Source organism: Heterodontus francisci, chromosome 11, assembly GCF_036365525.1.
Source record: "Heterodontus francisci isolate sHetFra1 chromosome 11, sHetFra1.hap1, whole genome shotgun sequence".
In the NCBI taxonomy this organism is placed as follows: Eukaryota; Metazoa; Chordata; class Chondrichthyes; order Heterodontiformes; family Heterodontidae; genus Heterodontus; species Heterodontus francisci.
Window position 1 is genome coordinate 55,936,708 of NC_090381.1, and position 144,179 is coordinate 56,080,886.

The window sequence follows — 144,179 nt, forward strand, 5'->3', positions numbered from 1 at the left end:
TCGAGCTCACTGTAGAGTCCTTGATTGTAGATAGATCTTGCTTTTTGTTGGGGCCCAGTATTATTCTTAAACCTTGTTTGCTGTAGGAGACTTTTCTCTCTTGGGGTTCATGTGTCTTCAGTGGAATTGGAGTTCAGTGAGAAAGAGATGGGAGCAGACAGGAGCAAAGTCTCAGTCCAGGAGCAAAGTCTTACTGAGTTCAAACTCTGTGTCCAGTTCAAAAGAAAACCCTGGAACAGCCAGTTAGTCATGTGACCAATTGGTCTAACCGGTCCTGGCCCTTGCAGATTGTATCCTCCTTAGCAGGCCCTAGAATGCACTTCCTCACCTTCGATGTCTGTTAGTATGTAAAAATAATTTCCAGCCACGGCTGACCTGTTTAACAGGTCATTTTCTCACTCCAGCAACTGTTTAAAATCAATGATCATGACAAAATTAATGTGCCTTATTCTTAGCATGACAATGCAGGGATTCTTCAAAGAGAGAGTTTTTTTATTCATTCATGGGATGTGGGTGTCGCTGGCTAGGCCAGTATTTATTGCTCATCCCTAATTGCCCATGAAAAGGTGGTGGTGAGGTACGCCCACCGTTGGGCTATTAGGGAGTTCCAGGACTTTGACCCAGTGATAGTGAAAGAATGGCGATGTAGTTCCAGGTCAGGATGGTGTGTGACTTGGAGGGGAACTTGCAGGTGATGGTGTTCCCATGCATTTGTTGCCCTTGTCCTTCTAGTTGGTTGAGGTCGCGGGTTTGGAAGGTGCTGTGTAAGGAGCCTTGGTGCATTGCTGCAGTGCATCTTGTAGATGGTACACACTGCTGCCACTGTGTGTCGTTGGTGGAGGGCGTGAATGTTTGTGGATGGGGGTGCCAATCAAGCGGGCTGCTTTGTCCTGGATGGTGTCGAGCTTCTTGAGTGTTGTTGGAGCTGCACCCATCCAGGCAAGTGGAGAGTATTCCATCACACTCCTGACTTGTGCCTTGTAGATGGTGGACAGGCTTTGGGGAGTCAGGAGGTGAGTTACTCGCCGCAGGATTCCTAGCCTCTGACCTGCTCTTGTAGCTACGGTATTTATATGGTTAGTCCAGTTCAGTTTCTGGTCAATGGTAGCCCCTAGGCTGTTGATAGTGGTGGATTCAGTGATGGTAATGCCATTGCATGTCAAGGGGAGATGGTTAGATTCTCTCTTGTTGGAGATGGTTATTGCTTGGCACTTGTGTGGCATGAACGTTACTTGCCACTTATCAGCCCAAGCCTGGATATTGTCCAGGTCTTGCTGCATTTCTACACGGACTGCTTTAGTATTTGAGGAGTCGCGAATGGTGCTGAACATTGTGCAATCATCAGCGAACATCCCCACTGAAGCAACTGAAGATGGTTGGGCCTAGGACACTACCCTGAGGAACTCCTGCAGTGATGTCCTGGAGCTGAGATGATTGACCTCCAACAACCACAACCATCTTCCTTTGCGCTAGATATGACTCCAACCAGCGGAGAGTTTTCCCCCTGATTCCCATTGACTTCAGTTTTGCTCAGGCTCCTTGATGCCACACTCACTCAAATGCTGCCTTGATGTCAAGGGCAGTCACTCTCACCTCATATCGGCTGTCCTCTTCTGTTCTCCTGGAAGGTCAGGAAGCAAACTTCTTTCTGTCTTTTTTTCAGGACAAACACCAACTGGCTTTTTAACAGTACAAAATAAAACTAAAACTTTTCCAGAGGCAAGTTGTATGACAAACCATAAATCTTGGTTTGTCATTCCCTTGTAAACATTTTTTTAGAGTCACAAGCACAAACCCCTTGCTGGGTTATTTGCAAACAGATGCTTTCTGGTAAGATTTGTTTACTGGTCAACCTTCTTTTGACCTTCCTTTTATGAAAGACACCCAAAGTTCAACTTCTTCAAGATTCCAGAATCCATAGAATAATTTTCAGTTTTAAAAATATAGATTCTCAAGTTTTAACAAAAAATGGAAACCCTCTTAGCAGTGTCATCAGCAAATTTAGCAACCATACCTTTAGTCTCTTCATCCAAGTAATTTATATAAATTGTAAAAAGTTAAGGCCCCAACACTGATCCCTATGGCACACCAATCGTTACATCTTGCCAACCAGAAAATGACCCATTTATGCCTACTCTGTTTCCTGTTAGCTAGCCAATCTTCTATCCACACCAATATGTTAACCACTACACCATGACCTTCTATTTTGCACAATAACCTTTGATGTGGCACCTTATCAAATGCCTTCTGGAAATCTAAGTACAGTATATCCACCGGTTCCCCATTATCCACAGCACTTAACTTCTTCAAAGTACTCCAATAAATTGGTTAAACATGATTTGCCTTTCACCATACCATGTTGACTCTGCCTGATTACCTTGAGTTTTTCTACGTGCCCTGCTATAATGTCTTTAATAGCTGCTAACATATTCCCTATGACAAATGTTAAGCTAACTGACCTGTAGTTTTCTGCTTTCTGTCTCCCTCCCTTTTTGAATAAAGGAGTTACATTCGCCATGTTTTCCGCCAGTAGCAATGGCCCATCTTCATTTTACGGGATTTTTCTCTTTGGGTAGTTATTTGCACTTGTTGCTTGGAAACTCATTTCTGCATTACTTGTTTTGTATGCACCAGTCCTTAAATGTTTCACTGTGTACATTAATCAGCCAATTAAGATTCCTACTGTTGATTTTCAGAATTGCCAACTTATACTGATGTTTCCTTTTTTGCTGGAATTGCAGCTTACTTTGAAGCACAAATACCAGGGATTTAATCAAGGTAGTATTTGGGCAGTTGTACAATAGGTGGTGCCATATTGTTTTCTATCTCACATAACATTAACAGAGTCTCCTGTTAGTGATTCCTATGGATTTGTATTTATACAGCACCTATAATGTAATAAAACGTCCCGAGGTGCTTCACAAGAGCATTATAAAGGAAAATTCAACACCAAGCCACATAATGCAATATTAGGACAGGTGACAGTTTTTAAAGGGGCATCTGAAAGGAAGAAAGAGAGGTTGAGAGTCAGGTCCTGAGACCACTTTTTAAAATATACTTTAGATCTATGCATATCTGTTTTGTGTTTCATAAGGTAAGGCAGAGATTGTGGAGAAAATGAAGCCCTCAAAAACTTCCCTTTTAGCCCAACTCCGTGCTCTAATTTTCAGTAAACCTTTGCCATATTGATTTATATGTGGCAGTTAAAGGAAGTGAAAATTCAGAGGTTCCAGTCTTGGTCTCTAACCTGTGCTAGAAGTAGACAGAGAATTAGGTAAGTCAGTCACTGTCAAATTGCTAAATACTGCAAGGATATTAGAGTATCTGCTGTAACTATTGTCTTTGGTCATAGTTAAACTTCCGCATACAAGCACCCTTCTTATTTCTGATTGCTTTATGAATGTTGTATCTTATTTTTGTGTGTATTTCAAGCTTTTGGCCAACTCTTTTCTCTTAAACAACTGAACCAGAAAGGGGTATTGTATGTTGGGGAAAGATTAAATGCTTGCATGATGCTCCCATGGTGACACTAAACTGCTAAAAGGATGATGGATTATTATTGTCTTCATATTACAACCTGCCATTTGAGTTTATTAAAGTTGCAAGATGCTCTACATTTAAATATTAAGTTGGGTAAAAACCAAATGAGGCAATATTATGAAAAAAATACAAATGCCAATTCCATGCAAGCGATATGTAATTCACAAAAGCTGTCTTGTATACAAGTGGAATGTTTAACATTTGTCAGGTATTTATAAAATTCATAAAAAAGGTGAATCTGGAAATATATTGACTACAAACTATATCGTTTTACAACAATCATTGCAATATTTGTATCACAAAATATAAAAGTAAAATTCTGCAAAATGTACCTAACCTCTAGAATATTGTGTTACTACTTCTATCCCTGCATGATTAGTGTTATAGCATCCTTAATTATAACCCTACCTGTAATTTGGTGCTCCAGAATCAGGTGAGAATTGAGTTTTCTACAGATATCTGTCCTATCATGTGTCAGAAGGTTCTAAATTACTCCCCCAATCAATGATCTGCTTTTAAGTACCCTGTTCCAAAAACTGCTCCTTTATTACAAGAATACTTCATAACTATACAACTCAAATGCTGCATTCTCAGTGGTAGGTAAGATTCAGCAGTAATTTAGGGTTCCTTTTAGCACTCTGAGCCTGGTGGTAGGAACCATTATTACGGTTCTAGATACAAGACTCTTTTAAAGCTGTTGCAATAAAAATCTCATTGGAACATTTTTTGAAATCTTTGTACATTGACCCAGAAAGTAGACAATTTTCAGGAGGAACTAGTGACTTCAAGAGGAAAACCATCTTGCAAAATACTCTTGTCTGTCCCTTGCTTGTGTAAACTCTTCTTCCCTCATTGATTGGAGAACCAATTATCACAGGACCTGTACCCCAGGTACATGAGCAACACCATTTTTTCTCTGTTCTTCAGAAAACAAATACATGGCCAGAAACTGTAGAGGCTATCACATTGTACTTCCAACTGACAGTTTCACTGATACAATGCAAATTTGACAATTATGTCATAATCTCAGTACAGCAGTTACATAAATTAGATTAGATTAGAGATACAGCACTGAAACAGGCCCTTCGGCCCACCGAGTCTGTGCCGAACATCAACCACCCATTTATACTAATCCTACACTAATCCCATATTCCTACCAAACATCCCCACCTGTCCCTATATTTCCCTACCACCTACCTATACTAGTGACAATTTATAATGGCCAATTTACCTATCAAACTGCAAGTCTTTTGGATTGTGGGAGGAAACCGGAGCACCCGGAGAAAACCCACGCAGACACAGGGAGAACTTGCAAACTCCACACAGGCAGTACCCGGAATCGAACCCGGGTCCCTGGAGCTGTGAGGCTGCGGTGCTAACCACTGCGCCACTGTGCCGCCCTAAAATCTGGAATAAAAAGCTAGTCTCAGTAATGGGGACCATGAAACTACTGGATTGTTGTAAAAACTCAACTGGTTCACTAATGTCCTTTAAAGAAGGAAAATTGCAGTCCTTATCCAATCTGGATATATGTGACTCCAGACCCACAGCAATGTGGCTGACTCTTAGGGCCTAGATAGAGTGGACAGGAAGGACTTATTCACCTTAGCAGATAGGTCAGTAACCAGGGGGGCATAGATTTAAAGTGATCGGTAGAAGGATTAGAGGGGAGATGAGGAACATTTTTTTTCACTGAGAGGGTGGTGGGGATCTGATACAATGCAAATTTGACAATTATGTCATAATCTCAGTACAGCAGTTGGGGACTTTATATTTAGTAAATTACATAAATCTGGAACATACTGCCAGAGGCAGAATACCTCATCTCATTTAAAAGGTGCCTGGATGTGCACCTGAAGTACCATAACCTACAGGGCTATGGACCAAATGCTGGAAAGTGGGATTAAGCTGGGTGGCTTTTTTTTTGGCTGGTGCAGACACAATGGGCCAAGTGGCCCCTTTCTGCGCTGTAAACTTTCTATGATTCTTAACTGCCCTCTGTAATGGCCTAGCAAACCACTCAGTTGTCACCACCACCTCATGGGCAATAAATGTTGGCCTTACCAGCAACACCCACATCTGGTGAATGAAATATAAAAATAAAAGCTCATTATCCAATTGGCCTTTCTGCTCAACAACTCATTAATATCAGTGGAGGAAACAATGATCAGACTGGTTACAGCACAGAAGGAGGCAATTTGGCCATTGTGTCTGTGCTGGCTCACTGCAAGAGCAACTCATCTAGTCCCCTCATCCTGAGAATTATCTATAGGATTTGCTGCTGTTTCACCATTGCTGAAATATTTCCCTTCTGTTTCCTGCAGTATTTCCATAACACAGGTCAGGAGTGTATGGGCATCAAAAAAAAAACAACTTGGAAGGGGGAGTGCCACAGTTGTCTCATTGGGAATGCTCCATGAGCAGGCAAAGCAAGTACATAAGTACTTTCTCTTCCAGGTTGCTTGAAGCATTGCCCAGGAGATTCACCTTCCATTCCAGAAGACTCTCAGATAATCCAGGAACATTAGTGACTCGCAAGATACAGTAAAAATGGGGGAGGGAAGGAAGGGAACTTATTGGAATAGAAAAGTCATCACAAGTACTTACCTAAGATGGCTACTGCTGCAGCCAAAACACAAACAAACAGTTCATGGAAAGATGGCTTACCCTCATGCTTAGTGGCCTGCACAACCGCTCAAAGCTCCATCTTCTCTCTGTATTAGTGCTACCCATCAAAGCTACTTTCTTCTTTCTCCCGGATTACTCTCAGCGGTGCCAGGAGATTCCTAGCCAATCTGGAAGGATTGGCAACCCTATCTGCATCTGGCTGTGCACATCAGAGATGACTGAAACGTCAATGTTCCATTCTTCAACACTAACAATTCTCAACTTGAGTGCAATTTTTTAAAAAACATGTTGTATCAACCACCTCCATACTTAACTTTGAATCCAGTCTAAAATAATAGGATGAGAATCTCCCCTAGATGCTCTAACTTCTAATTAAAATGAGTTTGGGCTGCAAAAAACTGCCTATAATTTCTCATTTGCAATACTTTCAAGGGAGTACAAAAATAATAAATAAATGGTGAGTAGTAGTGTTTTAGTACTTTTTAGGGAACTTTTGAAATATGCTATAACCTCAGCTATAATAAATTGGAGGTGCTTCATGTTGAATACTGGGTGTTGAAAGTAGTGAACTTTACCCATTTCCATCTTCCCTCAGCTGAAACAACTGAGGATGACACCATCATGAAGAATTATTTGATTCCTTCATTTAGAAATATTTAAAAGAATAGCTTTGTCCTCTTGATAGGGTACAATGTACACAATTATGGCAAATTAACTCTAAACTACAGTCAATCAGTGATTAATACAGCTAAAGAGGAGTAATTCACCTAAGCTTGTTCATGTTTTTCTGATGAAAGTAGACTCTGTAGACTGTTTGAAGCATATTGAAAAACAGTACTTAATTGAAAACCAAATATTTGATGTGTGCAAGGAAAAGAAACTGTCAGTTGGCATAAAAAATCTACTAGCGATTGTACTGAATGTTCCAAAGTAGCCTTAAAAGAATGAAGTCCAGCACAAACTTCTAGCACTATATCACACAACAGTTTCACCTGTGGGAGATCGATACCTGTGGCATTTAACAAATCTGCGCAATAATCCTTGAGGAAAACACTCAAAGAAACGATGGTTAGCAAGAATAGCAGTGTTAAAAATACACCTGGCATAATAGACCTTTGAGAAAATCCCTTCATTTGATTGATATATATTGTGAGATCTTTATCCCAGTGATTTTCCAAACAATGTTTCACTTGCGGAATTGGTGCTTCTTCAATATGGCCAACTGTGACTTTTGACCATTTCTCCATCAGAAATTGTCCTGCTCGGGGATGTATATCCAGTGGGCGGATAAATGGAAGCTGTGTTTTCATCAATGTATTCACCCTCTGACGGTAGATGTGAATTTTCTCAAGGAAAGCCAAGGGATCCTTTTCATTTTCTACATATGTACTAAATGTTATAAGGTCATGTTGTTCTTCTTTCAGTTTTTGCATTTTTTGAATTAGTGGAACATATTCACTGGTAATTTTTAAGTTGACTTCATCAAAAGCAACCAGAAGAGCTTGCTTTTTGCTTTCAATTGTTTTTTGGAGATTCTCAAAATACTGGATGACTATTTCTTTATCTTGTTGAATGATTTGTTCAGCTTGTGATTTCTGATGCTCCAGTTGTTCAATGAAAATGGATATTTTGGCACAGTGTTTACCAGTCAGTTGTTCAACAAGTTTGCTAGCTGTCTCCTTTTCTTTAATATAAGCATTCTGGAGATCATCAATGGGGTGGCCTTGATGCTGGCCCACTGTTAAGCAATAACCACATACCAATTTACGATCCAACAAACAGAACATGTTTAACGGTTGCCTGAAGTGCTCCGGGCAGGTAGGAGTCTTTGGGTGTTCTTCTTTCTGGTATTTCTCAATAATTCCCATCAGTGAAAAGTTTATTGGTAATGAGCTAATGCCCACTGGAGGAAGATCCACAATACTTCTACAAGTAGGACATTTCAATGGGATTCGGAGAGGTCGCCAAATGGAGAAGTTTCCTGATTCTTGAATGATGTTCTCCAAACAGGTTCTGCAAAAAGTGTGAGAACAAGGCAACACACGAGGGTCTTCAAAGATGGAGTAACATACAGAACAAGTTAAGTCTTCCTCAAAATTATCCATATTTGCCTGCAATGAAAGAATTAAAACTCATCAGTTAATATAGCCAAATTAATCATGTGTCTCCATTAAAATACTTCAGAATTTAATGCAAAAACTTGCATTTATATAGTGATAACATAGAAAGACATAGACATTTTACAGAAGGAAATATAAAGGAACAGCCACAGCCATTGTGGATGGTTAGAAGTGAATGACAGCTTAAATATGGATTTTTAAGATGAAGGGATTTAAGGAGACTTGCAGAAGGCAAGGCCAAGGATCTGCCACCAATAGCTGGATGAAGGGGGACGTTTACCAGTAATATGTCAGGGCTGAAGGGTGTCAAAGGGGATATAAGGTTGAAAAAGGGCTCGAGATAATGGGATGAGGATTGCACTTTCAAGATGAGGGCAAAAGTTTTAAGTAAAATATGTTGGAGCGCAGGACTGATGGGTAAGCAGTATTTTTGCAAGAAAGGATGCATGAAATGGAGTTTTGGAAAAGTTGGACTTTATGGAAGATAATGGATGGGAGGTCATCAAAAAGTTGGAAAAATCAAGTCTAGAGGTGAAAAGCATTGGATAAGGGTTTCAGTAATGGTTGGACTGATGTAGGGTCAGAGGCAAATGATGTTGAAGTTGAAATAAGCAGCCTTGATGATAGGCAGGATGTTATATTAAAAGTACATTTGCACTGGAAATGCTTCCCCACAAATTGACAAAGTATAGGAAATATAAGTAAAGGAGAAAGTGGTAAAGCCATCCTAAGAGATTATATTGCCAGATGAGTCAAAGTCAGGGAATCCTGAAAGTAAGTAGCGCTGTTTCTCCAGGTATACTCCTGGTTATTTTATTACTCCTCGAGAGATGGACAATTTATATCTGTCAGTGTGCAACAAAGACATATATGCCTGGGCTTTCAACGCTCTCATTCACAGAATCTGCTTATCCGGTAAAGAACATCCTCCGAGATTCTTGTAATTAATTCATTAGGCCAATGAGAGACTTTAGGCATCAATTTTTCCCATTGTTATCTCAAGCAGATGATTCAGATGAGGTGGCTAAGAATCAGTGTTGGAGACCTGTCCCATTTTCTTTAACAATAATTTAACCAATTTAATGAAATATACAACCCACTGTGGAAATATGTGGAATCTGCGCATTCAATATTTATGTATTGACACCACCTTCCTGGTTTATTGTGCATGCTATTCCCAGATCATCTTGGCTTACTAGTACTGGAGGACTTTGATGGATAATAGATATAGAGCCTGTAATAAACCAATATGAAAATGGTTAATTAAAATAGCAGCATAAATCCTGTAGCTGACTTGATTGAGGGAATTTGCCAGTTTAGCATTGCTAGGTTTTGTTTTATATAATGTAAATTTTACTTTTTTTGTATATATATATGATCCTTAAGCCACAATGTCTTAAAGCAATTAATCGGTGCCTAATTACTGCTTTGCAGTTGTATGTAAGGAAATAGATCTATTTTGAGTGAATGAATAAATAAGGAAGTGGAATTTGTGGTTAGAAGGTGATAGGCATGCTGAAGTTGGAAAAACAAGTAGGGTATATTTTAATTAATATGTCTCCAGTCCACCAAGGAAGGAAGTGGTGTTGGATCTGATTCTGGGAAATGAAGTCAGGTAAATGGAATAGTGACTACAACATAACTGTTTCAAATAATTATCAAACAAGACCAGAAAACATAGAATCATACAATGGATACAGCACAGAAGGAGGCCATTTTGCCCATTGAGTCTGCGCCATTCTACCAGAGCAATCCGCTAGTCACACTCCCAGCCCTTTCCCTGTAACCCTGCAAATTTTACTATCTTCAGGTGCTTATTCAATTCCTTTTTGAAAACCACAGTTGAATCTTCCTCCACCCTCTCAGGAAGTGCATTCCAGATCCTAACCACTCGCTGCAGAAAAGAATTTCCTCAAGTTGCCTTAGATTCTTTTAGAAACAGAGAAAATAGCAGCAGGAGTAGGCCATTCGGCCCTTCGAGCCTGCTCCACCATTCATTATGATCATGGCTGATCATCCAACTCACTTTGCCAATCACCTTAAATATGTGTCCTCTGGTTCTCGACCCCCTCTGCCAAAGGAAACAGTTTCTCTCTACCTACTCTGTCTGGACTAATGATTTTGAACACCTCTATCAAATATCCTCTCAATCTTCGATATGGGGCTGTTCTGCTTAGAGAAGGTAAAAATCTCAAAGCACTGAAATTAGCTCTTCACCAGTTAAGGGCCTAGCACAGGCAAATTAGCAAAAGCAATTGCAGCGTAAAGCAGTAACTGAGGATATTCAGGCAAGCAAGAAGTCAAATGTAAACTAGGCATTTTTCTTTGAGTGTCCCCTCTACAGAGTATGTGGTGGACTAATCACCTTAAATTCAACCAATGAGGAGGCTATCACTTGGCTCCGAGGATTTGATTTCGTTAAGAAATAATAATTGATATAAATTGCATTAATAACAGAGTATTAACTCAGCAAAAGGAAATTATTTAAATGACATCCTTTCTTCATGATATAAAGTTTATGTAAAGTCTGAAACACAAAGGGAGATTACTACTGGAGCAGGATGCAAAGCGTCATGCAAAGTGATTAAAAAGTAGAGAGAAAAGATCTACACTTTGGCTGGGAGCAGTGATGAATACTCCACAGAAGGACAAATGGACTGGTCAGGTGGGCAGAAAAGTGGCAAATAGAATTCAATCCAGAGAAGTGTGAGGTAATGCACCTGGGGAGGACGAACAAGGAAGGGAATACACAATAAATGGTAGGATGCTGAAAAGTGTAGAGGAACAGCAGGATCTTGTATGTCTACAAATCCCTGAAGGTAGCAGGGCAGCTAAATAAGGTGGTCAAGAAAGCAATACAGGATGATAAGTACAGCAGCAGGGATGTCTTGCTGCAATTATACAGGGCCTTGGTGAGGCCACACCTGGAATATTGTGTGCAGTTTTGGTCTCCTTATCTGAGGAAGGATGTTCTTGCTATAGAGAGAGTGCAGCGAAAGTTTACCACACTGATTCCTGGGATGGTGGGACTGACGTATGAAGAGAGATTGAGTCGGTTAGGATTATATTCACTGGAGTTCAGAAGAGGGGGGAATCTCATAGAAAACTATAAAATTCTAACAGGACTTGGCAGGGTAGATGCAGGAAGGATGTTCCCGATGGTGGGAGAGTCCAGAACCAGGGGTCATAATCTAAGGATATGGGGTAAACCTTTCAGGACTGAGATGAGGAGAAATTTCTTCATCCAGAGAGTGGTGAGCCTGTGGAATTTGCTACCACAGAAAGCAGTTGAGGCCAAAACATTGTGTTTTCAAGAAGGAGTTAGATATAGCTCTTGGGTCTAAAGGGATCAAAGGGTATGGGGCGAAAGTGGGAACAGGCTACTGAGTTGGATGATCAGCCATGATCATAATGAATGGCGGAGCAGGCTCGAAGGGCTGAATGGCCTACTCCTGCTCCTATTTTCTTTGTTTCTATGTTTCCTTTACTGGCCATGGCCTAGAGTATAAGGGCAGGCAGGTTATGCTAAAACTGTATAAAACACTAGTTAGGCCACAGCTTGAGTACTAAATAGAGTTCTGGTCACCACAATGCAGGAAAGATGTGATCACATCAGAGAGGGAACAGAAGAGATTAACAAAGATGTCACCAGGAATGGAGAATTTTAGCTATGAGGAAAAATTGGATAGGCTGGGTTTATTTCCTTTGGAAAAGAAGCTGAGGGAGATTTAATTGAGGTGTATAAAATTATGAGGGGCCTGGATAGAATGGATAGGAAGGACACAATTCCCTTAGCAGAGAGGTCAATAACCAGAGAGCATAGATTTAAAGTCATTAATGAAGGATTAGAGGGGAGTTGAGGAGGAACTCTTTTCATCCAGAGGGTGATGAGAAACTGGAGCTCACAGCCTGAAAAGGGTGATAGAGGCAGAAACCCTCAGCGCATTTAAAAATTATGTGGATATATACTTGAGGTGCCTTAAGCTACAGGACTATTGACTAAGCTGGAAGGTGGGATTAGATTGGATAGTTCTTTTTCGGCCAGCACAGACACAATGGACCAAATAGCCTCCTTCTGTGCCGTAAATCTTTTTGTTTTTATGCAAGAAAGCAATCAGCTGGTCATGTTCCCAGCAAAAAAATAGAATTATCAAGTTAAATTGCTTCATAGTGGAATGTAGTGCGATATCCTTTTACTGCTATGGTCAATGTTGCATCCTTTGCTGCTAAAGTCTGTCATAAAGGTTAAATTGATTTTTTAAAATATGCATATGTAACCATGTATGATAGGATACAAGCAGCAGTTAGGACTGTCCAAACTCACACCAAGTACCATTGACCCATCACCCCTATGCTCATTGGCCTTCATTAAGCAATGTTTCAATTGTAAAATTCTCAACCTTTTTTTTTCCAAATCCTTCCATGATCTCGTCCCTCCCTATCTCTAACCTCCTCCAGCCCTACAACACTCCAAGATGTCTACGCTCCTCCCATTCTGGCCTCTTGTGCATCCCCAATTTTAATCACTTCACCATTGGTAGCCATGACTTCATCTGCTGAGGTTCTAAACTCTGGAATTCCCTCCCTATACCTCTGACTCTCTACCTCTTTCCTCCTTTAAGATGCTCCTTAAAGCCTACCTCTTTGACCAAGCTTTTGGCCATCTGCCCTAATATCTCCTTATGTAACTTAGTGTCATATATTGTTTGATAATGCTCTGGGCTCTGGCGAAGCACCTTGGGATGTTTTTACTACATTAAAGGTGCTATATAAATGCAAGTTGTTGCTGTATAGTCAGTCACTGTTCTACCGTATGAAAACTCAGCAGCCATTTTGTGGCACCTTCCCACAGTCATGAGATAATTGACCAGATAGTCTGTTCTGGTGATGTTGGTTAAGGGTTAGGTAATGGCCAGGACACCAGAGGAACTCCCCTGTTCTTCAAACAGTGGCATGGGATCGTTTAAATCTATCCCAGAGGGCAGGTGGGCCTCGGTTTAACACTTCATCAAGAGTAGATAGTATGCTATGTAAATGATGGGAACAGTGCATTGAGTTAGGATAATTTGACAATGGTTCCTAGAATTTGGCTGGATCAATGGACTTACAAAAGTGGTGATGGGCTTTGTAAGGTTCAGGCATTGTCCCTTGTGGAGCACTGGAAGGTGCTTGTTAGTTTGTGGCGTCACTCTGACTTTCTTGGGGAGGTGGATGGCATCCATGTGGAAACAGTCAGAGTTGTAAAGGCTTCCAGCAACGGGTCCCCGACTGCCAGTGTTTCCCAAGCTCCAGGCAGTCAATACTTCACCTCTCTAATTTGCATATGTCCCACAGATATTACATCCACATTTGCTTCCTATTGGGCAGGCTTAGCAGGCACTAGCTTGGATCTACAAGAATTGTGTGTTATTTAATACACAAACAGAAAATAATACTTTAATTATGTATATTCCTACCCACAGTATTCCAGGACAGGGCTGGGTGGTGGTGGGTGTTCACTTTTAGTTTAAAGTTATGTTTTCTTTTAACTAAACTGCACTACTAATTAGTTCTGTGTGGTTTCTTGCAACATAAAACTTTGTACATAGGTACTTTTGTCACATCTGGAAGAATTATAAAATTATAGATTGGAGTAGACAATCCTGAGATGAAAATCAGAACTAATATGTAGATGGTAATAAAATCTACTCCTTGATCACAAAGTTCCAACCTTCATCACTTTTGCATATGACAGGAGGCACTGTGCATCAGAGGAGATTATGCTGGTTTACCATTTATAGTCTACATTCGTCACCACAGTGTGATCACATGCCTCTCACCACATTCATTAAACAATAGTAGAAAAGTAACTATATTTATCCACTCCAGTTGAATGAAAGTGAAGGGGACAGAATCGGAGGTTTCTGACAATACCAGAATTATAATAAAAGAGCAAACTAGGAAAAGTGTCTTTCATCAGTTACCAGACAGCAACTGAGCATAGCAGTGAATTACAATCTGACTTCCATCATCAAACTTTGGGATACCAAATACGAAATGTAACTCTGACTCCAATTGCACAATATAAATGCATTCCTGTAACCAAACATAAATTTGATCAGACTATTACATCCACGATATTTCAAACACAAACAGGTTAATTTAACATCCTCAAACCAAAATTTTGATTATAGTACCCCAAATGTTATCAAATGAATGAAACCTTGTGCTAAATCAGACCACATTTAAGTGGAAAAAGTGATGACAGACATTTAAATCTTAGTTTAGTTTATCTTCAAAAATATTTCAGTTTGCTTTTATGAATATAAACTTGATACATGGCAAAATACATAATTGTGTAACAGCTTCATTACCATCTACATATTAATTCTGATTTTCATCTCAGGATTGTCTACTCCAATCTATACTTTTATAATTCTTCCAAATGTGACAAAAGTACCTATGTACAAAGTTTTATGTTGCAAGAAACCACATAAAACTAATTAGTAGTGCAGTTTAGTTAAAAGAAAACATAACTTTAAACTAAAAGTGAACACCCACCACCACCCAGCCCTGTCCTAGAATACTGTGAAACAACATTGTTAGAAATACCATCCAAGGACAGCATATATTTATTTGTGCCATTCCATCTGAGCTTTCAATCTATGTTCAGGGTCTAGGTCAACACTGAAGAAGCATTTTTCTGGTATTTTTCTAATGTAGCAGAAATCCTTCCAATTAATTCCTTTCAGTTCTGATTAGGGTGCAGCAATTTGAAAACAAACATGAATCATCACCTTTTCCAGCATAATCTCAATAGGGACCCCAAAGCAGAGTACAAAAGAATTTGGAAAATATTAACAATCCCTTACGAGTTCAACTCATCTGAAATACAGAATATTTTAATTTCAAATTTTGTAAAAGGTTTTCTCAAAAATAATCTTCCTTCAGAAAGTAGGAGATTGCAGTAATTTTGGATTTAGTTGTCTGAACAACTTTGAAATACTTTTAAATATGATGGAAATTGTGTGCAAGGTCAGAAAAGATTATTTGATAAAAATATTGAATGCATGATTAGCTTATCTTTTAACAGTGGTTGCCATGCTTGATCAAAAGCAAATGTGCATGATTTACATCTAATATAAATTTAACAAATTGGTAGAAATGACGTGCATTCTTAGAAAATGCTAAATCCACTTCAAGTATATCTACAGCTATAACACAACCCTCAAGGTAATGCTTTTTGTATGGTCCTCAAAAAAAATAATTTATATTGTCATGACAGTAAATAGTTGTGAGCTGTAGTGAAACAAAATGTACTAAAATATTCTTGGTAATTATTGAAAACCAACATGATTTTTGTCCCATCCTTTCCTGAAAGGATTGACTCATGCTGGGGTATGGCTGCATGCTGCTGGAAACCCTCATACCTTTACCAAGTACTCATTCTTCATGTATAAGGCCTTGACAATGCATTTTATGTCAGTCTTCATCATCATAGAAGATCATTAAAGCCAAACCAAGATCTGTATTCACTTTACGTTCACACCCACAGTAACTGCTCCAGTCTTTGTGGTGTCAGTGCTCTCTCATGACAATGTTTGGTAGGGAATTCCAGCATTATCAGCAATGAAGCAATAGTGAGTGCATTGCAAAAACAAACATTGTGTGTACCTATGCATTTGGAAAGTAAGTGCTACATATTCGCCCTCTGTGATGCTCCACCGAGCTTACAGTCAAGTATTGGTACAAACACTGTTAGTCAAAATTCTAAATTAGGCAGCATCAGTGCACCCACATTGGGATCCTCGCCAAGATCAGCAAATTTCTTCCTCACTTGTTCACAAACCCAGTGCACAGATGAGGCAGCGTTCACTCTTTCAGCAACCTCATTCAAGCTGTCTGGTCTTCACTTGGTGATGTTCCTCCTCTCTAAAAAAGAGCTTCCTTATCCACAAGACTTTTCTGAAGCAGTACATACAAAGCTGCAACCTGGAATAGTGTCATTTTACCCTTTAATCTTGCTCTAGTTATTTCTTCCTCTTAGTAACAGGATCACTTTCCCAAGGAGAACAGAATGGTACAGTATGCTAAACAACACTGGGATCCAGCTTCAAATCCAGCCTCATCTGTCGGCATGACATCAGCCGTCTTACTTTCTCCACTCTCCTCGCTCACTTTAACCTGTCTTCCTCTGAATTTGCTGCACTCGTTCTCTCATGTCTAACCCTGACATTGTGATCAAACCTGCTGAAAAGGGTGGTGCTGTTGTTATCTGGCATACCGACCTCTACCTTGCAGAGGCTCAGCGCCAACTCTCAGACACTTCTTACCTTCCCCAGACCATGACCCCACCACCAAACATCAAGCTACTGTCTCTAGGGCTGTCACTGACCTCATCTCCTTTGGAAAACTTCCCTCGACAGCGTCCAACCTCATAGTCCCATAATCACGAACAGCACGCTTCTAATTACTTCCCAAAATCCACAAACAGAACTGTCCCAGTAGACCCATGTTTTCAGCCTGTTCCTGCCCACTGAACTTATTTCTTCCTATCTGGACTCTATTTTTTCTCCCCTGGTCCAGTATCTGGTCCCACCTATATCAGTGACTCTTCTGGCGCCCTACGTCATTTTGACAGTTTCCAGTTTCCTGGCCCTAACCACCTCCTCTTCACTATGGACGTCCAATCTCTCTACACCTCCAACCCCAAGCAGGATGCTCTGCGGGCTCTCCGCTTCTTCCTTGAACAGAGGCCCAATCTGTTCCCATTCACCACCCTCTTCTGCCTGGCTGAACTTGTTCTTACATTCAACAACTTCTCCTTCCACTCTACTCACTTCCTCCAAATTAAAGGTGTTGCTATGGGTACCCGCAAGGGCCCTAGTTATGCCTTATTTTTGTGGGGTATGTCAAACATTCCTTGTTTCAGTCCTACTCAGGTCCCCTCCCCCAATTCTTTTTCCAGTACATTGATGACTATATCGGTGAGGCTTCCAGCTCTCACCCTGAACTGGAAAACTCCATCAACTTTGCTTCCAATTTCTACCCTTCTCTCAGCTTCACATGGTCCATCTCCGACACTTCCCTTCTCTTTCTCTATCTCTGGGGATAGGCTGTCCACTAATATTCATTATAAGCCCACCGACTCCCATAGTTATCTCAACTACACTTCCTCACGCCCTGCCTCCTGTAAGGACTCCATTTCATTCTCCCAGTTTCTCCATCTCCGATGCATCTGTTATTATGATACAACCTTCAACAACTGCACTTCTGATAAGTCTTCCTTTTTCCTCAATGGAGGATCCCCCCCCCCCCCACTGTGGTTGATAGGGCCCTCAACCATGTCCGACCCATTTCCCGCACTTCTGCCCTCACCCCCTCCCCTCCCTCCCAGAACCATAACGGGGTTCCCCTTGTCCTCACTTTCCACCCACCAGCCTCTCCATCCAAAGGATAATCCTCTGCCATTTCCATCACCTCCAACATGACGCCATCACCAAATACATCTTTCCCTCCCCTGTCAGCATTCCGAAGGGACCGTTCCTCCATCACCCCCAACATTGCATCCCCTTCCCATGCAATCGCAGGAGGTGTAACACCTGCCCTTTTACCTCCTCTCGCCTCACTATCCAAGGCCCCAAACACTCCTTCCAAGTGAAGCAGCAATTTACTTGTACTTCTTTCAATTTAGTATACTGTATTCGCTGCTCAAATTATGGTATTCTCTACAGTGGGGAAACCAAACGCAGATAGGGTGACTGCTTTACAGAACACCTCCACTCAGTCCATAAGCATGACCCCGGGCTTCTGGTCGCCTGCCATTTTAATTCACCACCGTGCTCTCAGGCTCCCATTTCTAACCTTGGCCTGCTACAGTGTTCCAATGAAGCTCAATGTAAGCTTGAGGAACAGCACCTCATCTTCCAGTTAGGCACTCGACAGCCTTCTGGACTCAACATTGAGTACAACAAATTCAAAACATGACTGCCATTTTGTTTTCATTTTTAAAATGAAAAGGTCGGTGGAGTTGTGGATAGTGCCGAAGGATGTTGTGGGGTTCAGAGGGACATAGATAGGCTGCAGAGCTGGGCTGAGAGATGGCAAATGGAGTTTAATGCAGAAAAGTGCGAGGTGATTCACTTTGGAAGGAGTAACAGGAATGCAGAGCACTGGGCTAATGGGAAGATTCTTGGTAGTGTGGATGAACAGAGAGATCTTGGTGTCCAGGTGCATAAATCCCTGAAGGTTGCTACCCAGGTTAATAGGGCTGTTAAGAAGGCATATGGTGTGTTAGCTTTTATTAGTAGGGGGATCGAGTTTCGGAGCCACGAGGTCATGCTGCAGCTGTACAAAACTCTGGTGAGACTGCACCTGGAGTATTGCGTGCAGTTCTGGTCACTGCATTATAGGAAGGATGTGGAAGCTATGGAAAGGGTGCAGAGGAGATTTACTAGGATGTTGCCTGGTATGGAGGGAAGGTCTTACGAGGAAAGGCTGAGGGACTTGAGGTTGTTTTCGTTGGAGAGAAGGAGGAGGAGAGGTGACTTAATAGAGACATATAAGATAATCAGAGGGTTAGATAGGGTGGATAGTGAGAGTCTTTTTCCTCGGATGGCGATGGCAAACACGAGGGGACATAGCTTTAAGTTGAGGGGTGATAGATATAGGACAGATGTCAGAGGTAGTTTCTTTACTCAGAGAGTAGTAGGGGTGTGGAACGCCCTGCCTGCAACAGTAGTAGACTCGCCAACTTTAAGGGCATTTAAGTGGTCATTGGATAGACATATGGATGAAAATGGAATAGTGTAGGTCAGATGGTTTCACAGGTCGGCGCAACATCGAGGGCCGAAGGGCCTGTACTGCGCTGTAATGTTCTAATTGTAAAAAATAAAAAATAGCCTGCATTTGTCTACATTGTCAGTGTCTTTCAGTATTAAAAATCAGGATCATGCCCCTCTCAGTCCTTCTCCAAAGTTTTATTCAGTGAGTCTCTATAAATTAAAGTCCTACATCCTAAAATCGTTCTTGTTGCTCTTCTGTGGACCATTTCTCATGCTTTGAAGATAGGAATCCCAAAACTGTACTTAATAATTCAAAGCTAGCAACCAAAAATGTATGAACAATATAGGAAGTAAATAAGTACACTTGTATCTCCATTATTCAAGCCTGGCTAGTTGCTTTTTATGGTTACAGCAGCACCCAAGTAATTATGGTTCATAAAATATTTGATCACCATTTGTTTTTTTTCTAAAACTAAATAAACCTCCCTCAGTTGTTCAATGAATTTATCAGATGAGTAACTGAGCCATGCAGTCTAGGAATTTGTTTGATGTCTGATCTGAACTGAGTTAGCTGAGCCATTGGAGAGGTGGAGATTATACAATTTGGTTTGACGCTCCTGGGTTAGGGAGGGGAAAATAAACCAGAGTTCCTACTCCTGATTGTTGCTGCCATTCCTTATCCAGTAATCCCTTGCTCAAAGTGCATGTGTGTGGCTGTTGGGGGAAGACCGTATTGGGCTCAACTCTGATAGCACATGGCAGCTGAATAATCTCCGTACTGTCACTATTGAGGCTCATGAAAAATGGCCTTGGATGAGATACAGAAGGATGCCCAATGTCAGTGGAACCATACTCAGAAGGAGGTCACTACTTTCAGGGGACAAAGGGAGAGGAAAAAATTGTCAATGGGAAAAAAGTTAGGTTCATCAAGGTGAGAAATGGTAAAATGAAAATTATTTACTTGCCCATTCCAGACATCCATTATCATTGGCATTATTAGAATTAGCACAATTAAATGCAGGAGAAAAGCTGACTCTACTCAACCCCAACGTCGTGTAGCCCCTACATGTTCCATTTCCCACATCAACTGCATTGTGGCTTTTCTGAGTATAATTGCCAAAACAGCAATAGTTTTATATGAAAGGTCCATGACCATTAGACTCTACTGAAACTAATCTATAATACTGTTGTACCCAATGAATGGAATGACTTTCAGTTATCAGTCTGGGTTAGGCTCAAACATGGATAAGAGCATTTAAGTGGTCATTGGATAGACATATGGATGAAAATGGAATAGTTTAGGTCAGATGGTTTCACAGGTCGGCGCAACATCGAGGGCCGAAGGGCCTGTACTGCGCTGTAATGTTCTATGTTCTATGGATGATGGGATAGTGGATTAACCCACCCATATCTCCTTATCTTTGTAGTTGCCCATCTTTATTTCAATAGCCTTAAATTCTTTTCATAACCAGGGAAGTTTCTTCTGAAATGACATTTTAAAGGTGTTATTTATAAATATGCTTAGAATTTGCTACGCCTGTGGAGGGAAGATCTTTTTTCTTTTACCCCCCGCCCCCCACACCTCCCCCCCACCGCCCCCACCTTGATATTTTTTTGTGAAGGAGCTATTTGATAAAGGATTAACTGGTTTTGCTGTGAGTGTATTTGGTATACTCCCTGTTCTGGGAAAAAAATGTTCTTATAATCTGTAATTTTACTTGAGGCTCTTTAATTTTATATTTATACCCTCTAATTTTGCATGTCCATTCTGACGAGCAAGGCGAGGACATGAGAAGTCATTGGCGGATAGGATCAGGAAAAACCCTAAGGCTTTCTATAGGTATATCAGGAATAAAAGAATGACTAGAGTTAGATTAGGGCCAATCAAGGATAGTAGTGGGAAGTTGTGTGTGGAATCAGAGGAGGTAGGGGAAGTGTTAAATGAATATTTTGCGTCAGTATTTACAGTAGAGAAAGAAAATGTTGTCGAAGAGAATACTGAGATTCAGGCTACTAGGCTAGATGGGATTGAGGTTCACAAGGAGGAGGTGTTATCAATTTTGGAAAGTGTGAAAATAGATATGTCCCCTGGGCCAGATGGGATTTATCCTAGGATTCTCTGGGAAGCTAGGGAGGAGATTGCAGAGCCTTTGTCCTTGATCTTTATGTCGTCATTGTCGACAGGAATAGTGCCGGAAGACTGGAGGATAGCAAATGTTGTCCCCTTGTTCAAGAAGGGGAGTAGAGACAGACCTGGTAATTATAGACCTGTGAGCCTTACTTCGGTTGTGGGTAAAATGTTGGAAAAGGTTATAAGAGACAGGATTTATAATCATCTTGAAAAGAATAAGTTCATTAGCGATAGTCAGCACGGTTTTGTGACGGGTAGGTCGTGCCTCACAAATCTTATTGAGTTTTTCGAGAAGGTGACCAAATAGGTGGATGAGGGTAAAGCAGTGGATGTGGTGTATATGGATTTCAGTAAGGCGTTTGATAAGGTTCCCCATGGTAGGCTATTGCAGAAAATACGGAAGTATGGGGTTGAAGGTGATTTAGAGCTTTGGATCAGAAATTGGCTAGCTGAAAGAAGACAGAGGGTGGTGGTTGATGGCAAATGTTCATCCTGGAGTTTAGTTACTAGTGGTGTACCGCAAGGATCTGTTTTGGGGCCACTGCTGTTTGTCATTTTTATAAATGACCTGGAAGAGGGTGTAGAAGGGTGGGTTAGTAAATTTCCGGATGACACTAAGGTCGGTGGAGTTGTGGATAGTGCCGAAGGATGTTGTAGGGTTCAGAGGGACATAGATAGGCTGCAGAGCTGGGCTGAGAGATGGCAAATGGAGTTTAATGCAGAAAAGTGCGAGGTGATTCACTTTGGAAGGAGTAACAGGAATGCAGAGTACTGGGCTAATGGGAAGATTCTTGGTAGTGTAGATGAACAGAGAGATCTTGGTGTCCAGGTGCATAAATCCCTGAAGGTTGCTACCCAGGTTAATAGGGCTGTTAAGAAGGCATATGGTGTGTTAGCTTTTATTAGTAGGGGGATCGAGTTTCGGAGCCACGAGGTCATGCTGCAGCTGTACAAAACTCTGGTGAGACTGCACCTGGAGTATTGCGTGCAGTTCTGGTCACCGCATTATAGGAAGGATGTGGAAGCTATGGAAAGGGTGCAGAGGAGATTTACTAGGATGTTGCCTGGTATGGAGGGAAGGTCTTACGAGGAAAGGCTGAGGGACTTGAGGTTGTTTTCGTTGGAGAGAAGGAGGAGGAGAGGTGACTTAATAGAGACATATAAGATAATCAGAGGGTTAGATAGGGTGGATAGTGAGTCTTTTTCCTCAGATGGCGATGGCAAACACGAGGGGACATAGCTTTAAGTTGAGGGGTGATAGATATAGGACATATGTCAGAGGTAGTTTCTTTACTCAGAGAGTAGTAGGGGCGTGGAACAGTAGTAGACTCGCCAACTTTAAGGGCATTTAAGTGGTCATTGGATAGACATATGGATGAAAATGGAATAGTGTAGGTCAGATGGTTTCACAGGTCGGCGCAACATCGAGGGCCGAAGGGCCTGTACTGCGCTGTAATGTTCTAAAAAAAAAATTTTTTTATTTTTTAACCATGTGCCTGTCTTAAACTTGTTTTTCATGTTTTCGTTTTCAGACAGAGCTGTTCATTATTCTGCCATTAACACTCTCTCTAGACTCATGCTTTGCCTTTTACTACAACTATTAGCACTGTTGCATGATTGCCTTTAAGAGTGATATACTTTTAAAATCTTAGTATTCTAATCAGCTAAGTACCAGGATGTAGTCATGTGACTCAGAGCCAGAGTCACTCTGTAACTGTAACACCTAGAGGAAGGTTCTGTAAATAGTTAGCTCTGCACTGTATATACTTGTCAGCTATTAATAAACCTGTTTGAGATCTTAAATCAACTGAACTCCATGCATCGCACTAATGTTGCATAAGGCAACATTAAAAGAATTCATTACATGGTGGCAGTGGTGCGATGACAAGATCCAAGATTGAAAACCACAGGGAAAACAGCTTTTAAAACTACCTTCCTACAGCTAGAAGAGAGAAAGTTCAAAAAAATACTGGCTCAAACAGTGAAGAAAACACTGACCTCAAGCTGTAGAAGACAGAGGGCAGAATGACAGGCTGTAGATCAATCACTGCGGTCGGGTGAGTCATTGTTCCAACGGTCCAGGCATTCCCGTTAAAAAGAATGCTTTGAGGTGCTTGCAAAGTTAATTTCTTTTTCAAAAGGCTCAGCAAAAGAAAAAAAAACCAGGGAAAACCCAATCCCTATTTCAGGCTGATTGATTTTTTTTAAAGGCTCCCCTTCCAGGCCTCTATAAGTCGGCGCCATTACAAGAGGCATCCGACAACAAAAAGCGCAGGAATCCTCCATTCACGCACTTCGCAGTTAAACCTATTTAAAAAAATCATCAAACCACTCGAGCGTGAAGACCTTCCATTCACTCAGCCAGAATTTAAAAAACTGAAAACTACTCAAGCATGAAGAATTGTCAATTGAACGGCTGTATAAACAAACTCTAGCAGAAAAAGGCGCTTGAAATGTTTATTGCACAACTGTGTAAACAGACAGACTAGAGTGCTGGAAGCTAGATTAAACAAACAAGCACTGCCAAACACCTGCTACTGTCAATCAAAGCAGACAAGAGTTTTTTAAAGGGAAAGCAGTACAGAGTCACAGGACCAAGTCTTAAAGCATGTTTTAAGCACAAGAACAGATGGAAGATGTAACCAAATTTCCCAGCATGAACTGGAAAGCCTTGGATATCCTATCAGAGTGACAACTGTTCAAACAGAGAATGCAGTTACGTTTTACAGACCAAGTGATTACAGAACCAGAAAAACAGGGTGTAAAAATATTAATAGCAGTTGGAAATGAAGGATTACACAGAATCAATACCTCAGGCATATCAGAAGAGTACCAGAAAGATCCTGCAAAGATATGGAAAGTTCTGGAAGATCAGCTCCGATTAAGAGTGAATGTTTGAATTCACTGCCTGGAACTGATGTCCTGCAGGCAACAGACACAGCAATCAATAGACCAGTTCATCAGCAGAGCAGATGCCATAGTAAGGGCAACTAATGCGATTTTTCAGAAGTTGAGCTATCAGACCCAATAATGGAGCTGGTGATTGTATCAACACCCATTGAAGCATTTCAGAAAGACCTCTTGGGGAAAAAGAAAGGTCACAGCATTGATGGACTGGTGGAAGATGGCAGGAAATACAAAGCCATTGTAGCTGGACAACAGCACCTGCAAGCACTAGGTGCAGCCAACAATATCAGCATCATAACCAGGTTGAAAAGAGCAAGCAAGCTGTATGGTAAGTGTGGTTGGTCCCAATTATGGCGAAGCTGTCCTGCATTTTGAGACCTGTGCAAGGCATGTGGTGCAAAAGGACACTGGGCCCACCTGTGCAAAAAATCTGGCTCCGACGACGCAGCCAGAAGTCACGGTAGGCACAGAAGTAGGGCAACAGCAGCAGGGAGATATCCGATGCCTGGCATAAACGCAAGCTGATACACAAAGTCCACAGCGAAACAGACCTGAGACAAGAGAAGTAGTTCGCAGTCAAAAGATGAACAGGCATTCCACATTGTGAACCTGACACATCATATTGAAGTCAAACAACTGGAAGCTTTCGCCACTATTAACATAACGTGTCCAAAGAAAGATGGTGAACATACACTCAGGGTCAAGATTGACACCAGCGCCAGTGCAAATATCCTACCAGTCTGAATCCTCAAAGATATGTACCAGAGTCGCTGAAAATCAATGATACAACCAACAACTGCCAGTTATCTGAATACAACGGGTCACCCATCCCTTGCTGTGGCACACTGACACTGCAGTGCAAATATGGCAAGTTGGCACGGAAACCACAAACGTTCTACCTAGTAGACACGAGCGGACCAGCTGTGGCATCACTGCCAGGTGTAAGGACCTCAACATTATAACTATCCACGAAAGCCTTGCCAAATGGAAATTTCCAAGGACCGGAACCTGCCTGCAGGCTCTGACCAGCATTAAACGGTGCAGTCTGGAAACCCAGCAACAGCACAACTATGCCATGCCTTCACTTCTGCTCTCTAGAGAACCACCAGCACCACAAAGAGCCAGAATGGACAGGTATGCCATGAGGTCAAGTACTCCTCCCCCAACAATTCCTCAACCTTGAGCCCAAGACATTCAGATGCAGAGAATGAGGAAAGGCGATGGACACACAATGCCCTGAGGAGGCAGAGGAGGAATGAGTTGCAACATTGTCTATCAGCTCTTCGAGATGAGGTGCTGGAACTGTCCAAGAATGACAAGGCCCCAAAAGTGATCATCTTGAGAAAAGCAGCAGAGTATGTTAGCAGGCTGAAGGCAGAGCAACAGAAACTGAACGCAAAGAGGGAAAAACTTCAGAAAAAACAGCAACAGATGAGAACGTAAATTCCTCGAGCAAGAATTGTCAAACCACCAAGACGATATATAGAGGCTCAAAAGTCTGTATTTGTAAAGTTCATAATCTCTATCCATGTGTAAATAATTTAAAAATGTATGTAGCCTAGGCAAACAAAATGCTGGAAAACCCTTGCTTGATGTCCATCAGTTGTTGACCAACCTATTGTACAATGAATAGCATTTTCTGTTTTAATTTCAGATTTTCAGTGTTTGTGTGTCTGTGAGAAGTTTTTTTTTATTGGTTCAGTTAAATCATTTTACAATTAATTTTAAATGTGTTAAAACATAAATCACACATTGTTAAAACCCAAGCCAATAGTATTTCTTACAGTGATCAATCAATTAAAATTTGTACTTTTAAATTAACATAAACTGACTAAACCATTATGAGCTTATATAACTTCCTATAAAAAAAGATTCTTCCTTATTCATGGAATAAGTGTATTCTAGCCTTTTCAGGTCAACCAACTTCTCTGTACTCAGAAATACAAACTAAAGGCTGTTAATTGTCTTTATAAAAATGTTGTGAGTAAACCATAATGTTGGATAAACTAATAAGACAGAATAAGGAAACTATTGCCCAACAGATATTTTGCAACATTTGCAGAATTGCAAAACAAATTATCCCATGGGTCCTGAAAGCACACCTGGTATTTGTCTGTGCCTCTATACAACAGAGACAAATTACACGCACCTTAACTTTCATACTTCACCATACGGCATGGCGATATTACTCCAAAATTAAGTAACCAGAAGGATAAGAATTTCCAGATAAAAACTTGCTTTTGGAATAATAAATGCAATTAACAAATAAGGTAATGTTATGTTATTTGGTGCATAGATGTGGGTGTGAAGTCCCACTGTGACCTTTAAGCTGCACTGGATAAAAGCACACATCATTTATACATTAATAGAATAGCTTGTTTATAGGGCTGCAATATAAATCAGCTTTTAGCAAAAAGAATCAATTTTGTAAAATTAGCTGATTTGACACAGAGTTTATAAACAGAGTTAACAGCTTGTGTATATGTGATTGTTGGAAAGGTTTGTGAGGTGCTGCTAAGCATCTTACATTGAAAAAGTATTTCTGTGACCTTACCAAGCTTGGTGTGAAACCTGTCAAAGGATAGTCAATGTTTATCTGCTGTGTAATTAGAACTCAGCAATTTCAAATCTGAATTTATTTACTCATCTCAACAAATTTTTCCTTTGAGCTCTTTAAAAGCATTAACTTTGTGCCCAGTAAGTCACCTAAGCATCCATTCTGGGGTCATTTGTGTGTCAGCAATAGCACTCTTACTTCTGAGTCAGAAGGATTTGGGTTCAAGTTCCACTCCAGGACTTGAGCACAAAAATCAAGCCTAACTCTCCAGCGCAGTACCGAGGAAGTGTTGCACTTTCAGAGGTGCCGTCTTTCCGATGAAAAGTTAAACTGAGGCTGCATCTGTCCTCTCAGGTCATAAGATCATAGGAAATAGCAGCAGGAGTAGGCCATTTGGTCCATCGTGCCTGCTCTGCCATTAAAACAGATCCATGGCTGATCATCTACCTCTACGCCATTTTTCCCCACTATTACCTTGATGTCATTTTTATCCTGAAACCTATTGATTTCTGTCTTGAACATGCTCAATGATTGAGCTTCCAACAGCCCTCTGGGGTAGAGAATGCCACATATTCAGCACCCTCTGAGTAAAGAAATTCCTCCTCATCTTAGTCTTAAACGGTGTTACGGTCAAGTGAGGAGGAGTCAAAGGGCTTCCTTCTTTTCCCTCTTCTTGTTTGACCACAACAGGTTTAACTCTTAAAGTGGATGTACTGGCCAATTCTGTAGGTGTTTGATTGCTTTTTGTTATGATCATAGCAAGTAAGTAATCGGACAGGTTAACTTTATTGTGCCTAAACCGAACTCATAAAATAATAAAACAACATGCCATCTTTCACTCTCACACACACTCTGGAGGAGTATTTCTCTGCTTTCCAAGAGAACAGGCAGTTCCTTTAAACCTCCTGAGTCTTGGTTCTTGCTGGGAAATGCAGACAATTCGTCTCTCTCCTCACAAGCATTGCAGTGTAGGATACAGTGTTGCAAATTAGGTGATCATCTTAAGCTGAAAGGATGACTTTGCTGGTAGCTTGTCTTTTAAAAATGTCTTTTAAAAAAATACAATTTCAGATCTCTAGCTAGTGGACTCAAAGAATTATCATTCAACAAAACACATTGGCGTAACACCTCCCAACCACCTGAAATGAAATGTGACAACAGGATCATTTCACAAATTAAAAATAAATTGTACACACACACTCATCAGTCTCACTGTCATACTCCAGTTTTTGTTTATTCGGGATGGTTCTGTGCTGAGCTAAACCCTAGCAAAAGCATCAGTTATCACATTGTTTTTCCCTGCAGTGTGGATAATCTTTACATGGTAAGGTTACAGAAGCAGGCTCCAATAAAAAAGCCTTGCATTATGGGTTTTGAATTTTTCTATAAAGGTCGAAAGATTGTGGTCGGTATAAGCTACAGTCTCTCTATATCCATTTTGGACATATACCTCAAAATTTATGAGAGCCGCAACAGTCCCAGGGCTTCCTTCTACACAGAAGAATGTCTCCTTTGATTTTTTTTTTTTTTTTTAGAGATACAGCACTGAAACAGGCCCTTCGGCCCACCGAGTCTGTGCCGACCATCAACCACCCATTTATACTAATCCTACACTAATTCCATATTCCTACCACATCCCCACCTGTCCCTATATTTCCCTACCACCTACCTATACTAGGGGCAATTTATAATGGCCAATTTACCTATCAACCTGCAAGTCTTTGGCATGTGGGAGGAAACCGGAGCACCCGGAGGAAACCCACGCAGACACAGGGAGAACTTGCAAACTCCACACAGGCAGTACCCAGAATTGAACCCGGGTCGCTGGAGCTGTGAGGCTGCGGTGCTAACCACTGCGCCACTGTGCCGCCCTGATGTTTGTTTAATTTTTTGGCAAAACACCCAACTGGTCTCTCAATGCCGAACTCATCATCTTGGAGCAGGACAGCACCTACCCTTACATCACTAGCATCCACTGCCACTTTAAATGGTTTGTTAAAGTTTGGATCTGCCAGCACCAGTTCATTGGTTAAGATGGCTTTCAGCCTCTCGAAAGCTGTTTGGCACCTCTCTGACCACACGACCTTTGCTTCTTTCTGTAATAAGTCTGTCAGCAGGGCAGATATAGTACTGAAGTTTGGGACAAGCTTGTGGTAAAACCCACCCATCCCCAAAAGTCTCATTATTTCCCATTTGGTCGTAGGGTCGTGAAAATCTATCAGTGCCTGTACCTTTGCTTCTTTGGGTAACGCTCTCCATTGACCCACAATATTCCCCAGGTAGGCTACTTGAGCTTTAGCGAACTCGCTCTTTGCAAGACTTATCACGAGGTCAGCCGACTGTAACCTTCGGAAGAGGGCTTCTAACTAGTCCAGGTGGTCCCCCCAGGTGTCACTGTACACTAACAGATAATCCAGGTACACTGAACAGTTGGGCAGGCCAGCCACTACCTTGTTCATCAGCCAATCTCATGTGCTCTAAAATAAAAGCAAAATACTGCAGATGCTGGAAATCTGAAATAAAAACAAGAAATGCTGGAAATACTCAACAGGTCTGGCAGCATCTGTGGCGAGAGAAGCAGAGTTAACGTTTCAGATCAGTGACCCTTCTTCAGAACTGGCAAATATTAGAAATGTAAAAGGTTATAAGCAAGTAAAGCGGGGGTAGGGCAAGAGATAACAAACGAGAAGGTGTAAATAGGACAAGGTCACAGAATAGTTGACCAGAAGGTCGTGCAGCAAAGGCAAACGATATGTTAATGGTGTGTTGAAAGACAAAGCATTAGTACAGATAGGGTGTTAACTGACTGAAAATTGAACAGCCGCAAGTACAAACATGAAAAAAGTGGGTAAGCAAACTGAACAAACTAAGATGAAATAAAATAAACACAAAAATTTTTTTTAAAAAGGAACAAGAAAAAATAACTAAAAATAAAAGGCAAATGGGGGGCCCGTCATGCTCTGAAATTATTCAATTCAATGTTCAGTCTGGCAGGCTGTAGTGTGCCTTCTTTCTTTTGGGCCTCCTTATCTCGAGAGACAATGGATACGCGCCTGGAGGTGGTCAGTGGTTTGTGAAGCAGCGCCTGGAGTGGCTATAAAGGCCAATTCTGGAGTGACAGGCTCTTCCACAGGTGCTGCAGAGAAATTTGTTTGTTGGGGCTGTTGCACAGTTGGCTCTCCCCTTGCGCCTCTGTCTTTTTTCCTGCCAACTACTAAGTCTCTTCGACTCGCCACAATTTAGCCCTGTCTTTATGGCTGCCCGCCAGCTCTGGCGAATGCTGGCAACTGACTCCCACGACTTGTGATCAATGTCACACGATTTCATGTCGCGTTTGCAGACGTCTTTATAACGGAGACATGGACGGCCAGTGGGTCTGATACCAGTGGCGAGCTCGCTGTACAATGTGTCTTTGGGGATCCTGCCATCTTCCATGCGGCTCACATGGCCAAGCCATCTCAAGCGCCGCTGACTCAGTAGTGTGTATAAGCTGGGGATGTTGGCCGCTTCAAGGACTTCTGTGTTGGAGATATAGTCCTGCCACCTGATGCCAAGTATTCTCCGAAGGCAGCGAAGATGGAATGAATTGAGACGTCGCTCTTGGCTGGCATACGTTGTCCAGGCCTCGCTGCCGTAGAGCAAGGTACTGAGGACACAGGCCTGATACACTCGGACTTTTGTGTTCCGTGGTAGTGTGCCTAATCGGTAAATAAGATGCTGTTCCTCGAGCTTGCGTTGATGTTCACTAGAACACTGCAGCAATCCCAGGACAGAGATGTGAGCATGAGAGCAGGGGGGAGTGTTGAAATGGCAAACAACCGGAAGCTCAGGGTCCTGCTTGCAGACTGAGCGGAGGTGTTCCGCAAAGCAGTCCTCCCTCTGGACCATGACCCCACCACCGAACATCAAGCTACTGTCCACAGGACTGTCACTGACCTCATCTCCTCTGGATATCTTCCCTCTACGGCTTCCAACCGCATAGTCCCACAAACCCGGACAGCCCGCTTCTACCTCCTTCCCAAAATCCACAAACAGGACTGTCTCGGCAGACCCATTGTGTCAGCCTGCTTCTGCCCCACTGAACTTATTTCTTCCTATCTTGACTCTATCTTTTCTCCTCTGGTCCAGTCTCTTTCCACCTACATCCGTGACTCTTCTGACGCCCTACGTCATTTTGACAATTTCCAGTTTCCTACCCCCAAACTCCTTCTCTTCACTATGGATGTCCAATCTCTCTAGACCTCCATCCCCCACCAGGACGGTTTGAGGGTCTCCACTATTTCCTTGAACAGAGGCCTAACCAGTCCCCATCCACCACCACCCTCCTCCGCCTGGCTGAACTTGTTCTCACACTGAACAACTTCTCCTTCAACTTCACTCACTTCAGTCAAGTAAAAGGTGTTGCTATGGGTACCCACGTGGGTCCTAGTTATGCCTGTCTTTTTGTGGGATATGTCGAGCATTCTTTGTTCCAGTCCTACTCAGGCCCCCTCCCCCAACTCTTTTTCTGGTACATTGATGACTGTATTGGTGCCGTTTCCTGCTCCCGCCCCAAACTAGAAAACTTTATCAACTTTGCTTCTAATTTCCACCCTTCTCTCATCTTTACATGGTCCATCTCTGGCACCTCCCTTCCCTTCCTCGACTTCTCTATCTCCATCTCTGGGGATAGGCTGTCTACTAATATCCATTATAAGCCCACCCTGCCTCCTGTAAGGACTCCATACCATTCTCCCAGTTTCTCCGTCTCCGATGCATCTGCTCTGATAATACTACCTTCTATGACGGTGCTTCTGATGTCTTCCTTTTTCCTCAACTGAGGAGTCCCCCCCCACTGTGGTTGACATGGCCCTCAACCGTGTCCAGCCCATTTCCCGCACCTCTACCCTCACCCTTTCCCCTCCCTCCCAGAACCGCGACAGGGTTCCCCTTGTCCTCACTTTCCACCCCATCAGCCTCCATATCCAAGGGATCATCCTCCGCCATTTCCGCCACCTCCAGCGTGATGCCACTACCAAACACATCTTCCCCTCCCTTCCCCTGTCAGCATTCCGAAGGGATCGTTCCCTCCATGCCACCCTGGTCCACTTCTCCATTACCCCCACCACCTCGTCCCCTTCCTATGGCACCTTCCCCTGCAATCGCAGGAGGTGTAATACCTGCCCATTTACCTTCTCTCTCCTCACTATCCCAGGCCCCAAACACTCCTTTCAGGTGAAGCAGCGATTTACTTGTACTTCTTTCAATGTAGTATACTGTATTCGCTGCTCACAATGTGGTTTCCTCTACATTGGGGGGACCAAACGCACACTGGGTGACTGCTTTGCGGAACACCTCTGCTCAGTCCGCATGCAGGACCCTGAGCTTCCGGCTGCTTGCCATTTCAACACTCCCCCCTGCTCTCATGCTCACATCTCTGTCCTGGGATTGCTGCAGTGTTCCAGTGAACATGAACGCAAGCTCGAGGAACAGCATCTCATTTACTGATTAGGCACACTACAGCCTGCCGGACTGAACATTGAGTTCAATAATTTCAGAGCATGGTGGGCCCCCCATTTGACTTTTATTGTTAGTTATTTTTTCTTGTTCCTTTTAAAAAAAAATTTTGTGTTTATTTTATTTCATCTTAGTTTGTTCAGTTTGCTTACCCACTGTTTTTTCTCATGTTTGTACTTGCGGCTGTTCAATTTTCAGTCAGTTAACACCCTATCTGTACTAACGCTTTGTCTTTCAACACACCATTAACATATTGTTTGCCTTTGCTCCACGACCTTCTGGTCAGCTATTCTGTGACCTTGTCCTATCTACACCTTCTCCTTTGTTATCTCTTGCCCTACCCCTGCTTTACTTGCTTATAACCTTTTACATTTCTAATATTTGCCAGTTCTGAAGAAGGGTCACTGACCTGAAACGTTAACTCTGCTCTGTCTTCACAGATGCTGCCAGACCTGCTGAGTATTTCCAGCATTTCTTGATTTTATCTCATGTGCTCTAATTTTGTTTACTAACCTACTAACCTCCTGTGTGGGACCTTATCAAAAGCCTTCTGAAAATCCAAATACACCACAACCACTTGTTCTCATTTCTCTATGCTACAAGTAACATCCTCAAAAACTCCAACAGGTTTGTCAAACATGATTTCCCTTTCATAAATCCATGATGACTCTGCCCAATCATATTATTTTCCAAGTGTCCAGTTATCTCATCCTTTACAATAGATTCTAACATTTTCCCTACTACTGACATCAAACTAACAGGTCTGTAGTTTTCAGTTATCTCTCTCGCTCCCTTCTTAAATAGTGGAGTTAAATTTGCTACTTTCCAGTCTGCAGGATCCCTTCCAGAATCTACAGAATTTTGACAGATAACCAACAATGCATCCACTAGCTCTACAGCCACCTCCTTCAATACTCTGGGATGTAGCTCATCTGGTCCAGGGGATTTATCAACTTTCAATCCAATCAATTTTTCGAGTACTACCTCTTTATTGATACTAATTTCTTTCAGTTCCTTATTTTTACAAATCCCTTGGTTCCCTAGTATTTCTGGGAGATTTCCTGTATCTTCCTCCGTGAAGACAGACACAAAGTAATTGTTTAGCCTCTCTGCCATTTCCTCATTCTCCACCACAAAATCTCCTGTCACCACCTGCAATGGACCCACATTCGTCCTTGCTAATCATTTCTTTTTTACATACCTAAAGAAGCTTTTACAGTCCGCCTTTATGTTTCTAGCTAGCTTGCATTCATAATCCCTTTTCCCGTTCTTTATCAGTTTCTTAGTCCTCCTTTGTTGGCTTCTACATTGCTCCCAATCCTCAGGCTCACCACTTTTTCTGGTGACCTTATAAGCCACTTCCTTTGACCTAATGCAATTTTTAACTTTTTTTGTTAGCCACGGTTGATTCACCTTTTCTGTTGGGTTTTTGTGTCTTAGACGAATGTATATTTGTTGTAAACCACGTAATACTTCTTTAATATTAGCCATTGCCTATCTACTGTCAAATCTTTTAATGTATGTTTAATCCACCATAGCCAACTTGCCCCTCATACCTTCATAGTTACCTTTGTTCAGATTCAAGATCCTAGTTTCAGAATGAACTATATCTCTTTCAAACTTAATGTAAAATTCTATCATATTGTGGTCACTATTTACAGCAAGGTTATTAATTAGCCCTTTCTCATTACATAATACTAAATCTAAAAAAGCCGAATCCCTAGTTGGTTCTTCAACAGACTGCTTCAGAAACCCATCTCGTACACAGTCCAGGAATTCATCCTCCGCAGCATTAGTGCTAATTAGGTTTACCCAATCTATATGTAGACTGAAGTGACCCATTATTACTATATTGCCTGTGCTACATGCAGCTCTAATTTCCTGATTTATACCGTGCCCAACATTTCTACCACATTTTGGTGGCCTATGAACAACTCCCACTAATGTTTGCTGCCCCTTGCTGTTTCTTAGCTCCACCCAAACTGATCTTGCTCCTTCAATCCAAGATCCTCTTCACCTCTTCACTAAGGTACTGATCTCATCCCTTATTAACAGCGCTACCCAACCTCCTTTCCCCACCCCGCCTATCCTTCCTAAATGACGAATATCCCTGAATATTCAGTTCCCAGTCCTGGTCACCCTGTAAGCACGTCTCCATAATGGCAATTAAATCATACCCATTTGCCTCTATTTTGTGCCTTCAAATCATCTACCTTGTTGCAAATGCTGCATGCATTCTGATAGAGTGCCCTTAACTTTGTCTTAATATCATTCCTCATTCTGATCCTATTTGATGTTTGCCTTCCTCTCGTCAGCCTTCTAATTTTGCTTACTAAAGTGGATGTAAAAGATACCATGGTACTATTTAGAAGAGCAGGAGAGTTATCCCCCCTGCCCTGGCTTATATTTAGCCCTCAATCAATATCATAAAAGCAGATTATCCGGTCATTATCACACTGCTGTTTGTGGGAGCTTACGGTGTGCAAATCAGCTGCTGTGTTTCCTACATTACAACAGTGACTACACTTCAAAAGTACTTAATTGGCTATAAAGCGCTTTGAGACATCCAGTGATCATGAAAGGTTCTATATAAATGTAAGTCTTTCTTTCATGTGTGTCTCTTTGGACCATTGTTGGCCAATTCTGTTCTTATCTGACATATGTGGCTCGTATGGAGCAGTTGGGCCAAATGGCCTGTTTTAATCCATACATTCTATGTAATATATAGGAATCACCGGGTATGGATCTATGATTAATTTTTCCTTCCCTAGCTCAGCAGCACATTGAGGTCAATTGTTGTCAACCATCACCTTGGCTCAGAATAGCAACACAGCACAGATTTGGGATCAAATATAGCACTTGCTTGGACTATACTGCTGTCACTTACTGATCCACCAGGGAAACTGCCACGTATATGACTTTAATAGCTGTTGCTCAAAAACAAATAGTTGCTTAAAGCAGTAACTGGAAAGCAATTCACAAACTCGAGCACTATTTTCTTAGCCATTATTTTTATGGCATTACTTTTGGATGTGCAGTATATAATGTCTTTTTAGAAAAATCTATTTCCAATTCTAACAAGAAAATGTGTGTCCAGAAAAGACTATTAGAACCGAGCTAATATAAAAAAAGTTCTGATGATAGGTCACTGACCTGAAACGTAAACTCTGCTTCTCTCTCCACAGATGCTGCCAGACCTGCTGAGTATTTCCAGCATTTCTTGTTTTTATTTCAGATTTCCAGCATCAGCAGTATTTTGCTTTCACATTAGAACCGAGCTATTCATTTTACCAGATAAGAATGTTTACAGAATTTCAAAATTGAGGTTGAGAAATAGAAACTAGTAGCACTTTCACACAGAAACAACAAAGGCAAATAAATAACTTCCTTCCTCTTGAGAGGCCATTTGTTATTCAGTGTTGCCTGTCTGGTGATTGAACTACAAATACAATTAGGGAATAATCAGCTCCTTATTCTAATACAAGGAATATTGGGTAAACAGCTGGAGCATTCAGGTGCCTTCCTCAAGTTTACATGGCAAAGCATCCAGATTTAGTGGAACTGTATCCTGTTAAGGTTGTAGAGTTAGGAAATGATGCATCAAAATTTTGATCAGGAAAGTTTAAGCTGGGTATCATTTGGTTTGTTTTCTTAGTAAAGGCCTTTTTAATGACAGCAGAGCAAGACTTAGAAATATATAAATATTGGTAGTTCTAAATCTAATACATAAACGGACATAGTCTCTTAAGTAAATCTATTGGGCAATGCTTCATCTATTGATAAATATGCATTACAATGGCATATCTATTCCAAAGATGTCACAGCATCATTTATGTTTGAGATCACTGTGACAAGCCTCTTTTCCAGGTTCTTCCCAAAGAAAAAAGTGACAAGCCCACTTTAGGAGTATACAAAAATGATTTTTTAAAAATGTTTTCTTCTGTACCTAGTATAATTTCTGTATAGTTATTTAAAATAACAAAATTAATTTTGCTTTTGCTTCAACAATTCCTTTGACAGAGGAGAAAGTAGTCTGTAGATCCCTGTGCAGGAAAAGGAGAAAACAGCCAAATAACTTGTTATAAGTGCTGTTTATAGTTCTGCAGCATCTGACAGAGATAGGGGAAGAATCTTCTGAGGACAGAATCTTCAAAATCATTTGAATAGAATGGAAAATGAACAGAAACTTCACAGTCTGAAATTGAGTCTAGACCAATGAGGACATGCTCGAATTGAAAACTCGGCCTTACAGAAATGGCAGAAGATCTTCAAGTGCAACTTTGTATTGAAAGAACGGAGTCTGGTTGTCAATGTCTTAAACGTCATAAGGGTTTAAGACAGGATGCAGCAGCTTAGTGAAGAATTTTACACAATGGACCCCCAAATATTCTGAACTTGCATTAGAATAACTGATCTTTCCAAGAGAATTACAAAGACTCATTTGATTCATTGTTTGATGAAATAGATGGGTTGTGTCATGTAATAGTTTAAACAAATAAACATAAAAATAAAATTACCATCCTGGAATACAATACGAATACTATTGTGTTTACCCCCAAGTGATCTCAGAGCAAGATGTCATAGATGTCTACACTCAGCTTATTTTACAAATATACCAATTTCTCACCAAAGTCCACAATGAATTGGCCAAATGGTCATTATACAGTTTAGTAATTTTAAGCAAACATCAACTATTCGTGAGACAAAAATTTAGCAGAGCGAGCAGTGCAGCTAAAGCATCTTATGCTAAATTATTGCCCCTCACAACAGTGTCTTTGTATAATAATTTCTGGCAGCTGATCATTAATTGCGTGTAATAGCCTTTAAAATAATGAGCACGGAAATAGGCAGCATATCAGCAGTCTTCACACCAGTTTGGAATTCATATTTGTTTTAGGACTACGATCCAGAAAGGCTTGAGATGCAAGTGGTATTTGTTTTATGGTTCGAAGTTTATATAATGTCAAGTTAGGATTCTACTGAACACAGAAAAATACTCGATCGGCTTTCAGTAAGTATAAAAATGTTTTCTGTTTTTTAATCGCGATTTCACCTGAATGAATCCAATTTGCTTTGTTATTTATTCGTAGGAGGAAGCTGTTTCGGAATAGTCGCTGCCTTGGCTCATTTCCCTCTCTCCTTACTGGTTATTTAGAAGTTGTACATTAGCAAACCTTGCATACATTACAAACAGATGTAATTTTCCTCATGGTCGATACTCCCGCTTCACATCACGATGGATTAGGAGATGGATGCTAAATACAAGATCTTTCTTCTACATTTCGTTTGATCGGGCCTAAAATTTAACCCTGGAGTTGGTTAACAGCTTTAAGGCTTTCGCTGTCATTTTGCTGCAAGACCGCGACAAGGGAAAAGGGACAATGGAGGCACCACTCACCAGGCAAGATGAAAGCGCGGCGGATTAGGGCACTGTTCTTCTGGCGGGTAATGAAAATGAATGAACCATCCCTGCCGGGCTCGCTTACACTGCAGTTTTCAAGAACAGTTTTTGCAACGCGCATGTCTGGAAATCCCCGTTTTCAAAACCAGCGAATAGCCGAGGCTGCTGCTCACATTTGAATCTTAGAAGTACAGTTATTCAATAAATCAGGGAGAACTGCGCGCCCAACATTGCATTCCAGGTTGTGATTCCTTGCAGAGTTGTACTTATCTGCTCCTTTCGGTAATAGTTTAATCATGCCCTCAATATGTAATACGTTCAGTGTTGACCTACTTAAGTTAATTTTCATATAAATCCATAATATTTTTCTTACCTTTAAAGAAATATCTAGGAAATTGACGAAGTATTGATGGATCATATCGACAGTCAATAGAATGAGCGAAAATTAGTTCGGGGCTAAAAAAAAAGTACACGACTGCAGTATTATGAAAAGATGATCTGTAAATCCTACATACATCATGCTAAAATGCACGAGTTTCCAGCATTTTCTGTTTTTATTTCAGCTTTTCAGGACCCGAAATATTTTACATTTAAATTTTAGTTGTGCACTCTCTACTGGTACCCTTTGTTTTGCACTTCATGTGTTTAGTACTGATTAACACGCGAAGGCATGTTCCCCGTGTCGAGCCTGTGTTTCTATTATCCAGAGGGCTTGTAACCAAGCGCACAGACATACTGCACGAATCTGCAGAGGTACTATCACCAAGCTCTTTGCATCTATTCAATAAGATGGATTCCCAATAGTAGATAAAGTAATTTCCATTGGAAAATCTTTTAATTTCCTCTATTTGAGTTAGAACCTCTTAAGCCAAGATATTTATGCACCGAAGACGCTTCAATTGATCCAAGAAAATACATCTAGGAAGCGCAAAGTTTTGTCCCAATCCATAAATTTAATAACGAGGTCTCAGGTCTTATGATTTTTTTAAATTTATTTGTTCATGGGATGTAAGTGTTGCTGGCTAGGCCAGCATTTATTACCCATCCCTAATTGGCCTTGAGAAGGTGGTGGTGAGCTGCCTTCTTGAACCACTGCAGTCCATGTGAGGTAGATATACCCACAGCCGGAAGGGAGTTCCAGGATTTTGACCCAGCAACAGCAAAGGAATGGTAATATATTTCCAAGTAAGAATGATATGTGTCCATCATCTTTTGTAGATGAAAAGATGCCAACCAAGGATGATATGTGACTTGGAGGGAAACTTGCAGGTGGTGTTCCCATATGTCTGCTGCCCTTGTTTTTCTAGGTGGAAAAGGTCATGGGTTTGGAAGGTGCTGTCAAAGGAGGCGCGGCGAGTTGCTGCAGTGCATCTTGCAGATGGTATGCACTACTCCACTGAGCGCTGGTGGTGGAGGGAGTGGATTGGGTGCCAGTCAAGTGGGCTGCTTTTTCTTGGATGATATCGAACTTCTTGAGTGTTGGTGGAGCTGCACTCATCCAGGGAAATGGAGAGTATTCCATCACAGTTCTGACTTTTGCCTTGTAGATGGTGGGCATGCTTTGGGGAGTCAAGAGGTGAGTTACTTGCCGCAGAATCCCCAGCTTCTGACCAGCTCTTATAGCCATGGTATTTATATGGCTGGTCCAGTTCAGTTTTTGATCAATGGTAACACCAAGAATGTTCATGGTGAGGGATTCAGTGATGGTAATGCCACTGACCGTCAAAGGGAGGTGGTTAGATCTCTCGTTGGAGATATGTATTGCCTGGCACTTATGTAACACAAATGTTACTTGCCACTTATTACCACAAACCTGAATGCTGTCCAGATCTTGCTGGTACGGACTGCTTCAGTATCTGAGGAGTTACGAATGGTACTAAACATTGGGCAATCATCAACAAACTTCCCCACTTTTAATGTTCTGATGGAGGTGTTGGCCAGGGGCTGCAAGAAATACAGAGTCTGTTACAAACTATTGCATAGCTCATGTACTAAAGTAACCAGCGCTCCGACACTGGCCTGTGCTGGTAAAAACCAGTTTGAACTAATTAATTTATGTGACAAGACAAAGGAGAGAACACAGGAAAAGAGCCTCATTTGGACACGGTGTGACACCGGGGTCTTTGGGCCTGGGCCAATAAAGAGAAGATATGAATGAAGTGAGCAGGCCTAAGCCAACCGGAAAGAGACAGTAAAGTTTGAAGAGATAAGAAAGAGAATAAGTATAGATATTCTCAGGCATAGAGCCAGTGAGAAACTCCGGAGACCAACCATCGCGGAAGTGGAAGACCCTGCATGAGCAACGCGGCGACAACGTAAAAGAGAGAGAACGGAACGCCTGGCCAGCGTCAGCTCTCCCCTTTTTCGGGTATTATCCTTTGTTTTCTGTGACTAGGTCAGGGAAAGATCAGAGGAACCTAGTGGGTGTGCTTATCAATTCTAGTTAGCTTTGTTATTAACTGTATAACCCAGTTTGAGTTGCATGCTTTTGTTTAACCAAGTGTGTAAGCCTTATTCTTACATTGTACAAGGTGAATAAAGTAAATTGATAGTTAAAGAAAGGACTTAGTTTCCTCCTCTTTGTACTAAGCCATTAACTGTAGCCGGTGGATTAGGTGGAGGGTGGCTCTCCTGTAATCCGATATCCCAAATACCCAGCCTGAGCCTGAATTAAGAGGACTTAGTCCCACTTGATGGCCAGGATCAAGTGGGTGAAGGGAATAAAGGGGCCAAGGGGGAGTTGACTCCGTGCCATGGTTTACAGAGGGAAGGTCATCGATGAAGCAGCTGAAGATGGTTGCGCCTAGGACACTTCCTTGAGGAAATCTTGCAGCAATGTCCTGAGGCTGAGATGATTGGCCTCCAACAACCACAACCATCTTCCTTTGTGCTAGGTATAACTCCAGCCTGTGAAGAATTTTACCCCAGATTTCCATTGACTTCAATTTGGTTAAGGCTCCTTTATGCCATACTTGGTCAAATGTTGCCTTGATGTCAAGGGCAGTCATACTCACCTCACCTCTGGAATTCAGCCCTTTTGTCCATGTTTGTACCAAGGTTGTAAAGAGTTCTGGAGCTGAGAGGACCTGGTGGAACCCAAACTGTTGAGCACATTATTGCTGAGCAAGTGCCACTTGATAGCACTCTAAATGACGCCTTCCCTGATGATTGAGAGTAGACTGATGGGATGGGATGGTAATTGACTGGGTTGGATTTGTCCTGCTTTTTGTGTACAAGGCATACCTGGGTAATTTCCACACAGGTGGATGCTAGTGTTGTAGCTGTACTGGAACAGCTTGGCTAGGGGCGCAGCTAGTTCTGGAGCACACGTCTTCAACACTACAGCTAGGATGTTGTCTAGAGACAAATGACATCAAAGGATATGGAGATAGTGTGGGAAAGTGGCGATGAGGTAGATGATCAGCTATGATCTAATTGAATGGCAGAGCAGGCTTAACAGGCTGAATGGCCTGTTCCTGTTCCTCTGTTCTTAGGGCCCATAACCGTTGCTATATCCAGTGCCTTGAACTGTTTTGGTTTCACCTGGAGTGAATCAAATTGGCTGAAGATTGGCATCTGTGATGCTAGGAACCTCAGGAGGAGGCCAAGATGGATCATCAGCTCAGCACTTTAGGCTGAAGATGGTTGCAAATAATTCAGCCTTGTCTTTTGTAGTGACGTGCTCTGCCGTCATTGAGGATGGGGTATTTATGGAGCCTCCTCCTCCAGTTAGTTGTTTAATTGTCCATCCCCATTCACGATTACATGTGGCAGGACTGCAGAGCGTTTGATCTGATCCATTGGTTGTGGGATCGCTTAGCTCTGTGTATAGCATGTTGCTTCCGCTGTTTAGCATGCATTGTGTTGTAGCTTCACCAGCTTGGCATCTCACTTTAATGTATATCTGGTGCTGCTCCTACAATCCTCATTGAACCAGGGTTGGTCCCCTGGCTTGATGATAATGGTAGAGATTTTTTAAATTCTTTCATGGGATGTGGGCATCGCTGGCAAGGCCAGCATTTGTTGCCTGTCCCTAATTGCCCTTGGCAATTTATTGGATTGTTAGGCCATTTCAGAGGGCAGTTAAGAATCAGCTGCATTGCTGTGGGTCTGGTGTCATACGTAGGCCAACCAGTCAAGGACGGCACATTTCCTACCCTAAAGGGCATAGTGAACCAGATGGGATTTTATGACAATCGATGATAGTTTCATGGCACCATTACTGGGTCTAGCTTTCAATTAGTTGAATTTTTTAAATTAATGAATTGAGTTTAAATTCCACCATCTGCCATGGTGGGATTTGAACCTGTGTCCCCAAGGCAGTAGACTGGCATTACCACCATCACCCCTGTGAGTGAGGGATAGCTAGGCCATGAGGTTACAGATTGTGATTGAATACAATTCAGCTACTGTTGATGGCCCACAGCACCTCATAGATACCCAGTTTTGAGCTGCTAGATCTGTTCTGAGTCTAGCCCATTTAGCAAGGTGGCAGTGCCACACAAGATAATATCCTCAGTGTGAAGATGGGACTTTGTCTCTACAAAGACTGTGCAGTGGTCACTCCGATCGGTACTGTCATGGATAGATGCATCTGCAACAAGTAGATTGGTAAGGACCAGGTCAAATAAGTTTTTTCCTCTTGGTACTTTCACCACCTGCTGCAGACCCAGCTCAGTCAGTAGTGGTGCTACTGAGCCACTCTTGGTGATGGATATTGACATTCCCGCGCAGAGTACATTCTGTGCCTTTGCTACCCTCAGTGTTCAACATAGGGGAACAATGATCCATCAGCTGAGGGAGAGTAGGCGGTTACTAGCAGGTGGTTTCCTTACCTATATTTGACCTGATGCCATGAGACTTCATGGAATCCCGCGTCAATGTTGAGGATTCCCAGCACCACTCCCTCTCAACTGTATATCACAGTGCCAGTGGGACAGGACGTACCCAGGAATAGTAATGGAGTAGCCTGGGATATTGGCTGTAAGGTATGATTGGGTGATTATGACTATATCAGACTGTTGCTTGACTAATCTGTGGGACAGCTGTCTCAATTTCGGCATAAGTCTCCAGCTGTTAGTGACTGGGCAGTGTATGCCCTTGTCATTTTCAGTACCTAGGTCAATGCCTGTCCAGTTTTGTTGTTATTCAACTTTTCTGTAGCAGTTTGATACAACTGAGTGGCTTGCTGGACCATTTCAGAAGGCAGTTAAGAATCAAGCACATTGGTGTAGGTCTGGAATCACATGTAGGCCAGACTGCATTAGGGTGGCAGATTATCTTCCTTGAAGGACCTTAGTGAACTAGATGGGGTTTTACGACAAATCAGTAGTTTCATGATCATTACTGAAACTCGCTTTTTATTCCAGATTTATTAATTAAGTTTAAATTCCCCCAGCTGCCTTGGTGGGATTTGAACTCATGTCTCTGCAGCACTAGTCCAAGCCTCTGGATTACTAGTCCAATAACATTACCACTATGCTTACCATAGTTTACCATGAAAACAGCAAGTGATGGAGGGCATCGGAAGAGTCATGTTTGTAGGTGGCAAGAGACTGGAATAGGGGAGATAAGATGAAATCCGTTCAGTGGCAGCAACAGTGGACAGCCCTGTTTGTGGATTGAGTAGAAGCAAGCTATTTGGGGTTGGAAGGACAATGAAATTGGAGGCTGTGGATGGAAGATCTCTAGAGGCGATGAGGTCAGTGGCAGTCTTGGAAACAATGGCTTGTGTTCAGTGGTGAGGCCATGGTCCAGGGAGGGATAGAAGGAAGAGTCAGCGAGCTGGCCTTCGGCATCCGTTAGATATAGGCTGATAAGCCAAATAGTACCACCTTTGTAAACAGGTTTGATGACAACACTGGGGTTGGATCCAAGAACAGGGTGCCATAAGGTCAGCAGGAGATAGGTTTTGATTTCACTCTCATTTTCTCTCTTTTGCTTTTGGATGGTAGCTGTTCATGATTCTGTTAGTCATACCTCCTCTGGACACATCTTTTGTTTCTTACTTGTCCCATTACCACTCCCTTTAGCCTTGCCTCACCAACCCTTTTGTCATTTAACCTCTCCTGCCTTCCACCTTATCACAAATCTTCCCTTTTCCCATTCTAGCCCTTTCACTTGCTTAAAATCTATTTACATCTCCAACTAGTTTTAATTTTTGTTTTCGTATTTGGATTGCCAGATCAAATTCTAAAGGCTGATTCGAGATATTTCTATTGGATACCTGACGGCACTTGGAATACCTTTAGTCTTTATTATGAAACAATGTGGATAGAATAATGTTGGACTTAGATGTATTACAAAAAAATGTCTCAACATAAAGCCCCAATCATGGGATTTGTACAAATGGGAATTCAGTACCGTAGAACACATAAACTAGAGCACTATTTCAAATTTAGCATATGGGGGAACCATATCCATGGTAAAACTTATCCCCGCCGTGACTCTACAATGAAACTGATACTAACTCGTGTAGAAGACTGTTGGCATTTTTCAATCAGCAATTGCCGAATTATAGGCAAAAAAACCCCCAGCAGACCTATCTGCAACCATTTCACAGGTGAAATGAGATTACACGATCGGGAAGCTACATTAGGCAAAATACTTTTGAACCCCTAAATTCCCCCCTTTTTGACAACGGAGCTCAACACATATTAAGGATAACTTGTTCATTATTTTTCCCCACATGTCATGGTTGGTAGCACACACCTTCTTCCTTAATGCCAGTGGTATTTTCTTATCAGACAGAATATCTCTATCTCCCGAAACCCCATTCTGCCCTAATCCTACTCAGTACCTCTTCATTTGTACAATCTTCCATCCTTCATGTTTGCCCAGATATTTGTAGTCACTTTCAATGTCTTGGTTTTCAATTTGTATGGTACCTTCTGTCTTAAATGCTTGTCATCATTATCACAAGCCATCTTCAATACTTTTTTTTAAAAATGTGAAGTCAGGAAATAAGTTTCAGGAAAATTTTAAAATTAATTCATAGAATCATACAGCACAAAAAGAGGCAGTTATGCCTGTCGTGCTAATGTCAGTTCTTTTGAAGAATGGCCCAATTTAGTCCCACACCCCAGCCTTTTCCTCATAACCCTGCAAATTAGCCCTCTTCAAGTACATGACCAATTGCCTTTTGAAAGTTACTACAGAAACAAATTTAACCACCCTTTCAGGTAGTGCATTGCAGATCTTACCAAACCTCTGTAAAGAAATTTCTCATTTCCCCTCTAGTTCTTTTGTAAATTATTTTAATTCTATGACCTCTAGTTACCAACCCACTTGCCAGAGAAAATAGTTTCTCCATACTTGCTCTATCAAAACCCCTCAAAATTTTGAATACCTCAATATGTCTCCCTTAACTTTTTCTGTTCCAAGAACAATCCCAGCTTCTCTACTCTCTCCACATAGTGGAAGGTGAAGTCTTTCATCTCCAGTACGATTCTAGTAAATCTCAGCACCTTCTCCATGACCTTGCCATCCTTCCTAAAATGTGGTGCCCAGAATTATGTACAATACACCAGCTGAGGCCTAACCAGTGATTTATAAATATTTAGCATGACTTCATTGTTTTTGTATTCAATGACCCTAGTTGCAAAGGCAAGTATCCCTAATTCTAAGCTTCCTTGTCTAAATTATATTTTAGTACAGAAACATATATCTGAATTGGGGAATGGAACACTGTATGGCTGTTGGCATTCTATGCTACCATCAAATAAGCCCAATTTGGATATAACAAGCTAAGTGCAAGGTAAGCCTAACCTCATAGTTCAGTTTCTAACAGGCATCCTTCAAAGTGCCTTTGGAGCTGCCAATAGTTGCTGAATTATGGAGTGTTGTTCTATAACTTGCATGTACCACGAAGTGGGCCAAGACTACCCAAACTAATTTCACTAAAATCCCTACAAGAGCATTTTACCCCATTGGTCTGGGCTAGATTTCAATGCTGTACCCAGCAATGGAAACGTTCTAACCCACTCCAATCTTGCTTTCATTAGGAAGGGAAATAAACGTTTGCTGCTTTTCCTTTTTCCAGCTGAACGGAGATATTCTTTAGTGAAAGCAGCAACTATTCTTCTCCCCATTGTGAAACTTGTACTCTTGACAAGTGAGTTGATATACAGGAGTAACATTAACTGTTTTAATAAATCTTCAGCCAGAACAGTGAGGTTAATGGTATTTGCCATTATTTATATGTAATGGTACAGCAACTTCAGGTGAGGAGCAAATGTGCAGTTCAATACCAACATCTGAACATTGCTGAGTTGCACCACTCTACAAAAACAGTATTTTTCTCTCTACCGTACGTTTCAATATATTGAATGCCATAAACATGCTGTATTTGTAAGGCTAATAATTAGTGCATGTACCCTATTAATGATGTGATTGTTAATTACTGCCAATCAACTGCTAGCAGTGAAAACTAATGATTACAAATGTTGAGTCTCATTCCTTCAGGTTTTGAGTTTTTCAGGGAGATTTAAAAAATGTCATTTTAAATGTTACTTTTCCTCTTAAATCCAAACTTTATCTCACTCTTGGTACCTGATTTGACACTGAATTTACCCTCCTCAGTCCTTTCACTGTTTATTTCCAAATCTTAAATCCAACTGGCTCAGGAGATAGATACACTGTTGGTTGCGCTGTTCACATAGGTCCTAGGTGCCCTGTTTCCCTTGCTGAGCCATTATCAGCTCACACTTTCAATAAGCTTAAGGCCAAAAATTTTGAGCTGAAGGGTGCAGTGGTAACTTTAACCATCAGCAGATTCCATTAGATGCCCTGTTCCAGCAAAGTCTAGCCCTTTACGTTTAACCAGTACTACAGACAAAATAAGCCTAATTACACAGTTAGATTCCATAAATTTCCAGTGCTGCTTCTGATGCAAATTAACTAACCATTTAGAATTATAGAATGGTTAACAGCACAGAAGGATGCTATTTGGCCTGGCATGCCTGTGCCAGCTCTCCAAGAGCTACTCATCTAGTCCTACTTCGTTCTTTTCCTTGTAGTCCTGCAAATTGTTTCTCTTCAGATAATTATCCAATTCTCGTTTGAAAGCCATGACTGAACATGCCTCCACCACTCTCAAGCAGTGCATTCCAGATCCTAACCACTTGTTACCTGATAAGTTTTTCCTTGTGTCATCTCTGGTTCTTTTGCCATTCATCTTTAATTGATATCCTCTGGTTCTTGACCCTTCTGCCAATGGAAAGTTTCTCCCTATAGACCCTGTCCAGACCTCTCATGCTTTTGAACACCTCTATCAAATCTTCTCTTCTCGAAGAACAGCCCGAGTTTCACCAATCTATCCAAATAACCAAAGTCTCATCCCCAGAATCATTCTCGTAAATCTTTTCTTCACCCTCTCCGATGTTTTCACATTCTTCCTAGTGTAGTGCCTGGGATTGGACATAATACTCCAGTTGAGGCTAAATGAGTGTTTATCTAAAGGATCACCATAACCTCCTTGCTTTTGTACTCTATGCCTCAATTTATAAAGCCCAGGATCCTGCCTACCTTATTAACCGCTTTATCAACCTGCCCTGCCACCTTCAACCATTTGTGCACAAGTCCCTTTGCTTCTGCACCCCCTTTAGAAGTGTATCCTTTATTTTATATTACCTTTCCTCATTTTTCCGACCAAAATGTTTCATGTCACACTTCTCTGCATTAAATTTCATCTGCCACTTGTCTGCCCACCCCACCAGCCTATGACCTCCAAGTCCATCATTATCCTCACAGTTCACCATGATTCCAAGTTGTGTCATCTGCAAATTTTGAAATTGTGCCCTGCACACCCAGTATTGGTCATTAATATAGATTAAAAGCAGTGGCCTAACAGATTCCACTGTATGCCTTCATCCAGTCCAAAAAATAACCATTCACCACAACTGTTTCCTGTCACTTCGCCAACTTCGTATAAATGCTGCCACTGTCCCTCTTATTCCATGGATTTTAACTTTGCAACGAGCCTGTTTTGTGGAACCTCATCAAATACCTTTTGAAAGTCCATGTACACTGCATCAACCTCATTACCCCTCTGTTACCTCATTGAAAAGCTCCCCTTAACAAATCTGCTGGCTTTTCTTAATTAATCCACATTTATCAATATGACTTAATTTTGTCCCAGATTGTTTATAAAAGCTTTCCCACCACCTAGGTTAGACTGACCTGTAGATCCTGGGTTTATCCTTATACCCTTTTTTGAACCCTTTGCCACAGAAAATGCTCTGAAAATGTAGTGGGATAGGATCACATATCAAATTGTGCTCTCATCTCCTGAAGGAAAAATAAAATGCAGTATCCAGATATTCTCCACATGCAGACCTACTAATCAAATTTTAATGTGGTTGCATCTTTAAAGTCAACAGCTAGTAAAAAAAACCCAGACCCACAGTGATTACAACAGAAAATGCTGGAAATACTCAGCAGGTATTGCAACTTCAGAGGAGAGAAAGTGAGTTAATGTTCCAGGTCAGTGACCTTTCATCAGAGCTCAACCTGCCAAAAGATCTTCGACCTGAAGCATTAAATCTCTGCACAGATGTTCCCTGACATGTCCATTATTTCTAGCACTGTTTTTATTTCAGATTTCCATCATTTGCACTATTTTGCTTTTGTAAAACAAGTGATTATGCCTAGTCCTTTATTGCCTTCTTCATTGGCAGTACTTGGAACCATTCTTCTGGGTTTTCTTTTCACTTTTGTCTTCCACAAGAACAGCAGCATTTTCTGTAAGCAAGTGGAATTTAACGTTGCCAAGTCTTTTTTGAAAACTCAACATATTTTGCAAGGTACAGCACAGGACTTAGGAAACACCAGACATTCTACATGAATGTCAAAGCTTTTCAAATACTTAGATACGAAAAAAACACATTAGTGGCCTTTGTTACTGTATTTACTCCATTAGTCAATATACCAGAAGCAAAAAAAAAACAAAGGGTGAGTCTTTGGATTGATGGTAGCATCCGCACCCAAGTCAGAAGCTAAATGGGTTCAAGCCCCACTCCAGACAGGCCCAGCAAACGGAGACTACTGTCTATAAATATCTGGTTGATATCCAGCAGGACACGTGTGTTTGAACAGTTCACTGATACAGTGGCTTCTTCAGCCAGAAGGGTTAAGTTTGAGGTCTACTCCAGACAGACCCAGTAAGCAGAGACTGAATTACTTGCTCTGAATACCAGATGACATCCAGTATGTGCATTTGCTCCCCATCAAGGGGGCCTCCCACCCCTTTGTAAAGGCTAGATAGGGCTCTTTAGCCTTGGCTGAAATCTAATGAGAAAGTACTCCAGAGATAAAAACAAACATTCAGGATGGCAATAGGAAACCACCTCAGCGACTCTACAATCTCATGAGATTTAAGTTATGACCTACCCTTGATCAGAACATATGGGTGTTTAAATTTAACGTATTACTAATTCAAGCATGTAATTTGAACACTTGCATTATTTTTGTTGAGAAATGCTTCAAGGCTGGACAATTCAGAGTAACAAAGCTGTTTAATAGATTAGTCCAACTTATCCTGTAACGGATTCTCAACCTTTTTGCTCGAGGCCCCCATCCCTCCCATGTAATAAAATTTATCTTACATATTTGTGTTTTAAGTAATGTGACTGCAAGATTGTTGGGCACTTGTGGGAAGTAAACTTGCAGGACTACAGGGATAGAGCAGGGGGACTGTCTGGATTGTAGATAGCCAGCATGAAGTCGATGGACAGAATGGCCTCCTTCTGTGCCATAATCTACAGTGCAGTACTGAGGAAGTACTGCATTGAGAGGCTGGAAACTGTAAGAATCGAAAGAATTTTTGATGAGAACAGGAAGTGCCAGATAGTTACTATTTAACATTCCATTTGCATTCTGTTCCATGACGTCATTTAATCTCTCCCCCCTCCAACCTATCACAGTCCTTCCTTGTTCTTCTACCCCTCCCCCTTTTCACTTGCTCAAAGACTGTTATATTTTTAACTTTTGCCAGTTCTGATGAAGGGTCGCAGACCTGAAAGGTTAACTCCGTTTCGCTCTCTCTCCACAGATGCTGCCAGACCTGCTGAGTATTTCTGGCACTTTCTGTTCTCATTTCAGAGTTCCAGAATCTGCAGTATTTTGCTCTTGTGCCTTGCCAGTAGGTTGAAGGAGGCCCTAAAAAGCCTGCCTTAATGTGCTCTGTTGGACAAACTGGCATTACAGAATTAAAAGATGCTCCACGTTTGATCTTTCTGGTACAGTTTAACACACTGCTGTTTAGAACCTGATTAACTTATGGTAACCGGTAAGTTAGGAAACAGTCTGGAGATAATGCATCAGTGTTGGGGCATTCAACAAGTCCACGGGTGTGAAAGAATACCACAATGCTCGATATTAAGAACTATATTTTTGAAAGAACAAAACTACCTCTACTATATATAGTCAAGTCTTTAATACACAAATGATTTACAATGCTATCATACATTAACCCCACCTCCTTTAAGTGAAAACTGGAAATGTAGATGCAGTTTTCTTCCACTACTGTCAAGTCAGATCCAACTAATATCTAAGTGCCTGCAGTACTGGCACCCACCGGCGAGTGAGTGTAAAGAGTAAGTGCTCCTTTGGTCTCTATTGTTATTGCTGGTTATTTATTATTCACTGGCTGCAGCTCCTTACCAGACAAATTGAGGAAATCCAATTATCTTCTTAGTGCTGCTGGAAGTAACCTCAATGTACTTCCTGTGGGCCCAGTCCTGGTGTACACCTCTGCACACTGGATTGCCCTGTCCCACCATGTCTGAACAACTTATATTTATATAGTGCCTTGCCTTTAATGGATTGGAACATCCCAAGGCACTTTGCAGGAGCGTTATATAATAAAGTGTGACACCAAGCCACAAAAAGAGATATTAAGGCAGGTGACCAAAAGCTTGGTCAAAGAGATAGGTTTTAAGAAGTGTCTTAAAAGGAGGAAAACGAGGTGAAGGCGCGTAGGGAGGATATTCCAGAGCGTGGGGCCGAGGCAACTGAAGGTGCAACCACCAATAGTGGAGCGATTAAAATACACAAGAGGCCAGAATTAGAAGAATGCAGATATCGCGGAAGAACTGGAGCAGATTATAGAGATAGGGCTGGGAGACGCCAACAACAAGCACAACATCCCCCGATCTGACCTCACTTGTAATTACTGCACTGATTGGACAGCCAAAGTGCTGAATAAACTGAAGAACCAGAATAGCCACACCTCACCCAGAACAGCATTACACAAAGATTATTGGTCAGGAGGGCAGTGCATCATGATGAGGGATGAAACAAGAGTTTCTATTGATTTTTTGGTGGACCCCTTGAAACATTCTCACAGTCCCCCTCCCCCTGTTGAGAACCCCTGATGTTAACACATTACTACTACAATGGAACATCAGGCCACACAGAATAATTTCAAAGTTTATTTTTCTCTAAAACAGATTAGCCTGCACGCTAATGGAAAACAGTGTAAGCAAGCCAATTTTCTGCCTGTTCCAATTTTTGTCTAGCTTTCAAAGCATGTTTATGACGACAAGGAATGCTTCAAGGGTAAACCAACTAATTTACAAAAAAAAAATCACAACTACATATTAATCCAATCTACAATATTCCAAAATTTTAAACACAAAATAGGAATCAGGTAATCATTTTCACATTTCCTTTTAGTGACTATTACCTTAGGTCTTAAATACAACACTTGTTCATGCAACACTTGTGCTCTAAGGGAGAAGGCACAGTATTTCCTACAATGAGCCACCTTACCAAGAGGGTAAGCATTTTCTTTATAAACAAAACTGAACAGGCCAAATTTACTGTACTGGATCTCTTCAAGAAAACTACCACTTTCCAGGTTCTTTTCTTTAAAAACTTGCATGGTCTGCATGTAAGTCTTTTGAAACACACCAAGCTCTTTTTAAAGTGGCTCAGATGGTTTATGGCTACTTGTATCTAATTTTTAAAAATGTCCTTCCTAAAAGTATGAAATATGTCGAGGGCGTTTTCACATTTGATTCGTTCATCTATATATACTTCTATCAATCCCCCTTTAGCAGAAAGTATGCATCAAAATTAGTCACAACCAAAATATTTTAATCAGGAAAATAAGAAAATAGGAAACAAATGTTTATAAACTGCATTTACCCCATAAGGTACTGTGCTATATTCTATACAGGAAATAACTAAAAAAAAAAGTTAAAATAAATCAGAAGCAGCCATCAATTAATAGATGCATGTGATTTGATTATCTTAGCCCAATTCATTTATCCAAGTTATGACTAATAAAGGTGATGAGCTCCACAACACTGCTGGTGTTTGAGGTTCCCTGGATTTAAATTACGGCAAGTTTGCAAAGTTTAAGCAGCAGAGCATGTACGTTCTTTTTCCTCTGCAAAATTTGTGCACATGAGCAGCTTATTACCATTACCCCTCTGTTAATTTATTATTTTATTCGTGATTTATATGGAAAGCAACTCACAGCATTTATTGATTTTAACTGGTGCAATTGTTAAGTGAGGAACAATTCATAACTACAAATAAAGTACATAAGTAGTATAAACATTAAAAAAATTAGAATGGCCAAGGTGGAAGTAAAACAAGCAAAACAACATATGCTGCAAGATTCAACCCAAATTGCCACAGATAAATTATACAATGCACTGCTGCTAAATCGGTTAAATTCTCCAGTGTATGTTAAATATTAATAAAAAACAAACTCATTTTGGTGTTTTTCTGGGTTTATTCATTAGCCACTTGAAGGCAATCAAGTTTGCATGCGTTCACATACAACATCACGCCCATACACTACTCCCTTCCACACACAACTCCATGGCTAGGAGTTTATTTTCATGAGTGAATACAGAGCCCAAGATTTCAAGTAATGAACCTGGCTCCACAGCACTGAGTCCAGACATTCATACAGTGGGTCCATTCACACAGTGCTTCATAGCAAGGCCTTCGCTTGGTCTTCCGACTTGTCGATGTCCCTTTCTTGGTTTATGAAGTTTGAAGTATCTTAATTGCTTCATTCTTCTAATTATTCTAGATAACTGAATTTGATCTTGGTAGTTACTTCATAGACATTGACCTTTCTTTGACTTTCAGCCCCTTTCTTTTAACAACCTAAATCGCATTCACTGTGAAATTTTATAACATTTTACCACTCTCACGCGCACTCGCACCCACTCGCCAGCTTGACTTCATTTGGGCTTTTCTCGGACACCAAACGCAATCTGCAAAACAGCTCTCCGATTTAATGCAGCAGTGGATCCCACATGAGCCAAGCATGATCGATCAAACCTTCCTTTAGTGCTGCATTATTTCACTTGCTCCAGGAATTATGCCTTTCTAGAATTGGAAGCCTTCTGCTGGAACATTGGTGGATGAGTTGAACCCAAATGTCCCACCTTGAATTGCTTCTGGAACCAAGGCAGGATCTTCATCAATCTTAAAAGAAAAAGGGAAAACTCAACTGAGGCAAAAACCCAACAGTAAAAATGTCTTGCATAACATCAATAGTTATGGTAGCGAGCACAAAAATGGAAAACCTTGAAATTGCAGAACACAAAACAGTAAATATCCTGAATGACTGCACCCTCCAAGTATTTCATTGGGGGAACACTCAGAGTTAACCAAGGCAAAATTAATGACAGATACAGGGGAGATGGAAGTCTTAGACATGGTGAAAGGGCTTAAAACAAATGCAAATCCAAATAATATTTATCCCAGAGAGCTGAGACACTAAGATTTGTGAGGTATTGACATTCACTAGAGGTACCAGAAGCACACTAACATGGCAGTCGTATTCAGAGTGAAAGACAGAAACAGGCAACTGCAAACCTATTAGTCTTATTTCAGTTCCATGTAAATTAACAGAATTGATTAGCTTGAGTAAACTTGATTATAGAATCATCGAAAATGATGCAGCACAGAAGGAGGCTCCTACATCAGCTCTTTGAAAGAACGATTCAATTCCACTCCTTTGCTCTTTTCCCTTAGCCCTATTTTATTCCCCCATCAAGTACGTATCCAATTCCCTTTTGAAAGTTACTAATGAAACAGCTATCATTTCAGGCAATGCATTCCAGATCAAAACCACTTGCTCCATAAAATTTAAATGTTACCGCTATTTTTTTTACCTATCAATGTAAATCGGTGTCCTTTTTGCCAGTGGAAGGTTTCTCGTTATTTACTCTATCAAAACCCTTCACGATTTTGAACACCTCTATCAAATCTCGTCTTAACTTTCTCTGGTCGAAGGAGAACAACCCCAGCTTCTCCCTGGTACCATTCTGGTAAATCTTTTCTGAACCTTCTCCAAAGCCTTGATAGGTTTCCTAAAATATGGTATCCAGAATTGTAAACAAAACTCCAGTTGATCCTAACTTGTGTTTTATAAAGGTTTAGCATAACTTCCTTGCTTTTGCACTTTATGCCTTTACTAATAAAGCCCAAGGATCCCAAATGCTTTAGTAACAGGTTCTCAACTTGTCCTGCCACCTTCAAAGATTTATGTATGCACACCACCCCGTTGCTCCCACCCGCCCCCAAGTGTCTCTGCTTCTGAACTCCAATTAAAATGGTTTCATTTAATTTATATTGCCTCTCCTCCTTGTTCCTACCAAATGTATCACTGCACACTTCATTAATCTGCCATGTACCTGCCCATTTCACCAGGGGCGGGAGTAGTGGGGTTAGCTGCACAGAGGCAATCTTGGACTTTTAGTGCTGGGAGATATTTCCAGGCTTTGGCCAATCTAGGATGCGGAATTCGGATGTTTTCCGGCATGGGGAGAGGGATATTTTGAATTGACATCACTGGGGAGTGAGTACCTGGAATGTGGCAGATTTATTGATAAAAAAATCCGAGGTTTAACACAAGTGTGGAATATGGGATTCTGACTCGCTCTTGGACTGCTGGTGCCTGGCAGCGAGGGAAAGGGCAGAGCACTGGGCTGTTAGTACTCTGGGGCTGAGGGTGTCCCAGGTCTGGGAACTTTCAGATGTCTGTAAATATTAGATTGTGTGTTGCAATTGGCACCTGCAGGTTTATCTGCGCCTGTATCACACACACATGCATCAATAAATAATGTGTTTACATTTACTAACCAACAAAACAGGTGATAATCAGGCGATAGTGACTTTGCTGTCATTTTTTTAAAATTCAATTTAAGGTAAGAAAAATGGTCCGTCAAAGCTTTTAATCAGTGCATTAACAGACTGACAGCAAACTGTTGGCATGTTGAGATAGGGTTTTCCATTCTAAAGGTTTACATTAAGTCTTTATATAAACATTTATAATGGCAAAACTCTTGTTATAAATGCTGACAAAGAACATGACTCGAAATCTTTAGAAAGATCGCAAGAAAAGATGATTGATTTTTAACTGTCGTTGGAGCGAGGAAATGACTTGTTCAACAGATCAGCCGTGGCTGGAAAAAAAAATTTTTAACATATGAACAGACATCAAAGGTGAGCAAGTGCATTTCAGGGCCTGCTAAGGAGGATACAATCCACAAGGGCCAGGACTGGTTAAACCAGCTGGTCACATGACTAACTGGCTGTTCCAGGGTTTTATTTTGAACTGGCCACAGAGAGTTTGAACTCAGTGTCTGTTTGCTCCTGGACTGAAGATCTCTCTCCTGTCAGCTCCCTTCTCTTTCTCACAAGCCTCTGAATCCACTGAAGAGATATGAACCCCAAGAGAAAAGTTTCCTGCAGCGCACAAGGTTCAAGAATACTGGGCCCCAACGAAAAGCATGATCTACCTACAATTAAGGACGCTACAGTGAGCTCGAAGAACTGTAACAACTACTCTTCAAGTATTGCCTCAAACCTCTCCACTTTATTTTTCTTCTGTTCTTTTCTGCCTCTATTTACAGTATCACGTATGCATGCTAGCGTGGGCCGTCATGTATCCGTAGGAGTTAACCAAACTAGAGTTTAAGATTAATAAATTTCAACTTTTCTTCTTTAAACCTAAGAAAACCTGTTTGTGCTGGTTTCTTTGCCTTATAATTGGAAAGCAGTGAACAAGGAACTCACCAAGGGGGAACTAAAAACACTGTTTAAAATTAAACCCTGTTACAGTAAGAACAGGTGAAGGCTGAGAGGGACCCCTAGACACCTTTCTCACCTGGTTGTAACAATATTCTGTATTTTGAAGCTCTTTAAACTTACATCATCTGTTGAGAAATACTGATCAATGATCTCATATGCCAATTTATAGATGTCCTCGTTTTCATGGTGCTGTAACTGTTCGATCTTTTCCAAACCTGAACAGAATTTGAAGAGTATTAGCCGTACGTTTTCTTAAAAATTCCAACACCCAACAATTGAGATTTTCACTGAACATAAAATGTTCTAAAGGGTCAATTCTGCAATCAGCTCTCCCAGTGGCGAGCAGCACTTACAGGATTTGCATTTTAGGAAATCACAGGCATGCAGCCCACAATGGACAATCACAGGTTGCACACAAATTTCCAGAGATTTCCTGCCAATACTACCTCCTGTAGAATCATCCCTTATATGCTGATCTTCTGCAATGGCTAAATAAGTAAAGAATGAAATGAATATCACAAAATGCAGGAAAAACAAAATAGTAAGTTTCTCTTTGAATGTCAAGTGGGGGACTGCAAGGTGACAATAGTGGTTAGTCATGGTTCATTGGTAGCACTCACCTCAGTTTCCTACAGTACTTCATTGGTTGGAAAGCACTTTGGGACATTGAGGTCATGAAAAGGTGCTATATAAGTACAAGCCTTTATTTGAGTCAGAAGGTTGTGGCTTCAAGTCCCACTCAAGAGACATGAGCACGTATTCGTGACTAACATTTTAGTGCTGCACTGTTGGAAGTTCTGTCTTTTGGGTGAGACCTTAAACTGAGGCCCTGTCTGCCCTCTCAACTGGACATAAAAGATCCCATGGCACTTTCTGAAGAGGAGATCCTGGTGACCTAGCGAACATTTATCCCTCAAACATCACTATTTGATCAATTATCTCACTGCTGTTTGTGGAACCCTGCCTCACAATTGGCTGCCACGTTTCCTTACATGGCAAGCAGCCACTTCAAAAAGTACTAACTTGGCTGTAATACACAGATATATCCCGAGGTGTGGAAGACACTATATAATACACATTTTCTCTGAATTATCAGATCTCTATTGATTTTTTTTGATTTAGAGATACAGCACTGAAACAGGCCCTTCGGCCCACCGAGTCTGTGCCGACCATTAACCACCCATTTATACTAATCCTACACTAATCCCATATTCCTACCACATCCTCACCTGACCCTATATTCCCCTACCACCTACCTATACTAGGGGCAATTTATAATGGCCAATTTACTTATCAACCTGCAAGTTTTTTGGCTGTGGGAGGAAACCAGAGCACCCGGAGGAAACCCACGCAGACACAGGGAGAACTTGCAAACTCCACACAGGCAGTACCCAGAATTGAACCCGGGTCGCTGGAGCTGTGAGGCTGCGGTGCTAACCACTGCGCCGCCCCACAGTGTCATGGAATTTGTTCACATTTTACTGTAATCAACTAGTATTATTCTTCATTTAAGTTAATTCATACATTTCTGCTCTGAAGCAAATAGCAAACATCAGATTCCTAGCACTTGGTCTAATACCAATCTTTACTTATGTAACAGGACCTTGAACTGAAATAAAATTGCACAACTTTCATGTACGATAAGAACCATCATTAAAAATCTTCTACCCTCTACTATTCTCAGCTTCATGCTGACAAAATCAAAAATTATGCTTTCTTTTTGTCTTTGACCGACATCATTAGCCACTGATGGTCCATTCTCCAGGTTGATGATACTTAAATGGTAACTCTCCTTCCTCAAAATTTGGCTCTGGCTCCAACCTCTCCTCTCCCTGCATCCATTCTATCTCAGACTTTATGTAGCAGTATAAGCTAGGACTGAGAGAGGAAGTAGTAATTTAAATAAAACACTAGAGCATCAGAGCAACAGCTGGCAACAACAATGGATAGTAACGCACGGCACTACAGCTGGGTCCACCAACTTCAGCAAAACTGTTTTGTTGGAAAAACACCATCAGGAGGGGACACTTGAAAGGAGGACGCAGGCAATTATTAATATAGCTGTAGCTTCTCCTATTCCAAATTCTACTCTAATCCCAAATAGGGATAAACCCTTCTAACTTTAGATGCTAGTAAACACAGGCAGGATAACTTGGCTGCCCAATATCACTGATGAATACCAGGCTTGAATCACCATTTAACACAAAAGTAGGCACCCTTTTCAGGCATCTGATTAATTCATACCAAAGCTAGATATTTCAAAAATAATTGGATCAAGTCTCGTCATATGCTTATTGTGGCCATTTGTAGATGGATCTCAAGAACAGCTTTTGATTAGCAAGGATCCTTTTTCCAAAAACCAGCTTTAAATCTAATTTTGTGATAAGACAGAATGAGGAGATATCCAGCAAACTGTTAACACATAACATATGATTTAATGGGACACATCTATGCAACAACACTACTGCAGAAACAGAATGCCTACTATGAAACTCAAATATCAACCCATTCATCTTCAACTTATTAGGATGTGTACAGAGACAGAGAGTGAAGATTTTGGATAGCATTGTTCATCTGAGACAAGGCAGTTGCTCCTCAGTTGCCAATTTGCTGGGAGGCATTCTTGATGAACCCAGGAAAGCACCTCCTCCCTAATCCCAGTTTCCCTTCTCATCCTTATCCATAGGATTTGGGTGACTGAAAAAAGCTCTACATAGAGGAGAAAATCTGGATGCAGTATCAATCAAGACTGCAATACAAACGTAACATCTAGTCCAGAGTCAAAATCTCTACTACTTTCATACAGAGGATTATTATTTCATTCTTACCACCACATTCTTCAATCAGACTAGCTATTGTTTCTGCCTCTTCATCTGCCATCTTGAGAATGTTACTTAATCCATCCAATACCACTTGTACTACCTGTGAGTCTTTCACTGTTAGCAGGTTACAGAATGGAGGGACTACTTTTTGTTGAATCAGGTATGCAACCTAATAAAAAATAATTGTCAGTTTCACATCATATTTCTGTCTTTTACAAAACAGGAATGACAAAACATTTTGTACAAAACAATTTACACAAATTCCAAGTAAAATTTACAAACTAAAACTTTAGCCCAACAATGCAATACAAGAATTTAAATTAACTTAGTATGACTGCCTGCCAATGTCAGCTGTTTAGGTAAAACTTAGGTCATCTTACCTGTTCTTTCCTGCCACTAATAGTTAGATTACTTATTGCCCAAGCAGCTTCTTTCTGAGTACCAAAATCACCCTAGAGAGGAAGAAAAAGTAAACAAGACAGACAGAATTGAATCCACAGTAATTTACCTTTCAGAATCTTGAGGCACTATTTTATAATTGCATGGACCCAGGAATATAGTTCTTTTCCCACTAAACCCACAATGAATCTACAAGTTACTATGTTTGTGATAACACTGCTCTCCCTATGACAATTTTTTTTGCAAGTATGTTGCAATTTCTCACTTTGAACAGGTTTCAAAATATGGAAATGATTCGAACATTCTCTTTGCACACTGGATTGAGTTAATAGCATAATTCTGCATAATTACTGCATAATTCAATTTAAAATCAAACTTTATAAAGCACTTTGAAAAGTTTCCATGTGAAAGACACTATATGCTAACAAAACAAAATCAAGTGTAACCACCCACCTTATCTAAGAGGTGTATAATCATAGGAACAAGGTTTGCATCAATCACCGCTTGTACTTGCTGCTGGTTTCCAGCTGTGATGTTGGATAAGAACCATACTGCCTCCTGTATAATTAGCAAATAGAAGGGAAGTCAAGTAAAAGCACAAGTGCATTGAGCATTTATTTACAAGTAACATTTGCCTGTAGAGTTTTCATTTTTGAAGCATCTGGACTTTAAGAGCAAGTATTTAAATTATGCACTTTAACTGATTCACTATCAAATATATCTTTGTACAGAATACCTATGGGCTGCAGAAAGCAACCTCCCAAAAACAGTGTACAATGCATATGTTCAAGATCCTACTTGGAAGTATATTTTTAGATGCTAACTCTGTTGGATCAGCTCACAGGATCACACTGCCACCCTGTCAGAGAATTCTGGCATGCCCAAGCTGGCAAATGGACTGTTTGAGGCTGTAATCATCAGCAAGATCACATCGTAAAGCCCCTCAGATGAAATGTGATTGCCTTCAGATGCACCTCAATATCAGCACTGATGTTCACAAATGAAATCAGATCCATATTGCCAGCCAACCCCACCCACCCACACACACTTAAAAGTTACAGTAGTTTTTGAACTATTGTACCTTGAAATTATACCATGTTACACTGGTCATCTTACTAAATATTTCAGAAAGTAAATCAATTTTAAATTCGATGGTACTTTCTAATATTTGTATCTTACCATTATCAATTAACCACATTAGAACACAGCCCAGCCCAAACACACACATACAAAGCCAATAATCTCCATTTCATCATTTCCAACAGAATTGTTATAAATGTTATCACTATCATTAGGAACATAGGAACTATAGCTGTGCTGAATCTATAGGAAAAAGGGATTTACCAGGCAGAAAAAAATTCTGAAGTTTCTTACCTTATTGATTTTCTCTTTAGGATGAGTCAGCAATCCTGGGAAATGAGAAAGAGCTTCGCAGTTCAGGACTACTTGTGTTTGCTCATCAGTGCCAGTAACAATATTTCCCACGGCTCGCAAAGCTGCAGTCTGGGCAAATGTCAGTATTTTGTTAAATCACAAAAGCATATATACAAATAAGTTTTATCCCGCTTTTTAATACCAGCAAGTGCACAAATTGAAATATTTACATATTTTTCTGCGAAACAACTGGGCAGCCAAATACAAATTAATGTATTTACTAAAAATAGCACATATCCTTTGACGCTAATACTATTTTCTTAAACACAATCCAACATGTACCTCATTTTGCAACATTTGTTTGATCAATAGTACCTACAATTAAAAATCATGGGTATATAGCTAATTTCATTCCTAAGGAATTGCAGCAGTATCAACATTGATTCAGATTAACAGCAATGTGTCTTGATTCTGTCAGACAGAAGTCTTAGACATGACAATTTTATCGAAGAGAACTCAGGCATGGAGTTTCTATTCAGTTTGTAATCAGCAAAATGTGCTGGACACTGCATCAGTTTAGCAGAGGTGAAGTTACGCTCAAGTATCAGTGAAAACAATAGCATAAGCTTGAAAATAAAATCTTCCATGAATCAGCACAATCAAGCAGTGTATTTGATTTATGACTAACGTGGCATTCTCCTGCATCACAAAGACAAGTGGGATTGCCAAAAAATGAACTATTCAACTAACTGATTTAATGCCCTTGGTCTAACTTTTTAATTGGCCTCAAGTGACAGCTTTGATTTGATACGGTACATAAGACCTGCATCCAGAAATGAACTGAAGCCTGCTATGCTGTAATTGGCTGAATTTGGACAAATTTAAAGTAATTTCATCAGGAGAAACATAATAGAGTCAAGCTTCAGTTGACTGTGAGCCACTGAAGGTACAGGTGATTAATGCTACATTCATGCGACCACAAGTGACTGTGCCCAGATTCTCAGGTGCACAATCAGCAGAAACGTGCCTTACTGATTAGGTTATGCTGATATCTTGCAGGGGCCGAGTTGGTAGAATCATGTGAAAACTCTAGAACAGGATCCCAAAATTCAACTCTGGGGTTCCAAATGCTGAGCCCCCCGCAAAAATGAAGAACATAGTCCCAAATTGAAATAGACCACTTTATTCCACATAATCAATGTTAAATTCATCTTTAAATTTTTGATAAATTACAGCATTGCAAAAACTTGAAAAGGAAATGTCTTTAAAATTTAAGATTTCATTTAAAATCAAATGCTCAGAGGAAAAAAATCATAGCTCAGCAGACTGTATCCTTACCTGAACTTTAACCTCCTGATGACTGAGAAGAGGCACCAAATGAGGAACTATCCCTGAATCTATAACCATCTGAATCTGCTCATTTCCAGCATCTGTTAGATAGGACAGGGCCCAGACAGTATCTACTAAAATCTAAAGTTCACAACAACAAACATTTAGAATGAGTAACTACGTGTAAGTTACAATTAAGAAAACCCTTTTTTAAAAAAAAACTTAAATTCTGCAGGATATGGAAAATCAACTGAGTGACATCAGGTTAGTAAATTATTCCACAGGCACAAGTAATGCTTTTTTCCCCCTCTACATATCAGGTAGTGATGGAAGTAAAGTGATGGGAAGGGAAATGAGCACTGAGATGAAGGAGTACAGGTGTGATGGGAATAGACTGGGAAACAAGCATGAGCAATTTGGGAGATGAGGAGAGGCATTGACTGCCATTTCCCCACACAATCCCCAATTGCAGCTCTGTTGGCTCCTATTCCTGACATACCAACAGCCATTTCCCACCCCAAAAGAGAATCATAAAGAGTTAAGGAAACAGAAGAGAAAGAGAATAAAAACAAGAAATGCTGGAAATACTCAGCAGGTCTGGCAGCATCTGTGGAAAGAGAAGCAGAGTTAACGTTTCGGGTCAGTGACCCTTCTTTCAGATTTCCAGCATCCGCAGTATTTTGCTTTTATTATAGAAGAGAAAGAGACGCAGGCCACAAGAGAAACATGAACACAAAGACTACGGAAGCATGAGAGACTATATTCTGACTTACAACTTGCATCAATATATTGCCTTTAGTGCACAAAGATGTCCCAAGGTGCTTCACCGAGGCTAATGAGATATAAATGAATGCTGAGCCAAAGACTCAACTACTCAATGTTGCTGTTTAAAGCCTCTATACTATCAATGACCTATTTCTCTTTGCAATTTCTGTGTAACTACATAAAAGCATTTTTCACTGGCTTACATTTCCCAGATATAAGAGCATAACAGATTTTTTGCTGCAGAAATGTTTGTAGTGCATACAGATTTTTTAACATCCAACTAGGCAATCTCCCATGATTTATATGCTCGTGATTAAATCCCATCATGATCTTACCCCTTCCCATCTCTAACCTCCCCCAACCCCACCTCTACCAAATTTTCTGCTGCTCTGACTGGCTGTTGTGCAACACCCCCTTCCATTGCCAGCCGCGTCTTTAGCTATTTGCACTCCTCTCTGGAATTCCCTCCCTTAAACCCCTCAGTCTCCCCACCTCTCATTTAATACTTGGCCCCATATCTCCAACACTTTTCCTTCAACCACCTAATTTATTAAATGTTGACATGGCCTGTGCTTCAATCGCCAGCTGTGACAGCGAATTCCACAGCTTCACAAACTTCTGTAAAAACGTCTCTGGCTTTCCTGCCAAGGGCTTTTACAACTATTTAATCTTGCAGCTGTGACCCACCATTCTTGATGCCTTAATCACTGGAGCCAGTCTGTTGAATCCACTCTGTCCATTTCCTCAAAGTTTTAAACACCTTTATCAAATTAGCCTTTAATCTTCTGATCTAATGAAAATTGATCCAATTTCTGAGGTCTTCTTTGTATTTGTGCTTCTTCATACCAGACCACAGCCTAGTAAATCTGCATTGTCCCCTCTCTTTTGCCTCAGTATCTTTCCCACAACTGCACACGGCATTCAATTTGTGGTCTTATTAGCAGCTTATACATCAGATTTTTATATTCTATGCCACAGCCATAAAATCTAGCATTCACCCAACGTTAAGGAATTACCTACTTGAGGTGCTGCTTTAAATGTTGTGCATCAGAATTCTAAAATCCCACTGCTCTTCCACATCACCAAACCTTCTCCCAAACTATTACTTTTATCTTTTTTTGCCAAAATGTAGCACCTCACATTTACTGATATTAAATTCCATCTATACAGTTGTAGAAGACTTTGGTTCGGCCACATTTGGAATACTGCGTGCAGTTCTGGTCGCCACATTACCAAAAGGATGTAGATGCTTTGGAGAGGGTGCAGAGGAGGTTCACCAGGATGTTGCCTGGTATGGAGGGCACTAGCTATGAAGAGAGGTTGAGTAGATTAGGATTATTTTCATTAGAAAGACAGAGGTTGAGGGGGGACCTGATTGAGGTGTACAAAATCATGAGGTATAGACAGGGTGGATAGCAAGAAGCTTTTTCCCCAGAGTGGGGGATTCAATTACTAGGGGTCACGAGTTCAAAGTGAGAGGGGAAAAGTTTAGGGGGGATATGCATGGAAAGTTCTTTACACAGAGGGTGGCGGGTGCCTGGAACGCGTTGCCAGTGGAAGTGGTAGATGCAGGCACGATAGCGTCTTTTAAGATGCATCTAGACAGATACATGAATGGGCAGGAAGCAAAGAGATACAGACCCTTAGAAAATAGGCGACATGTTTAGATAGAGGATCTGGATCGGCGCAGGCTTGGAGGGCCGAAGGGCCTGTTCCTGTGCTGTAATTTTCTTTGTTGTGTCACTTTTTTGCCCATCCAGCAGTTTATCAGTATTCAATTACTGCTTCCTCTGGTCCTCAATTATTTACTATGCCTCCTATTTTAGTATTGTCTACAAATTTAGACTCCATCCCCTCTTGCCCTATATCCAAAGCACTGATGTACACAGTGATCAGAAAAGTTTCCAGAACAGAGTCCATTTCCAGCCATTGAAAAACAAGACACCTTCTTTGTTTCCTCCTTTCGAATGAGTTTGTAATACAACTTGCTACCCTTCCCTTAATTCTAAATCAGTTAATCTTCTCCAATAGTCTCCAGTGTGGTACTTCGGAAAGGCTTTCTGAAATCCATGTAATGACATCCACTGCATTTCATGTATTTATTATTTTTGTCAATGTCTCAAAAGAACTCTATCAGGTTTGTTATGCATCATCTTCCTATCTGAAATCATTGTTGGTACTTCTAATAATTTCCTCTTCTAGATTATTTCACAATTTTTCGAATTGGCCTGTAATTACCTGGGCTAACTCTGGTTCCCTTTTTATTCCACTTTCTTTACAATGTTCTCTTGTACTCTGATTTACCACAGGTGACATGCCTTAATTGACATGCGAGTTATACATAAACTGGCAAGATTAGATTATATGTTTGATGGCCATAAAACTTCTTCAAAATGTTTGGTGAGCATGCATTGTATACAAATAGACACATCAAATACAGGTAGTTAATATTCTTAACTGACTTCAGAACAGACTATTTACCAACATGATTATATTTGTCATATATTTTACTTTTTAAAATGCTTGAAGCTTTTACTATCCACACACAAAATTACTTTAAAAGTAGTATGTGGTCTGAAGTTAATCACCACCCAATAAAGAGAATTCCTTTCTGATTTTTCTCTCCCTTGTAATGCCACCACTTGACACTGGCTTCCAACAAAGACAAGAATTATTGCTGCTAATCAGCAATAACTTATCCTTTCATCTGCAAAATGGTAATGATATAAATGTATTAACATTTTTACCCCAGTAACAATAAAAAATAGCATTATATAAACAGTGTGCAAAGCTCTGAAATTTTGACCTCAGTAACAGCTTGGATTTATACAATGCATTTACTGTAAGGAAAAGAAACTGATGTCAACAAGTAATAGTGAAATTTAGGGAGGCTATTGAAGGCATATAAAAGCAAATTATCAGAAGACTATGAAGATGTGGAGAAAAGTAAAATGATGGAGGGATTTAGGCAGAAAGTGCCAAAGCGGTGTAAAGACAGCTGAAGACTCTGCCACTAAAGGTGGGGTTACAAGGGAAGCCAAATTGGAAAAGCAGGAGCAACATGCTAGCATGAAGGGCTGAAGGAGACCTGAAGAGAATGCACTTTCAGCCTTTCAAAAAAATATGCAATTAACTTGTGCAAACTACACCCCACTATTAAGGAGGCAATTTATGAACATGTGCTGACTTCATGTTACTTACATTAACATCTGTGTGGTGGATGAGCACGCATAAGGCTGGAAGAATCTAGGAAAAAGTTTTTTTATTCAGATGATTAGTGTCAATTTTAGCTTTCAAATGATGCAGCTGAAAGTTTTAAAAATTGTGAACAAATTGACAAACCTCGAATTACTTACCTCCTGAATTGTTTCCATCGGTGGGGGAGGGTCCTTGTGACGGCAGAGATTAACCATCACCCATGTGACATTCCGAAGAAAGGTAATAGGAATAGATGGACTAATGAAAGAAAGTAGGGGCTTCACAACTCCCAAACTAATTACATAATCTCTGCATTGAGGGCCATCCCCTGTTTGTAACAATTGAGGGGAAAAAAAGAGATAATTTGAGTTTTATTACACAGACAAAATGCAAAATGCCAATCCTCATGAAAAGGTTGACAACCCATTCCATACAAAGCTAAAGACAGACTGCACTTTTCATACCCACAGGACATCTCAACTGCTTCACACAGCAAATCAGTACTTTTTGATGCTTTTGTTAGCGAACACAGCAGTCAGTTTGCACACACTAAACTCTCACAAACAGTGATGAAATGAACAGTTAATCTATTTGAGGGACGAATACTGGCCAGGATAACTGGAGTGTCATTTATGGCACAGGAAGCGGCCATTTGGCCCACTGAGTCTAGCCCTGCTTTGCCTCAAAATGTTGTAGTGCTCTTTTACATCTACCTTAACAGGTGGACGGGCTCTTAATTTAACATTTCACCTGCAGACAGCTTCTCTGACAACGCAGCACTGAAATATCAGCTTAGATTATGTGCTCAACATTCTGTACTCGAACATACAACCTTCTGACTGAGGCCACCTGAATAACACCACTAAACCAAGCTGGCATTCAAGCTATATTTAGGCTGTTCAAAAATAAAAATCTTGCAGTACAAAAAATCCAGAATGAGTTATTTCTACCTGCAACAACTGCAAACCAACATTAAATACTAGCCTCATTACACAATTAAAAAAAAAATAAAGTCTCACAAAGTGAAGTACTCTAAAGAATAGTCAAATTTAAGACAGTAATTATATAAAGGCATTATCTTTTAAGTTCAAAGTTTCATCCATTTCTTTCATCTGATTAAACATTTTACATTCAATATTTGCCAAATTACGCCTCGAGGTAAAGCTGATGACAACAGAAAAATTAAAGCAATAATTATAAAGAACAAGGCAAGTGAGCATCTTGCTTTGCAATCATTTCTGAAAAGTAGGCCCTTTGTTTTTAGTGATGATCATATCATTGAAAAATCCTTCTGTATCATGTTAAAATAAACTGCAGTATCTCTTCTGCTCTAATCATAGTAAACACCAAATGGGATCTGGACACTTGCTGCACACTAACCTTCACCAGCAAAATAAAACAGAAATTATAAACTGATCCAAAAGAATATAAAACACTAAAGTTCTACATTTTGTACAGAACACTCTAGGTGTGTTTCAAGTAGATAAAACATCTTGAAGTTGAGATGCTGATAAAATAGTCAATAACTTGAATCTGCTCATCTATAACATAAAAATAACACTCAAGACACTTCACAGAAATGCATGCCAAGCCAGAAGAGAGATTAGGTGATGTGGAAGATGATTTTTTAAAAGGGTGATAGACAGTAGAGCTCTAAAGCTGGACTCATGGGGGCGAAAGGTTCTAAGGATGGGACAGGAGATGAATAGAAAGCCAGAAGCAAAGGATTAGAGGATTTAGAATATTCTATAGGACTGAAGAAGCTGACTGAGATAAGGTGGGAAAAGGTTGTGAATGGGCTTTTACATAAGGATGAGAAATTTAAGTTTAATACAAAGGGAAGGTAGTACATCAGTGAGGATGGGAGAAAGGGCATCAGAGGACATAAATGGCTATTTTGGACATGTTTAATTTATGGGGGCAGGAGGATAGGGGCGCAAGTGGGGGGCATTGGAACAGTCAAGACTAGAACTGACTAAGGCTGTTACAAGGATTTTAGTGATGGAATAGGGAGATGCGGCAGCAATATGGCAAGCAATCATAGTAATGGATAGATTATGTGGTTTAAAGCTTAGCATCAAACAATACACCAGGAATGCAAACAATTTTGTTCAGTTTGAGAAAATAGACAGGCAGTGGGCAAGGGCATTTAGGGATGGGCAATAAATGTACGCCTAGCCAGCAATGCCCACATCCCCCGAACAAATAAAAGAAAATAGAATTAGTAGCAGGAGAGTGGTGCTTGCGACAGGGGCCAAAGTTGATGGCTTCAGATTGTCCAATAGTGAACTGTAACTCACTCAAGATTTGAAATCAAACCAGTAATCTTACAACACGCAGGCAAAGAGGCAAGGGTTAGAGAGGTAAAGTTGGTGTTATCAGTGTATATGTGGAAGTTAACCTAAATTCAATTTCAATCTCAAACAACCCAGATCGTCCTACATGATACAATGGGTTAGATTTTTATATTACTGCCTAGGGTAAGTCTGCTGCTGAGGATCACCCCCAACCACAAATGAAACAGCTCAATTTTCACTTGGAGCTGATCTGCAACACCAGTTTTATACCCAGACAGCAAATTGCAAATCTACTCCAATAACTGTAAAAGAAAAATCCTATGCTTTTAACCATCCGAACAAACAATACAAAATGACAAAACATACCTATGATGTTTCCTAAAGCCCAAACTGCTTGTTCACACACATTCTGATGTGGAGAGTGCAGCAGTCTTAAAAAAAGGGGAACAGCATCTAACAGGAAGAAAATCAATGCATCAATGAAAGATTTATATTTCAGTAAAAGGGAGGACAACTCTATTTTATTCTTGCAAGGCACAATGTAGTTTCTTTTCAGCTTAAGTTATAATTTTTCAATTAGATTTTAGAATCAGCAGCAATGAAGAAAATGTCCAGTTAAGATGCAAAGATGGGGCTGACAACACTTGAACTTTGAAAATAAACTATGAATTATTCAGAGATGGGTGTTTGCTTAATCCACTGTTTACCAAGCCAATTAAAGCATTATTCAAAACATACTGAACATAAATCTTCGGCTGTTGTAAAGGATTCCATCAGTAAATGTCCACAACTTTGATTAAACTTAAATTTAAGCTTTAGAGAATTATTTAATTCAAGTCCTTTGCAATTATATTTAAAGGGCTACCTGTGCATGAGTAAAATTTCAGTCCTCAAGAAAAGACACTCACTTGACTTAACCACAGCCTGTGTTTGTTCCGAAGTGCCAGATGCGATGTTTGTTAAAGCCCATGCTGCTTCAAACTGTAATGAAGGACTATAAACAAAATATAGCAAATTACAAAGCCCGCAGGTCATTTTGCATTGCATCGTGAAATGCAGTTTTTCATTTAATCGTTATATATCAGAAAACAAAAGCTGCTTTTCCAATAGTTCATTTTATTTTCTTTCTATAGATTCAAAATTTCAGAACCATTTGAGACCAATAAATTTTATTTTAAATAAAAATGGCTATATTCACTACTCACTTGTCATCTCGTTCAAGACAATGCACAAGAATTGGTAAAATGCCAGAATTTATTAAATCATCTATTGGTGGATTGCGATCACTTGATAACAGTTTCCTGTTGAAAGGAATAAACAGCAAAAGGCGACTTGAAACTTGGAAAGTTTTTACTTCAACAATATGCATTTATGTAGCTCGCTTAATGTAGTAAAATGTCCCACAATACTTCACAGGGGTGTTGAACAAAAATTTGACACTGAGCCACAGAGATATCAGATAGGTAGCCAAAAGCTTAGTTAAAGAAGTAGGCTTTAAAGAGCAGCTTAAAATAGGAAAGAGATGCAGAGAGGTGGAGAAATTTAGAGAGGGCGTTCCAGAGATTGGGACAGAGGCAACTGAAAGTATGGCTGCCAATGGCAAAGTAATGAAAATCCTGGGTGCACAGGAGGCAACAAGTGGAGGAAGAACAGAGATCTCAGAGGTTGTAGGGCTGGAGGAGGTTAGAGTTAAGTAGGGGTGAGATCATGAGGGATTTGAAAAAAAGGTTAATAATTGTAAAATCGAGACATGTTGTTGAAGGTTTTTGTCTTGCACTCTTCAGGACAATCGCAAGAATAATCAATATGAGTGGAAAACAACTTATACTACAGAAGAGACAGTGCTGATTGGTTGACAAGTGAGCTCTGATTGGTAGAGGGGTTACCACGACAAATGCACCAGTTTACGGTGACTGACAGTTAACTGCCAAGCTTTGTTTAAAATTTAAACCAGGCAGCTTGACTCTGATTGGTCAAGGCATTGCCCTGAGGAATGAACGGGCGAATAGCTGTCACTTATTTCAGCTGAAACAGGCGCGATGTTTGTACATATTCTTTCTGTCTGCAAAGAACAGGGCCCGGTGTATTAACATATGTAGCTTCCAGTATGCACAAATGTGCCACACCGCAAGCCTTACTGAATCTTAAATTGGTTGTTAGCGTAATTCTTAGCACACTGTGGATTATTTAGCAAACGTTGTCAGTACGGCTCGCAGTGTGGCGCATTTGTGCATACCGGAAGCTGCATATATTAATACACCGGGCCCTGTTCTTTGCAGACAAAAAGAATATGTACAAACATTGCGCCTGTTTCAGCTGAAATAAGTGACAGCTATTCGCCCGTTCATTCCTCAGGGCAATGCCTTGACCAATCAGAGTCAAGCTGCCTGGTTTAAATTTTAAACAAAGCTTGGCAGTTAACTGTCAGTCACTGTAAACTGGTGCATTGGTCATGGCAACGCCTCTACCAGAGCTCACTGGCCAACTCAATCAGCACTCTCTTCTCGTGCTAGGTAAGTTGTTGTTTTCCCTTACATTGGTTATTCTTGAGATTGTCCTGAAGAGTGCAAGACAAAAAGCTTCGACAACATGTCTCTATTTTCAGCAATACTCAAGTTCTGTACTACTAAACGACTAATTGTAAAATCGTGTCATCGCCATACTGGAAGCCAATATTATTATTTATTATTAGAGATACAGCACTGAAACAGGCCCTTCGGCCCACCGAGTCTGTGCCGACCATCAACCACCCATTTATTCTAATCCTACACTAATCCCATATTCCGACCACATCCCCACCTGTCCCTATATTTCCCTACCACCTACCTACACCAGGGGCAATTCATAATGGCCAATTTACCTATCAACCTGCAAGTCTTTGGCATGTGGGAGGAAACTGGAGCACCCGGAGGAAACCCACGCAGACACAGGGAGAACTTGCAAACTCCACACAGGCAGTACCCAGAATTGAACCCGGGTCGCTGGAGCTGTGAGGCTGCGGTGCTAACCACTGCGTCACTGTGCCGCCCGTGGCAATCTGCACCTGTACTTTCCTTTTTGGCCTCCTTGTCTCAATATAGGTCAGCAAACACAGGGGTGATGGATGAATGGGATTTGTTTCAAGTTAGGATATGGCCAGCAGAATTTTGGATCAGCTCACATTTATGGAGGGTGTCAGGTGGGAGGCTAGAACATCGGAATAGTTGAGTCTAGAGGTAAGAAAGGCACAGATGAGAGTTTCAGCAGCAGATAAGCTGATGCAGGGGTGGAAATGGAAGTACACAGTCTTGGTGATGGACAGAATGTGGTTGGAAGCTCAGCTCAGGCTAAAACAGATGTTACAGTTGCCAACGGTCCAATTCAGCCTCAGACAATAGCTAGAGAACATAATTTGTAGCAAGAACTGAAGACAGTGGCTTTGATCTTCCCAATATTTAGATGGAGGAAATTTCTGCACATTCAATACTGGACATCAAACAAGCCATGTAACAAACCAGAGGCACTCGCATTCTGTTCTTCAGATCAGGAATGTACTTCAAATATTCGCTCCCTCCACCATTGGTACGCTGTGTCTGCAATGTGTACCATTTAAAAGATGCACTGCAGCAATTCAACAAGGCTCCTTCGACAGCAGCTCTCAAACCCATGACCTAGAAGGCCAAGGGCAGCAGGCGCATGGGAACACCAAGTTACCCTTCAAGTCACACATCATTCTGACTTGGAAATATATCAGTTTCTTCAACATCGTTGGCTCAAAATCCTGGAACTCCCTGCCTAACCGCACTGTGGGAATACCTTCACCACACTGACTACAGTGGTTCAAGGTGATGGCTCACCACTACCTTTTCAAGGGCAATTAGGATGGGCAATAAATGCTGGCGTTGCCAGCAATGCCCACATTCCATGAATAAAAAAAGTATAAATTCTTTGTGTAACAGTAGCTTGCAAATTTTCTACAGGAAATGACATGGTATTTATTTCCGGAGGTAAGTAGCTTGTATCTTGAGATTCTGTCAAATGTTAGAAAGTTCAGAGCTTGACAATCTCACCTAGCAGCCTGCACTGCACTGAGCTGAAGCCCCTGGTTGTCACTGGAAGCGTTCTGTTCGAGAAAATTACAATTAGTAATTACTTATTTAAGTTCACAATGTGGGAAATAAAAGTACAACTTTAACATTAAAGTTAGTCACCTGTACTATTGCTTCTAGCGATGTATTTTGCTGCAGAAAGGGTGTAAAAAAGACAAGATTAGCTTTCAAATCAAATTGAAAAAGTTACAGTAGTTTAAATTATCAGGGAAATCTTTTTAAAACGTTGCTACATTTCAAACCTACCACGTAATTTACTGTATAATAAATCAATCCCAAGGCAAAATGTATAAACTAATTACAATACAGATTTTATATATTTGTTTGCATTCACAGAAATAAATAATCTGTAGGCCACATAGAAATAAACCATATCTGCTCCGACGACAAAGAAAAAGACTACAACTGGCTGACAGCAGAAAAATTGTTTGCTGAAACTGCTAAGACCATATGAAATTGTTCCAAAACTCTTAATAAAAATAAATTTTACTATACAGCAAAATGCCCCCAAAAGCAAAATATGAGTCCCCATTCAAGCTTAACAGACTTTGAGAACCTCAAGTACCTTTCAACTCACAATAAAGCAGACTTATAACTTTACCACTGGGCATTATCAAAACTGGTTAGAATTACATTAAGATAAGTGCATGGAATATGATATCTATCTAAGAGGACTGAACTAATAACTAAAGAGTGATATCACTGTCAGAACTGGAAGATTATTGCATCCTCTGGTGCCCCTTCATTTATTTTGTTTACATATCATTTAATTAAAATTCAGCAAATCTTAAATGAGGAACAAAACTGCTGTGAATTACAAAGTAATTCTAACAGCATTCAATTTTTCCCCTATAACGAGTGGTTTTCAATTGTGGTATTAGCCCATGTAATAAAAACATTTTCTGTATTTGCTAGTAATGAAAATGTTGCTCTGATTGAAAATATCACTTCCCTAAATTCCTGGATTATACCTGGACAAGGATTATCTAAACTGAAAATAAGAAATCCAACTTTCAGAACAGATTGATATATAAATAAAAACAAACATAGATGGCATATTTTTTTAAAACAGAATAAACTTAAATACTGGCAAATTAACTTCTAAGTAAAATAATTCATTTTCCTCTTTCATTTCAAGGTTATGGATAGGAAACAAAGCAATATTTTGACTTGTGAAATAACAAGTGCATTTCATGGCAAGAGATCTCTACTTTCACAATTAGTATTTGTATCTTATTAGATTAACTATCAAATGCTGATCATTTGATCTAAACAAGTAATTAAAAGTGCTGGCGATGTTTCAAAGCAGAAGCAGGATTGTTGGCAGTATTCATCAGTCAACGTGAGCAAATAATTTTAGCCCCAAATTCTACAAAGTATTTACCACTCTGATGTCACCATCAAGATCAGAGTCTTCGCAAGTATCCTCTTGAGGCACATTTCTTCGCTTTAATAAATGTTCATCCCTCTTGTTCTAAATACGAAAAGAAATATTTTGCTGTTTGGTTTAGAAATAGCAACTTTTCATTGCAACATTAAAATCCCAACGAAAATCTATATCTCATACATAGTTGGCTGTGATAACCCCAATCCTATATGTGCATGCAATTTAATTTTTTTCATATGTATACAAAGTAACATGCCGACATTCTACACTGTATCAATATTTACGCTTAACTAGTTAAAAGTTAAAATCTTTCAAGCGACTTTTCATTTATACAAAAAAAACTCAGGCTTATGGTTCCCATTTTCTTCATATAAAGTGTATAGATTTAGTTGCCAAATATTAATCTCTATTTTCCTTTTGTGGTGTTATTTTAACAGGAACTCTTACCTTTCTTAGTTCTACAACCACCTCATTTCGCTGTCTTCTCATAGACTAAAGAAAAAGAAAAGTTTACAGTAAATCTGTTTTATCTTGCAGATCACAACAAATTATAGTTCTATTTAAATCATGAATTTCTTTTCTTAAATTAAAACTGATATTCTAGCATAGCTGTGTAGATTACGGTGCTCACAAAACTTGAAGTTTAAGGTAAACAATGTGCAAAGATGAATACGAACTTAACTGTACGCTAGCGCCATTCCAATAGTGCAGTGTAAAACTGATGCAGACCTCTTCAATCATGGTAATGCATTACATTTGGTACTGACCAAGACAGACCAGGATGGCCCATGGTTTGATCCCATAGCTGGGAGCAAAGGAGGAAGCATTCAGAGTTCTTGCTTTTAATCGCCATCTTACAGAACTTCACAGGAAAGCGTAAAGACATATGACAGAACTGGATTAAGCTGTTTCCTGCACAAGGTCAAATACTAACTAACTGATGCTGTGTCCAAGTTCACATATGTAGAATGGCCACTTGATGAGGGCATTAGACAGCTACCACTTTGTGTAGAACTGAACTCAGTGACTGGAAGCCTGAAGCAGTTTCCTGAAGTTCAACATACCAATATCAAAATAAACTCATCTTCCAACTAACTGAAGTGGTACCTATTTCACAATACTACCAATCAATTGAAAAACTATCAGCCGAGTAAAATTTAAAATCATACCAAAGCAGAAAATAAATTCTCAACTTAAAATTCTACATTGCATTCCTACAAACATTATGGTGATATTCCATGGGAATTATGCAAACAGAAATTTGTCTGTCATAAGTATCATGGCTTCTTTGACTGGAAACAACTACCACATGGAAAAATACCCCAGCACATGCAAAACTGCAAAAAAAAGTTCAATAGCTTTGCACTAAAATCAACACATTATCTTTCCATTCAAAAGGCACATCCTAAGGTCCTGTCAGACTTTCAATGTTAACTGCGTCCCTACTTGTGTTACATCATGATGTGTGCCCCGTCATATCAATAGGTTTTCTCCCTAATGTAAGCCTGCGATACGACAAACATTTAAGTCATGCTGTAGATTTGAATGCAGTTACAGGCTCTGACCACTGGTAGACACTGTGGAGCAATTTTCTGTTTGGTCTCTCCTAACTCCCACGCCTTTTTGGTATTTATTTTACAAGCAGAACTTTGTTCGGAGGTATAGTCATGTTTAAATATATATTCAATATTAAAATATTTTCATCTTTACTTCTAAGTTGTACTTTTCTTCCCCCCCCTCCCCCTCAAGCTTTATTGGAATAGCAAATCCCATTACTTGGGCTCTCCCCCTGCTGTTTGAACTAATTAACAAGTAATCTGCCCAGACCTCAGCTCATCAATACTCTTAATGGTTTTCTTTTCAAAGGCCAAAAAGGGTAGTTCAACTGTAAGCCTAACCCTGGTATTTTTGCCCCATTCTTCAACTGTGTAACACTCCCCCCAATATTTTCAATTGTCTTCACACACTTTTTGGCATTGCTATCGATATCCTAAGTTATGCTCCTCAAATGTGAACCTAATTAATAATTCAATACCCACATCCAGCTCCTTTTCTTGGCCCGTTAAGCTGAGGAGAAAAATTTTAGTCATGGACCTTTCCCCCTCTGTTGGCGGCTTAGACTCTGCCTGATTGTGACACTGGTCTTTCTTGTCTTTATCCCACTGAATGGTCACACCCGATTTGAAAGTAAAGCAGCAGTGTATCCCTGCAGAAATGTGACAGGCAAACCAACTGTTAATGTTCCTTTTTCCATATTGCAAACAGTAAAATAAACTAATCCTGCCATTACTTAGTACAGTAAAAGAAACGAGCACATAAATTCCCAAGTATAATTGTTATGTAGAGCCACACAAAGGTACCCCATTGAAAAGGTTTTCTATCACCCCATTCAACATGATTTCTGGTTTCTTAACCTCACGCTGTTTGTATTCCTATCACAATCCCCTGCTCCTGCTGAGCCAGTCACCAGCCAATCCCTTTCTCACCCTCCAATCTTAGCATGTCCCTACATCACTGTTGAGTTGTTTTTCTGTCCTCATTAAGATTTACTAACTCCCTACTACCTTCCCCGCCCCCACCATCGTGCAAATTAAAAAGGTAAAATTTAAAACTGAGGGAAAGAGCAGGGAATAGGTAAGACTGAGGACTGAAAAAAAGTTTTCAACTGAAGCTTTCAAGATTAAATACATGCATTTAAAGTTTGTTCACAGCTCTGGATTAATCATAAATTGGAACAATTTTAACAGCACATTATTTACATTAAGTTCTAACAAAAATGAATGTTATTTTAATTGTAGACCGACTCCTCGGAGGCACCAGAGGAATAAACTGGGTGACACGGAGGTTACCCCACATATTTCCAGGATATGGCTTTGAATGAGGTTCAGGCCAATTGGATGAATGTTTCATCTCTCTGCTGGTGGTAAGAATCCTATCTGAAAGGAGCTTGGAATGATCAACCTAGCTCCAAATAGGTGTGGGTTGTCTTGCAGGCCCCCACCTGCCAAGAATGAGGCACATTAATTTCACCACATGGACATTAAATTTCAAATCGTTGCTGGGAAGAACAGAAGGCCTGATACAAGGGGTTGCGAAGCCCCTGGCTGAAAAGAGATTTTTCCATATTAACAGACCGTTTTTGTAGACAAAGGACCACTCCCTGACCCACCTAATACACAAAGCCAGAAGTGGTTATACCAGTCATGTAACTACCCTGACTTGGGGAGTTTTAAATTGGAGAGTGTGTGTTTGAACTGGCAGAAAGCTCTTTGCTCCTAGACTGAAGACCTCCTGTCTGCTCCCATTTCTTTCTCACAGAACTGAAACCCACTGAAGACACATGGAAAGAAAAGTCTCCTACAGTGAACAAGGTTTAAGATGAATACCGGGCCCCAACGAAAAGCAACTACCTACAATCAAGGGCTTATACAGTGAGCTCGAAGACCCGTAACATACTATCAGATATTGCCTCAAACTTTTCCACTTTATTTTTCTTCTGCTCTTTTCTCTCTCTATTTGCATGTGTGCATCGCGTATGCATGCTAGCATGGGCACATCGTGTATCCATAGGTGTCAACCGAATTAGAGTTTAAGGTTAAGTTTTAATAAAATTTCACCTTTCTTCTTTAAACCAAAGAAAGCCTATTTGCGCTCATTTCCTTGTCTTATAATTGGAAAGCAGTGAACAAGGATTCACTAAGGGGGAGCCAAAACACTGTTTAAAAATGAAACCCCATTATAGTAAGACCATAAGACCAGGTAAAGGCTGAAAGGGAACCCTAGACCTCTTTCTCACCTGGTTGTAACAGATTCATTACATAAAACATCCCCAATTTCCAGTGCCATTCAGGATGACAAGCAGCAAAACAGAAAAAGCATATGGATACAGCATAGGACATTCTTTTAGGTCAAACCAAGCCATGGTTTGGGTAGTGCAGGAGTTATTTAGTTATTTAGCAGCTGTACGACACCTTACTGATACTGGGTGCCTTAAATAGAAATAAGCTCCACTCCCATGCATTTATATCCACTAGACAAAAACAAAATACTGCAAATGCTGGAAACCTGAAACAAAAACAGAAAATGCTGGAAATACTCAGCAAGTCAAGCAACATCTGTGGAAAGAAAAAGAGTGTTAACATTTCAGGTCTGTGACCTTTCATCAGGACTGTGATGAAAGGTCACAGACCTGTAACTAACACTTATTCGCTCCATAGATGTTGCCTGACCAGCTGACTATTTCCAGCATTTTCTGTTTGTTACATTTATATCCCAAAGCTTGGTGAGCACCAATAAACCACAAAAGAACTAATCATCTTAGGTAGAGCAATTTACTAATAATTATGGCCTAATGAAGGTTTTATTTCCTCCCTTCCTTTACCTGCTTGCACCAGACACAGGTTCCTGGCTGAGGGCGAGAAAATCTGCTCCCATGCCTCTATCAAACATTGCTCCCGTGTTGACTGCAAGATTGTCAAGACAGAACATATGCTGATCTCTCCTTGTATTTATCATTTTCACAGGGTGGCAGTGGGTCCCCTCTGATACCCTGACATCATGGAAAAGGTCTGTAATTCACCATGCTGGGAACTGCAGCTACAAAGTCACATCCTTCCATTCCATAGCACCAATGCAGTGTGCCGGTCAACACATTTTAAAATTACTTATACATATAATTAAATTATGCAAAAAATGCTCAGTTTAAAGCACTTGTCCTTCCTTTCTACCCCAATCCGAAGTGGTACATATCATGTAGCATATTACTTAAAAGGTTCATTTGATGGATCTAAACTACTTGAAAATAGATGGAATATCTGCATCAATTGTCATTTTTTCCAAAAAGTGGCACATTCCCCAATTTATTACATTTAATCATCCTAACAATTGCACCCACCCACCACTGAAACTTAAACGAAAAGCAAGAAAGTAATTGAAACAATCCCAATTAGCAGGCAATTACAGAGTTAGTGACAGATTGAGAAGCTGAAATTTACAACTATCTTCCAAGTCTTAACTGATTCTAAAGGCACCACAGAATCTTAAGGCATGCACAAATTCTCCAGTTAGGATTCTGAAAAATCAAATTTAGTATCAGTTGAAACCACTAATTACCACGGGCATGATCTTATGCTTCTTAATACTGTTTTGAACCAAGTGAGATGGAAAGTTACAGTGGTTTAAAACACTGTCCCTTCATGTCTGTTCAGATTGATAGGACGAAACTATTCTACTGGTTTTAAGGACTCTACATGTTGATTTTAGGCCACCTAATGTAATCACTTAAGCGCAAAGGTTCCCAATGCAAAATTATATTAGCAGTTTATTTCCAAGGGCTACAAGGATGTCTATGGATGGAAACATTGATATTGGTGCAGTAGGTGTACTACTCTAAGTCTGGAATTAAGGCAGAATCGAGTGCTTTTCCCTCCGAGATGTATTCTTCTTTGGCCTCCTTGTCTCGGGAGACAATGGGTAAGTGCCTGGAGGTGGTCAGTGGTTTGTGGAGCAGCGCCTGGAGTGGCTATAAAGGCCAATACTAGAGTGACAGACTCTTTCACTCTAGATGTATATTATTTCACAACGAGATGTATACTAGGGACTAATCCAGGCGCTGGATACTCAAAAAGTAGAAACCTGTTCTATTCCCCCAACAGTGAAATCCGTCACAAAGAAAATCACAAAATTACGAGCCCACCTGACTCCTCAATGAGACTACTGCCCAAGATTAATCATAACATTATTTTCTGATGTTTAAAGTTTTTTTTTTCAAAAAGGGACTAATTCTCTTGGTAAATTATTGAGGCCTGCAATTTGAGCTTGCCATTTTTAAGCCTGTAAATTGTACATTGACATAAGAATTGCTTCTCATCCCCAACTGATGTGCAAGGTAGAGCCAATGGAATTGGGATGGAATGAAAATGGAACATTCTCCATGGTCTGAGTTTCACATTGCACATTTCAAGGATTGCAGCACATCTAGACAAAAGAACCAAAACACAAAAGTAAACTGCGATACAACCAGACTGTGGAAGTTAATGAGCTAATTTATTTCAGATGTCACTGGTAAAATGCCCGTGTTACTTAAGACAGAATTAACAACCTGAATAGTTTTGATGAACGGTCATTGACCTGAAACATTAACTATTTCTCTCTCCACAAATTCTGCCAGACCTACTGAGTATTTCCAGCATTTTGTTTTTATTTCAGATTTGCAGTATTTTGTTCTTTTGCCTCCATTAAATGTGTCCAGTATTGAGTATCTAGCAATATATTACATTAAAGCAGCGTTTTTTATAAAGCTACGAAATATCTTTAGTTGTTTGATATTCACTTGGGTACCAATACACTAAGCCTGGTGAACAAATCTAAACCTATTGAAGTTGCAAAGTTGCCACAGACATGGAAAGAAAATAAAAATGAATCAAAATTGAAAAGAAAAAGCTTGCACTTATCTAGTGTCTTCACGATCTTGGGGCATCAAAGTGCGTTACAGTCAATGAAGTACTTTTCTGAAGTGTTTCCATTGCTGTAATGTAGGAAACGCGGCAGCGAATTTGCACACAAACCAGGGCCCACAAACAGCAGTGCCTTTTTGGTTCTGGTTGAGGGATCAATGTTGGCCAGGAAACCAGGGAACTCTTATGCTCTTCTTCAAAAAGTATCATGGGATCTTTCACACCCACCAGAGAGGACAGACAGGGCCTTGGTTTAACAGCTCATCTAAGACAACACTATCAACAGTACGGCACTGAAGAGCCAGCCTAGTTTGTGTGCTCAGGTCACTGGGACCTTTGCCTCAGAGGCAAGCATGCAACCACTGAGCCAAGGGCAACACCCTGAAATGAAAATTCACTGTAATCACCAACCGCATTGGTACACAAAAAAGAACCATGGCAGTATACTTTTGGAGGAAAGCATTCCCGACCATAACACTTTGCGGTTTAATTTATGCACAATGCGATTTTTCTGATCTGAAAATTTCCAGGTACCATCTGAACATCAGAATTGACTAATCTTTTGTGAACTGGCCAAAATGAACATGCAAACTCATTTTTTACACCAAATATTATAGTCACTGAAACACTAAGAATTTCTAAACTTTCAGCACTCACTTGGACATCCTCCCATCTTCCAACCTCCATAAACATGAGCTCATCCAAAGCTGTGCTCACCCATCCCCCAAGCCACTGACCTACTTTGGTTTTCAGTTCACGCAGGCCTCAAATTTAAAATTTCCATCCTTGTGTTCATATCTCTGCACAGCCACCATCTCTAACCTCCTCCAACTCCTTAACCCTCCAAGAACTCTGCGTTCCTCCAACTCTGACTTCCTGTACATGCTCCACTCCCTTTATCACTGCCATGGCTTCAGCTGTTTAGGAGCTAAGCTCTGGAATTCTCTGTCTACTCCTCTCCACCTTTCTCCCCTCCTTAAAACCTATTTGACCAAGCTTTAAGTCACTTGTCCTATTATCCTACTATCACCTTCATTGACTCAGCATCAATTTTTAACAGATCACAATCCTGTGAAGCACATTGGGACTATTTCCTGCTAAAAGCCATTTATTAATGCAGGCTGTTCTTTTGGTGTCATGGTGACACAGGAGGTCAAAAAGCAGAGCATCTGGATACTCAGAGGACCACAAGTTGATCAGATGATACATATGTGCGTTTGGTTCAATTGGAGAAGTTCCCATAGCTCCTCCAGGAAGCTGGAAAATCCACTATTTTCCACAATTCACATGCTTCTCAACAGTAGACTGCACAGCTACACTTATAGTTATCAATAAAAAGGAAAACATATCCTTCCCAACTTGCTTTAAAGAAATCTGAAACAAGGTATTTTTTCATCAATTCCATTATGGCGAACACAGGACTATTAAATTGTTGTAAAACATTCTAAAAATTTCCTTTGTGCCTGTGTAAGTTTACAGCTGCAGCCTCATTTTGTGCTTCATTTGTGATCAAGGTTTTAAATGGTACTAAGGCAAATTTAAGTTATAAAATAATATTCATGCTCATGAACACAATACGATTCAACACCAGCTAACTGATAACCTGATGCTTTAGTGAAGTTGAATTATGAGTTAGCCCTTTGCAATATCAGTGGTACTGAGTACTTTAACAAAAATATTCAGGTCAATAAAACATTTTTGTTTGCATGCCCTCACACTACAAGTCACTCATATTTCACTCTTATGTACTTCAGATACTACAGTCATTAGGAAGCAAGAAGTGTAGATAGTTAAAAGTCAACAGGATACAATTACATTCACATAATCACTGTTAATCCTGCAGGTTTTTCTGATCAAAAGGGATGGGGAAGGAGGATAAAATCCTGTCACAATGGTAGCCCCTATTATAGCTCTGGCACTCATTGAATCCTTCTGTAATAAACGTATTTTAGCTATACTTTTTAGTAATCAATGCTATAACTTCTCAATCTTCCACTGATCATACATGAACACATGAAGTACCCTGGCAAAAGCAAAGTGATTCCCAACTTAAAATCACATTAAGTATGTTACAGTATAGACTGTACAAAATTGATTTTAAGGCTTCAATCTCATCCCAGTTCAAAAGATCGAGATTCACCTATGATGCATTTTTTCCATGGTGTACAGGTTAGTTACCTCTTCGAGGTAATTTAAATGCCTCAAAATACCTTGCAATCACTCCTACATATTCATTATTCTTAATTTCATTAACAAAAAACTTTCACACAGATTATATAGTAATTGTCTCAATCTTTTTCAGATAAAGTATACTGTACTTCATGGGCGATTAGTCAATTGGGAATTTATGTTCTTTACAGTAATTACTTTACCATTTACTTTATAAACATTCTTGAAAAAGTGTAATAATTATTTCATGAAGGGCTATCTGGGTGGGAACTAATTAGACTTGGGAATATTTGATCCATTGTGTTTATAAAAGTTATGTATCTATAAAATACGTTGTCAAAAATGACTACAATTTTACCTGCCGTATTTTTAAAAACACTCACTTTGTTTTCAAATCGCTAACTTAGCTAACATTACATATTGACAACTGACACGTTTTCCAGAAACCGTTCACTTTCAAATCGCATGAAAACGCTAAGCACTGTCTCTTGTAAACTGTAGTTAACCCAGTGTAATTCGTTGATAAGGAATCCTAAATCCTGCTGCAGAATGAAGTTACTTCAAAGCCTCTTTTTTTTTTTGACGTATCCTTTTAACTTCCAACATCTCGAACTGGTTGCCTTGCTCACGCCTGGCAGCTCGGTTAGGCCTCAGACAAGCCCGACTCGGGTTACTCACAAATTACTAAAGACGTCACTGCGGCGGCGGCACCGCCACAACCACCAAAGGAACAATAAAAAAACTCATTCACCTCTAGATCCCGCCCTTTGTTCTTGAAATTTTTCAGCCGCTGCTTATCGTTGTCCGCCATTGTCGTGCGCCTCTAAAGAAGAAAACTTATCTTTTTTTCCCTAATTACTAATAATTAAAAGGAAACAATGAGCAGCAGCTTAACCACCTTCCTTTCCCCCCCCCACTTTGCTTCACCAGAATAAGGCAAAATGCCGGTAAAACGCTCAGCCTCGCTCTCGCCGCAATGGGCAGCTCGCAGTAAGAGCTGTGCTGATTGGTTCGCTGCGTCCCAGTGATGCGGAGCGGACAATCGCGGCGCGACGCGACGCGACGCGACGCGACTCGATCATCCGGACCCAGGGGGCGCTGCGTCCAGGCCGCTGGCCGTCATAGTAACCGCGCTTCCAGCTGCCATATTGGAGTTAGTGTGAGTTTCACACTGTGTAGTGTGGGCCCGGGTCTGGGGGAGGAATTTGCATTTGTAATCAGTCCTGAGCTTCAGGGCGCTTTTCTGTTTTGATGAGTCCCCGGCGCAAGCTCTTTTGTATCCGCTGTGAACGAGGCCATTTTTTAAAAGTAGGATTTGAAAAATTCTAAAATAAAAGCAAAATGCTGCAGATGCTGGAAATCTGAAATAAAAACAAGAAATGCTGGAAATGCTCAGCAGGTCTGGCACAAGTTGTGAAGAAGGGGCACTGACCTGAAACGTTAACTTTGCTTCTCTTTCCACAGATGCTGCCAGACCTGCTGAGTATTTCTAGCATTTCTTGTTTTTATTTGAAAAATTCTAGTTATGTGGTTAGGACTCGTTTTTCTCCCCGTGTTGTCAGCTCCTACACTGCCAAAAAAAGTTTGACTTCTGAAGAGTTTTAGTGAATGCCTGTAACAGTCTTTAACGATGGAGTCTGTTGGTAAGAGGTATTGAATGTAAAAGTGGAAACTTAACAGTGAATCTGTATGACACCTCAGAACAACCACATGTGGAGTTCTGTGTATTTTGGGCTCCACTTTCTAGCAAGGAAGTTAGCCGAAAGAGGGTACAGTTGTAAATTCTCTCGGAGGCTGCCGAGAAAATGCACATATGAAGAAAAAGTTTGAAAACTGGAGCTGATTCCATTTTCTTGGATCTTACACATCCTACTGAAAGGACAGATAGGACCTCCATTTACATCCCATGCAAAAGGCAGCACCCCCTCAGTATGGTATAGGTTATGTGCACAAGTCTTTGGAGTGGTGCTTGAACCTATTACCTTCTAACTCTGAGACAGGAGTGTTACCACTGAGTATCTAGCACAAAGTGTGAGAATTAAGGAGTGATTTGACAGAGCTCTTTAAATTATGACGAGAGGGGATAGAGTAGATAGTTTCTAGTGGTTGGATTGAGGGGACATGGATATAAAATTAAATCTAATATAGGAACATAGGAGCTGGAGGAGGCCATTCAGCCCAATGAGCCTGCTCCGCCATTTAATATGATCATGGTTGATCATCCACTTCAATGCCTTTTTCCCACACTATCCTCATATCCCCCTTATGTCATTTGTATTTAGAAATCTGTCAATCCCTGCTTTAAACATACTCAATGACAAAATTTCCACAGCCTTCTGGCATAGAGAATTCCAAAGATTCACAACCCTCTGAGTAAAGAAATTTCTCCTCTAATGTGAGTTGTTCTGATCTGTAATGTACTACCTGAAAAGGTGGTGGAAGCAGCTTCAATAGTAAATTTCAAAGGAATTTGGATATATACTTGAAAATGTGAAATTCAGGCAAAGGGCAGGGAAATGGAACTAATTGGATAGTTCTTTCAAAGAGCCAGCACAGACATGACTGTCTAAATGGCCTCCTCCTGTGCAATGTGATTCTATGATTTAGGACAGCGCAGGAGAAACCTTTTTGCACAGAGTACTGTGAGGCTGTGTGATGCACTACTAGAGTTGTGATGATCCATCTCGGCCTCCTCCTGAAGTCCCCAGCATCACAGATGCCAGACTTCAGCCAATTCGATTCACTCCGCGTGATATCAAGAAACGACTGAAGGCACTGGATGCTGCAAAGGCTATGGGCCCTGACAATATTCCAGCAATAGTACTAAAGACCTGTGCTCCAGAACTTGCCACGCCCCTAGCCAAGCTGTTCCAGTACAGCTACAACACTGGCATCTACCCTGCAATGTGGAAAATTGCCTAGGTATGTCCTGGACACAAAAAGCAGGACAAGTCCAACCTGGCCAATTACCGCCCCATTAGTCTACTCTCAATCATCAGTAAAGTAAGGGAAGGTGTCATCAACAATGCCATCAAGCGGCACTTGCTTAGCAATAACCTGCTCAGTGACGCTCAGTTTGGGTTCCGCCAGGACCACTCAGCTCCTGACCTCATTACAGCCTTGGTTCAAACATGGACAAAAGAGCTGAACTCGAGGTGAGGTGAGAGTGACTGCTTTTGACATCAAGGCAGCATTTGACCGAGTATGGCATCAAGGAGCCCTAGCAAAACTGAGGTCAAAGGGAATCAGGGAGAAAACCTTCTGCTGGTTGGAGTCATACCTAGCGCAAAGGAAGATGGTTATGGTTGTTGGAGGTCAATCATCTGAGCTCCAGGACATCACTGCAGGAGTTCCTCAGGGTAGTGTCCTGGGCCCAACTATCTTCAGCTGCTTCATCAATGACCTTCCTTCAATCATAAGGTCAGAAGTGAGGATGTTCGCTGATGATTGCACAATGTGCAGCACCATTCGTGACTCCTCAGATACTGAAGCAGTCCATGTAGAAATGCAGCAAGACTTGGACAATATCCAGGCATGGGCTGAAAAGTGGCAAGTAACATTCGCGCCACACAAGTGCCAAGCAATGATCATCTCCAACAAGAGAGAATCTAACCATCTCCTCTTGAAATTCAATGGTATTACCATCGCTGAATTCCCCACTATCAACATCCTAGGAGCTACCATTGACCAGAAACTGAACTGGAGTAGCCATATAAATACCGTGGCTACAAGAGCAGGTCAGAGGCTAGAAATCCTGCGGCGAGTAACTCACCTCCTGACTCCCCAAAGCCTGTCCACCATCGACAAGGCACAAGTCAGGAGTGTGATGGAATACTCTCCACTTGCCTGGATGGGTGCAACAACACTCAAGAAGCTCGACACCATCCAGGACAAAGCAGCCCGCTTGATTGGCACCCCATCTATAAACATTCACTCCCTCCACCACCGACGCACAGTGGCAGCAGCATGTACCATCTGCAAGATGCACTGCAGCAACTCACCAAGGCTCCTTAGACAGCATCTTCCAAACCCACAACCTCTACCAAATAGGACAAGGGCAGCAAATGCATGGGAACACCACCACCTGCAAGTTCCCCTCCAAGTCACACACCATCCTGACTTGGAACTATATCGCCGTTCCTTCGCTGTCGCTGGGTCAAAATCCCGGAACTCCCTTCCTAACAGCACTGTGGGTGTACCTACCCCACATGGACTGCAGCGGTTCAAGAAGGCAGCTCACCACCACCTTCTCAAGGGCAATTAGGGATGGGCAGTAAATGCTGTCCTAGCCAGTGACGTCCACATGTCATGAATGAATTTTAAAAAAGTTAATGATTGAAAAATGTGGGATTCTGATGACTGCTGCTTTGGAGAGGAGCACCAACACGGAATGCTTTCCATGTTGTAATTTCTATATAATTCTATGATACATAATGTTTCTTGGGGAGGAAAGCAATGCACAAAAATGACTGGATTTGGAGATCCTTTCGAAGTCAGTTGATTCACTCACCATGCTTAATGGTGATTCAAATTTTTTGTATAACAGTCACCGCCCCCCACCCCACCCCCCACCTCCCATCTATCGGGCCGTCCCAATTTAAGCATTACGGTTGCTTTTTTAAGATGCTTTACTAACAAAAGAAATACTTGCATTTAAATTGCCCGTGCATAAATTCACTGCTGCATTTCCCTACATTACAAAAGTGACAACTCTTCAAAAATATTTAATTAAAGTGCTTCAGTATGACTTGAGATTGTGAAAGGCGCTATATGAATCTAAGACCTTTTTTCCTAACTTATTTTACAAAGCCATTACACAATTAGCATATGCTTATATTTATAAGGCCATTGTATTTATGTGATTATCACAACACAAATTTTATGGGAATGGATATCTCCATGCATACATGGTAGAGTCATTGCAGAGAAATATATCACTGCATCTGGGTACAATGTAGTCAAGGGGTCACAACAGTTTGTTTGGCCTTTTGTTCTAGGAGTTATTTAACCTTGGTGGGGACAGGCTGTGGGCACTGGTGGCCATGTTTGTTGGGGTTGATGTTGCTCCTGGCCAGTGTAGGTTGCTGCAGTAAGGCAGTAGCTTGTGTTGAGGAGATCTTCAAAACCAGCCTGTTGATATTTTCCCAGTTTCAGGTGGACGTCAAACATCACTCGTTGTGATTGGCAGAAGTACCACACATGCTTCAGCTTTGCCCTAGTTTTTAATTTATACAAAGAACACTGGAGCCGATTTTAACACAGTCCACTTGATATCAACAGGGTAGTAGCAGCTTCCTCGCACTTGGGTCAGAATTTGATAATGGTTTGTCAAAGGCCTTGATGCTGTTCTAAGAGGACAGCATGCACCACTTCTGTAATGCCACTGACACTCCTACTTTCATGGCTCAGCACTTCCACTGATCTGCAGGAGAGCAAACAATAAGAGATCTGTGATGTGATCAAAGCCTCTATACATGCGATTCGCAGCCTTTCCAGACTGATGGAGAACATATATGCCGCAGTCAGATGGCAACAGTTTGAGCTGCAATTAAAGCTGCCATAGCTAGCCCCATAGGCTCATGAAGTGCAGATCCCACTGCAACTTCTGTAGAGGAGACCACATGCTTCATGGTAGACTGCAGAGTACTCATACCTTGTGCCAAAACAATACAGAAAACTGGAGATGGACTCTTCCATACTGTCAGACCTGATGCAGAAGCTCCTAGTAAAGTGGTCAAATGATTTGAACATTTGCTAGTGCTCTTATGAAGCACTTTTAAATGCTGGGCCACTAAAGTCTGTATCTCTGTCCTCTTCGACAGACTTGGATTCAGGCTCAAACTCCAGCTAACTGTTACTCATCAATGATGTGTAATTTACTCTGATGGCACCCCTCTAGTTCACTATCTCTCCTACCCAAGATGGCGATTAACATGCTGGTGCTTGCGAAAGATGGATTGAGTGATAGTGCATCTTCATGACACTATTTAACCTAACATTCTTCACCAATGGGGCCCAAGTCATGAAAAGGATCTGTATAAAGAAGAATCACAGAATTGTTACAGCACAGAAGGAGGTCATTCAGCCCATTGTGTCTGCACCAGCTCTCCAAAACAGTTATTTACCTGGTGCCATTCCCCTGCCTTCTCCCTGTAACCCTGCACATTTTTTCTTTTCAGAAAACTATCCAATTCCCTCTTGAATGCCTCGATTGAAGCTGCCTCCACCACACTCTCTGGTAGTGCATTCCAGATCCTAACCACTTGCTACGTGAAAATGTTTTTCCTCATGTCACCATTGCTTCTTTTGCCAATTAGCTTAAATCTGTGCCTTCTGGTTCTCGGTCATTGCATCAATGGGAACAGTTTCTCCCTATTGTAATGGACAATATTGAGAGAAAACTGAAACCCCAGTTCCCTTCCTTTTACTGTTCATAATCAGTGTGTGTTTGACAAGGAAGATGTATGTGTTTCTTAACCCCTGAGTGTGTGGCCAATTTGAATAACCAGCAGCACGCTTTTCATGGGTTTAAATAAAGAGGATTATTTCAATTCACACATTCATCCTGAAAGTCTAACGTTATGTCACTCACTCATATTCATACACACTCACTCACACACTTGAGAAAGAAAGCCATTAAAGAAGATAGTGCACTTTTACCACTTACACACAAAGGACTAGTTCGTAAGTCACGTGATTTTGGCTTGTCCTGGGGTAAAAGCATGTGGTGCGGGCCCGGGGAAGAAGGCATTTTCATTCCTGAAATGTAGTTAGGTGGATTTGATAGCTGGAGTCTTATATCAATGTCGTTGCAAGATTCTCTTGAAGAGGTGGATTTTCAGCAGGTCACGAATTTTGTTGCCTGTAATCTTAGCGCCAGGAGGTCGGTTTTCTGTACTGGTGGACTTGAAAAGGAACAGGTTTGGAGATGTTGTAGTTTTTTTTTGAGATGTAGTCTCCAGTTTTAAGGCATAGATGTTTTGCCTTTTTTCTGTCTCTGCAAGTGTTGTTTTCAGATTCACCAGCTTCTTCCTGGTGCTTCATAAGATTCATTATTTATGATTAGTTTTGGTTAGGTGGCCACCTGATCAATATTGTTCGCCCAGAATGATTTGAAGGTTGAAGCCCTTGGTACACAGTGGGGATGGATGGTGGCCATTTGCACCGACTTATGATTTAACTATTTTCTTACAGCTCTCTTTGTTAAGTTTCGAGCTCAGGACAGTGACTCTAGGAGTCCATAGATATGAAGTTTCGGAGTGTTTCCTGACAAAAAAGAGCATGCACAGAGCAATCGCTGCGTCATCAGTGCGTCCGAACATTTGCCAGCTTGCCAGTATGAATGCGCATGCGTGCACCAATGTCACCACGCAATGACACCAGACGTAATGACATCCAAGCGTTGCCTCACCCCTCAATGGCTGCAATCGCTGCCTCCATTCCCCCCTAACAGTACCTCGCTTCGGCCACTCGCTTCCCGCCACCTCCCCCCTCGGACAGTTGCCCCCACCCCCGCTTCCCCCCCCCACCACACTTGGCCACTCACTCCCCACCTCTCCACTTCCCCCACCCCCATCGGCTGCTTGTCCCCGGCCTCGCCGTTTCCCCCCTCAGTTTCTTGCTCCCCGCAACACTGCCTGGAGAAGTGGCGAGGAACGAGCCGCCGAGGGTGGAGCGAGTGGCCGAGGGGTGATGGGGCAATGCAGAGAGTGAGCCGCCGACAGAGCGGAAACAGCGAGGCCAGGAGCGGGCGGCCAAAGGGAGGCAGCGACTAGACGGAGAATGACTGGCCGAGGGGAGGCAGTGGCGAGGCAGGGAGCAAGTGGCTGAGGCGAGAAAGCGGCGAGGCAGGGAGTGAGTGGCTGAGGCGAGAAAGCAGCGAGGCAGGGAGTGAGTGGCTATGGGGAGGCAGCGGTGAGGCGGGAGCGAGCAGTGAGCAGATGGGCATGGGAAGGGGTGGCGAAGGGAAGCGCAGTGGCAGGAGGGAGCAGGATTTTGTTGGGGTGGGATGGAGGTGGCAATTGAAGCCATTGAGGGGGTTTGGGTTTAATTTTTTCGTGACAAATTATGCAGCACTATTTTTATTACTGGCATCTGCCTGAGACATCGCAGACAGTGACCTTTCAGTTGATGAGGCTGCAGTTGCGCATGTGCCAGTACTGCCAATACTAGTGGTGGCGTTGTCAGCAAATGCAGCCATTAAGTTTTGGGTCAGACCACAAACAATAGAGGTGTGAATTCCACAAATGGTTTTGTCTTGGTATGGCCATTCGAGGGAGGCACTCCATCCACGGTCACTCTATTAGGAACTTTCCGGAGGCTTGAGATACTTCTGAGTCTGGGCCGAAATTGCAAAAGTCACCTGACCCCGGCAGCCATCTTTTGTAGCCTTTTAATGTCCATTGTGGTTCATTTTTTAAAAAGGGAAAATTCAGTTTCAGAAGATTCTTTGCTGAATAGAGTCCATGTTTAAAATTATATATAGGACATGCCTTTACTGAGCGAGGCACTGTCTACTCTGTCCAGACCCTTCATGATTTTGAATACCTCGATCAAATCTCCTCTCAGCCTTCTCTTTTCCAAGGAAAACAGTACCAACTTCTCCAATCTATCTTCATCAATAAGTTCCTCATACCTGGAACCATTCTCATCAATCTTTTCTGTACTCGCTCCAATGTTTTCTTAAAATGCGGCACACAGAACTGAACAAAAATGTGCAGAAAATGGATGTGTGAAGGTGCAGCAGATAACTGGCCATTTGAGGTTGCACTGAGTTACCACACTGCCTGTATGTGTTTTTGCTTGAGGAGAGAGGAAGGAAGGAGAGCTATTCAGAGTTCTGCTCAACTCATCCTCTTGTCTCTCCCTCCCAATGATTTTAGAATCTCCAGCTCTATTGGGCTGAGGGTTTGAAGGGAGGCTCACTCTACTCCAGTTCTGGTTTTCTTCCTTGTGTTGTGTGCCTTCTTGTTCTGGAGAAAGACTGAGTTAATGTTTAGCTGCTGTAAAGGATATAAGAGGCGGCTTGATATATTTTATTTATTTAGAGATACAGCACTGAAACAGGCCCTTCGGCCCACCGAGTCTGTGCCGACCAGCAACCACCCATTTATACTAACCCTACAGTAATCCCATATTCCCTAACACCTACCTACACTAGGGGCAATTTACAACAGCCAATTTATCTATCACCTGCAAGTCTTTGGATGTGGGAGGAAACTGGAGCACCCGGCGAAAACCCAAGCGGTCACAGGGAGAACTTGCAAACTCCGCACAGGCAGTACCTAGAATCGAACCCGGGTCCCTGGAGCTGTGAGGCTGCGGTGCTAACCACTGCGCCACTGTGCTGCCCATATAATGCCATATAATGCGAATAGTGAGAGGGAGAAGCAACAAGTACTGAGCAGGATGCGTATTAATTAATCAACTTATTTATGCAAGTTCAATGAATGACACTAATACAATACACTCACAATGTTTATTAAAAATGTTACTAACTCAAAAAAAGTTAAAACTTACATTCAGGCCAGTATGGCTGAGAAAAATATAGTGCTGTCAGTCTTACGCTTATTATTACAGGATAAATTGGACAGCAGCTTCTGGCTCCTGCACGTGTGTAGTTAAATGCAAAAATCCGGAATTTGCTGTTAGAGATACCCTGCTCCTCCACTATTGTAGTCCTCACCAATAAACTCAACATTGCAATGAATGCAATGGCGTGAATGTGCTATACTAGTTCCACATTAAAAACGACGGAAAAGGCTAGGGCTGGTGCATTCGGAAATAAGTAAGTCCTTAACAATGTGATAAGTGATAATTACTGATGAACAAGTTCTCTGGCCCTGAAAAAGTAATTTTACAAGTGTGGAGTCTCATTGCCTCAGAAGAAAATTAGTGTTGGAGATTTTTTTAAATCATTTATTTTTACTTTTCCTGTCTGCCTCTTCTATTGCTCTCTCTTAATCCCACCTGCATTTCCCAATATTTATTTTGATTTTTTTGCATAATTTAAATCTAATTTATATTTCCTGCTTTACACTTCCTGGTTTGGACTCTCCATTTTTCAGTGAAGATTCTTCAATCTGATTGGTTGAAGAGCCTCCTTGTTTCTTGTCTTGTTCACAGACGTCATAGATCCCCGTAAAGAGCATGGACTGGAAAAGACACTGGATCAGAGGAAATCTACCCAGACAAGCCTGAAAAAAAATCTGTGGGCAGCAGTCAGCAAGTGAATGGTGAGCACTGTTCCTTTGCCACTGACTGCAAAATCCTGGCCTATGTCTTTCAAGTTATAATTTTTGAGCTCATTATTCCCAGGTCAATTTGAAATTTGACTTAGTAAACGCTGCTTTAGACACATACAAGATTCTAATTAACATGCCTTTATATGACATATCCAGTCTGGCTGCATGACTTAATAATGCTTGGTTTACATTTCAGAGCTACAATCTATATGACACAATGATCCTATGATATGGGTGAACCTGACTCAACCTACATTCATCCTGTTATCTACCCTCCTACAAACTAAACAAGTCTCTCTTATCTTCCTTTTCTGTTGGTGTTCAGATAATCCATTAATTAAGTTTCAGATGAGTTATCAAACTGAGGCCCTTTCAACCCTTCAGATATACGTAAAAGAATCTACATCACTAGTTCAAAGGCGAGCAGTAGAGTTCTGCCTGCTATCCTGGCAAATGTTTACCCCACAACCAACATCACTAAAACAGATTATCTATTCATTTTTTTCAATGCTGTTTGTGAGATCTTGATATTGTTACGATTGACCGCTCCAGTCAAAGCCCCCAATCAAAATATACGATTCTGATTGTGGTGGAACCAACACGCTGTTAATTCAATCCCATCACTCCACAGATCGCCTAAAATATAATATAAACACTTTCCAAATTAAAGAAAGATCCAGCCATATTGTACCATCTATTAACTCCCGAATGAGGCGAACCAAACCAGGTGTTTTTAAATCAATAAATTAACTCTTTAATTAGAAGAACTAAATTCTTAAACACTATGAAGATATAAACAACTTTTAAAATAGCAAAATTAAAGTCCTTGAAAATTTACAGTCCAATGTTGCTCGAAGTCCTCACAGAATGTTGCTCGAAGTCCTCACAGAATGTTGGTTTCCTTCTCCAGCAAATTTCAACAATTAATGACTTGCAAACACTTTCAACAGAATCAATCTGACTTTAGAGTTTTTGAGGAATAAAAGATTGTCACAGTCTAACTTCCCTTTCTTCAATTTAAGTTACCAGAGATCTCTGTTTTGGCTTGACTTTTTTTTTGAATTTTGAGAGATAATAATAAACAGACCAAAATCCTATTCCTTCAGTTTAAATGGTTTAGAGCTCTTTTTCCAGGTGCTGTCATCACAGCTGTGTCCTATGTGTCTGTGTGCTCTGTTAGAACAAACTGTCTTCAACTAAAAGCCAGTTCAAAACTGAATTGTAACAAATGTATCGCATGAAACCCACTCCCAGTGGCTATATCTATGGTAACAAGAATGCACCCTTTGAATCGCAGTCTCCAAATGGCTGTTTCTAAGGCAACAAAAATGCACCTTCCTATAACTCCTAAGGCTTGCCGGCTCTTAAAGCAATACTGATCCATTGCAAGCCTTGAAGGCAAACCGCATATTCCGGAAAAAAACTACAGGACCAAAGCACCTCTGCCCCTAGCAGAATGAAACACCTTTCCTGAAATGCGTTTCATTACAATGGGTAAAAAAAAATACTAATTGAGAAAATGCTAACTTTTTTTATACACATTTCTAAAAAAAATGTTTAGACTACAGCAACAAGTTCCACCAGAACATTTTGGCTTTAAATATTAAAAAGGTTGTTCCAATTAACCCATTTCAAAGTTACAAGCATAGTCTTCCAATTGTTTTGTGTTTTCTTTCCAAGTGTCCCTATTGTCCATCGCCTCATCCAGGTGAGCTGCACAGCTAGGAGCACTGACGACTACGGGGTTCACTATTCCCTGAGAAGTTTCCCGAGTACCCCTTAACCTATGTGGCATTACTTGACACTGGAAAACCCCGTCCGCTGTAACAGAAGCTGATTTTTTCTTACCCTGGGGTGTCAAAGGAATTTGACAGTATCCTTCCAACACATCTGTCTCTTTAAGACATATTGTGTTGCCTACTCTGTCCATACAGCTCTTTAAATGAGAATTTGGGTAGGAGTCTGCCTTATTTACCACAGTGACTTTTCTAAAGTCTATGCAAGTTTGAGCCGTCCCACCAGGTTTAGTCATCAAGACCATCTGCGAATTCCAGCTGTCCTGACTAGATTCATCTAAGCTGTCCTTCAGCATGCATTATGCCTCTGCTTCCACTTGGGCCTGTCTGTCTTGACCTAAGCGACAAGGATGTCATTTTAAAGGAATGGCTCCCCCTATACCCACATCATGTGTGGCTAAGGTTGTACATCCTGGCTTATCCCTACAAACTTTTTGAAATATTGTGAAAACCCTGGTTAGGACTTCATGCTGTTTTGCCTCTAAGTGTAAAAGCCTATTGTTTAATTTTCCTAGCCATTCTACATTCGCTAATGGGATAGTTGGAGGTTTAATCTGAGAATTTCCTAGGCCTAATTCTGCCTCATCCTTACTATCCTTTTCCTTCTCCACAGTCCCGATTACCTGACATACCTGTACTGGCTTATCCTCCTCCCTGCAGTAATATGGTTTGAGCAAATTAATGTGACACAACCGGTTCTTCTTCCAGCATGGTAGGCTGGTCCAGAAGGTTCGAACACATGGGATCCAGGGTGAGCTAGCCAATTGGATGCAAAATTGGCTTGGTGATAGGAGGCAGAGGGTGGCAGTGGAGGGTTGTTTTTCAGATTGGTGTCCTGTGACCAGTGGTGTGCCGCAGGGATTGGCGCTGGGCCCTCTGTTGTTTGTCATATATATTAATGACTTGGATGTGAATGTAGGGGGCATGATTAGTAAGTTTGCAGATGACACCAAAATTGGTGGTATAGTGGACAGTGAAGAAGGTTGTCTAAGGTTACAACAGGATATAGCTCAACTGGGAAAGTGGGCAAGGGATTGGCAAATGGAATTTAATGCAGACAAGTGTGAAGTGATGCATTTTGGGAAGTTAAACCAGGGCAGGACATATACAGTGAATGGCAGGGCCCTGGGGAGTGTTGTTGAGCAGAGAGACCTTGGGGTGCAAGTACATAGTTCCCTGAAAGTGGCAACAAAGGTAGACATGATGGTTAAGAAGGCATATGGCATGCTTGCCTTCACTGGCCGAGGCATTGAGTACAAGAGTTGGGACATCATGTTACAGTTGTACATAAAGTTGGTTAGGCCGCATTTGGAGTACTGTGTGCAGTTCTGGTCATCGCACTACAGGAAAGATGTGATTAAGCCAGAGAGGGTGCAGAAAAGATTCACAAGGATGTTGCCTGGTTTGGAGGGCTTGAGTTATAAAGAGAGATTGGATAGGCTGGGTCTGTTTTCCCTGGAACGAAGGAGGCTGAGAGGGGACATGATAGAGGTATATAAAATTATAAGAGGCATAGATAGGGTAGAGAGCCAGAGTCTGTTTCCCATGGTAGGGGTGACTAAAACTAGAGGGCATAGATTTAAGGTGCGAGGGAGGAGGTTTAAAGGGGATCAAAGGGGTAAATTTTTCACACAAAGAATAGTGGGTATCTGGAATGAGCTGCCAAAGGAGGTGGTGGAGGCAGGAACAGTAGCAATATTTAAGAGGCATCTGGACAGGTACTTGAATGAGAAAGGCATAGAGGGATATGGAATTAATGCAGGCAGGTGGGATGAGTATAGATAGGCATTATGGTCGGCATGGACGTGGTGGGCCGAAGGGCCTATTTCTATGCCATACGACTCTATGACTCTATGACTCTATCGGGGTGTCAATCAAGTAATCTACCTTACTCACTCTTTTGATCACTCTATATGGGCCACTGAACCATGCTTTCACTGGTTCTCCCTGTGACGGTAACAACACTAATACCTCATCCCCTGGTTTTATGGTAGGTTGCGGTTTTCCCACCATTTGACAAGTGTGGCATGCCCTACAAAATTGTCTCACATCCTTTGTAAGACCTAGCCAGTAATAATGTTTGCTTATGTGTGATTTGGTCTTCCAAATTCCCCTATGTCCTGAAAAGGGAATGTTGTGTACTAACCTTAATAATCCTTGTTGATATCTAGGTGGTCCCACTATCTGTTCAACAACTGTCCAGTCTTCATCAGCAGGTCTATGAGGCGGTCTCCATTTCCTCCTCAAAACCCCATTTACCATATAATAGCCTTCCAGAACTCCTTTCACCTCAGCTTCTGACAGAGCCGTCTGTGCTATTTGGTAGATCTCTGGATCATCTTGCTGTGCTGCAATGATGACGATCTATTAAACATCTCATTTGGATTATCTAAATCCCCAAATAAGGTTTCAGATACTTGGCTATCTAGTTGTGATGACCCTTTTACCTCCAACAATGGATCCTGTTTAGCCATTGCTCGGGTAACTACACATGCAGGAAATATTCTCGGAACTTGCTCCTGTAATTGCTCCATTTCCTTAATTTCACATGGTTCCTCTGTAACCATAGGAGAAACTGATATTTTTGATCCTGCCAAATCATTTCCTAGGAGTAGATCAATTCCCTTTACTGGTAAACTGTGGACAACATCTACAGTTACTACCCCAGTTATTTAGTCACTCTCTAGGCGTTCTTTATACAACAGCATGGGTATGCACACCCCGCCCATTCCATTAACTGAATCCTAGCCAATTCCACTGCATCACTCTTGGACTTTCTACTTTTATGTCTTTCATATTCACTTTCTTGTTCCTCGTATTGCCTTTCATCTGTCTTACCATCATCATCTTTTTCTACCAATTCCAGATGTTCGGCTATTATGTCAATTAGCTCTGTTTTTTTGGCGCCTGATTTCAATTCCAACCCCAATTTCACTGCCAATTCTTTTAATTTGTTCTTAGTTAAAGTTATCAAGTCACTCAGGGAAACATTCTGCTTTCCCAAAAACTCTGCTATAACCACTAATGTACCTTATTATACAAGAGACCTGGTACTTTTAATTTCTTTGTAATTGGTGTCAGATTTAGATCCCAACAATCAAGTTTCCAATTGATAAGATCCCAGACTCGAGAGCAATTAATATGATGCCAAATGCAAGACCCCAATTTAGACATGTTATCCCAGAGACGAGTAATTACTATGATTCCAAATGTGAGCTCTCCAGATTAGTCTGATTCTGATCCCAGATGCGAGCCACCGAATTAAATATGATTCAACTGTGAGCGAGCCCCAATTAAGATATGATTCAAATCCAGAAACCCAATGAATATGTGATTCAAATCCTGGATGAGCCCCCAATAAATAAGATACAATTGACCGCTCCAGTCAAAGCCCCCAATCAAAATATACGATCCTGATTGTGGTGGAACCAACACACTGTTAATTCAATCCCATCACTCCACAGATCGGCTAAAATATAATTAAAAATCTTTCCAAATAAAGAAAGACCCAGCCAAATTTGTACCATCTATTAACCCCCGAATAAGGCTAACCAAACCAGGTGTCTTTAAATCAATAAATTAATTCTTTAATTAGAAGAACTAAATTCTTAAACACTATGAAGATATAAACAGCATTTAAAATAAAAAAAATTAGAGTCCTTGAAAATTTACAGTCCAATGTTGCTCGAGGTCCTCACGGAATGTTGCTCGAAGTCCTCACAGAATGTTGGTTTCCTTCTCCAGCGAATTTCAACAATTAACGACTTGCAAACACTTTCAACAGAATCAATCTGACTTTAGAGTTTTTGAGGAATAAAAGATTGTCATAGTCTAACTTCCCTTTTTTCAATTTAAATTACCAGAAATCTCTGTTTTGGCTTGACCTTTTTTTTTAGAATTTTGAGAGAAAATAATAAACAGACCAAAATCCTATTCCTTCAGTTTAAATGGTTGAGAGCTCTTTTTCCAGGTGCTATCATCACAGCTGTGTCCTATGTGTCTGTGTGTTCTGTTAGAACAAACTGTCTTCAACTAAAAGCCAGTTCAAAACTGAATTATAACAAATGTATCGCACGAAACCCACTCCCAGTGGCTATATCTATGGTAACAAGAATGCACCCTTTGAATCGCAGTCTCCAAATGGCTGTTTCTAAGGCAACAAAAATGCACCTTCCTATAACTCCTAAGGCTTGCTGGCTCCTAAAGCAATACTGATCCCTTGCAAGCCTTGAAGGCAAACTGCATATTCTGAAAAAAAAACTACAGGACAATGACAATATGTGCAAATTTGCTGCTGCATTTCCTGCAGTATAGCAATGATTACACTTCAAAAGTACTTCATTGGCTGTAAAGCATAGGGTCATAGAGAGATACAGCACTGAAACAGGCCCTTCGGTCCACCGAGTCCACGCCGACCATCAACCATCCATTTATACTAATCCTACACTAATCCCATTTTTCCCTCTCACACCCTGAGGTTGTGAAAGATGCTATATAAATGCAAGTTCTTTTCTTTAGTATTAGTTAGTGTGATATATGGATATTTTTAGGTCCAGAGAATGTAGGTGGAATCTGCCATTTCAAGATGCTGATTCAACAGAGACTCAAGTTTTCGGTCTGTGTGGTGCTTCTTTAGAATACTGGAGTCAGCATTTTATATTTTAACCCTTTTCTAGCCATGTCCTCTAACATGGAATGGTTGGTAATGTGCAAAAAAATGGCTGCCTTCTGACATGTTCCAGCAGTTAGCAGAAAAATGAAAAACTTCCACTTGGTACCAGGTTGTGCCAGTTGTGGCAGCAACAGTTGAGAGTGTGATTGTAATGGGAAGGAGTTTTGATGCATGTGGAGTGAGGGAGGAAAGTGCTCAGTGTACTGGGAGGAGAAGGAGGGAAGTGCTATCACAAGGTTTGATGCACAGAATGAGATGGAGCAAGAAGTGATTCATACTTTGGCTGACCAGGTGAGGTCATTTAACTTTTTTCTGCACTGTACCCATGCCTCCATGAAAATGCTGTCAGCATTTATGTGTGCTGATATCTCCCTTTAGGGCTGTTGCAGAGTCTGCCTGGGAACTCTCTTTCCACTTTGAGGGAACAGTATCTTCTTCCAAGCCCTTATATGCTCCAGCAGGACTTCCACCACTGTATCAGGGAATTTTGGAGCCCTTGCCTATGCCATGGCAAACACAATCTTCTTGAGAAAAACTGCTAAAGTCTCAGCACCAAAAAGGCACAACTAGCTTTAAGAAGTGCAGCCTACCTTTAAATACATCCTGTGCCCATTGGAAATTCTGCCTTTCTAATAATTATCATCTAATTAATTAAAATCGAAGTTCGTTTTCATGTGCCAATTGATGAAAAATGTTAATTCAGCCACTCAAGCAGCCACTTGTATAGTTATTGAGTCACTTACCAGTTGACATAATTTTTCTCTATCTGGATACTCCATCCTCATCTGCCCTTCAGAGTTAGAATCCTGGGTACTGTTGGGCTTCTTTTTTACTGTTCAAAAAACCATGCCTGATTCAAACTTCTCCACTATGTTTCTGCCATATGCTATGTTTCTTATTGATGCAGACAGTAAAATTGGACTTCTGGTTGGCAGAAGTTTTTAAAAGTATCAGGGCATTAAGCAACACCTGGATGGAGTGTAAAGAGGAAACTTCAGTTGGGGAAGCAGGGATGACTATTATGAAACCTGACAATTTTACTTCCATTATTTGGAATGAAAGAAGAATCAAGCAGATTCTGTTCACGGCATGCATTATGTATTTTCAGGATGGATTAAGAAGGTTTATTAGACTTCGACCTCATAATGACATAAAAATAACTTATTGAGTTCTGACATAAATGTGAGCCCCAGAAATAAAAACTGTATCACAGAATGAAGTATCTTGGTGGCTAGGTGAGAGAATTTGCTGAAACAAGTTATTTAATTGTAAGTACTGTAAGAATTAAATAACTGGGGGAAAGCAATTGCGAGTTGCTTCATAGTATGATTCACATAGCTGCCTGTTGTAAGATCCCTTGTCCATCAATTGATTTGAAGTTTGAAAAAAGCACAAATTGACAGGTACCATCATACATGTCAATAATCTTGATTTTTGTATATCTACACAAACATGCTGTATTATTGAAGCCACCAGCTGTTCATTATTTGAACTTGTTTCATAAAGCTTTATTTAAATAAAAATTCTTGCTAAGTAAAGTTGAATGATTAACTTGTCACTAAATTTAATATTAGTGGGTATGATCTGGGAAGGAAAAGGTGAAGTAGAGTTGTAGCAGAATTTTGCTGGTGATTTGGAAGTGATTTTATATTGCAATAATGTTAACTTTTAACCTTTGCTAAATAGGGTAGTTTGAGTCTTAAGTTATAGTGTCTTAAAATAATGAATTGATGTTACAATTGCACAGATGCACAGCAGTTCTGAGATGGTGACCCCTGAACATTTGAACTGAGACTAGTCCTCTTAGCACCGGCAGTTTTAATATGCATGTGTAAATTAATAACCTGATAGATGTGTACAAGGATGCCAGTGTTAGTCCTGTAGAAGAGAACATTTGTATAAAATGTCACTTTTTTAACTGAAGTTTATATGGAGTGGGAGGACCAGGGTAGTGCTGAAGGATATAGAATCAAAGATAAGAACAGATTCACATGGTGGAACAACAATTAAATGTAACAGGAAATAATTATGTCATACAATTTCAATAATAAAAAGGTATATTAATATTGTTAGTTCAACGGAAAAGGAGCTTGTTAGTGAGGAATTTAGCTTGCTGACTGTTATTGATAAGGTCTAAGTTCCTGATTATTTTCTCATTATGTGAAGTTGTTTTTAACTTTAGGTGTAACAATATCATGTAGGTTTAAGCTGATTGTCATGTAGCAGGAGTAAGAAAAGGTATATAAGTCCACTTATTGTAATGAGAATTTGGATTTGATGGCTTGATCAGCCTGAATTCTGGGCTCTGAACTGTAATGTGCTGATTTCCTCAATCATCACCATCCAATGGGATTGTGAGTATGATTTTAAGTGAGTATTAATAAATGTAATAAATCTATAAGAATTTGATCTTAATAGTTCAAGAACCTTATTTATTGTGATGAATAGATTGAACAGTTAATTACAAGTAAATACATCCCCCAACAGTACTAATGGCGTATTGTATTTTCAATTGTTGAATAAAATCTTGGTTTGTTATAATAATTGAAATCCAAGGGATTAAAAAAAACAAAGTTAAGCAATTTGACATCACATATAGAACTGGCCCAAAAACTGGTCGTTTTTGAGTATTTTGTGAAAAAGAGGAATACCCCATTTAAATCTCATATCCTAAATGAAATATAGCCTTTTATTAAATTCATTCCCAGAAAATGGGCACTACTGGCAAGGATGGCATTTATTGTCCACCTGTATTTGCCCTGAAGATGGTGGTGGTCGGCCTTCTTCATAAACTGCTGCAATGTGTGATGAAGTACTCCCACATTGTTGTTAGGTAGGGAGTTCCAGGATATTGGGCTGGATTTTAGGTCGGGTGGACGGGAGCTGACCACTGATGTAAAAGTCAGTGGCGAACCCGCTTCTGCCCGGCCCAGGGATCCAACCCGCATTTTACAGGTCCCCGGGCTTTAATTGTTCTGAGGCGGGACTTGCACCCGCTTGAGGGAGGATGTGCTGCCTCATTGAGCTGCCGGCCCAATGATTGGCCGGCAGCTCTTAGTCCCAGCAGCGCCACCGGGAGCGGTGGCCACTGCTGGGACTGCAGCCCAGCTGAGGACATGGAGCCAGGACTACAGGTAAGGTTGATTTGCCTTGCCGGTGTGATTGGTTGTGTCCCAGCGAGGCAAGGGTGGTTGTGTAGGGGGAAGGGGGGGGTGTCGGGTCCTGGGAGTGGTTGGGGAAGCGGGGGGGTGGCCCTCAAATCCCCGTGGAAGCGGGAGAAGGCCCTTAAGTGGTCGTTAAGTGGCCACAACAGCCTTGATTGGCCTGCGGCATGTGGCTTGTTTCTTGCCACCACCCCCCCCCCGCCCCACCGGCCCACATAAAGTGGGGCCGAGAGGAGAGCGGGTCGAGAAGGCCTCCCGAAGCCTCTTGCTCAATTCTACGTCACCCTGCCCGCCACCATCCGGCTTGCTGGCGTGGCGTAAAATTCCGGCTATTGACTCAGCAACAATGAAGGAACAACGATGTATGTTCAAGTCAGGATGGTGTGTAACTTTGAGATGATGCACTTGCTGCCCTTGTCCTTCTAGGTGATGGAGGTTGCAGATTTGGGAGTTGCTGATAAAAAAGCCTTGCTGACTGGCTGCAGTACACGAGAGAATAAGCAATAGGAGCAGAAATAAGCCAATTGACTCTTTGAGTCTGCTGTGCCATTCAACATGATTCTAACTGATCTACTACCTCAACTCCATCGTCCCACCCAAACCCAATATCTCTTAATTTACTTGGTATCCCAAAATCTATCAATCTCTATCTTGAATGTACTCAATAACTGATCGTCCACTGCTCTCTGGGGTAGAAAATTCTAAAGATCCACAAGAAGAAGAAGAAATTTCTTCTCATCTCAGTCCCAAATGACTGACCCATTATACTGAGACTATGTCCCCTAGTTCTAGACTCCCCATCCAGTGGAAACATTCTCCCAGCATTTACTCTACCTAGCCCCTCAAGAGTTTTATATGTTTCAATGAGATCACCTCTTATTCTTCTAAATTCTAAGGGATATAGACCTAGTTTGTTCAATCTCTTTGCATAGGATAATCCCCTCATCTCAAGTATCATTCAAGTGAACCTTTGTTGCACTCCCTCCAAGGGAAGTATATCCTTCCTTAGGTAAGGAGACCAAAACTGTAGACAGTAATCCAGGTGAGGTTTCACCAAGGCCTTATACAATTGAAGTAAGACTTCTTCATTCTTATACCCCAATTCCTTTCTAATAAAGGCTAACATACTATTTGCTTTCCTAATTGCTTGCTGTACCTGCATGTTAACTTTCTGTGATTTCTGTACAAGGAAAGCCTTTGAATACCAACATTTCCCAGTCTCTCACCATTTAATGACCAGTTGATTCCTACTCTTTGTTTTCTATCCGTTAGCTAATCCTCAATCCATACTAATATATTACCCAAACCCCTGAGCCCTAATTTTGTGTAATAACTTTATGTATGGCACTTTATCGAATGCTTTTTGAAAATCCAAATACACTGAATCCACTTCTTCCCCCTTATCCTCCGGCTAGTTACAACCATGAGAAATGCTAATCGATTTGCCAAACACGATTTCCCATTCATAAATCAGCATTGACTCTGCCTAATCTGATTATACTTTTCCAAGTGTCCGGTTACCACGTCCCTAATAATAGATTCTAGCATTTTCCCTACTACTAACGTCAGGCTAATTGACCTGTTTTGTCTCTCCCTCCTTTCTTGAATAACGAGGTTACGTTTGCTACCTTCCAATCCATGGGGATATTCTAGCATCTAGGGAATTATGTAGATACATCCTGTAGATAGTACACACTGTAGCACCATATGCAGAAGTTGGAGGGAGTGGATGTTTAAGCCAATGGATGGGTGCAGATCGAGTGGAATTCCTAATCCTGGATAATGTTGAGTTTCTTGCGTGTTGCTGTAGCAGCACCCATCCAGGGAAATGTTGCTTGGAGGTGGTAAACTCCCCAGGCTTTTGGGAGTTAGGAGATGAGCCACTTGCAATAGAATACCCAACCTCTGACTTGCTTGAGTAGCCATGGCATTTATGTGGCAGTCCAGTTCAGTTTCTAGTCAATGATGACCCCCAAGATGTTGATGCTAATTGACACAGGGATGGTACTGCCATTGAATATCAAGGGGAGCTGGCTACGCCCGCTCTTGTTGGAAATGGTCATTGCCTGCCATTTGTGTGGTGCACATGTTACTTATTTTATTCATTCTGGGGATATGGATTTCACTTGCAAAGCCAGCATTTATTATCCATTCGAGTTGCCCTTGAGTTCTTAGGTTTAGTAGTCTACGTTAGGCTGCACGCTGGCATGCGCTGCTTATTATCTAAAGAATTGTGAATATAGCTAAATACTGTAAGTGAACAACCCCACTTCTGATATTATGATGGGGGTTGATCATTGATGAAACAGCTGAAGATAGTTGGGCTAGGACGCTGCCCTGAGGCACTCCTGCAGCAATATCCTGGGACTGAGATGATTTGCATCCAACAACCACAACTATCATTCTTTATGTCAGGTATGTCTAGCTGGAGAATTTCCCCTGATCCCCATTGAGTTCAATTTTACTAGGGCTCCTTGACACTACACTTGGTCAAATGCTACCTTGATATCAAGGGCAGTCATCCTGCATCACATCTCTGGAATTCAGCTCCTGTGCCCAAGTTGGGCCAAGAGGACTGAAGCTGAAAAGCTCTAGTGGATCCCAAACTAAGCATCAGCGAACAGTTTCTTGGTGAGTAACTAGGGCTTCGTAGCAGAGTTGATGAATCCTTCCATCACATTGCTGAGTGGCTGTGTTCAATTTGCCCTGTTTTTTGTAAACAGAACATACCTAGGCACAGAAATAAAAACAAAAAGTGCTGAAAAATACTCAGCAGGTCTGGCAGCATCTGTAGAGAGAGAAGCAAAGATAACATTTCAGGTCAGTGACCTTTCATCAGTATTTTGCTTTTGCAATTCTCCACATTGTTGGGTAGATTCCAATGTTGTAATTGTACTGGAACAGCTTAGCTAAGAGTGTGACTAGTTCCGGAGCAGGGGCCATCAGAACTACAGTCAAGGTATTATTCCGCGACCGTAGTCTTTGCTGTGTTCAGTGTTTCTTGATGTCACATGGAGTGAATTGAATTTGTTGAAGACAGGTATTTTGTTGGTGTGGATCTTAGGAAGAGTCCAAGAAAGATCATTCGCTCGGTAATTTTTGCTGAAGATGGTTGTGAAAACAAATGTTGAGCTCCACCTCATTGACGATGAGGATGCTCATGAAGCCTCCATCTCCTATTAGTTGTTGAATTGTCCACTACCATTCACAACTGGATGTGGCAGGACTACAGAGGATTGATCTGATCCATTGTTTGTGTGATCATGTAACTCTATCTATAGCATGCTGCTTCTGCTGTTTAACATGCACGCAGTTCTTTGTTGTAGCTTCACCAGGTAAGTAACTAATTTTCAGGTGTACGTGGTGCTGCTCATTACATGCTCTTCTACACTCCTCATTGAACCAGGGTTGATCTTTTGTGGTGATGGTGAAGTGAGAAATATGCTGGGCCGTGAGCTTAAAGATTGTAGTGGTATTCTGCTGTTGATGGCTCACAGCATCTCATGGATGCCCACTTTTGAGCTGCTAGATTTGTTCTTAATCTATCAAGAAGCTGCATGGAGGTAAAGGAATTGGTTGTCACTGAAGGTAGGTAACATAAGAACATAAGAACTCGGAGCAGGAGTAGGCAATTCAGCCCCTTGAGCCTGCTCCACCATTCTATATTCTCATGGCTGATCTCATCTCGGCCTCAACACTTTCCTGCCCATTCTCCATGACGCTTCAACCCTTTATTAATGAAAAATCTGTCTATCTCCTCCTTAAACTTACTTAATGTCCCGGCATCCACCGCACTCTGGGGTAGTGAATTCCACAGACTCACGACCCTTTGAGAGAAGTAATTTCTCCTCATCTCTGTTTTAAATCTGCTACCCCTTATCCTAAAACTATGACCTCTCGTTCTAGATTGTCCCACAAGAGGAAACATCCTCTCTACGTCTACTTTGTCAATCCCATTAATCATCTTATATACCTCAAATAGATCTCCTCTCATTCTTCTAAACTCTGGAGAGTAAAGGCCTAAACTGCTCAATCTCTCTTCATAAGACAAACCCCTCATCTCTGGAATCAATCTAGTGAACCTCCTCTGAACTGCTTCTAATGCAACTACATCTCTCCTCAAGTAAGGGGACCAGAACGTACGCAATACTCCAGGTCCAGTCTCACTAATGCCTTGTACAGTTGCAGCAACACTTTCCTACTTTTATACTCTATTCCTTTAGCAATAAATGCCAAAATTCCATTTGCCTTCCTTATTACCTGCTGTACCTGCTTACTAGTTTTCTGCGATTCATGCACGAGGACACCCAGATCCCTCTGCACCGAAGCACTCAGAAGTTTCTCTCCATTTAGATAATAATTTGCCTTTCTATTCTTCTGACCAAAATGGATAACCTCACACTTAGCCACGTTAAACTCCATCTGCCAAATTTTGGCCCATTCACCTAACCTATCCATATCCATTTGTAAATTGCTTATTTCTTTATTGCAACTTACTGTCCCATCTATTTTAGTGTCAATTGCAAATTTGGCTATAGTACCTTCTAACCCTGCATCCAAGTCATTAATATAGATTGTAAATAGTTGGGGCCCGAGGACCGAACCCTGTGGCACCCCACTAGTTACATCTTGCCAACTAGAAAAAGACCCATTTAGCCCGACTCTCTATTTTATGTTGGTTAGCCAATCCTCTGCCAAGCTAATAAATTGCCCCTAACCCCATGTGATCTTACCTTGTGTATTAACCTTTTGTGCAGCACCTTATCAAATGCCTTCTGGAAGTCCAGATATACTGCATCTACAGGATCCCCATTATCCACTTTGCTTGTTACATCTTCGAAGAACTCTAGCAAATTAGTCAAACATGATTTACCCTCCATAAAACCATACTGACTCTGATGGATTGCGATTTGACTTTCTAAATGTCCTGTTATTACTTCCTTAATAATGGATTCGAACAATTTCCCAACGACAGATGTTAAACTAACTGGTCTATAGTTTCCTACTTTCTGCTTCCCTCCCTTTTTGAATAAGGGTGTTATATTAGCATTTTTCCAATCCACTGGATCCTTTCCCACATCCAGGGAATTTTGGAATATTATAACCAATGGATCCACGGGCCAGAATTTTACAGTGGGCGGACAGGAGCCGGACTCCGACGTAAATGTCGAGGCCGAACCCGCTTCCGCCCAGCCTGGGGATCCGTCCCCTATTTTATGGATCCCCAGGCTTTAATTGGGCCGAGGCGGGACTTCCACCCACTTGAGGGAGGAGGTCCCGCCTCAGTGAGCTGCCGGCCAATCAGCGGGCTGGCAGCTCTTAGTCTCAGCAGAGCCACCGGGAGCGGTGACCACTTCTGGGACTGCAGCCCAGCCGACCGAGGAGGATACCAAGGAGCCGGGACTGAAGGTAAGTTTGGGTTGCCTCACCAAGGAAATCAGTCGTGCCCTGGTGAGGCTAGGGTGGTCGTTTCGGGGGAGGGGGTAGGCGTCTTGGATCCCGAGGTTGGGTTGGGAGGCGGGGGCGGCCATCAATCAGGCACCCTGTGCACAATTGCCAGGGCCCTCCCCGGGTGCGGAAAGGCCGGCAGCTATAGCTGGGCGGCCTTTCACGTCCCCAGCACACCCGCTTGCCATGGGTAAAATACCCGTGGAGGCAGGCGAGGGCCCTTAAGTGGCTGCCGTGGGCCACTTAAGGGTCTTGATTGGCCTCAGGCGGGCGGGCTGCTTCTCACCCCCCCCCCCACCTCCGCCGGACCCCTGTAAACTTGGTCGGAGGTGGAATCGGGGCGGTTAGGCCTCCCGGAGCCTGTTGCTCAATTTTACGCAGCCCCCATGCCACCATCCGCCCCAATGTGGCGGCATAAAATTTCGGCCACTATCTCCGCTGCAACTTCCTTTAAGACACCAGGATGTAGGCTATCAGGCCCTGGGAACTTGTCTGCCTTCAATCCCAATAGTTTGCTCAGTACTTTTTCCCTAGTGATGATGATTTTTCTAAGCTCCTCTCTCTCTGCATTACCTGTTACTATTGGGATGGTACTAGTGTCCTCCACTGTGAAAAACCGAGGCAAAATACTGATTTAGTGTCTCCGCCATTTCTGTTTCCCCCTCTTTTAACTCCCCAGTCTCATCCTCCAAGGGACCAACATTCACTTTAGCTGCTCTCTTCCCTTTTATATACTTATATAAGCTTTTGCTATCCATTTTTATATTTTGCGCTAGTTTTCTTTCATAATTTACCATTGCTCTTTTTATTACTTTTTTAGTAACCCTTTGTTGATCTTTAAAAGTTTCCCAATCTTGCCTTTGCAAGGTGGTATGCCTTAGTTTTTGGCTTTATGTTATCCTTAACTTCCTTGCCTAGCCATGGATGTTTTCTCCCCCTCTTACAATCTTTCTTCCTCTCTGGAATATATTTTAGTTGGGAGGAATTGAATATCTCCTTAAACATCTGCCACTGCTCATCAACTGTCCTACCTTTCAGTCATCCTGCCCAGTCCACTAGGGCCAAATCTGTCCTCATGCCCATGTAATTACCTTTGTTTAACTCCAGAACGCTAGTGTGGGGGACTCCAGTTTCTCACCTTCAAACTGAATTTGAAATTATCGCATGCTATGATCACTCTTCCCTAGAGGATCCTTAAATATGAGATCATTAATTAATCCCACCTCATTACACAATACCAAATCTAGAATAGCCTGCTCCCTGGTTGGTTCCACAACATATTACTCCAAAAAACAATCTCTAATGCATTCAATTAACTCTCCCTCGAGGCTACCCTTGCCTATTTGATTAATCCAGTCAATATGCATATTAAAATCACCCATGATTATTGCTGTACCTTTCTTACAAGCCCCCAGTATTTCTTGGTTTATACTGTGCCCCACTGCGGAACTACTGTTTGGGGACCTATAGATTACTCCCACTAGGGACTTCTTTCCCTTGCTATTTCTACCTCTTGATCTCCAGTGCCTATATCATTTCTCACTACAGCACTGATCTCTTTCTTTACTAACAAAGCTACACCACCTCCTTTTCCTTCCTGTCTATCCTTCCGCAATACTGAGTACCCTTGGATATTCAATTCCCAAACCTGGTTTCCTTGCAACCACGTCTCAGTAATCGCCACTAAATCATACCCATTCACCTCTATTTGCGCTGTTAACTCATTTATTTTATTCCGAATGCTTCGTGCATTCAGATACAAAGCCTTTAAGTTTGTTCTATTATCAAATTTCCCTACTCTTGTATGATTCCTTCATACGAATGATGACAAAAAATCCACACAACTGAGGTTAAGGATAAAAAGTGTTACATCTTGAAATGTCTATTTAATGTGGAATTTTAGAAAAATGACTTAGCCTCACATATGTACGTGAGCTTTATTGAAGTTTAATAATCTGTATTACAAAGAAATGAGAAATGTGGGTGAATCATCATCAGCTGGTATCAGCTTTGCAATCCTGACCAAACAAACAAGAATGTAAAGGCCATGCACATAAAGAAGAAAATTGTGTAAGAACTTATCTGACAGAATTATTACAGTTGGAAAATGGATGCTTGTTTGTTAAGACCATAGTTATTTTCACTTGCCCTGTCTTGCATAGAGTTTAAAACATTATTTTAGGGCATTAGTGACTATGATCACATCAGGAAAAAATAATAAGAATATCAGATGAAAGGCACTGTCTCTGAATGCACAAAACATTCATAAAAAGAGAGATGAATTAATGGCACAAATTGCGATACATGTGTTTGATCTAGTAGCCATTACTGAGATGTATTTGCAGGGCAACCAAGTTTGAGAAATAAATATTCCAGGGTACTTGGTCCTTAGAAAAGATAGGTAAAATGGAAAAGGTTGGGGGTGGTGGCTGGTGGTAACCCTGATAATAATGGACGAGATAAAGAGAGTGGTGACCTTTATATCTTTATTTTCTCCCACTTTTATCAATTTCTTGGTCACCCTTTGCTGATTTCTAAACCCCTCCCTCCCCCTGCCCTCCCCAATCCCCAGGCATTATACTCATTTTGCCAACATTGTAAGCCTCTTCTTTCAATCTAATACTATCTCCAAGTAGAAAACAGTTAAGAACCAGAAAATAAGGATGTAGCATCAGTACAGGTGGAGCTAATAGTTGGCAAAGGACAGAAAACAATGGTGGGAGTATTTATAGACCCCTAACAGTAGTTACAGTATTGGACAGAGTTTAAATCAGCAAATTAGAGAAGCAAATAACAAGGATATAATTGTGGGGACTTTGATCTTTATTTAGACTGGGCAAATCAAATTGGAAAAATAGTTTGGAGGATGAGTTCATGGAATGCCTTTGAGATTGATTTCGAGAATATGTCGAGGAATCAACTAGGGAATGGGCTATTTTGGATCTAATATTGTGTAATGAGATAGGGTTAATTAGTAATCTTATAATAAGGGATCCTCTGGGGAAGATGATATAGGTTCATATTGAGCTTGAAATTGATGTGATTAAGTCTGAAACTAGGGACTTAAATTTATATAAAGCCAATTACATAGGTTTGAGTCAGTGCATTGGCAAAGGTAGATTGGGAAATTAGATTACAAGTTATGATGGTAGATAAGCAATGGCAAATATTTAAACAATAATGCATAATTATCAATGAATGTACATTTCCTTGAGGAAGAAAAACTCTATGGGAAAAATTATACAATTGTGGTTAACTAGTGAAGTTAGGGATAGTATTAGATTGAAGAAGGGGCTTACAATGTTGTCAAAAAAACTATTCAGCTAGGGGAATGATGGGGGAGAGCGGAGGGAGGGGTTTAGAAATCAACAAAGGGTGATTAAGAAATTGGTAGAGTGGGAGAAAATAGAATATGAGAGTAAACTAACAAGGAATATAGAAACAGATGGTAAGAGCTTCTACAAGTAAGTAAAAAGGAAGAGATTAGCAAAAGTAAATGTGGATCCCTTAGAGGCAGGGACAGGAGAAATTATAATGGGGAATAAGAAAATAGCAGACATTAAACAAATATTTTGCATCTGCCTTCACAATAGAAGACAGAAAAAACATATTGAAATTAGTAGGGAACCAAGAGTCTAATGTGAGTGAGGAACTTGAAGTGATTAATATTCGTAAGAAAAAGGTACTGGAGAAATCAATTATACTTAAAGCTGACAAATTCCCTGGAAGTGACGGTTGAAATCCTAATCTTGTAAAAGAGCTCCTGCAGAGATGGTGGATTCATTTGTTTTGATATTTCAGAATTGCATAAATTCTAGAATGGTCTCCATGGATTTGAAGGTAGCAAAGAAAGGACAAAGAGAGAAAACAGGCACGTACATTCATCCTGGAATGCAATGATAAATCTTGGCATCTTTTCTCAACTGCAAACCATCTTCCTAAACTCCTATCTCCTCCAACAATAAATGTGAACAGCTCATGAACAACTTTGCCATTAAGGTTGAGACCATCCAATTAGCTGCCTCTGCTGCTTCCCTCCCTTCCCCTAGTCCACTCAGCAAAACTTCCTCTAAAGTACCCCCTACCCTAGCCCTCAACTCACATCTTTCTCTAGTTTCTCTCCTGTTTCCCCTCATGTCTGCTCCAAATCAAATGGCCATGAGACCCATAAGTTTCCCACTAAACTGCTGACCACCCAACTGCCTTTTTTAGTCCCCATGTTAGCTGAAATTGTTAACAGTTCTCTAAATTCAGGTGCTGTTCCTCTCACATTCAAAACTACCATCATCACCCCTTCTCCACAAAAAAACCCCTGACCCCACCATCCTTGCAAACTACCTCCCCTTCTCCAACCTTCTGTTCCTCTCCAGAGTCATTAAATGTGTTGTTGCCTCCCAAATCATTGCCCATATTTCCCAGATCTCCATGTTTAAATCGCTCCCATCAGGTCTCTGTCCCGGCCATGGCACTGAAATGGCTATCAAAGTCACAAATGAAATCCTATGTGACTGACAAAAGTAAGCTATCCCTCCTCGACCAGTCAGCAGCCTTTGACACAATTGACCACACCATCCTTCTCCGATACCTCTCCACCATTGTCCAGCTTGGTCGGCCTGCACTCGCCTGGTTCCATTCTTATCTATCTAATCGTAGCCAGTGTATCACCTGCAATGGCTTCTCTTCCCTGCTCCTGCATCATTGTCTCTGGTGTGCCTGAAGGATTTAACATTGTCTCCCTCCTATTTTTCATCTACATGCTGCCCTTCATCATCATGACATCATCCAAAAACACAGAGTTAGTTTTCATATGTGCGCTGAAACCACCCAGCCCTACCTCACCACCACCTCTCTCAACTCCTCCACTGTAGCTAAATTATCAGACTGCTTGTCTGACATCCAGTATAGGATGAGCAGAAATTTTCCTCAGTTTTGGGAAGGCTCAAGACATCGTCTTGAGTCCCCATTACAAACTCAGTGCCCTAGCTGCCAACTCTATTCTTCTCCCTGGCAACTGTCTGAGACTGAACCAGACTGCTTGCAACCTTGGTGCCATATTGACCGAGATGAGCTTATGACCATATATCCACGCTATCACTAAAACTGCCCCTTTTCACCTCCGTAACATTGCTCAACTCTGCCCCTGCTGCAACTGTCATCAATGCCTTTGTTACCTCTAGACTATTTCAACACACTTCTGGCCACCCTCCCATATTCTACCCTCTGTAAATCTGAGATCATCCAAAGTCCTGCTGCTCATGTCCTTATTCGCACCAATCACCCATCACCCATCACCCTCTGTTCACTGATCTACACTGGCTTCCGGTTAAGCAATGTCTCAATTTTAAAATTCTCATCTTTGTTTTCAAATCCCTCCATGCCTTGTCCCTTCCCATCTCTGTAATCTCCTCCAGCCACAAGCCTCCAAGATATCTGCACTCGTCTAATTGTAGCCTCTTGAGCATCCCCAATTTTAACTGCTCTACCATTGGTAGCTATGCCTTCAACTGCCTCGGCCCTAAACTCTGGAATTAACCTCCCTTAACCTTTCTGCCTCTCTACCTCTCTTTCCTTTTTTAAGATGTTCCTAAAGACCTATATCTTTGGCCAAGCTTTTGGCCATCTGCCCTGATATCACCTTATGTGTCTCGGTTAAAGGTACTATATAAGTTGTTGTTAGTTTCCAGTTAGCTTGACCTGGGAAGTAAGGAAAATGCTAGAATCTATTATTAAGGATGGTAACAGGGCACTTAGAAAATCATAATATGATTGGTCAGAATCAGCACAGTTTTATGAAAGTAAAATTGTGTTTGGCAAATCTATTCAAGGCTTTTTAGGGTGTCAATTGCAGGGTAGCTAAGAGGGAACCAATGGATGTCATATATTTGGATTTTCAAAAGGTATTCAATAAGGTGTCACATCAGGGGTTGTTACATGAGATTAGAGGTCATGGGATTGAGGGTAATATTTTAGCTTGCACTGAGGATTGGTTACTGGACAGAAAGCAGAGGGTAGGAATAACGGCTTAATTTCAGGTTGGCATGTTTTAACTAGTGGATGCCACAAGGATCAGTGCTATTTACAATCTACATCAATGACTTCAATGAGGGGGGGCCAAGTGTAATGCACCCAAGCTTGCTGACAATACAAATCTTGGTGGGAAATTAAGTGTGAGGAGGATACAAAGAGCCTGCAAAGGGATAGAAACAAGTTAAGTGAGTGGGCAAGGAGGTAGCAGATGGAAATCTAATAGGGGGAAATGTGAAATTATCCACTTTGGAAGGAAAATTGAAAAGCAGAATACTTCTTGAAAGGTGAAAGACAATAAATGCTAATATGCAGAGGCATTTGGGTTTCCTTGCAACTCGGCCCCCTCATTTAAGTTATTGACAAAGATTGTAATTAGCTGAGGTCCAAGCATTGATCCTTGCAGCATCCCACTAGTTACAACCTGTCAACCTGAAAATAAGCTGTTTATTCCTACCCTCTTTTTTTTTGTAGTACGCAGGCAATTTATTTAGGTCCACGAGCCCTTTAAATTTTTTTGCTTGGCCGCACATGTGCAGTAACTTAAAGCGCCAAACTTGTGTGCGGCCTGCACAGGAGCCGTTGGGTTGCTGTGCGGCCTTGCACCTTAAAGGGAACATTGATTTCTTGTGCACGCATCACAGAAAGTTACTATGCAGATACAACAAACAATGAAGAAGGCGAATGGTATGTCAGCCTTTGTTGTAAGGGGGTTAAAATATAAGAGTAAGGAAGTCTTGCTGTAATTACATAGGACCTTGGTATTCCACACCTGGAGTACTGTGTACAATTTTGGTCTCCTTACCTAAGGAAGGATGAACTTGCCTAAGAGGGAGTCCAACAAAGGTTCACTAGATTGATTCCTGTAATGAGAAGGTTGTCCTCTGAGGAGAGATTGAGTGGAATGGGGATATTGTTACCAGTGCTTCCTTTTTTTGTTAAATGATGAGGATTTGTGTTTTAAAACTGAAAAAAGATTCCATAAATGCTGGAACTTTGTATGTATTTTTTAAAAAGAGGCCATCAGAAGGTCTTTTGGATTTGGCTTGTAAACAACAGTTACTGGAAGGTACTTGTTTTCAGATAAATACACAGCATGGGGATTTTTTGACTTGGGGAAGATGTTTACAGAAAAATGACAGGCCAAGATTTATAGAGGTCAGGAGGCTTGACTCCTGAGATGTTTTTGGTTTTGCTTCAGACAGGCAGTTGGGGTATGGACAGTGTTCTGAAAAGGAGTTAAAGAATCAACCTGCCAAGGACAAACCCCAACTCAGCCTGTTCCAGCCCTTTGAAAAGCCTGCCAGTTTTTCCATCTCTTTGAGAAGCTCTTAGAAGCAAGTGTAAGAAACTGCCTGAAACTCCTGTTGCTGCATTTTTCCTGGAAAGCCTGCCCAAACTGATTTTCAACGTCGCCTGAAAAGAACTGTTCTAGGAAGATCCCAGTGACAGCCATTTACACGTATTTGGGGCGCCAACCCAAAACGAAGGGCATCTGACATCTTTCCATATCTTCTCTTTTTTCTTCAAGAATTAGCAAATATTTGGTCAAAGTATTCATTTTGTGTGTTTTTTTTTGTAATAGAGCTCTAAAGAGTAAATCTCTTTTTTTTCCCGGTTGACTGGTATATATATGTGTGTGTGTGTACGCGTGAGGGGCTAAGGTATAATGGAAACTTTCATATTTCAATCTGCTTCATTACTGGTTATGTCTTGTTTTATAATAAACTATTAATTTTGTTGTTTATTAAAGGTGTATTTTATTCTGGGATAAAAATAGAGTCTACGATTGACCATATCAGTAACTGGGAAAAAATTAAATACATGTTGTGCCCTGTGGAGAAGTGGAACTAGAAAAACAGTGCACTCCTCCTGTAACAATATATTCTCTGAAGTTTAGAAGAATGAGAGATGATCACATTGAAACATGTTAAATTATTAGTGGGCTCGACATGATACAGAAAGACTGTTCCCTGGCTGGAGAGTCTTGAACTAGGTGTCATAGTCTCAGAATAAGGGTTCAGCCATTTAGGACTCTTCACTTGTCAATCTTGGGAATTGCAGAAGGCTGTAGATACTCAGTTGAGTATATTCAAGACTGAGATAGAAGGTCTTTGGACACCAAGGGAGTCCAGGAATATGAGGACAGGACAACAAAGTGAAGTTGAGGTAATAGGTCAGCCACGATCTTATTGAATGACAGAGTAGGGTCAAGGATCCATATGGCACACTGCTGTTCCTATCTCTTATGCTCTTATGTCCTTAGAGGAAAGATGTTCCAATCTGGGTTCAGATACATGTGTTATTGGAATAATAGCTTTCAGACTTATGCTGAACTGGAAATTGCAGAAGTTCGTTTTTTTTCTGTAAGAGAAGACAGAATTGCTTGTTGATCTCTGTATTTAAATACTGTTATGTTCAGGTGAGGAGGGGTCAAAGAGCTCCTCTCTTGTCCCTCTCCTTGTTCGACTGCAACAAGATTTATTTCTTTTAAAAAAGTTAATGTATTTGCCAATTCAGTGAGTCTTTTATTATTTACATGCTATGATCATAAAAGAACCAACCAGACAGACTTTCTTGGGTTTAACAAAGAAAGAGGTTAGCTTAATTGTACCTAATCAGATCTAAGTAAAACAATAAACTATGATCCAACTTTCACACAAACACACACTCGAGGGTCACAAGCATACCCAAATAGTTTACAGAGTGGGGAATGATAGATTGGTCAGATTAGAGTCCAGAGCAATAAAAAAGGGTATACAGTCTGTCTTCTGGCTGAACTTGGTGGTCCTGAGGCTTGCAGGTTGTAGAGGGTAGCGATGCAAATGGTTTCCTTCATGGAGTCTCTGTCTGCAGCAGTGATAGACTTAGGTGGTCATGGCCAACATGCAAGGTCCAAAACTTGCCAGGTTGACTGGGGTGGGGGAGGAGGGGAGGGAGAGAGAGAGAGAGAGGGACCCCTACTTGGGTCTCTTCTGATCAGTGTCAGTTGATTGCTGCAGAGAGAAAAAAGCCAGCTTAAAACACAGAGATGGTGGGCCTGTCACATGATGGCTCAGCGTGTACTCCTTCTTGCAACTTAATTAGTTCATGTCTAGGAATTCTCTTTCTCTGAATCAGAGTCCCATTATTCAAGAGATTACCCTCTCTACCAGTTTAGTGTCCCAAGATTGCCTTTAATGTCTTATTGATGGGGATTGGCCAGGTGAGGCACTCCAAACTTCTCAAGTCATTGTTCTGGGGAGCATTTATGATGGAGATGAGGAGGAATTTCTTCTCTCAGAGGGTTGTTAATCTTTGGAATTCTCTACCCCAGAGAGCAGTGAAGGCTGGGTCATTGAATATATTCAAGGTTGAATTAGACAGATTTTTGATCTATAAGAGAGGGAAGGATTATGGCGAACAGACAGGAAAGTGGAGTTAATGCCACAATCAGAGCAACCATGATCTTATTGAATGGAGGAGCTGGCTCGAAGGGCCGAATAGCCAACTTCTGCTTCTATTTCTTATGGTCTCATGGTCTTATGGACTGGCCAGACAATTTGACTCCCTCTCAATGCAGGGATTTTGATGCAAATTTCAGTGGCCATTTTAGCTGCTAGCAGTCACCTTTTGTCTGTTTCTTTTTCCTTTTTAAAAATTTAATTCAGGTTTCCAGCTGATGGATTAAAAAATCATCATTCGGCATAGCACATATTTGTGACACCTCCACAGCATGCGGAATGAAATGTGATGACAGGAGCATTTCATTATAAGGTCACAAATTAAATAGAAAAACAAACTACACACACATTCATCCTCAGTCATTTCTCAATCTCACACTGCCATAGCTATGCTGGTTTAGTTTTCATCTGGGACGATTCTGTGTTGAATTAGACTCTGGATAAAGCATCGGCTATCTCATTGTTTTTTCCTGCAATGTGGGTAATCTTTAAGTGGTAGGGTTGCAAAAGCAGGCTGCTTCGAAATAGCTTTGCATTCTGGATTTTGAATTTCTCCACAAATGTTAAAGGATTGTGGTTGGTATAGACTACGGTCTCCCTATATCCATTTTGGACATATACCTCAAACTGCTTGAGAGCCAGCAACAGTCCCAGGGATTCCTTCTCCACAGTGGAGTGGATAGTGCTGATGTTTGGGACAAACTTACGGTAAAACCCACACATTCCCAAAAATTGCATTATTTCCTGTTTGGTCATGGGGATGGGAAAATCCATCAGCACCTGTACCTTTGCTGTTCTGGGCAGCACTCACCCCTGACCTACAACACGCCCTAGGTAGATAACTCGCTCTTTGTGAGATTTACCTCCAAGTCAGCTGACTGTAACCTTCAGAAGAGAGCTTCTAACTGGTGTAGGTGATTCCCCCCAAGTGTCACTGTTTACTAACAGATCATCCAGGTACACTACATAGTTGGGTAGGCCAGCCACTACCTGGCTCATCAGCCTTTGGAAGGTGACTGGGGTATTTCTAAATCCAAAAGGCATCACTTGGCATTGGAATAAGCTGCCTGGGGTGACAAAAGCTGAGATCTCTTTAGCTCGGAGTGTTAAGGGAACCTGCCAGTATCCTTTTAACAAGTCTATCTTGGTTTTGAAGGTGGCCTACTCTATCAATACAGTCTTCCAGGTGGGAAATTGGATAGGAGTCAGCTCTGGTCACTGCATTAACCTTCCTGTAATCAATGCAGAGTCTTGTTGAGCCATCAGGCTGGAGCAACAGCACAACTGGGGAACTCCAGCTGCTCTGGCTTGGCTCAATCAGCTTGTGCTCCAGCATAGACTGAATTTCCTCCTGAACCTGGGTCAGTTTCCTGGGATCTAGGCAATAGGGGTTTTGTTTTATTGGAGGGGTCTCTCCTACATCCACATCGTGTTGCGTTAGGGTTGTGCACCCTAGTTTGTCCCTGCAGATGTCTTTAAATGCTGAGCAGTCTTGTTAGGGCTCCTCTCTGTTCCACATTTAAATAGGAGGGTACAGTATCTAATTTCCCTAACATTTTGGTGTTAGTTAACTGGACAGTAGGGGGTTTGATTTGGAAATCCTGTGCGCCTCCCTCTAACTCGTCCTCACTGTCCCTTTCGTCCTTCTCCCTCCTGACTGCCTGACAGACCTGTACTTGTTTGTTCCCTTTTGTTTTCAGCAGGGGACCCACACAATCCGCCAACACTCTGCTGAATGGTTCCTCAAAAGCTGGTATGGAAATTAGGGGTGCAGGTTTTATTGCAGGTTTGGGCTTCCCCACAACCTGGCATGTGTGGCAAGTTTTACAGAACTCCACACATCTCTGCGGAGTTGTGGCAGTCAAATTGCTGCCTTATGTGGGCTTAGGTTTCTCGGATACTGACATGTTTAACCATTGGACGTTCATGGGCTATTCCCAATATTTCCTTACGGTACCTCGGCGACACCATTATGCGGTGAACCACTGTCCACTTTTCATCCGCAGATCTGTGAGGAGGTCTCCACTTCCTCATCAGCACCTCATTCTTTAAATAGTAGCAATCTGGGACTCCCTCTGCTTCAGCTTCAGTTTGGGCAGTCTGTGCTAACTTTTTTAACACTACTTGCTGAGCTTCGACAGGCTGAATACTTCCTTTGGGACCTCGAACTTCCTGAAGAAGGCTTCAGATAATCAGACAGCAGGATCTTCCATCTGCAGTGCCTGTTCAGCCTCCTCTGACGGAGCTTGTTTGGCCATGCATCGGGTCACCACACAGTCAGGGAAATTGCCAGGGACCTTCTGCAACTGCTCTGTCTCCCTGACCTCTTTTGGTCTCTCTAAAACCACTGGGGAAGCTACCTCCTTCCCCCCCTGCCAGATCATTACCCAGGAGCAGGTCGCCCCATCCACAGGTAAACCAGGGACAAACCCCAGGATTACCGGTCCTGAAACAAGGTCGCACTCCAGGTGCACCCGATATAAAGGTACGGGCATATAACTCCCCCCAATACTGTTTACTAATACTTTAGCATTCGATACACTTTCTGGGAGAAAGGTCATGCCTTTTCCCAGCAGAAGGGATTGGGTGGCCCGTGTATCCCTAAGTATGACTATAGGCTTACTTGCCTCACTCGAGGGGTACAAGGTCACTTTTCCTGGTAACTCTCAGGGATTTTGTTAAGTCTTCCCACCCTCAAAGTGGTATATTTACTGGGTCTTACTACTACAGTTAAAGCCATGGCCTGGTCTATTGTGCTTTCCATCAGAGCCCCTTTTCCTGCACTGGTCTGGTGTACCTTAATTAATCCTACAGGTTTTTCCCATAACTTCCAGCAGTCAGCTTGTAGGTGACCTGCCTTGTTACAATGGAAACACACAGGCTTTCGGACGCCACTCCTGTTCTCAGCACCTTCGTTTTGGCCCAAGGAGGGCCTTCTGTGTTTCCAACTTTCCCTTCTTGCCCTTATTCAGGCTCCTATCACCCTCCCACCTTCTATCCTTTTTGGGTTTTTGGAGGGACTAGGGAAGGGTTTCTCTTGTGGCAAGGGCTTGTGGACAAATGTATATTTGTCAACCAGGATTGCTGCCTACCTGGCTGTTGGAACCTATCGTTCCTCCATGTGAGTTTTAATGGAAAGGGGAAGTGAGTTTTTGAACTCCTTGAGAAGGATCACTGTTCTGAGGTTTTCATGGGTGGGCTCTATCATAAGTGACCGTATCCATTGGCCAAAAGCAAGTTGCTTAACTCTTTCAAACTTGATGTAAGTTTGTTCAGGCTGTTTTCTGAGGGTTTGGAATTTTTGGTGGTACACCAAAGCTGATAGACGCTCAGGACAGCATTCATCTCATAGTCTGTTGAACTCCCAACAGGCAACAGTGAATAAACCTCACGGGCTTTTCCTATTAATTTGCATTGCAGTAGCAGAGTCCAGCCCTCTGCTGGCCACTTCAATTGTTTTGCAAGCTTTTCAAAAGAGATGAAAAATGCTTCCACATCCCCCTCGTTGAACTTTGATAACAGCTGGGAGAACTTTAAGAGCTCAGCACTCAGTCCTGCGCTAGAGGTAGTTCCCTCACTAGCGGTGCCTTCACTGGGTACATTGGGTCTTCCTCTAGTTATTTCAAGATGCCTTAACTCCCTCAGGAAAGCTCTTTCTTTTTCCATTTCCTGAAACACTCTCTCCCTTTCTTTCCTGTCCTTGGAATTCTAGCTTTAGTCTCCACTGTTCCAGCTGTATCTTGGCTAATGTTACTCTGCCTATTTCAGATTCTAAGCCTGTCTCTGGTTCTTCAGTTTCAATTTCAAAATGGTTGGCCACATGTTTTAGGATTTTGGGCTTTGCTTTTGGATGGATAGTAATCTCTAAATGCCTAGCTACACTCCTTAATTCTTCAACAGACAGGGCTTTTAAACTGTCCCAAGTTACTTCACACTATTCTAGGAAGGTACTGGCCTCCAATGTGGATATTTTAGTACGCTAGCACTGAAAACCACAAGAAAACCTATATTCAAGTTTTTAAATTTTTGCTCAGGATTAATTTGGTTTCCCACTTCCAATTTCTCTTTGTCTTTCGGTTGACCACGGATAAGAGACCACAAAATTCTGTTATGATCAGGTGAGGAGGGGTCAAAGGGCTGCCCTACTTTTCCTCTCCTTGTTTGACCGCAACAAGGTTTATTTCTTTTTAAAAACTGAATGTGCTTGCCAATTCAGTGAGTCTTTCATGACTTACGTGCAGGTTAGCTGTATTGTGCTTAAACTGATCTAAGTAAAATAATAAACTAATCTCCAACTTTCACATACCATACACATGCACAAACACACTTGAGGGTCCCACGCACACACAAATAGGTTACAGAGTGGGGAAGGATAGATTAGTTAGATTAGAGTCCGGAGCAAAAAAAGGGGTATAAAGTTTGTGGAGTTTGGTGACTTGGTTGTCTTCTGGCTGAACCTGGTGGTCCTAAGGCTTCCGGCTTGTAGAGATGCCCAGCAGATTAGGGGTTTTCCTGGAGGACAGCAATGCAAATGGTTTCCTTCATGGGGTCTCTGCAGCAATGATAGGCTTAGGTGGTCATGGCCATCAAGCATGGTTTGTAACTTGCCAAGTGGACTGGGGAGAGAGAGGGGGGGACCCCCTTTGGTCCCTTCTGATCAGTGTCAGTTACTTGTCTGCTGCAGAGAGAAAAATGCCAGCTGAAAACACAGAGATGGTGGGCCTATCACATGATGGCTCAGTGTGTATTCCCTCTTGCAACTTAATTAGTTCCTGTCCAGGAATTCCCAGTCTCTCAATCAGGGTCTCATTGTTCAAGTGATTACCTTTGAGTGGTCCGTCTCCACCAGTTTAATGTTCCAAGATTGCCTTTAATGTCTTGTTAATGGGGAGTGGCCAGGTGAGGCACCCCAAACATCTCAAGTCATTGTTATGGAGAAGACTGGCCAGACAATTTGACTCCATCTCAAGGCAGTGGGAGATGAGAGCAGTTGGACCTGCGAGAGAGCACTTAGCACTGGGAGCAGAGCTTCAGGAATTGGTGCGAGCTGACTGAGTTTGAATAAAAATTCAAACAGTGACATCATAGGGAAGCTGTAAGGTGATTGGTTGGTGAGTAACTGCTGTTAGGGAGTATCTGTAAATCGCTTGGTTAAGACACTACTGTTAGGTATGTGTGCTAATAGTGTTAATAGCTGGAATAAAATTAAAATTTATGTAGCTACTTAATAATTAATTATAATTAATTAAGACAGGCAAGCAGAAGGGAAGTAAGCTGGTGAGTCTACCTTTTTTAAAGCAGTAAGGTTTATTGTATTACCAACGTTTAAATTAAAGCAGTAAGTGCTGAAGAGGAGAGGCATTAATTAAAAAATTAATTAAGTAAATAATTAATGAGTTATTTACAACACAATAAGGATGACAGGGCAGGTGATGTGTTGCAGCTTCCATATGTGGGAGCTCATGGGCACCAGTGTGATTCACAGCAATCACGTCTGCAGTAAGTGTCTGTGGCTCAAGGAGAGGATCTGAGTCAGTGAGCTAGAGGCAGACACTGCAATGCATCAGGGAAGGGGAAAGTTACCTGGACACTTTGTTCCAGAATGCAGTCACACCCCTTAGAATAGGGTCTTCTGATTTGGTTAGTGGATGGGACTGCAAATGAGGCAGGTAAGGGGATTGAGAAGGCAGGAGGCTCAGCCCTTGCAATTGTCCAACAGGTTTGAGGTTCTTTCAGCTTGTATGGATGAGAGTGGTGGGTGGAGGGGGGGGGGGGGGGGCGGGGGTGGCTGCAGGGTGGATGAGCAAACTGACCATGGCACCATGGTACACGAAGCCATTCAAGAGAGGGGAGTAAATAGGAATGTAGTGGTAGTAGGGAACAGTATAGTTAGGGGGATAGACACAGTACTCTGCAGCCAAGAGCTAGAGTCCAGAAGGCTGTGTTGCTTGCCAGTGCCAAGGTTTGGGACATCTGCTCAGGGCTGGAGAGGAACTTGCAGTGGGAGGGGGAGGATTCTGTTGTCGTGGTCACCGTGGGTACCAACGATTTAGGTAGGTTTAGGAAAGAGGTTCTGCAGAGAAAGTATGAGCAGCTAGGGGCTAAATTAAAAGCTGAACCTCAAAGGTAATAATCTCTGGATGAACATACGAACTAGGAACAGGAGTAGGCCACTTGGCCCTTAGAGTCTGCTCTACCATTCAACAAGATCATGGGTGATCTGATTGTAACCTCAACTCCACATTCCCACCTATCCCCAATAACCTTTTGCCCCCCTTGCTCATCAAGAATCTATCTAACTCGGCCTTAAAAATATTTAAAGACTCTGCTTCCACCGCCTTTTGAGGAAAAGAGTTCCAAAGACTCACAATCCTCTGAGAGAAATAATTTCTCCTCATCTCTGTCTTAAATGGGCAACCCCTTATTTTTAAACAGACTCCTAGTTCTAGATTCTCACACAAGTGGAAACATCCTTTCCACATCCACCCTATCAAGACCTCTCAGAATCTTATATGTTTCAATCAAGTTGCCTCTTACTCTTCTAAACTCCAGCAGATATAAGCCTAGCCTGTCCAACCTTTCCTCATAAGACAACCTGCCCATTCCAGGTGTTAGTCTAGTAAACCTTCTCTGAACTGCTTCCAACGCAGTTACATCCTTCCTTAAAGAAGGAGACCAATACTGTACTCAGTACTCCAAATGTGGTCTCACCAATGCCCTGTATAACTGAAGCATAACCTCCCTACTTTTGTATTCAATTCCTGAGCCATGTAGGGTAAATAAGACTAGAGGGTTAAATGTGTGGCTCAAAGATTGGTGCAGGTGAAATGGGTTTTGATTCAGGGGGCACTCGCACCAGTACTGGAGAAAGTGGGAGCTATACCGTTGGGACAGTCTTCTCCTGAACCATGCTGGGAACAGTGTTCTGGTGAGTCATATAACTGGGGCTTTAAACTAAATAGTGGGGGTGAGGGATCAATTGAGAGAAGATAATGATAAATTAAAGAGAGAGGACAAGCCAAGACAGCAAGGTAGCAATAAGGGAAATAATAATCAGAGCGTGGCAGGAAGGGACAGAATGTACAAAATTAAGAGTGTGCAAGCAGCTAAAGTAGAGTTTGAGTGACTAGTAAAAAGACAGAACTAAAGGCTCTGTATTTAAACATGCGTAGAATTCGTAATAAAACAAATGAATTGATAGCTCAAATAGAAATAAATATGTATGATCTGATAGCCATTACAGAGACATGACTGCAAGATGACAAAGGCTGGGACCTGCATATTCATGGATACATGACATTTCAGAAGGACGAGAACGAGGAAAAGGTGGAGGGGTAGCTCTGTTAATTAAGGATGACATTAGTACAATAGAGAGAGGTGACCTTAGTTCTAAAAATCAAGATGTAGCATCAGTTTGGGTAGAGATAAGAAATAGTAAAGGTCGGAAGTCACTTGTGGGAGTAGTTTATAGGCCCCCTAACTGTAACCACACTGTAGGATGGGGTATTCAGGAAGAAATAATGGGGGCTTGTGAGAAAGGTATGACAATAATTCTGGGTGATTTTAATCAGAATCAGATTGGCAAAGATAGCCTTGATGATGAGTTCATGGAGCTTTTCAGGACAGTTTCCTACAGCAGCATGTTCTAGAGCCAATCAGAGAACAGGCTAATCTAGATCTGGTAATGTGTCATGAGACAGGATTAATTAATGACCTCTTAGTAATGGAACCCCTAGGTAGCAGTGATCACAACATGATTGAATTTCGCATTCAGTTTGAGGGTGAGAAGAGTGGATCTAAGACTAGTGTTTTAAACTTAAATAAGGGTAATTATGAAGGTTTGAGGAGAGAGCTGGCTAAAGTAAACCGGCAAATTAGGTTAAGGGATAGGTTATTAGAGATGCAGTGGCAGACATTTAAGGGGATATTTTATAACACTCAGCAAAGATACATTCCAGTGAAAAAGACTCTAGGGGAAGGATGCACAATCCGTGGCTAACTAAGGAAGTTAAAGATAGTATCAAATTGAAAGAAAAAGCATACAATTCAGCAAATAGTAGTGGCAGGTCAGAAGACTGGACAGAATATAAAAAACAGCAAGGAATGACAAAAAGAATAATAAGGAGAGAGAAATTAGAGTACAAGAGATATCTAGCTAGAAATATAAAAACAGATAGTAAGAGTTTCTACAGGTATTTAAAAAGGAAAAGAATAAGTAAAGTGAGTGTTGGTCCTCTAGAGAGTGAGTCTGGGGCATTAATAATGAAAAATAAGGAATTGGTGGAGGAATTGAACAGATTTTTGCATCTGTCTTCACTGTAGAAGATACAAATGACATTGCAGAAATAATTGTAAGTCAAGAGTTGAAAGGGAAGGAGGATCTTAAAACAATTACCATCACCAGGGAAAGGGTACTGTGAAAATTATTAGAACTAAAAGCTGACAAGTCCCCAGGTCCTGATGGACTTCATCCGAGGGTCTTAAAATAAGTGGCTGCTGAGATAATGGATGCACTGGTTTTAATTTTCCAAAATTTCCTAGATTCTGGAAAGGTCCCATCAGATTGGAAGATAGCAAATATAACTCCATTATTCAAGAAAGGAACAAGACAGAAAGAAGGAAACTACAGGCCAGTTAGCTTAATAGCTTTCATAAGGAAAATGCTGGAATCTGTTGTCTGGTGAGAAGGAGTTTTAAGGGCTAATTTCTATCTAAAGTCTAGTTTTTTCTTCAATTTAGCAGTTAACTAAAAATTACTTCAGCTAAGAGAATTTAAGTTTTATTCCAGCCTTAAAACAGGGGTATACAAGCTCTCCGGGAACAGCTGCAGCCAGTTACTTAGGAGCTGGCTTAAACTGGTTTTCAGAAGCTCGAATCAGTTGTTTTGCAGAAAGTATAAAAGCAGGGCTTCCTCAGTGTGGCTTTGTTTGCACTGAGTGCTGCTTTGAGTGGACAGATTGTAAGGTGGGAGTTTGGTGAGTGAGGGAGTTTGCTGAGGGAAGTGTGCCTTCCTTTCCTTCTTCTACCTTTTTTCAGCCTCCAGTAGCTGGCTGTTTCTTTGGTACAGGGGAAGAAGTTGATTGGTGAATAACTGGTAAGTTATTCTACTTATTCTAACTGTAATAAATAGTTTTTAAAGTTACGGTATGGCAGGTCAGCTCGGCCAAGTGGAATGTACATCCTGGGAAGTCATGGACGCATCACGTATTATAGATGAACACATCTGCAGAATGTGTCAGCAGCTGCAGAAGGTTGAGCTCTGGGTTTTGGGACTCAGGTGGCGGCTGGAGTCGCTGTTGTGAATCTGCGAAGTGAAGGACTACCTGGATAGCATGCTTAGAGAGGTGGCCACACCGCAGGTTAAAAGCATGAAGGTAGAGAGGGAATGGGTGAACACCAGACAGGTTTTGGGAATCAGGCAGCCAGTGCAGGAGTCCCCGAGTCGATCTTGCTTGCTAATCAGTTTTCCATTTTGGATACTGGTGAGGGCGATGGTTCCTCAGGGGAGTGCAGCCAGAACAAAGTATGTGGCACCATGGATGGCTCAGCTGCACAGGAGAGGAGGAAGAAGAGTGGAATAGCAATAGAGATAAGGGATTTGATAGTCAGGGGATCAGACAGGCGTTTCTGCGGCAGTAAACGTGACTCCAGGATGATGTGTTGCCTCCTTGGTGCCAGGGTCAAAGATGTCACAGAGCGGCTGCAGGACATCCTTCTGGGGGAGGGTGAACAACCAGTTGTGGTTTACATTGGTACCAACGACATAGGTAGGAAGAGGGATGATGTCCTTAAAGCAGATTTTAGGGAGCTAGGAAGGAAATTAAAAAGCAGGACCTCAAGAGCAGTAATCTCAGGATTACTCCCATTGTCACGTTCTAGTGAGCATAGGGAAAGGAGGAATGAGTGATTGAACACATGGCTGGAGAATTGGATAGGACAGAGGGCATCAGATTTCTGAGGCATTGGGACCAGTTCTGGGGCAGGTGGGATCTGTACAAGATGAAAGGGCTACACCTTAAAAGCACTGGAACTAATATTCTCGCAGGGATATTTGCTAGTGCTGTTGGGGAGGGTTTAAACTAGCTTGTCAGGGGGATGGGAACCTCAGGGGTAGCTCAAATTGGAAGGAAGTAAAGCTAGTATCAGGAAGTCGAAAAGTAGCAAGTGAAATTAGAAGGCAGGCGAAACAAAGGCGAGCCTCAACTGGGCTTAGAAAGCAGAAGAATGTCAAGAAGACAAGGTTAAGGGCACTCTACCTAAATGCACGCAGCCTTCACAACAAGGTAGATGATTTAAAGGAACAATTAGAGGTAACTACAGGGTGACCAAGACTGGGAACTCAATATTCACGGATATTTGACATTTAGGAGGGACAGGCAAAAAGGAAAAGGAGTTGCACTGATAATAAGGGATGGGATCAGTACATTAGTAAGGGAGGACCTCAGATCGGAAAAACAAAATGTGGAATCTGTTTGGGTGGAGCTAAGAAACAGCAAGGGGCAGCAAACATTGGTACAAGTTGTTTATAGTCCACCAAACAGTAGTGGTAGTGTGGGGCATGGTATTAATCAGGATATTAGAGAAGCAAGTAGCATGGATAATACAGTAATCATGGGTGACTTCAATTTGCATATAGACTGGGTAAACCTAATGAGCACTAATGCTATGGAGGATGAGTTTCTGGAGTGTATTAGGGATGGTTTTCTAGAGCAGTATGTTGAGGAACCGACTAGAGAACAGGCTATTTTAGATCTCGTATTATGTAATGAGAAAGGGTTAACTAAAAATCTTGTTCTAAAAGAACCTTTAGTGATGAGTGACCATAATATGATAGAATTTTACATTATGTTTGAAAGTGAGGGAGTTCAATCTGAAGCCAGGGTGTTAAATTTGAACAAAGGAAATTATGAAGATATTAGGGGCAAATTGGCTGAGGTGAATTGGGAAAATACATTAAAAGGTAAGACTGTACATAGGCAATGGATAGTCTTTAAAGAATTATTACATAGTTTACAGCAACTATACATTCCGTCAAGGCACAAAAAAACCCAAAAGAAAAGGCAGTCAACCATGGCTAACAAAGTAAGTTAAGGATTGTATAAGATTAAAAGAAAAGGCCTATAAAGTTGCCAGAAATAGTAGTAAACCTGAGGATTGGGAGGATTTTAGAATACAGCAAAGGAGGACCAAGAAACTGATAAAGAAAGGGAGATTAGAATATGAATGTAGACTAGCAAAAAACATAAAAATGGACTGTAAAAACTTCTATAGGTAGGTAAAAAGGAAATGTTTAGCTAAGACAAATATGCATCCATTACAGGCAGAGTCAGGAGAATTTATAATGGGGCATATAGAAATGGCAGAGAAGCAAAAGGACTATTTTATGTCTGTCTTCACTGAGGAAGATATAAGAAATCTCCCAGAATTCAAGATCAAAGGGACTAGGGAGAATGAAGCATTGAAGGAAATTAGTATGAGTAAGTAGGTTGTATTGGATAAATTAATGGGGCTGAAGGTTGATAAGTCCCCAGGACCTGATATTTTACATCCCAGAGTGTTGAAAGAGGTAGCTATGGAGACAGTGAAAGCATTGGTGATCATCTTCCAAAATTCTATAAATTCTGGAGTGGTTCCTACAGTTTGGAAGGTAGCAAATGTCACCCCACTATTTAAGAAGGCATGGAGAGAGAAAACAGTGAACTACAGACCTATTAGCCTGACATCAGTAGTAGGGAAAATGTTAGAATATTCTAAAAGATGTGATAAATGGACACTTGGATAATAGTAATCTGTTTGGGCATAGTCAGCATGAATTTAATAATGAGAAATCATGTTTGACAAACCTGTTGGAGTTTTTGAGGATGTTACTAACAGAATTGATGAAAGGTGGAAGTAGTATATTTGGATTTTCAGAAGGCTTTTGATAAAGTCCCCCACAGGAGGTTAGTTAGCAAAATTAAAGCACATGAGCTAGGAGGTAATATTCTTTCTTCTTTTGGGCCTCCTTATCTCGAGAGACAATGGGTAAGCGCCTGGAGGTGGTCAGTGGTTTGTGAAGCAGCGCCTGGAGTGGCTATAAAGGCCAATTCTAGAGTGACAGGCTCTTCCACAGGTGCTGCAGAGAAATTTGTTTGTCGGGGCTGTTGCACAGTTGGCTCTCCCCTTGCGCCTCTGTCTTTTTTCTTGCCAACTACCAAGTCTCTTCGACTCGCCACATTTTAGCCCTGTCTTTATGGCTGCCCACCAGCTCTGGCGAACGCTGGCAACTGACTCCCACGACTTGTGATCAGTGTCACAGGATTTCATGTCGCATTTGCAGACGTCTTTAAAGCGGAGACGTGGACAGCCGGTGGGTCTGACACCAGTGGCGAGCTCGCTGTACAATGTGTCTTTGGGGATCCTGCCATCTTCCATGCGGCTCACATGGCCAAGCCATCTCAAGCGCCGCTGACTCAGTAGTGTGTATAAGCTGGGGATGTTGGCCGCCTTGAGGACTTCTGTGTTGGAGATACGGTTCTGCCACCTGATGCCAAGTATTCTCCGGAGGCAGCGAAGATGGAATGAACTGAGACGTCGCTCTTGGCTGGCATACGTTGTCCAGGCCTCGCTGCCATAGAGCAAGGTACCGAGGACACAGGCCTGATACACTCGGACTTTTGTGTTCCGTGTCAGTGCGCCATTTTCCCACACTCTCTTGGCCAGTCTGGACATAGCAGTGGAAGCCTTTCCCATGCGCTTGTTGATTTCTGCATCGAGAGACAGGTTACTGGTGATAGTTGAGCCTAGGTAGATGAACTCTTGAACCACTTCCAGAGCGTGGTTGCCAATATTGATGGATGGAGCATTTCTGACGTCCTGCCCCATGATGTTCGTTTTCTTGAGGCTGATGGTTAGGCCAAATTCATTGCAGGCAGCCGCAAACCTGTCGATGAGACTCTGCAGGCACTCTTCAGTGTGAGATGTTAAAGCAGCATCGTCAGCAAAGAGGAGTTCTCTGATGAGGACTTTCCGTACTTTGGACTTCACTCTTAGACGGGCAAGGTTGAACAACCTGCCCCCTGATCTTGTGTGGAGGAAAATTCCTTCTTCAGAGGACTTGAACGCATGTGAAAGCAGCAGGGAGAAGAAAATCCCAAAAAGTGTGGGTGCGAGAACACAGCCCTGTTTCACGCCACTCAGGATAGGAATGGGCTCTGATGAGGAGCCACCATGTTGAATTGTGCCTTTCATATTGTCATGGAATGAGGTGATGATACTTAGTAGCTTTGGTGGACATCCGATCTTTTCTAGTAGTCTGAAGAGACCACGTCTGCTGACGAGGTCAAAGGCTTTGGTGAGATCAATGAAAGCAATGTAGAGGGGCATCTGTTGTTCACGTCATTTCTTCTGTATCTGACGAAGGGAGAACAGCATGTCAACGGTCGATCTCTCTGCACGAAAGCCACACTGTGCCTCAGGGTAGACGCGCTCGGCCAGCTTCTGGAGCCTGTTCAGCGCGACTTGAGCAAAGACTTTCCCCACTATGCTGAGCAGGGAGATTCCACGGTAGTTGTTGCAGTCACCGCGGTCACCTTTGTTTTTATAGAGGGTGATGATATTGGCATCGCGCATGTCCTGTGGTACTGCTCCCTCGTCCCAGCACAGGCAAAGCAGTTCATGTAGTGCTGAGAGTATAGCAGGCTTGGCACTCTTAATTATTTCAGGGGTAATGCTGTCCTTCCCAGGGGCTTTTCCGCTGGCTAGAGAATCAATGGCATCACTGAGTTCCGATTTGGTTGGCTGTATGTCCAGCTCATCCATGACTGGTAGAGGCTGGGCTGCATTGAGAGCAGTCTCAGTGACAGCATTCTCCCTGGAGTACAGTTCTAGGTAGTGCTCAACCCAGCGGTCCATTTGTTTGCGTTGGTCAGTGATTATGTCCCCCAATTTAGATTTGAGGGGGGGCGATCTTCTTGATGGTTGGCCCAAGAGCTCTCTTCATGCCATCATACATTCCTCTGATGTTTCCGGTGTCTGAGGCCAGCTGAATATGACTGCATAGGTGTTGCCAGTAGTCGTTTGCGCAGCGCCTGGCTGTTCTTAGTGCAGTGCTTCTGGCTGCTTTAAGTGCTGCGGATGTTAAATCACTGGGGGCTTTCTTGTAGTTCAACAGTGCAATGCGTTTAGCGGATATGACAGGCTCCAGCTCTTCATTATGAGATTGAAACCAGTCTGCATTTCTCTTCGCACTTTGCCGTAGGTGGTCAAAGCTGACTCATAGATGGCGTCTCTGATGTGGGCCCACTTGGTCTCAGCATTCCCTGTGGGAGTGTTTTGAAGGGCTGTTACAAGTAAATTTAGAAATTTTTGTAACAGCTGTGGGTGAGAAATTAATATACTGGCATAGATTAAGGATTGGTTAACAGGCAGAAAATAGAGAGTAGGAATAAATGGGTCATTCTTGTGTTGGCAGGCTGTGACTAGTGGGGTACTGCAAGGATCAGTACTTGGGCCCCAGCTGTTCACCATATATATATCAATGATTTGGATGTGGGGACCAAATGTAATATTTCCAAGTTTGTGGATGACACAAAACTAGGTGGGAATGTATGTTGTGAGGAAGGCACAAGGCGGCTTCAAGTGGATTTGGACAGATTTAGTGAGTGGGCAAGAACATGGCAGATGGAATATAATGTGGAAAAATGTGAGGTTATCCACTTTGGTAGGAGGAACAGATGTACAGAGCATTTCTGAAATGGTAAGAAATTAGAATGTGTAGATGTACAAAGGGACCTGGGTGTCCTCATCAATAAGTCACTGAAAGCTAAAATACAGGTGCAGCAAGCAATTAGGAAGGCTAATGGTATGCTTGCCTTTATTGCAAGAGGATTTGAGTACAGGAGTAGTGAAGTCTTGCTTCAATTGTATAGAACCTTAGTTAGAGCACACTTGGAGTACTGTGTGCAGTTTTGGTCCCCTGACCTTAGGAAGGATATTATTGCCATAGAAGGAATGCAACGGAGGTTCAACAGACTTGTTCCTGGGATGGCGGGACTGTCTTATGAAGGGAGATTGGGGAAACTGGGTCTGTATTCTCTAGAATTTCAAAGAATGAGAGGTGATCTCATTGAAACCTACAAAATACTTTAAGGGATAGACAGGTTAGATATAGGTAAGATATTGCCCCTGGTTGGGGAATCTAGAATCAGAGGACACAATTTCAAAATAAGGGGGAAGCAACTTAGGACTGAGATGAAGAGAAATTTCTTTACTCAAAGGGTTGTGAATCTTTGGAATTCTCTACCCCAGAGGGCTGTGGAAGCTCAGTCACTGAATTTGTTTAAAGTAGAGATTGACAGATTTCTAAATACCAATGACATAAAGGAATATGGGGATAGTGTGGGAAAAAGGCATTGAAGTGCATGATCAGCCATAATCGTATTGAATGGTGGAGCAGGCTCAATGGGGTGAATGGCCTATTCCTGTTGCTATGTTCCTATGTGCCTATTAAGGAGGTTATAGCAGGTCATTTAGAAAATCTCAGTGCAATCAGGCAGAGTCAACATTGTTTTGTGAAAGGGAAATGGTATTTAACTAATTTATTAGAGTTCTTTGAGGCAGTTACAAGTAACGAGGATAAAGATGAACCTGTGGATATGGTGTACTTGGATTTTCAGAAGACATTTGACAGGGTGCCACATCAAAGGTTACTAAACAAAATAAGAGCCCCTGGAAGAGGGGGTAACAATTAGCATGGATAGAGGATTGTTTAGCTAACAGGGAACAGAGAGTAGGCATAAATGGGTCATTTTCAGGTTAGCAAGCTGTAACAGTGGAGTGCCACAGTGATCAGTACTGGGGCCTCAACTGTTTCAATCTATTATCAATGACTTGTATGAAGGGACAGATGGAAAGAGGAGACTGACACACTGGACATGCAGGGTTTCTTTCCAACACAGAGAAAGAGATGAGCTGGGTTTTCTTGGCAGGCAAAAACAAACTGTCTTTTTTCACAATTCAAAGTGAAACCAAAAGCATTCCAGAAGTCAAGCCTCCTGACCTCTATAAATCTTGACCTGCCAGTTCTCTGTAAACATCTTCTCCAAGTCAAAACAACAAGCTCCCTGGTGGTATTTTATCTGATAACATGTGCCTTCCAATAAGGGCTTGTTTACAAGCCAAATCCAGGAACCTTCTAGTGACTTCTTTTAAAAAACACAAAGTTTAGCATCTCTTCAAGCTTCCAGCTGAATTCATGTCCATAATTCAACTATAAGTCCTTAAAAACATGTTTTACAAAAAATAGAAGCACTCTCATAACATTGAGAGGAACAATTGGTCAAGTTGGGTCTGTATTCATTGGAGTTTAGAAAGATGAGAGATGATCTTATTGAAACATTTAAGATCCTGAGGGGACTTGACAGGGTTGATATTGAAAGGATGTTTCCCCTTGTGGGAGGGACTAAAACTAGCGGGCACAGTTTAAAAATAAGGCGTCTCCCATTTAGGGCAAAGAAGAGGAGACTTTTTTTTCTCTTCGAGGGTCGTGAGTCTGTGGATATCTCTTCCTGGACAGCGGTGGAGGCAGGGTCATTGAATATTTTTAAGGCAGAGGTAGACAGATTCTTGACAAACAAGGGAGTCAAAGAGTATTGGGGGTAGACAGTAAAGTGGAGTTGTGTCCACAAACAGATCAGCCATGTTCTTATAGAATGGTGGAGCAGGCTCGAGGGGCCGAATAGCCTACTCCTGCTCAGAGTTCATATATTCGTATGCAAGGGATGTTGTTGCAAATTTTGATGGCCACTTTAGCTGCTAGTAGTCACCTTTTGTCTGTTCCTTTTTCCTTTTTAAAAATTTAATTCAGGTTTCCAACCGAAAGATTAGAAAATCATCATTGGCATAGCGTGATCATGCCAACACATTTACATACAGAAAAAACAGTGGAAATGCAAATAGTTACAAAAATAATTAAAACTACCTTGTGTACTTACTTTTTCATGTTTGCATCAGTCACAAAAGTTAGTTGTACCTACAACAGTTCATAGGAATCTTAGATGCTATAATAGATCCCATTGTCTGTGACAGGAGAGTTTATTAGAAAGTACAACTTCTTTCTTTGTGGCCTCTTGAAGCTAGCAAGTTTCAAATGCAAATCGGTTTAATAGAGAATTGCCCTTTCTCAGTTTGGAAAAATACTGATTGAATAGGAAGCCACTAATTTACATGTTTTTAATGGTTGTACATCTTGTCCATCACACACTTGCTTGTTGGTTACAATAGACAATTCTTAGGTTTTACATCATTGCTTTCTTCAATAAGCTATGCATGACCAGGAGACAAATCTTTTTTTTTTTACAGTACGCAGTTTCGTAGATAATAAAAAACTCACAGGCCCAGATTTTGCAGTGGTAATGACCACGAAACTTTCAGATTGCCACCATTACTTCACTGAATCTGACAGCAACTTCTGGAGTCCGCACGTGTGCAGAATAATGTGGAAATCCAGGAGTTGATGTCAATGATTCTCCGCTTCTCCAGAGGTGCACTTTTGAGGCACTCCAGACCGCAATCAAAGGGGAATCAATGAACTGATGAGAACTTCCAATCTTACACTGTCTTACTTTAAAAACCGTTGAAAAGTTACACCTTGTTGAATGAGGTATAACTGAGCTTTTAACAGTATACTAACTTCATAATTACTGCTAACACCCTCACTGGCCCTGAGAAGTTAATTTTATGTTTGTATAATGAATTGATAAAAATTCCATGTCTTTAAGTTTAAAAAATCTTTATTTTATCTTAATCGTGATCATTTATTTTACAATCTGAAAACATAAATTAAAAATGAAGGATATTAAATGCTGTTAACTTCCAGGTTTGCTGTGTGTGAATACTTCAATGTGATTGGCTGCTTATCGGCTTGATGACATCAATGCTGCTGCATGCCAAACCAGATTTAAACCGCCATCAGGAAAAGGCTTTCTTCAAGATCAGGCGTGGGGCAAGCACTGTTACTTCACTGCTGACTGCAAAATCCGGGCCATGTGTTGTATCTTTGCTATGCATTAAAGCTGAGAGAACAAATTAACACATTGTACTGTTCCCTGGGATTGCAGTTCAGTTGTTACTTTTGCATGGATGTTAAGCAGTTTTAAATAGCATCAACATGAAATTGGCAGTATTTGCTGGTGCAGCAAAAGTTAGGCAGTGAGCCACTAGCACTCAGCTATGTGTGCTCACCCCAACTTTTATTCCTTGATCAGCCAAGTTAGCATTTCAAAATGCTGAATGTGAGTAATGCCTTTCATTGAGAGCTGGCCCATCAGTGGACTGGGAATCATGTCCTGCTGCACGAGTTAATGGTCATTACTGTTTCATCGAAATCACAAGGAAGTCTTCATCATAAATTTCCAGTTACAGGACACCCTAATTTTGGGTGGGGCAATAAGGATCTTTGAATAAATTCTTAAACAGTTAAAGTTGTAATTTCGAGACACAGAAGTTAAAGTTCATTTGCTTAGAGAATCTCCTTATAGACCCCTATAAACAAACACAGCTTATACTTGTCACAACAACAACTTTATTTATATATTACCTTTCAGCAAAACATCCCAAGGGGCTTCAAAGGAGGTTATCAATTTGACATCCAGCCACATAAGGAGGTTCTGATGAAAGGTCACTGACCTGAAACGTTAACTCTGCTTCTCTCTGCACAGATGCTGCCAGACCTGCTGAGTATTTCCAGCATTTCTTGTTTTTATTTAAGGAGATATTAGGACAGGTGACAAAAGCGTGGCGATGAGATAAGTTTTAAGGAGAGTGTTAAAAGGAGAGAAGTGGAAAGGTTGAGAGATTTAGAAAGGGAATTGAAGTGTTTGGGGTCGAGGCAACAGAAGGCACGGTCGCAAACAGGCCTTACAATACCAACATCCTGTATTCCAATACGATTATAACTAGTTTTCTACATTTTTACTTAACTGTTTCATTTTGACGGCCTGCCAGTTCGGATAAAATAATAAATAAGGATCGGGACAGAGCCTTAATCGTCCGATTTTACATTCGGTGCAGAGCATACACTACTAATGAACAGAAGAATCGCTCGTGTTCTTTAATTTCAACAAAATATTGACAAAAGTCATGGAAGTTCTACACAGTTTAGAGACCTTTAGTTCACATTCTGTCCTCTTGAATATCACTGCGTGAGCCTTCGTCTTTAGAATTCATTTTCCTTTTGACGTAGGAAATTATTATTTTAATGGCTGCACTTAAACCTTCGCCCGTTTTGGCACAGCATGGCTGTACATACCAGTCTCGATCCGAGCAGCATCTTTTCATGTGAAAACGTTTGGTGATTTCCTCTGCAGACAGTGCATCGTTAATATCTTGTTTGTTTGCCATTACCACCACTGGGATCCCTTTCAAACACTCGTGTTTTAGCATCCGTTCAAATTCTTTCTTGGAATCTTCCATGCGCCTCTTATCTGCACTGTCCACAACAAAAACAAGCCCATCGGTGTCCTGAAAATAATACGGCCAGAACTCTCGCATCTTGTACTGTCCTCCAACATCCCAAACAGTAAGGACAATGTTTTCACTGCGCTCCAGCATTTCCACGTTGAAGCCTATAGTCGAGACTGTGAGAAATTCAGTGTCACTGAATTTTAGCTTGTATAATAAAGTGGATTTACCTGCTGCGTCCAGGCCCAACATCAAAATGCGAGCTTGTTTCGTTTTAAATTGTTTAGAGATTAACAAACCCATTTGAAGTCAACAACGTACCTCCACTATGCTGTAACTGTTCTACCGCTGCTAAGTTAACCATCAGATATTGGGCGTGTTCTGTGAATACTTCCGTGTCTCAACCACAAACCTATGAAGCAAATTGATACAAAGTAAGCACCTGCGGCTATTTATACAGCGCCTCCTTAGCAAATACTGCATGAGATAAGAGGATGTTTGGTTTGGGTCGCTGATGTCGTTACACCTGAGCAGAGGGCTAGTTGGGGCAATGTGTGTATGGCATAAGAGGAAAGTACTCAGGTAAACAAGGAACCACCTTTCAGAGTTGCCTAATGTTCAGGTTTGGTAGCGCACTCAGAAAGGTACCGTCCAGCATGCTGTAGCAACCTGTTTTATTTTATTTTATCATGAACTTGTATGACATGCATCTATGAATTAACTCTCGGATATACTGCATAACAACATTGTAGAGATATTGGAAATACATTTCTCTCACCGTCTTTCAAACAGTAACGCCTACAGCAAATAATATTCTCCATATACAAATATCTCCTACTAAAAGTGCAGTGTTTCATCCCTTAACTCTCCTTATTTGTAATTAGATTCTATCAAATTAAAATGCGCTAAACTGATAATTTAAGTGAAATCAATATCCTTACATAGCTCAGTTAAAAAAAATAAGCGTTGTATTCGTATTTGCTAATCAACTTTAAATCCTGCTAAATCTGAGTGCGTAACATTTTGAAGATCTATGCCAATTTTCATTCTTCTGTACTTAATTGAATTTGAAGAATATTACAATTTTCGGATTGAAACGGGGCGCTGTCTTCTTTATATCCCATTAAACATACTACTCTTCCTCTGGTATTATTTCGCCCGCTGATCGAAAGAGTGATCAGGTCAAGGCACGACGTGGTACTAGGTGTGGTAAATCTACAAGTCGTAAAAATACATCCGGGTATAAATGACAATCCAAGCATTTCAGAGAAAGAAAAGCCAAGCTCCGAATTGTAATATAGTTGTCACTTACAGAAAGGGCTACAGTTGAGTGTTGGTGAGTACAGATCAAGGGCATGAATGTAAGAGCCACTAACAGATCAATAAAGAATTTCGGAGGAATTTCTTTATACAGAGTAGTGGGAATGTGGAACTGGCTGCCAGGTGGAATGGTTGAAGCAGATACATTTAAAGGGAAGCTTCTTTGAACCCATTGTGGTGAAGGAAATAGAGGGGAGAGGGACAAGGGAATAGAGAGATAAGAGGGCAGGGTGGAAAGAGGTAATTAGAGTAGGTGAAGGATTTTGTGGAGCATTAACACGCCAGAAATACCGCATGGCTCATTTCTATGTTGTAGATTTTATGTAGTTACTCTGTTTGAAAAGTAAGTTAAGAGATTGTCAAGGAAATTGCCCACTATGCCTTAAACAAAGCAATAGGGAGAAACAAGAAATGTATAATACATCTTATGAAGCAAATGCTTCACTGGTCAGCTGGAAGTCTTTAAGGAAGTAACTACAGTAATGAACATGACTGTCCAAGGATGAAGCTTTTGTATGAATTATTTAAAATTCTGCTAAATAAAGAACATCGGAACAGTTGGGCACACTTTAAATGTGGATGGGTAGCCAGAAATCCTAAAATATAGGAATTGTATTGGTGTGCTGCTGTTGCAATGCTAGGTGAGAGATGAATGTGGCCAGAACACCAAGAGAGCTCCCTGCTCTGCTTGGACTGTTGTCTCAGCACCTATTACATTCACTCAAACAGGTGGATGGGACCTCAGTTTAACCTCTTTTCTGAAGAATAATACCTCTACCAATGCAGCACTCTCTTATTACTGCAATGTGAGCTAGATTATGGGTTCAAGTTCTGGAGTGGGGCTTGAACCCAGAGCCTATTAAGATGCATGAGTGCCATTAAGTGAGCCCAGCTCATATGCATAAATAGATTTGCCAAGCATTATTCTTTAAAGGTAAAAATCACTTACTTTTGTCATGCAGGCCCCTACCTGCCATGATTGAGGCATATTAATTTTGTCATATGAAAGTTGATTTTAAACAGTTGCTGGAGTGAAGAAAGGACTTGTTAAAAAAATCACCAGACACTTGGCTCAAAAAACATTTGCATACTGACAGACCGTGCTTGTGGAGACAAAGGGCTATTCCCTTATCCACTTATCCTAAAATGGACTTTGATCACCAGGTATTGTGTGTAAGAAGAGACATTCCAGGGTCGGCTAAGACAAGCGAATCCACAAACACAGACGTGGTCAAACTAGCTAGTCACATGACTAACCTGTTGGGTAACCTGGGTTCTTTTGAATTGTACAAACAGTTTGAACTCAAACTGTTTTCTCCTGGACTGTAAAGACCTCTGCTGGCTGGCTCACCACAGCCTTTCCTGTCTGCACCCATCTCTTTCTCACGGAACTCTAAATCCATTGAAGATGTGAACCTCCAGAGAGAAAAGTCTCCTGCATCGAACAAGGATTAAGAGGAATACTGGACCCCAACGAAAAGCAAGACCTGCATACAATCAAGGATTCTACAGTGAGCTCTAAGAACAGTAACCAAAACCATCTTCAGATATTGCCTCAAACTTTTCCACTGTATTTCTTCTGCTCTTTTCTGTCTCTATCTGCTTGTGTGTATCGTGTATGCATGTTAGCGTGGGCACGTCACATATCTGTAGGCATTAACCGAATTAGAGCTTAAGTTTAATAATGTTCAACCTTTTTTCTTTAAACCTAAGAAAACCTGTTTGGCTGATTTCTTTGCCTTATAATTGGAAAGCAGTGAACAAGGATTCACCAAGGGGGAGCTCAAAATGTGGTGTGTTTAAACTTAAACCCTGTTATGGTATGACCAGGTGAAGGCTGAGAGGGAACCCTAGACCCCTTTCTCACCTGGTCATGACACTTTAAAAATGTACACCAGTAATTTTCCCTGGAGCTCTCCTAATCTCCTGCCATAACTTCAGCATAAATTGGTAGAAACCCTGGAGAAATGAAGGGAACCATTAATTATGTAATTTCTCCTTGGTTTCTGTTGATCTTCCAACAAAGGCAAGGGAGGAGATTGGGAAATCCCTGTGGAAATGCTTCCTTGTTAACCTACTTTGATGTATGTCACTCTGAAAGTAAAAGGACCTTAAATATATTTGTAAATTGCACCGTCTTTGCTGATTATAAATGTAACTACTAATTTGCCTCCATTATTGACAGAACTCTATAAAAGTTTTGAGAATTGAAAAATAAAGTGGGCTGCAAAAAATTAAAAGAACAATGTAAGTACAAGCTTGGAAAGACAAACAATAACATCGATTTTTATACAAAATTAAATTAAAGTTACAAATGCCACTTGAATCATCAATCCATCTGTCCTAAGTCAAGTTTCACACATGAGACGCTTGAGCCACTTATTAGGAAAGAGTACCCGAAGTGATTAGAATCTGTCACAGGAAGTGGTTGAGGCTTAGAGGCTTTCAAAAGGAAACTAGATGAAGACATGAGAGAAAAGAAAGAATAGAAAGATATGCTGAAAGGCTGAGATGAGGCAAATGGCATGGAAGGACACTTGTGTGGATTATAAACATCAGTACAGAGTAATTGCACCAAATGGCATTTTTATGTGCTGTATATCCTATGTAATTCTGTGAAGTGAGTTTCCCATAGCTTTCCTCAGTTTTTATTTTCGGAGTACCTGCTGGAGGTAGGCCCCAACCAAGCTGCAAGAGGATGTGATGAGGTTCTATATATTTCTTAAATGTTTGCGCCGTCTCCGTGTCATATAATAGGGGGGAAAATTCGACTTGCACCAGTTTCCTGCACAAAATGGGCAGTTCGATTTGAACATGAGTCTGAACATCTGGCAAGAGGCCAGAACCAATTTGTGCCTTAGGGCCTCATTTAAATTAAACTGACAATCTGCAGTAACTAATCAAATGTCTCAATGCAACTCATGAGATGGGATCTTCAGAATTTCAGCCAGCTTTGATACCAGGCCAGCAGATAGGTCCTGGGGTGCAGGTGAGGTGAGGGGAGAGTCTAGGCCAGTAGTATTTAGATTTGATTTGATTTTTGATTTAGAGATACAGCACTGAAACAGGCCCTTCGGCCCACCGAGTCTGTGCTGACCATTAACCACCCATTTATACTAATCCTCCACTAATCCCATATTCCTACCACATCCTCACCTGTCCCTATATTCCCCTACCACCTACCTATACTAGGGGCAATTTATAATGGCCAATTTACCTATCAACCTGCAAGTCTTTTGGCTGTGGGAGAAAACCGGAGCACCCGGAGGAAACCCACGCAGACACAGGGAGAACTTACAAACTCCACACTGACAGTACCCAGAATTGAACCCGGGTCGCTGGAGCTGTGAGGCTGCGGTGCTAACCACTGCGCCACTGTGCCGGCCGTAAAGTATCTTGCAAGATTCTTGTATTCTTTTCACAGAAATGAAAGTATTAAAACATTTTCTTATCTTTTTATGGGCAGCCTACAGGTCATTCCTTAAGAACTGTTATTAGGCCACTGAAGACCTGAAACAACTTTGCAGAGCAAGCTCCACCCACTTTCTGGCCAATTTTGATGAGGTTTTACAAATGGCATTCATACCTCATGCAGGGTGCCTAACAGCTGTTTGATCTGAGCACCTGTTTCCCTAAAGTTGCCAGATTCCAATTTGACACCGAGCGCACTTTTGGGAGTGATCGGGGTGAGACGTCAAATTCATCCCCTCCTCCCTCCCACATACAAATTACTAATAGCTTTTAAAATTGTTTGTAAATTAGGAAAGAGCTTCTACTAATTACGTGCTAGTTCCAGGCAGGGCGGAGGCCAAAGTACTGTTTTTATGAGCAATTGAGTAAGAATCCTTGCCAAAGTTGGCCAATCATTGAGGAGTGATGCTTATCAACTCATTTATTGTCAGTCCAGCAAAGACTTCGAGTACACGACAGGATTCAATACTGAGCTTTATTTGTTCTCCTTTGCCATGCACCACCTGGTACCAGACTTTAGAAAATAATTAAAATGAGCAGAACTCCTGAGTACATCACACTTTGCAAACCATATTTCAATGAACTTTGAACCTTTATTACAAGAAAAGTCATTGTTAAATCTAAGACTCATTAATCAGGGACACTGCATGATATTCTCATATAAAACTGCAAGAAAGGCAAATTTTGTCAGAGGAATTTTATCTTTATAACATGTTAATGAAATAGTTCTAATGTACCTGAAAAGAAGAAATGATGTAAAAACACTTAAGCAGTGTGAATATAAAATGTTATCTTAAAGGATAACTTGTATCTTTAACTCTTTCAATTAACACCTTTACTGGTGGTCTCACCTGTTTCCCCATTTTACTAATACCCTCACTCATTCTTCACCTTGGCGAATTAAAAATGTCACCACAGGTGACAACTTTGGAACATCAAATTGTGTAAATCTAACTAAGGCAGCACCAGAACAAGAGAACAGCCACCTTTTTGGTATTTTATATTTTCAAGGATAACTACAAAATAGCCAAATAATACAACTTTTTTGTTAGGGCGGCGCTGGGGCGCAGTGGTTAGCACTGCAGCCTCACAACTCCGGCGACCCGGGTTAAATTCTGGGTACTGTTTGTGCGGAGTTTGCAAGTTCTGCCTGTGACTGTGTGGGTTTTCGCTGGGTGCTCTGGTTTTCTCCCACCGCCAAAGACTTGCAGGTGATAGGTAAATTGGCCATTGTAAATTGCCCCTAGTGTAGGTAGGTGGTAGGGAATATGGGATTACTGTAGGGTTAGTATAAATGGGTGGTTCTTGGTTGGCACAGACCTGAAGGGCCTGTTTCAGTGCTGTATCTCTAAATAAATAAATAATTTTTTTAGTTCATGTTTCAATAATTATTAACTCCAATTGTCATGTTTCATAGGAAATGTTTACTGAAGACTTCTTCTGTCATTGTAGCCATAGCTATAAACGCATGAAATGAAAAGCATCAGTGGAATTAATAGCAGACAGAACAAAATCCCTGTGATTTTGCCTCCTTCCTACAAAATCTGAGGGACTTCACTGGCATTTCATTGAAGAGTGTAATATTAAACAAAATAAATATTTAGCAGTTTGTATTGGTTTAAATTGAATTTTTGACACTTATGGGGGTGAAAATGGTCAACGGCATTAGCGCTAGACAAGCTGATAGTGAATCAAAAAAAATCTGGCAAGTTGCAAAACAGGTTGCCGATTTTGCTATCGGCTCATATTACTCTACTGGTGATGAAAAGTTTCACCCACAATGGATCAAATTTATGTTACTCATCAATTGTTGCAGTGTAAACAGGAGACTGTATATAACATCTGGACAGATTTGGCAAGTGGTGTGAGTACTGTTGCTGGTTTATTTATTTTTCTGGCAAAGTGGTAAGATTACTCTGCTAAGATGTTATAAAGTTGATTTATCCAATTGGTTGGATCTTTACATTGGACAAACTGATCATTGAAATTATGCTATTTCTTAAGTGATGTCATTTTTATTCATAGTCATTGAATGTTCCAGACACTGATGGATCAATGACATCAGATAACACCTGAAAACAGCTATTGGGCTGCAGGGATGTGCATTGCATATCTTTTCTTACATTGAAAGTAAGAAAGCATGAATAAGAAAAGTCTATTTTTCTCGCCCACCCCAAGCCTTTCAGGAACCATGTTTAAAGTGCTCTAACTAAATGTAACTTTCTAATCCTTAATCCTATTTCTAACCTGATGATTATCCAGCTCTTTTTTCTTATGGTGGTCATTGAGATAGCATTAACTGCCATAGTCGATTTAACTTGCATAACAGCTTATTGTGTTTTGAAAAATGGAGATTATAGGGCAACGTAGCAGAAGATACTTCCATTTAAGTAATAATGAAAAGAAAGTATGTGAATACTAAGCTGTTAACAGGCCAATAATTGTTATGAGGCAATGCAAAGAACTAAAATGGTCACTGGATTGGTAAAACTGGGACATTCAGATGTCACTGAGATCATTTTAAGGCACAGAAACCATATCTTAGGGTGGAACTTATTGAGATCACTGGTGAGCCCTTGCATGCAGTAGGTGGTTTATTAGAAATTTGCAGCTGTGTTGCCTACAATGTCCCACTCATTAATGTCAACGAATGGCAATTTTTTGATAAAGTACCTGCGAATTTCTAATATCACTCACTGCATGCAAGGGCCCAACAATATTCTGAAACTATGGCAAGTTCTGCTTGACCTGATGCTAAAGTTATTTTGAAAACCAATTCTATGGTTAGGTCTTTCCTTAGAGCTACACCCACTCCACCATTGTAATTTCACTGGAAATGCAGTGGAAATCATGTTTATGTGCATAAACAGAGACTCTGTACACTTACATTGGCAAAGTTGCATTGTTGGAGCAGGAGTAACTTTGAGGAAATTCTTGGACTGAAATTCAGTTTCATGAACATGTTTTAAATTGTTATGACTGAGGCGGGAGGAGTGCCCTGTTCATTCTAGTCCCACTTCTCCACAGGCCACAACATATATTAAAATTTTCCCACTTACCAATATGGTCAATCATATACTCTATTTTTCCCAGAATAAAACACACTAACCAGGTTTCTTTAATAAACAACAAAATTTTCATTTTATTATAAAACAAGTCTTAACCAGTAATCAAGTAAAGCATACAGACACAGATTGAAATATTAAAGTACCATTTTCACCTTAGCCCCTCACATTCACACACACATAGGTTAACCAGAAAAATAAAG

The 144,179-nt window shown here is 41.2% G+C and overlaps 3 protein-coding genes across 3 annotated transcripts; all 3 read right to left on the bottom strand.

The window, feature by feature from the left end:
• Positions 1 to 3,607: 3,607 nt before the first annotated feature.
• On the bottom strand, positions 3,608 to 37,748 carry trim59 (tripartite motif containing 59). Its single transcript, XM_068042171.1, has 2 exons — positions 37,541 to 37,748; positions 3,608 to 8,279 (listed from the first exon to the last, which is right to left on the bottom strand). Exon 2 carries the CDS (start codon positions 8,271 to 8,273, stop codon positions 6,936 to 6,938), a length of 1,338 nt encoding a protein of 445 aa, XP_067898272.1. The 5' UTR covers positions 8,274 to 8,279; positions 37,541 to 37,748; the 3' UTR covers positions 3,608 to 6,935.
• Positions 37,749 to 50,960: 13,212 nt separating this feature from the next.
• Positions 50,961 to 82,861, bottom strand: kpna4 (karyopherin alpha 4 (importin alpha 3)). Its single transcript, XM_068042174.1, has 17 exons — positions 82,641 to 82,861; positions 73,713 to 73,757; positions 73,263 to 73,352; positions 71,981 to 72,010; positions 71,840 to 71,892; positions 68,996 to 69,091; positions 68,699 to 68,784; positions 68,157 to 68,243; positions 65,652 to 65,821; positions 65,497 to 65,541; positions 61,540 to 61,671; positions 60,202 to 60,330; positions 59,281 to 59,385; positions 58,809 to 58,880; positions 58,435 to 58,597; positions 55,727 to 55,821; positions 50,961 to 52,993 (listed from the first exon to the last, which is right to left on the bottom strand). Exons 1-17 carry the CDS (start codon positions 82,698 to 82,700, stop codon positions 52,895 to 52,897), a joined length of 1,557 nt encoding a protein of 518 aa, XP_067898275.1. The 5' UTR covers positions 82,701 to 82,861; the 3' UTR covers positions 50,961 to 52,894.
• A 51,125-nt stretch (positions 82,862 to 133,986) lies between these two features.
• On the bottom strand, positions 133,987 to 137,088 carry LOC137374879 (ADP-ribosylation factor-like protein 14). Its single transcript, XM_068041450.1, has 2 exons — positions 137,062 to 137,088; positions 133,987 to 136,532 (listed from the first exon to the last, which is right to left on the bottom strand). The coding sequence occupies exon 2, from the start codon at positions 136,421 to 136,423 to the stop codon at positions 135,833 to 135,835; it is 591 nt and encodes a 196-aa protein (XP_067897551.1). The 5' UTR covers positions 136,424 to 136,532; positions 137,062 to 137,088; the 3' UTR covers positions 133,987 to 135,832.
• Positions 137,089 to 144,179: the final 7,091 nt, after the last annotated feature.

Bases quoted from the DNA above. Each gene is read 5' to 3' on its own strand.
- trim59 (XM_068042171.1), bottom strand. From the start codon at position 8,273: ATGGATAATTTTGAGGAAGACTTAACTTGTTCTGTATGTTACTCCATC.
- kpna4 (XM_068042174.1), bottom strand. From the start codon at position 82,700: ATGGCGGACAACGATAAGCAGCGGCTGAAAAATTTCAAGAACAAAGGG. The intron at 72,011-73,262 runs GTAAATACTTTG...CCCTTTCTGCAG, and splicing joins TTGATGGTGACATCAGAGTG to CAAAATACATCGCTAGAAGC. The intron at 65,822-68,156 runs GTATGTTTTGTC...TGTTACAAACAG, and splicing joins GGCTTTAGGAAACATCATAG to GGGATGGCCCTCAATGCAGA.
- LOC137374879 (XM_068041450.1), bottom strand. From the start codon at position 136,423: ATGGGTTTGTTAATCTCTAAACAATTTAAAACGAAACAAGCTCGCATT.